The following is a 142,943-nucleotide window of genomic DNA, read 5'->3' as shown; positions in this document are numbered from 1 at the left end:
AGCAGTTTTCACTCAAGTATGAGGAGGAGTGGCAGAGTGCAGAGGGCTCTCTAACAGACACACACTCCCTCTGGGCAATAGACAGAGAGGTATCTTTTCCCCTACCCAGGCATGTCCAGATTGCTGTTTTTGTTTTTTATTTTAGTCGAACCTTCGATTCCTTTAGTTCAGTTCTGTTTTCCTTTGTTTTTAGGAGGTGGTGCTGAGAGCAACGGCCCATCACGTAGCTGGCTCTGCACTTTCCCATATTTTGTTATTTTTTTGCCGGGGTCTCCAGCCCCTTTTGTTTTGTTAGTTTTATTATTTATCTTTGATTATGTCTTGGGGGGTTATTAACAGCCAAATAAAGCTTGGGTTTAAAACCTAATATCTGTTCTGGTCTCCTTTGTTTTCAGCCTTGATTTAATTATTTTGGATAAGAAGGATGTAACAGGCCCCGTATGGAGGACTGTTGCCAGATTAGATTTGTCCTGTTAATAACAGGGAAATAATGAGACAAAGCAATGTAGTGTGTCTGCCGCGCACATTAAACTGTCTCACCTGGAGGTTACACCTCCTTGTGGCACAAATTGGAACCACACCGTAAATTACATTTTACACAAAATAACAGAACTAATGCTCCCAATTACACATTTACATATTGAAATATACACAATACACAAAAATAAATCACATAATGTGAACACACATTTCTGTGTGTCACAAGGACATGACAAAACTTCTTGGAGCGTATTGTAGAAAATGAACATCTCAGCCAGACACATATTTATTGTGACATTTGTTTCAACAGTTCTCCAGTTGACAACAAAAAAACAAACCACCTGAAATGTTCGAATCAGCAAATAAACTAGCACTGATCTGCTGAGGTGACTCTGAAGCCGGGTACACACTAAAAGATAATCATGACGATTTTGGACCTCAAAGGCCTGATTATCTGATGGTTTCAAAGATCATCTTGCCAGATTCTCCTGTGGTGTAAGGTGTGTTATGAGTGATTTTAACCTCCCCGATCTTCACGGAAGACGATCGGGGCCGCCCCAATTTAAAATCCTGTTATATATGATCAGTAGTCTTGTTGTGAGGAGAAAACACAGAGGACAGCCGAGCACAGACTCTGTGGATTGTCAAGTGTAACAGAACAACGGGCAATCAGGAAGCAAGCTGACTGAATCAGGAAGCACAACAAACATAACCATGGCAACGACACATCTAGTCACATCTAAAACAGGATTTAAGGTTGTGAATGAAGGAGAAAAAGAAGAAGTTGTCACTAAAACAACAGCAGAGAAGGCAGGGGACACTTACAAAGGAGTGGACAGGAATCATGGGTCATGGAAACATAAAGCAAACATCTAAGGGCTATAGAAGAAAGAGCTACACAAGCAGCTGAACGCAGAAAAATAACTACTATACCAGGTGGAGGAGTCACAGAGGAGGTAAAAGTAGAGGGTAGAGAAGGAGGGATTGCCATGTCAAATCTGATGAAGGAGCTGAAAATAAAACTTGAAAGAAGAAATTAAACATACAAACATGATTCAAAAGAGGAGGGGAAGGCGATGCTGCATCATTCAGCCATTAATGAAGAGATCAGAGAGAGAGAGGAGCTGAGTGTCAAGAGGAACTGCAGGAAGAGGAGGAGTTATAGAATAATGAACCTCAACATGTCACATGGAGGATCAAACCACAACAAACACAAGAGAGCAATGAGGACCAGGAGAGAGGTAGAGATTATGAGAGCTATGAGTAAAGAAGAGAAGGGAGATGAGCTGAAACAGAAAACAGTCGACATTAGGCGACTCAGCAGAGAAGAGGAACTGAATGATGGAGCGCTGAGCAGCTTATTTATCTTTTTCAACAAATCATTAGAAAAAGATTTTTTTTCAAATTTTCAAATCAATCACAAAGAAAACAGTGAGATGTGGAATTATTATTAGAGGTTTTTCATCTAAGTTTTATCAAAATGCCAACCTGTGCATCCACCAACATGGCAGACATTTTTAAAATTCAGTGACTGAGTGAGCTGAGGTCACACGTAACAGCGAGCATGAAATGTGTACCTCAAACTCACTTTACAACTTCTTTCATTCATCATTTATTGTCTGATGATGTCATTTCTGTGCATTTTGGTTACCATTAGTGTGTTGTATTACATGGACGCTCATAATTCACATTTTCAGATTCAGTTTTTTGCAAAGTAATTCTGCACTGTTTACCTCTTATCAACTGTCACTGTGTCAAACTATTTGTTTATTGTTTATTAAATCTAGCTCACTGCGATGTGGTTGGTCTGAAGACTTTGTGGGGCTTTTTGGGGAAGAATTTTTTGATACCTCTATTTTGATATCATTGTATTCAGAGTGGTCTCCTTATTTACATCCAAATCAATGCAGAAACAAACGCAGAAGGACTCACAAAGTAGTACACTCCATCTTGTGGCGAAAATAGGTAATAACATCTACAGTACTTGAGACCACATTGTTAAACAACAAAAATATTTAGGGTATACTTTAGGCGTTTTTAAACACTTAAGAACTTCCTGTTCTCAAACTATTATTCAAATGTTATGATTAGATTATTATAAAAAAAGTAAAATGCATCTATTTTACCATTAGTTTGTTGTTATATAACAAAATGTTTTCCAACAATCTCACACATTTCAGTTTAATCAGTCGTGTCTATAAGGTTTCTATCTCATCCTCTGCTGATCCCTCTCTCTCTCTCTCTCTCTCTCTCTTCTCCTGTTCATCATCTGCAGCTTTCTGTCTGGATAGAGAGAATAAAAGCATGTCAACATGATCTCTCAATAATTGGGCACTATTTAAGCAAAAGTCATTTTTTCTGTCTGGATATGAACCCTCAAACATCTCTCATTCTGCAGCTGTAACACTGACAGAGTGCCTAAACATAGTCATACTCTCAGCTGCAGCAGGAAAGAGGAGGAGAGGGCATCGAGGCCTGCATCACATGACCCCCGACCTAATGACCTTTTTCACTCTACAGCTTATAAATGGGATTTATTGAAAATTATTTCTATGAAAAATTACTCAAAATTAGTTTTGATAAAGCATATTTTTTGAATTAAGAAGTGTAGTATAAACAACATGAGATCATATATGTATACAGTGATTTTATTTACAGTTAATTCACCAGGACCCAACACCAACTCCTCCCTGAATAACCATGAACCAAATTCTATTTGTCAACCAATCAGATTTATTTAATGAAAATTTGAGACGTTTTTTAAGTTTGCAGCTTCAATCAAATGTTATAGCTCAGACGATGCAAAACACCTGATGGAAGATATAAACAAACATTTCTGAAAAAAAACGAAAGCTGAATCTGTGAATATCTTTCTAACTTTACTGAAGTTCTGAAGCCTTTAATCCTTCATTGAACGGTATGAACGGTTACGTCCACTGAAGCTCATAAAGCCGATGAAACGTGAACACACCTTTTTATTACAGGTGATCTGAGGATCTGCTTATCTCTTTTATCAGACTTTGATTCATCAGAGTCCTCGGTAGACTTCCACAACGATCCAACAGGTTTGAATATGTTTGAATTAATTTTGTTCATTTTGGGTTTATAACACGCTGAAAAACAATTTCTCTTTGTTTAAAGATTAAACACGCAGACTAGACTTTCTGTTTTCTTCGTGCAACAGATGCTCCCATGATGTGTTTACGGGATTAAGTTAAAATGCATGTCGTCTATAGTCATATTGTTTATATTTAATGAGTCAATATATTTAAACCAAATACGTCCGAGTCCGATTATAACCAGCAGCTGGTTTTGATTTTAGTCTTTTACTCCGTCGGTAACCGGGACAAACTTTAACAGTGTGACGACAGAGAGGTGGTGTTGGTGTTGCGATTTGCAGACGGTCCCTGAGAGGGGTCTAGACCAGTGGTCCTCAACTTGTCTAGCCTCAGGACCCAACACCAACTCCTCCCTGAATAACCATGAACCAAATTTTATTTTTCAACCAATCAGATTTACTTAAAGCAAAATTTAGCATTTTTTTTTCAAGTTTGCAGCTTCAATCAAATGTTATAGCTCAGACGATGCAAAACATCTGATGGAAGATATAAACAAACATTTCTGAAAAAAAACGAAAGCTGAATCTGTCATTTTAACATGTGTGCCCGGACCGGACAATGAGAAGGCAGCGGCAAGAATAACAGAGAGCTACAACACCGCACTTACCCGCTCCTCAGACCAGCCCGTGTTTGTCCTCGGCGATGTCAACACTTGTGACCTTTCCAGTCACCTACCTAACCTGCAACAGTATGTGGATTGTCCTACTAGATCTACCCGTGTGTTGGATAAGTGCTACGGAAACTTGTCTGATGCTTACAAGGCTGTAAGCCGACCACCGCTGGGTAAGTCAGACCACAATGTGGTGCACCTGCTTCCCAAATATCGAGCTATGGTGAAGCAAGAGAAACCCATGAGTAAAGACATTAAACTGTGGACTGAGCAGAGCAAAGAGGAGCTGAGAGACTGTTTTGATGACACAGATTGGCAACTGTTTTTTGACTGTAGTGGAAATGTACATGAATTGACTGAAACCATAACTTCATATATAACATTTTGCGAAACAATTGTGTCCAGAAAAAAACGGTTAGAATATTCCCAAACAATAGACCATGGTTATCTAAAGATATTAAAATTTGTCTTAATGAGAAAAAACATGCTTTTATTAACGGTGATACTGATGCAGTCAAAGAAAAAAGGAGGGAACTCAGATCCAAGATAAAGAAAGCAAAATTGGAATATAAAGACAGGGTAGAGAGCCAGTTTTGTCTGGGTAATGCTAAACAGGCATGGGAAGGCCTTAACTCTATGATGGGCAGAGAGTGTAAGAAACCGAAGAACACTCAAACAAACAATCCTTCCTTTGTGAATGATTTAAATGTTTTTATAGCAAGATATGATGTAGGAGATTTTAATACAGAATGTGAGATGGTTTGCAGCAAAATTCCAACATATGCCCCAATAGTTCTAACAGAGCATGAAATAGCAGTTAGCCTTGCAAACACAAAGCCAAATAAGGCCCCTGGACCTGATGGCCTGACTGGACGAGTACTTAAAGATTGTACACCTCAGCTGACAGGTGTCATCACCAAATTGTTTCAGCTTCTGCTGGACAAGTGCACAGCTCCTGGAAGATGTCCAACATAGTGCCTGTACCTAAGAAACCAAGGGCAAACCTTTTAAATGATTTTAGACCAATAGCACTTACTTCTGTTTTATGCAAAAGTATGGAAAGGGTTGTATCCAAGCACCTAACATCAGCTGTGACCTGCCATCTTGATCCCCTCCAATTTGCATATAAAAGGTCAAGAGGAACTGATGATGCAACAGTAACCTTAATTGACAAAGCGACCAAACACTTGCAACAGACAACAAACTATGCTAGAGTGTTATTTATCGACTTCAGTTCTGCTTTTAACACATATCCTTTTAAAAAGGCTCTTGGATTTAGATGTGAATGGGGGTCTAATTTTGTGGATCAAAGATTTTCTGTCTGAGCGTCCACAAAGAGTGTGCTTAAATGGTAATGTGTCAGAACTGACCGTTTTAAATGCAGGAGCACCTCAAGGCACCATCTTGTCGCCTCTATTGTTCTCTGTGTATACAAATGAGTTTAGATTCCAAGACTCAGATTTTAGCTTATTCAAATATGCTGATGATATGGCACTTGTTGGCCTCCTACGTGCAGGGGACACTAAAGGAGAGAATATGTATTTTAATCATGTAGCTTCGCTCCAGAACTGGTGTCTATCGAGTGCTTTACAGATAAACATTAGTAAAACTAAAGAAATGGTTATATCCAGTAAAAACAATATTTCTGACTCCTGCCTCACAATCATGGGAGAAATTGTTGAAAAGGTAAACTGCTTTAAATATTTAGGAACTTACATCGATAGTCACCTCAAATTCATAGATAACACAGACTATGTCTTTACAACAGCTCTGCAGAGGCTACACCTACTTAGGAAGCTGAATGAGTTTGGGTTGAGTAAAAAGGTTCTTGAAATGGTGTACAAGAATCTGGTAGAAAGTATTTTGTCTTTTAACATGGTCGCATGGTACGGGCATTTAGATGTTAAATGTAAAAACAAACTGACAAGAGTGGTCAATACCGCTAGTAAAATCATAGGGAAACCACAGATGCCACTTTGTGACAGGCATGTACTGAACACTAAAAGGAAAGCCCAAGACATAACAAGTGACCCTTCTCATCCACTGCACTCCCAGTTCGAAGTGCTTCCATCAGGTCGGCGATTCAGACTGCCAAGAGCCACAAAAAATGTTTATAAAAAATCATTTGTACCAAATGCAATAAAATTATTAAATTCATAAAGGAGAAAATGACCCCCCCCAACTCTAACTGCACATTGTTTTATGAAATTACTGTTTTTAAACCTATAACTTTATGAAATGTATAAAAACTCTGGCTTATTATTATACTAAATTATTATTTTAAATTCACGAACCATGCTGACTGTGATGTTGTCGAGGACGACAGGCGCTCTCCTGGTTTCCTGCTGTGCTTGAATGTTGTGTTGTTTGTCATCTGTCTTATTCTTGTGAAGCCGAAGACAATTTTCCACTTTGTGGACAAATAAAGTTCTATTCTATTCTATTCTAATTCACATTTTCAGATTCAGTTTTTTGCGATGTAATTCTGCATTGTTTACCTCTTATCAACTGTCACTGTATCAAACTATTTGTTTATTTTTTATTAAATCTAGCTTAGTACGATGTGGTTGGTCTGAAGACTTTGTGGGGATTTTTTTTGATACCTCTATTTTGATATCATTGTATTCAGAGTGGTCTCCTTATTTACATCCAAATCAATGCAGAAATAAACACAGAAGGACTCACAAAGTAGTACACTCCATCTTGTGGCGAAAATAGGTAATAACACCTACAGTACTTGAGACCACATTGTTAAACAACAAAGATATTTAGGGGATGTCTGTTTTAAACACTTAAGAACTTCCTGTTCTCACACTATTAAAAATGTTTTCATGATAAATGAGATGAGATTATGATAAAAAAGTATAATGCATCTATTTTACCATTGGTTTGTTGTTATATAACAAAATGTTTTCCAACAATCTCACACATTTCAGTTTAATCAGTAGTGTCTGTACGGTTTCTATCTCGTCCTCTGCTGATCCCTTTCTCTCTCTCTCTCTCTCTCTCTCTCTCTCTCTCTCTCTCTCTTCTCCTGTTCATCATCTGCAGCTTTCTGTCTGGATAGAGAGAAAAAAAGCATTCAACTCATTTATGATGTGCTAATTAAACAAAAACACCTACTCAGACAAACATACATACTCTACTTCTTTTGGAGAAGAGGCTTCAGGGTCTAACTTCTTACCCTTCTTACTTATTTTGCAAAAATTCAGAAGGGACTGAGTTATTTTTTCTGTCTGGACATGAACCCTCAAACAGATCTCGTTCTGCAGCTGTAACACTGACAGAGTGCCTAAACATAGTCATACTCTCAGCTGCAGCAGGAAAGAGGAGGAGAGGGCATCGAGGCCTGCATCACATAACCCCCGACCTAATGACCTTTTTCACTCTACAGCGTATAAATGGGATTTATTGAAAATTAATTCTATTAAAAATTACTCAAAATGAGTTTTGATAATGCATATTTTTTGAATTAAGAAGTGTAGTATAAACAACATGAGATCATATATGTATACAGTGATTTTATTTACAGTTAATTCACCTTTCCAGGATGAAACATTTAATATTTTTTTAACATCTTTTTTTCCAGTGTTGCAATTTGCAGACGGTCCCTGAGAGGGGTCAAGACCAGTGGTACTCAACTTGTCTAGCTTCAGGACACAACACCAACTCCTCTCTGAATAACCATGAACCAAATTTTATTTGTCAACCAATCAGATTGATTTAATGAAAATTTGAGACGTTTTTTAAGTTTGCAGCTTCAATCAAATGTTATAGATCAGACGATGCAAAACACCTGATGGAAGATATAAACAAACATTTCTGAAAAAAAACGAAAGCTGAATCTGTGAATATCTTTCTAACTTTACTGAAGTTCTGAAGCCTTTAATCCTTCATTAAACGGTATGAACGGTCACGTCCACTGAAGCTCATAAAGCCGATGAAACGTGAACACACCTTTTTATTACAGGTGATCTGAGGATCCGCTTATCTCTTTTATCAGACTTTGACCCATCAGAGTCCTCGGTAGACTTCCACAACGATCCAACAGGTATGAATATGTTTGAATTAATTTTGTTCATTTTGGGTTTATAACACGCTGAAAAACAATTTCTCTTTCTTTAAAGATTAAACACGCAGACTAGACTTTCTGTTTTCTTTGTGCAACAGATGCTCCCATGATGTGTTTACGGGATTAAGTTAAAATGCATGTCGTCTATAGTCATATTGTTTATATTTAATGAGTCAATATATTTAAACCAAATACCTCCGAGTCCGATTATAACCAGCAGCTGGTTTTGATTTGAGTCTTTTACTCCGTCGGTAACCGGGACAAACTTTAACAGTGTGACGACAGAGAGGTGGTGAACTTCCTGCTGAGCCTTCTTTATTTAAAACGGTCTTTATATAAAACATTTAAGTCTATCTAATGACAAACTGTCCGTTTATGTTTAAATATTGTTAAATTCACTTTATCGCTGATTTTTCTTTGCAAATGAAAGTGAAACTAAACTGTTTGTTTAAAACGTGCAGAGTGAAGGACACAGGAGGACTTGTTAATAATTATACAGAGAGGGTCATACAGACATTCATGCTCACACCTCCTGAGGATTTATCTCAAAGCTTAGCCAGGGACAGGGGTTTCAAATTAGCCACAGCTAGAAACCTGGAAGCATGGCATCTAGTTTGTGTTTAAAGAGGACATTTTTAAAACGGAGCCAGGAGAAACTTCAGTTTTGATGCATGTACGGACAGTGGAACTTATCGCTCCCCCTCCCTCTCTCTCTCTCTCTCTCTCTCTCTCTCTCTCTCTCTCCCTCTCTCTCTCTCTCTCTCTCTCTCTCTTACTCTGAAGCTGATGTGATTCTGCTCCCTTGTGCTGTCTTAACACATTTTTTTTGGGCAATTTAGCCATGTTGAACACGGAGCCTTATAATACAGCGGCTCTGCTTGCATGGGTGGAGATACCAGGGGAGGGGAGGGGATTTCTTTTTTACCAGAATCCCACTGTGACATCACAAGGAGAGCATATTTGAAACAGCATTTTTCTCTGTGTTGTAAGACTTATGCAGACCACAAACAAAGGACTGGATGGGTTTATTTCACATTTTGTGGACACTCAGCAGTGGTTCCCCTAGGTTTACAGCGTTGGGGGGGTGGGGACACGACGACACGACGACACGACGACACGACGACACAAACACTTGAAGGAATCTTGGTGTTCATGCGTTACTTTCAATGACAGCTGTCTTTTTCTATCGAAAAGGTTTCCTTAAATGACTTCTTTCTCTGATTTCCGACTCTATCCACTATCCTATCACTACAATAAAGACACAAAAAGCCCAAAAATGAATCTTTGAAAAAAAAAACCTTTATACCTACTCAATATAATGGTAGGGGAAACACTGCTCAGGTTACTCAAATAAATGTCCACAAATACTGTCAAAGTTGATTTTTCACAATAAGTCCCCTTTAATATATGAATCAATGGTCACTGCATGTGTTCTTGTTAATAACTAAAAAGAAGAAATAGCACAAAGACCTTCAGTGAGTGCAGTGGATGTTTACCGCGGCTTTTTTGCTTCTCTGAGCTGTTCTGCAGCTAAACTTTGACAAAATATGATTATTAAAGCAGAAATGTGTCCGTTGATGATATTTAACTGAATGTATGCTCAGTGTCCAGTTTATTTGGTCCACTAATATGAATTATAAACAACTTCTTACAAGCTGAGCAGTTAAAAATACTCACTAGTAGCTAATTAAGGGTAATTGATTCAGGTTAGTGCAAGTGGAATTTATTTCTAAAGCTGGTTTGAACAAACTTTTTACAAGTGCAACAAGACTAATTCAAATGTTCTTGTTTATGATTTGAAAAGAAAATTTAGAAATTCACAGAGGTAAGTTTTGCACACGAGGTCGTATCACATCACAGACTTTGAGAACGATGATTAAAACACATGTGGAGTCTCAGAGACCCAGAAACAGATTTCTGTTCTGACAACCCAAACAAGTCAACCCTTCAAAATCATGTTTATAAACCATTCTAATAAATTAACTTGAGGGCTTTGAGGTCACCATCACCCCATACTGACGTTCATTTATTTACCTACAGTTTGATTAACTGTGGTCTCCGACCTGCAAGAGGCTTTTTAAGTGCTCCTCAGTATCGTCTTTTTTAATGTTTTATCATGCTGTATTTTACTTTTTAGAGCTCCAGGATGATTCACATGACCAACAGACGGTCCCTTCACTATCAGCATGGTGCCTTCACTGACCTGGTGTTCTACACTGTTGTCTTCCTCGCCCTGATGAACTCATGTAGAGGTAAGTTGCAAACATTACAAACAGTGTGGTTCATGTTGACATGAAGAGTTATTTAAATTACTGAAGTTTAAGTATGTCCTTCTAATGACACCATATGGCTCACATTTGCTGAGCTGTAGGAATAAAAAATGAATCCCTGTTTGTTTGCAGCTCAGTCTGAGGTGATCGTTCCATCTCAGCCAGTAGTTTCATTGGTGGGTGAAGACATTATTCTGCCATGTCACCTGGACCCCGTCATGAATGCTTTTGACATCACTGTGGAGTGGGCGAGACCTGACCTGAACCCCAGATTTATCCTTGTGTGGCGTCACGGCGAAGAACTGAAGACTAAAAAACATCCGTCCTTCAGTGGAAGAACATCAGTGTTCATCGATGAGCTGGAGAAGGGAAACATCTCACTGAAACTCTCCAAAGTTAAAGTCTCTGATGAGGGAGGATACAAATGCTTCCTGCCTACATTGTCAAAAACCTCCACTGTTCAGCTTGTTGTAGGTAAGAGGACAAGTTTTTATGATTATTTAATAAATGTTCATGCAGCGGTCGTGGATTTGTTGCTGATGAGAGAGGAATATGTTAGAAAGGATATGTGCATCCAAATCTTTCATTGGTGCTTTCAAAGTGTTTATCTGTCCAGACGATAACGACACATGACGTGATAGTTTGCACACAGAAACAACATGACAACATGTTCACAATACTATCAGTGTGATTGACTAAATTACTCAAAAAGCTTGTAGTGACCAATTTTAACAAACCAATTTTAACAAACCCAATATTGTTTGGAAAAGTTACTTGAGGGATGAATGTGGAAGCTTTCGAACGCGTGCTTAGCTCGAAGAAATTAACACAGTCCATTGATGTTGTGATTTGGATTTTTCAATCCATTTATTTTTAAACACTTTTTATCAATAAAGGAAAATATGATAAACCACTGTCTATAAATAAAACAAACAAATCTGCGTTGGATGCGTTTAACTCCGATAGGCTGACAAGGTAAAAAAAACTGTTTGCCTCCATTCAGTCACCTGTCCCACCTCACCTGGAGCGTTGCTTTAACCACAGCATCCACCCAGGCTACACATAGTGCCCAGTAGAGGGCCAACACACACAACCATAAGGAAAATAGCATCACACAAAACAAACACATCATTTGGCTCCAACAAAGCTTAAACATCTTAAATGTTACTGTTGATGCACATAGCAGCCATGTTGGATTTAACTCGAGCTACTGAAGGTTCTCCGAGTTTCCAGGTCAGAATTCTGACTTCAGAGGGGCGTTCCTGATGACGTATCAGACTGGAAACTCCACATTTCCGATGTAAGAATTCTCTCCTCTATAGGTTCTGTCTCCTCACCTGTTGTTCAGATGACCAAAAACAACAATGGAGTGTTGTTAGAGTGTGAGTCTGCAGACTGGTAACCAGAGCCAGAGATGTTTTGGCTGGACGGCGAGGGAAACCTCCTCTCTGCTGAACCCACTGAGACAGTCAGAGGTCCTGATGGTCTCTACACTGTCAGCAGCAGAGTGACTGTGGAGAAGAGACATGGGAGGAAGTTCACCTGTAGAGTCACACAGAGGAAGATCAACCAGACCAGAGAGAAGCACCTCACTATTCCAGGTAAATATAAGTCATTCATTATTTAATGATGTAATTATCAAGATAAACAGTAAATACAAACAAATGTTTCTTCTATTTCAGATCATTTCTTTGTGGTCCCTACTCCCAGTCCTCCCAGTCCTCCTGGCACTCAGCATGTTGTTATCGGCGCTGTGATTGGCTGTGCTGCTTTGCTGTTCATTCCTGCGATCATCTTTGTTGTGTGGAGACGGAGACAAAAGAAATCCAGTAAGTGACAAACTGTCAGTCTTCTGATTGTAAGACTCCAAAAGGTTTTATGAAGTCATGCAGACGTTTGATGATGTATTGATGAGACTAGAGTTCAAGAAGTGATTAGCATTTAGTTTTAGTTTCATTTGCATATATCCATTTATGATGAGGTCAGCTTTTATTCACAAACTTCACCAGTTTCTCCATCTTTTGTGTCTTCACAGAAAACAAGAAGAGGAGACGTGAGGATGGAAGTGAACACTCTGAGGAAGAAAAGCTAGTCATTTCTAAAAGTGATAAAACAAGATTTCAGGTTGTGAATGAAAAAGAAGAAAACCTTCCACTCATTTCAGTTAAAGAAGAAGAGAACAATCCTGACAAAACAGGAGAAAAGAGTGAGACTGAAGATGAGGGACAAAGACGAGAAACAAATGACGGAGATAAGAGTGAACAGGAGACAGTGAAACCAGTTAGAGACGATTCAGGACATTCAATGGTACAAATAAAACACATCAACACTGATCAGAAGATGGAGAGGAAAGAGACACAGCAAGAGGCAGTGAGTGAAGAAGACAAGAAAGAGACAAAAACTGAGAAAGAGAGACCAAAGACAGAGAATAAGGATGAACAAACGAATAAAGGAGTCTCTGGATCAACAGGACTGAAGAAGCAAAAAGAGAACCGGAGAGAAGAAATCAAACTGAAGGCAGATAGAGAGAGCAAAGAGAAGCTTCAGTTAGAGATGAAAAAAAGAAAACCTGAGGATTACATGATGCTCAACCAACGAAGGGGAATTCAGGACCAGCCTCTTTTAGAAGACAGGAAACAGGAGAGGAGTCAGACAGAACCTGAGGATAGAGGAGAAAGAAAACAAGAAGAAAACCAAAGTACCCTCACTAAAACAACAGAAGAGAAGGCAGGGGACACTTACAAAGGAGCGGACAGTCATGAAAATCAAGAAGAGGTCATGGAAACACAAAGCAAACATCAAATAAGAGAAGAAAGAATCAGACAAGCAGCTGAACGCAGACCAATATCTACTAAACCAGGTGGAAGAGTCACAGAGGAGGTAAAAGTAGAAGGTAGAGAAGGAAGGGATGAGGGGTCAGAAACTGATGAAGGAGCTGAAATTGATGAAACTGGAAGGAAGAAAGAAAATATACAAACAGGATTCAGAGAGAGAGGAGCTGAGGGTCAAGAGGAGCTGCAGGAAGAGGAGGAGTTATAGAATAATGAACCTCAACATGTCACATGGAGGATCAAACCACAACAAACACAAGAGAGCAATGAGGACCAGGAGAGAGGTAGAGATTATAAGGCTTTGGAAGAAAACAGTGAAGAAACATGATTTTCTCCAAAAGATAAAACAGTACCAGGAAGAGGAAGAGGGAGATGCTAGTATGGAGTCTGAAGAAGAAACTTAAGAAGAGAAATATTAAACCACAACATTTGATTGGACTCCACATGAAGAAGAAGCTTTGAGTAAAGAAGAGAAGGGAGATGAGCTGAAACAGAAAACAGTCGACATTAGGCGACTCAGCAGAGAAGAGGAACTGAATGATGGAGCGCTGAGCAGCTTATTTACCTTTTTCAACAAATCATTAGAAGAAGATTTTTGAAGACTTTTGGATTTTGAAATTTTCAAATCAATCACAAAGAAAACAGTGAGATGTGGAATTATTATTAGATGTTTTTCATCTAAGTTTTATCAAAATGCCAACCAGTGCATCCACCAACATGGCAGACATTTTTAAAATTCAGTGACTGATCTGAGGTCACACTTAACAATGAGCATGAAATGTGTACCTCAAATCCACTTTACAACTTCTTTCATTCATCATTTATTGTCTGATGATGTCATTTCTGTGCATTTTGGTTACCATTAGTGTGTTGTATTACATGGACGCTCATAATTCACATTTTCAGATTCAGTTTTTTGCAAAGTAATTCTGCACTGTTTACCTCTTATCAACTGTCACTGTGTCAAACTATTTGTTTATTGTTTATTAAATCTAGCTTAGTTCGATGTGGTTGGTCTGAAGACTTTGTGGGGCTTTTTGGGGAGGATTTTTTTGATACCTCTATTTTGATATCATTGTATTCAGAGTGGTCTCCTTATTTACATCCAAATAAATGCAGAAATAAACACAGAAAGACTCACAAAGTAGTACACTCCATCTTGTGGCGACAATAGGTAATAACACCTACAGTACTTGAGACCACATTGTTAAACAAAAAAAATATTTAGGGGATACTTGTTTTTAAACACTTAAGAACTTCCTGTTCTCACACTATTAAAAATGTTATGATTAGATTATTATAAAAAAAGTATAATGCATCTATTTTACCATTAGTTTGTTGTTATATAACAAAATGTTTTCCAACAATCTCACACATTTCAGTTTGATCAGTCGTGTCTGCATGGTTTCTATCTCGTCCTCTGCTGATCCCTTTCTCTCTCTGTCTCTCTCTCTCTCTCTCTCTCTCTCTCTCTCTCTCTCTCTCTCTCTCTCTCTCTCTCTCTCTTCTCCTGTTCATCATCTGCAGCTTTCTGTCTGGATAGAGAGAATAAAAGCATGTCAACGTGATCCCTTAATAATTGTGCACTAAATGAACAAAAACACCTACGATCACAAAGACAAACACACATACTCTTATGTACTTATTTTGCAAAATTCAGAAGGGACTGAGTTATTTTTTCTGTCTGGACATGAACCCTCAAACATCTCTCATTCTGCAGCTGTAACACTGACAGAGTGCCTAAACATAGTCATACTCTCAGCTGCAGCAGGAAAGAGGAGGAGAGGGCATCGAGGCCTGCATCACATAACCCCCGACCTAATGACCTTTTTCACTCTACAGCATATACATTTATGGGATTTATTGAAAATAATTTCTGTTTGCGAGGGGTGCATTTCTCGACATAACACCAGCAGTCTACATTACTGTGAGTGAAATCTGAATCTGTGAATATCTTTCTAACTTTACTGAAGTTCTGAAGCCTTTAATCCTTTATTGAACGGTATGAACGGTCACGTCCACTGAAGCTCATAAAGCCGATGAAACGTGAACACACCTTTTTATTACAGGTGATCTGAGGATCTGCTTATCTCTTTTTATCAGACTTTGACCCATCAGAGTCCTCGGTAGACTTCCACAACGATCCAACAGGTATGAATATGTTTGAATTAATTTTGTGAATTAAGTTAAAATGCATGTTACCTATAGTCATATTATTTATATTTAATGACTCAATATATTCAAACCAAATACCTTCGAGTCCGATTATAACCAGCAGCTGGTTTTGATTTTAGTCTTTTACTCCGTCGGTAACCGGGACAAACTTTAACAGTGTGACGACAGAGAGGTGGTGAACTTCCTGCTGAGCCTTCATTATTTAAAACGATCTTTATATAAAACAATGAAGTTTACCTAATGACAAACTGTCCGTTTATGTTTAAATATTGTTAAATTTACTTTATCGCTGATTTTTCTTTGCAAATGAAAGTGAAACGTTCAAAAACTTGTTAACTCAGGTCAACTTGTTAATAATTATACAGAGAGGGTCATACAGACATTCATGCTCACACCTCCTGAGGATTTATCTCAAAACTTAGCCAGGGACAGGGGTTTCAAATTAGCCACAGCTAGAAACCTGGATGCATGGCATCTAGTTTGTGTTTCAAGAGGACATATCATCCCCCTTCTCCATCTTTTCAAACAGTCCCCTGTGGTCTAAATGAAACATCTGTGCTGTTCTTTGGTCAAAATATAACATGAATCAAGCACCAGAGGAGGTTTGTGACCCTGTATAAACCAGCTCTCTCAGAACGCTCCGTTTTGGTGTGTGTGTCTCTTTAAATGCAATGACCCCCCCTGTAATGTTTGTAAAACCCCGAGATGAAACAGGCGGACAACGACGTAGCAATGCATATGCTTTTAATCCAGAGACTGCCGGTTACATTCACAAACAGTGCCTAACTAACCATGACTGCTCTATATATGTGACGCCCAATAGATGGCGTTGTTGCTTCACTTAAAGCTGTCATCAACATTACATTGCTCTTTTTTTTTTTTTTCTTTTTAACAAAGAAACAAAATAATGCAAATGTTGCTATACTGAACTTGCTCTTCAAACATACTTCAAAACTTTCCTGATAACAGAACACTTTGAATCTGAAATTAAAACAGAATAGATCAAATCTGTCTGAAAACAGAAAAATCAAGTTTTCTTTTCCTTTTCTCTTTTAACTGTTAAACTATAGAATAATTGAAATTAAGAAATAAACAAAAGCTGTCCATTTTGGTATTCCAATGTCATTGTCTCTCTACTCCACACATTTCAAGTAGCAATTGTTTATTTGTAGTCCTTCAAGTATGTGGGAGGACATCTGAGTCGTGTGGGGTATCTTGGTGTAGTTGTGGTTGTAGAGGCTTCACTGTATTCACGACCTTCGTCATCAGGATCAGCTGAGATGTCCAGTAGCTGTGGTGGTATCTTCTTGAAGAATGAAGAATTCCTGACGATGCAGTGCCCATCTCTAGCCGCTGTAACCATGGAGCCTTTGGTATTGGTCACAGTGTATGGCTTGTTGTTGTATGGTGTGGTGAGCTTGTTTTTCTTGGGCTGACGATGAAGTACAGTGTCCCCTGGAGTAAGTGTGTGTGGTTTGGCATGACGATGAAAGTCAGCATGAGATTTCATTTTGTCCTTAGCCTTGTTGTCCTTTGCTCTCACTTCAGAATCTGTACTGTTACTCGGTGTTTGAGTGAATGAAGGAATCTTCGTGAACATCTTGCGTTGGAATAACAGTTCAGCGGGTGAGCTCTCTGTTGTGCTGTGAGGTGTGGATCGGTACTCACGTAGGAAGATGTTCAGTTGTTGTTTCCAGTGCATTCTCTGTGTGTCCGCAACACGGATAGCTTTCCCCAGGGTCCGCATGAATCTTTCAGCCGTAGCATTGGCTTGGGGCCAAAGCGGTGTGATCTTGCGATGTTCGAATCCTAGATAGTCTGCGAACTGGGAGAACTGATCACTGTTGAATGGCGGTCCATTATCGGTTTTTACAACTCTGGGGATCCCAAACATTGAGAAGACCTTGTCTATGACCGGAATGACGGTGTTTGCCGAAGTTGAGCTTACACTCTCGACAACTGGATAACGTGTGTAGTCATCTATGACAACAATCAAATACTCTCCCGTTGGGAGCGGTCCATAGAAGTCTGCACTCACACTGTGCCATGGAGATTCTGGTAGAACTGACATTTTTAGTGGCTCATTCTGTGTAACTGGTGTATTGACTTGACATGCGAGACAACTGCGTACTGCTGTTTCTGCTTTTCGATCTATGTCTGGAAACCATACCTTGGTTCTGAGTAGTGTTTTAGTTTTAACAATTCCCTGATGTCCTTCATGGGCTAACCGTAGCACTCTCTCTTGTAGGGAAGTGGGAATAACTATTCTAGTCCCCCGCGCGCGGGCAAGTTGCGAATAGCTGTAACAGAAAATCAGCCAATAGGATTAAAGTATCTTTTTTTTTTTTCCAAGGTGTTCGAATGCTTGCTTCAAATCCCCACTGAGACAAATCTGAGATGTGATTTAGGCTATTGTGTTGTGATGAAACACATTGTTTAATATTGACTTTAATAGATTCCCTTTGTTGTTACCTTGTTTATTGAGAGTGAAGTACCTGAAGTACATGTATAAATCATTTTAGTTTAAAAATCTAATTTACTACTATTTACTAAGATCTGAATATGTCATTGATTTCCTTGTTTTGTGTACAGATTAAATCATGCACACCTTCTAAAAAGTAATATAAAAGTTTGAAACCGCATTAAAATGTCCATGTTGGTGAACTGGCAGCAGTACATCTTAGCATTTTTATTCAGACCCCATAAAGCATATGAGACAGAAGGTTTTGTATATAAATGGCACATTTAAGTTGAAAAGAAGCTATATTATTTTAATTCCAAACAGTAAAAAAGACAATAAATTTCAATTTTTTCATGAAAATAGTTTAATTTACAAGCAAGTTATAATGGATGGTGGGTGGAAGTAGGGTGGTATAAGATAAAAAGCAGCATCAGAACATTCAGTGAAAGTTATAAATACAAGGTTAATTTAACATCCTCTTAAACCAGTGATTCCCAAAGTGGGGCCCATGGTTATGACAGTTGAAGGCATCGAGCTTAAATAAAAGCAATCCACATCGTTTTGCATTGCCAGCAAAGCATGGCAAATTGTGTTGTAGGACTTCCAGGTAAATGCCAGGGTGACAATTAATCTACAGCAGAAGTCACAACTTTGAAAACAAAGACAAGAAAATATGGTAAGTCATATCTTGCCCTCAGCTCTAGCTGTACAACGGCAGTTAGAAAAGATAGCTACACTCCTTACTTTGCCACATGCTACATGTGTGAGAGTTTTTTCTGCAGTTGCCTCAAACAAGACAAAGTACAGATCAAAGGTGAACATTTAAAATGAACTTAGAGAGGCAGCTGAAGCAGACAGAGGCACCCCAGACTAAAGCAGATCTGTAACACAAAACAAAGCCCACACCAATCATTAAAAACTTGTAGGACTGAAAGGATAAATCTTAAAAGCAAAAATTATATTATCAGCTATATAGCCATCAGCTCTGCTGTCCCAAATCTCCTTCCAGGTGCTCTTAGCACGAGTGCCAAAGCCAACCAGCTGGTCATCTTCAATGAGGCTGCCATAACAACCCCTCCACTTGCCTCATAGGTTCGGAGAGACTGGATCTCAGCAAAACTGAGGGAATAATTGACAAAGGACTGTAGGCTGTCCTTGCTATGCCCTGCAGTCACACTGTCACCTGATGCTTCCTCCTTTTGCAAGTTCTTAATAAGATACATTGTGTACCCTATATCATTCTCCAAAAGCCACCTGAAAGACTTCCCTTTATACTTCCCAAACTGCAGGATGTAGTCTCCCAGCACCTCCGTACAGTCTGAGGCATCCCCTCCTCTCCGACGGACCACAGCCAGAGCATTCTGCTGAACAAGGTCAGCCCGTATGGGGGCAGACTTGTCCTGCAGAGTGGAGTCCTCCTTAATTCTTCTGGCTTCCTTTGACGGCTCCTAGAGGAGAAATCCGAGTGGTCCCTTGCGGAACACAACACAGACTTTCCCCGGGAAGAACAACACTTTCTTGTGCATCTTTACCTAAAAGAAAATAATAGAATTTTAGATTCATTTTAATCAGATACAGTGAGAAGATATTTGTGAAAAAAATACCAGAATATTTCAGATCACATATTAATCCCACTCAAATAGAAATGGCCAATTAAATATTTTACAGCGGCAAAACTTCTATGATCTTCACTAAAAAGTTCAGAAGGCTAAAAAGACAATAGTTTTTCACACCTTTCTGATCTTCACCTACTCTGGGATCTAAGGGGGAGGAAGTGTGTGTGTGTGTGTGTGTGTGTGTGTGTGTGTGTGTGTGTGTGTGTCTGTACATCTGAGAGTCTACCTGAGAACTAAAGGGTAAGACGGTGGGGTGGGAGCAGCAGGAGGAGGAAAGCACAGCATGTGTGAGCAAGAATAGAGGGCGGGAGTGAGAGGGGCAGTAGATGTGGGAAAAAAAACTGTGTGTGCCTAAGCACCTGAGTTTAAGTGTATGAGTTTGGAGAGGGGCAAATGGGGCAGGAGAGGAGTTCCTATCAAATAATTGAGGAACAAAATGACATTTGATATTGTAGTTAAGACTTAATTTGACTCTGAAAGATAGTGTAACACCCATGGTCCTGATAAAAGTTTACTTTACTTGACCATTAAATAGATAACGTTTGTTTGTTAGTGTAATTTATCACGTTATTGCACCAATATTGTCTGACAGAGAAAATAAATAATAATAAATTGACCCTATAGTTTTAAATTTATGCCAAACAAAGTCTCTTACCTTTGATTAGTGAATAATGCGTGATGAGAATTCGAAGAAAGTAGATAGTGTCTTGTCTCCACCGCAGTTCGCTCTGAAGAAAAACTCGGGACAGCGCCACTAAGTCGTAGTGGCCAAAAGTATATTACATCCGTAGTGGTTTAGCACTACCATAGAGAATGAATGGGAAACGGTTTAGGGCTTTTAGCTAAACAATCCTCGACTGCGGCGCGCGCCCCGCAGTACGATGTCTGAGTCATGTGATATTGATAGTTCACTGCTAACTTGTTTGAACTGCTTTAGTATGTCTGTATTACGTGACTTGTCCATTTTGTTCCATGTGTTGTGTCTGATGCACTCACTGACCTCTTGAAGGATTGTGTCTTTAAGAGTCTCAGCTTTGATCTCAGCGAGTGTCATAGCTTTTGGTATCGCATTACTCACGATGAAGTTAACATACTCCTCTGCCACTTTCGTTGCACGTGCGTTGTCAGCTGTGTCAAAACGGATGGGGTGACGGGACATGTAGTCAGCAGGGTTGTCAGCTCCTTTTCTGTACTCCATCTTGAAGTCGTAGGGCTGAAGTCTTAGTCCCCATCTCTCAATTCTGGCAGGAGGTTTTGATCTTGGGTTGTTCCATATAATCTCCAGAGCTTTGTGGTCAGTTACTAGAGTTACAGGATGACCATAAATGTACAGATGGAAGTGTTCACAACTCCACACAATGGCCAGAGCTTCTTTCTCTGTCTGTGAATATCTCCTCTCCACATCACTGAGAGATCGACTAGCATACGCTATTATATGCTTTTCTCCTTTTTCATCCTTTTGACTGAGAATAGCACCCAGTCCGACAGGGCTAGCATCCACAACTAACTCAGTCTCTTTGCTTGGGTCAAAGTATGACATAACTGTGTCACTTGTTAGACCGTTCTTTAATGCTTGAAATGCAGCTTGCTGTTCTGGACCCCATTCCCAGGGCAGGTCCTTTCTGGTTATCTTGCGAAGGGGCTCAGAGATAGAGGCAAAGTCTTTTATAAACCTGGAGCAATAATTGGCCATGCCCAGCAGGCTCTTGACTTCACTGACAGTCTGTGGTTCTGCAGCGTGTTGAACTGCAGCGACCTTCTTGGGGTCAGCTGAAACACCTTGTGCTGAGAAAACAAAACCGAAGAATTGAAGCCTGGATTTGTTGAACTCACATTTTTCACGGTTAAGTGTGAGACCGCTTTCTTTGAGTCTTTGGAACAGCGCTCTTAGGTTGTCGTCATGTTCCTTCTGAGAAGCGCCGTAGACTATGATGTCATCACTGAGGTTCTTGACGCCAGAGAGACCTTGTAGTGTTTGACATATGGTGTTTTGAAACACCTCAGCAGCGGAAGATATGCCAAAACTAAGCCTTTTGTAGCGCCTCAATCCAAGGTGAGTCGTGAATGTAGTTATGTACCTACTGTCTGGATGCAGCTCTAGTTGGTGATATCCAGCTCTCAGGTCCAGTTTAGAGAACACCGTAGCTCCATTTAACTCATGTATCACGTCATCCATGGTGGGAGTGATGTGACGTTCTCTTTCTATGGCCGTATTAGCTTGCCGCATGTCAACACAGATCCTTACTTAGGAGCTGCAACAATGGGCGAGACCCATGGCGTCGGGCCAGTGACCTCTTCAATGATACCATCTGCCTCCAGCTTCCGAAGCTCATCCTCAACCTTCTGGCGGATATGGAATGGCACTCGTCGATGAGGTTGACATGTGGGTTTGATGTCAGGATTTATATGTAGTTTCACCTGAAAATCTTGTAACTTTCCAATACCATGGAACAGTTCTGGATTGTTTGCCACCAGCTCATCAGCAGCTGTGCTATGCTGTGGTGTGGATGATACTGCAGTGACTATTTTAATCAGACCAAGTGTTTTCGATGTTTTATAGCTAAGTACATTAAAACAGTCACCTTTAATGACATAGAATGTGCACCTTGTTTTTTTCTGTCCCTTTTCCACGCTGCACTTGAATGCACCACTGACAGGCAAAGGAACATTGGAGCGGAAGGGGTAAATCTTGGTCGCACTGTGATTGAGCTGTGGGCGTGGCATTAGTGTCTCAAAACTCACTTCACTAATACAATTAGCTGAGGCTCCTGAATCGATTAGCACTTGCACATCACGGTCATTCAGCTTGATTTGCGTCTGTGGCAAGTCCGATGTATTGTCATCACTAACTGTGAACACATATTTATCATCACTGCTTGAGGAGTCATGTTGTGTTTCATTATCTGCAGCTTTTGTTATGTGGTGGACTTTTCTGGAGTGTTGTTTAACAGTGTATCTTTTAATACTGTCTTTGGATGTTGAGCGACATTGTTTAGCGAAATGGTTTAATTTTCCACAGGCTCTACATTCTTTGTTTTTAGCAGGACACTCACCATCATGAGGATATTTGCCTCCACAGTTCCTGCAGCGGTTGTTGTGAGTGAGATGCTGTTTTTCAGGCCACTTTCTATTGTTTGGATAGTGCTTATCCACGGGTTTCCTGTTAACTGCATTCACTGAAGGCGTAGCTGCTGTGTGTTTTTCCATGCCACTCGCTTGCATTTCCGACAGTTCAAGTGTCCTTGCGTGATCAAGGAGCTGATCCAAAGTCATATTTGGTTCCCTCAGTGCCTTCCTCCGCAGCCTAGATGACGTACAGCACTGTATTATTTGAGTTTTTATCTCCACCGTAGTATCTGCAAACTCACAATTCTTAGCCAGCATCTTCAGTCTAGTGTGATAATTGTCCAGACATTCTCCTGGTTCTTGCATGGCTTTTCTAAACATATAGACTTGGTACTGTGCGTTCTTCTTGGGAGAGAAATAGCCAGTTAGCTTCTCCTGCATGTCTGCATATTTATCATCCTGTGCTGCTAACGTGTCATATATGTCGTGCACACGTTCTCCTGCGATATGCAACAGCAATGCTTTAATTCTTGCATCTCCAGTAATGTTCATAGCAGTCACATAATTCTCAAACCTTTGCACCCATTTGTTCCACCGTGGTCCAATAGATCCAGGATCCGTTTCTGTGTCGAAAAGTGGTAGAGTTGCGTGTGCTGCGGCAGCCATGCTTGCTAGTTTTTATCCAAGTTGTACAGTCACGTTGTTCTGCTTTAGCTTCGTGGTCGCTATCAACTTGGTCTCCGTCTGTCCAGTTTACTTTTCTTTCACAGAAAAATGCCTCTTTGCGTCTTTTCCTTTACTCCTCGTCGCCAATGTAATGTTTGTAAAACCCCGAGATGAAACAGGCGGACAACGACGTAGCAATGCATATGCTTTTAATCCAGAGACTGCCGGTTACATTCACAAACAGTGCCTAACTAACCATGACTGCTCTATATATGTGACGCCCAATAGATGGCGTTGTTGCTTCACTTAAAGCTGTCATCAACATTACACCCCCCCCCCCCCCGAGTTTTCCCCGTAGACATCACTCCTCTGTAGCGAGAATAATAATGGCGGACCTGCCTAAAAGTTTTGCTCTCGGCTGGGGGTGGAGTCCATGGGCGGAGATACCAGGGGAGGAGAGGGGATTTTTTTTTTTTTTACCAGAATCCCACTGTGACATCACAAAGAGAGCATAATTGAAACACAGCATTTTTCTCTGTGTTGTAAAACTTATGCAGACCACAAACAAAGGACTGGATGGATTTATCTCAAATTTTGTGGGTCTGTAGACACTCAGGTTACCCAAATAAATGTCCACAAATACTGTCAAACTGGATTTTTCTTTTCCTTTAATATATGAAGCAATGGTCACTGCATGTGTTCTTGTTAGTAAATAAAAAGAAGAAATAGCACAAAGACCTTCAGTGAGTGCAGTGGATGTTTATCACGGCTTTTTTGCTTCTCTGAGCTGTTCTGCAGATAAACTTTGATAAAATATGATTATTAAAGCAGAAATGTGTCCGTTAATGATATTTAACTGAATGTACGCTCAGTGTCCAGTTTATTTGTTCCACTAATATGAATTATAAACAACTTCTTACAAGCTGAGCAGTTAAAAATACTCACTAGTAGCTAATTAAGGGTTATTGATTCGGAATAGTGCAAGTGGAATTTATTTCTAAAGCTGGTTTGAACAAACTTTTTACAAGTGCAACAAGACTAATTCAAATGTTCTTGTTTATGATTTGATAAGAAAATGTAGAAATTCACAGAGGTAAGTTTTGCACACGAGGTCGTATCACATCACAGATTTTGAGAACGATGATTAAAACACATGTGGAGTCTCAGAGACCCAGAAACAGATTTCTGTTCTGACAACCCAAACAAGTCAACCCTTCAAAATCATGTTTATAAACCATTCTAATAAATCAACTTGAGGGCTTTGAGGTCACCATCACCCCATACTGACGTTCATTTATTTACCTACAGTTTGATTAACTGTGGTCTCCGACCTGCAAGAGGCTTTTTAAGTGCTCCTCAGTATCGTCTTTTTTAATGTTTTATCATGCTGTATTTTACTTTTCACAGCTCCAGGATGATTTACGTTTCCAACACACGGTCCCTTCACTATCAGCATGGTGCCTTCACTGACCTGCTGTTCTACACTGTTGTCTTCCTCGCCCTGATGAACTCATGTAGAGGTAAGTTACAAACATTACAAACAGTGTGGTTCATGTTGACATGAAGAGTTATTTAAATTACTGAAGTTTAAAGTGATACTTCACCTGTTGAAACATGAATCTGTATTGACATTGGGTCATATATTTAGTAGAATTGTGAAATAAATTTTGAAGTTGGTGCCTTCTTGGCTGTGAAAAAGCAGAAAGTGTCTTTTTGGCTCACCGCAGGCCACTCCCACTAAGGTCCTCTAGTTCAGAATCAGAAATACTTTGTTAATCCCAGAGGGAAATTCGATCGATAGTTTCTCCAAAATATACAATATAGCAGTAGAAATATAGAAATAAAAACATTTACAGACATATTTACTTCAACACATAAAGCTGTTTCCTCAACTGATTCAGAGATTTCTTCCAGAATTCTTGGAAATTCCTGGCGGAAAACAGACTCTATGTCTGTGTCCATAGGCAAACAGTGAGAGCACCGACACTACCAGTCCGCCCCAGCTTCTCGTCCTCACCGCCGCCGACAGGCAGGCATCATGTCTCTGTTGCTGAGCTGGCAGCGGCGGCAATATAGCAATATAGCTGCGAGACGGTTGCTGCCCACATGCTGGTCTTGTGTTGTGGAGCCCAGCCGCCGGGCTCCCCGCGGTCAGGCTCGCGGTGGCCGGGCTCTGAAAATATCAGGAACTAGCGTTGTAGTTTCACCCCGCTAACCGCAACAGTTTCCAGTGACGCAAAAATCGTCATTTTGCGTCACTGGAAGCTCCTTTTCAGACTTAGAAATACAAAGATTTCCCATCTGAGGGGAAAATGAGGGAGAGATACACGACCATTCAGAAATACTACCAGGTATCTAATGATACAAAGCTTAAAGTGAAGTATCCCTTTAAGTTTGTGCTTCTAATGACACCATATGGCTCACATTTGCTGAGCTGTAGGAATAAAAAATGAATCCCTGTTTGTTTGCAGCTCAGTCTGAGGTGATCGTTCCATCTCAGCCAGTAGTTTCATTGGTGGGTGAAGACGTTATTCTGCCATGTCACCTGGACCCCGTCATGAATGCTTTTGACATGACTGTGGAGTGGGTGAGACCTGACCCGAACCCCAGATTTGTCCTGGTGTGGCGTCACGGCCAAGAACTGGAGACTATAAAACATCCGTCCTTCAGTGGAAGAACATCAGTGTTCATCGATGAGCTGGAGAAGGGAAACATCTCACTGAAACTCTCCAAAGTTAAAGTCTCTGATGAGGGAGGATACAAATGCTTCCTGCGTGCATTGTCAAAAATGTCCACTGTTCAGCTTGTAGTAGGTAAGAGGACATGTTTTTATGATTATTTAATAAATGTTCATGCAGCGGTCGTGGATTTGTTGCTGATGAGAGAGGAATATGTTAGAAAGGATATGTGCATTCAAATCTTTCATTGGTGCTTTCAAAGTGTTTATCTGTCCAGATGATAACGACACATGACGTGATAGTTTGCACACAGAAACAACATGACAACATGTTCACAATACTATCAGTGTGATTGACTAAACTACTCAAAAAGCTTAAAGGGGCTATATGTAACTTTTTACACGTATCAATCGTTTTTTATCGTCCATTAATAAGCGAACGGTTAACTCGTGAAAAAGTAGATGTTCATCTGTGTTGCCTGAATAAAAAAAAATTTCTGCGAAAGCTCCAGGAAGTGACATTTTATGTATGTTCTCAATGTCCTCCTCACTCCGCTCCGCTTACAGAGATCAACAGTACAAACTCATCACACACTCCTGCTCTCAGCCAGTGCCTGCAGAGACTGTCGTTTGGAGAATGAATACAGACACACAGACTCCTTCACAGACTTTCACATGTATGACCACTTACCTCCTCTGTAAACATTATGCTGGTAAATATCCAGTGTTTCGCGGCCGATGATGATGCTCGTTTGTGTACGTAGGAGAGCATATGACGAGCACGCGAAGGAGAGCGAGCAACAGGTTACTGGTACAGTTCGCCTAACAGCCATGCGGTGTCACTACAAGCCAAGGGGCAACCTCCGGTCTCGAAAAATGAAGCCTATGCGGAAGTACAAAAAACTGCAGTTCCTCGAGGTTCCACTTGAGGCTGGCTGCAGAAGCGCCGGAAGTGCCATAAGCCCACAGCCAAAAAAGCCCGTTTTTAGCACAGGAATCAACATGTTTACAGCCTGGTTCAAAAAACGAGATATATCTGAGAAGTTGACGGCCCCTTCTCCTCACACTGTGGGGGGGTGAATTTTTTTATAACTCATCGGATTTTATTCTATTAAGGAAAACGACTATGCCCATATTTGGTTGTGTCAGATTTGATTGACAGCTCTGCGTGCTGCATCTGTCTGTCAGGTCAGGAGGTCAGGAGGTCAGGAGGCTAACAGCTTGATCCGTCTGATTTCTCCTCTTTCTTACTTCGTTTGGAGAGTTTGTTTAACACATATCTGACAACATACATGGCTTGCTGTGCGGTTAACAGACCATCCAACAAGTTGATGCTTCAGTTTTCTTCGGTAAGTGATATAGTAGTGTTATATTTACTGTATACTTGTGTGTCGGTATTTATATTTACGGACCTAGCTTGTTTAGCGTTAGCTTGTAAACCAGTCGGCTAACTGTGTAGCTCATTATTTACATTATTTACATTATTTACAATGGTTTAGAAATGTTTGTTGTTAAGATGTTGTTGTTGAAAATAGTGAGTTTGTGTGATGTTAGAAGCTAAAGGTTCATCTCGGTGGTTAACCACAGACTGTAAATATGGTTATCTGACGTTATGATGAATGTTATACTCCACGTAAATGTGGACATTAAAAAACAAACTTTGTGTAGTAATTATCCGTCAGTAACATAAACTGAACTGAACCTCATATGCTGTGTAGGTTATAGAGGATGACATTAAAGTTACATGGTTGATGTAGTGTCTTAAGATTTGTGCAAACTGTTAACAAATAAAAAAACTTCACTTTGTAAGAGCATCTGTAACCATTAAGAACTATATTAATAACCATATTAATTTTCACTGAACTCATACACAGAATATAGCTGTAGAAACATAAAATATAAATAACATGGAATGAAAATAAGATATAAAGCACATAGATATAAAGTATAAGAAATAGTTTGAAGAATACAGCCATGTACTGAGCTCATGTTAATAATAAATGAGTTACTGTATGTTCTGTACTAAAGCACAGAGAGTTGGGACCTGTTAATGATTTAAATAATTCAGATTATATTTGTTTCATGTTAAGATGAAGTACTATCCACAATAAACTGCTTAATTATTCCTCACACAAAATCTGAGACAATTTGATGTGGAATATCATTGTGTGAGTGAGAGAGCTGAAAACAGCATGATTACGACAATGTTTATCTTCTTAACTTTAAATAGATGTTGATTACCTGAATACCGTACCTTTGTTGTCTGGGTAGTACACTGCTGAATTTATAAATGTGCTCTTACACACAGATGAATACAGAAAAATAGATGAGAACAAACAAAATGATTTAATGAATAACTGATATTTTCTCTCTTTCTTTGCCATCCGGAAGACCCCTCACTAAAAGTCCATGTTCTCCTGGATCCATGTCACATGCTCGAGCTTCTTCTGAATGACTTTTCAACAGTCGACGTTCTGCTGAGAGAAGATGGCCAGCAGATAAGACAGCAGTACATGAAGGAGCTCCACAAACTTCAGAAGAAGGAGGAGGAGGGTTTGCACTTTGGAAGACTGTATTCATGCTGTTCAAATAAAACTAGATCTCCTCCAAACAACTTGCAATCAAACCATTTTCTTCCCATTTTAAAACCCTTTGTCCAGTTTAGATGGGAGAAGTTGATATTATGTGATATTGATCAGGGAAGACTACATTTCTAAATCATTTTTAACTGTGTTTTTATTCACAAGTTATTGATCTTATTTACTCTCGATGTATCTTGATTTAAGAATGGGGCTGTGTTTAAGGGCAAATGTGGCAATGACTCTGTTCCATCCCACTTTCAGAAATGAACTGCATTAGTATTTATCAAAAGAATAAAAAGTTGTGTAAAAGTAGACTTCCTTCCCTAAGCTATTGAGTTGAGCATTAATGCACATTTTAGTCTTGTCATTTCAAATCTGAAATGTATACTCATAAGTAGACATAAAGGAGTGCATTTATATAGAAATATTTAATTAATCTGAAAAACAACATTAAAAAAAATCTGTTTTTACAGCAGAGATTAACATGTTTACAGCCTGGTACAAAACAAACAAATAGGTGTGATTAGCTCATGTCTCGATGGACACACACTGTATGGGGGGTGAATGTTTTGATGACTCATCAGTTTTGATTTGATGAAGAATAAGAGTTATTTACAATAAGGCGTGTAGCTGACCAGCTTGACAGGCGGGTGCGGTGTAACGGTTTGTCAAGAGGTTTAAAACACGCCTCAGCTCCAGCTCTCAGCCTGTGGGTGACATCACTCAGGCCATCCGGGGGAGACCTCCCTCGCAGCGAGTTGTTGAAGAGAAGCAACTGAAGTCCACCTCAGAAGAACCAACAAATACAGATGTTGTTGAGGCTCAGGTTTCTTCCTCTGTCTCTGCAGCTCTCTGGGCACCTCGACGGACCAGTCACCAGTAATCCACACTGTGTCTATAGGAGAAATACAAAGGTGTTCAATTAATACCTCAGACAAGACAAAATGTACAGTTAACTACATGTGACAGCTCAGGGTGTTTTTTTGTTATGAGCCACATCTGCAGGAATAATATTGAACAAGGTAGCTGCAACTCATCATAATAGATGCCAGTCTTAAACACTATTTTTTCTAATACTTAAAGTTTTTGGTGTGAAGCTGACACTGTCCACAGACTCCATGACTTCACGGGGTTCTATAGAAAACAAATGTCTTATAATAAATACTAAATAATTATTTTTCAATTGTCATGTTCACCTCATCGCTGTTGACATCAGTAAATATAAGACACAGACATTCCTCTTTTTGTCAGAACAGTAACATGAACTGTATGCTTTGTAATATTGATTTCTTCTGGATGTCTCATATTTATTTACAGTCTATGGATAAAACTTTGTTAATGTATTTCTCTGCTAACACTGACAAAGACTAACTGTTCTGACAAATAACTAATAACCATAGTTGTATATTTAAAAAAGTGTAGTTTTAAGACTTTAATTAAATATTTGGGTTGAATATAATTAGTTTTAACTGTGTTGTAGAAAAGTTAAATGTTAACTTACTGTTTGTAGAGTTTTCTCAGGACGAGCAGGAGTAGTTGATGATAGCAGCCTAGCTGTTAGCTATGCTGTGAAGTGGACTGCTAACGTCGAGCTGAATGGGCGGAGTTAAGTCCCGCCGGTCCCGCCTTACTGCTGTTGCTAGGTTGATCCGAAGTTAGGTTGAGACTGCAAATCCAATATGGATGTGGCCGTCGATTGGACTCATTTTCTGCCTATGTAACAGACGGGTCAGGGTTCGTCCAGTAATATTTACAGTCTATGCTACAAGCGCAGTATTTTGTTACATATAGCCCCTTTAAACAGCTTAAACGTTACTGTTGATGCACGTAGCAGCCATGTTGGATTTAACTCGGCCTACTGAAGGTTCTCTGAGTTTCCTGGTTGGAATTCTGACTTCAGAGGGGCGTTCCTGATGACATATCAGACTGGCAAATCCACATTTCCGACTTCCCAGATCAAATGCAACGTACCATGTGTCTGTACCTTTAAATGTAAATGAGCTGTGTCTGACCACGCCCCCTCTCTGGAAGGGCTCGGGTGTACTCGGTCTTTCTCGCTCCATGTCCTATTGTTTACGGTGATAAGGCAGACTCAGAGGGCAGAACAAACACCTAGCTGTGGGAGTGTCACCCACCTGGGGGAGGGGTTACTGCCCTTTGTGATGTCATGAAGGGAAAATCTCCAAACGGCCTGTTTGAGCACACATTTTCTAAAAAGTGGAACAGGCAAAAGATGGAGAGGATGGACTTTTCTCATTATTGGGGGTTTGTAGACAGGCTAGAGACACATGTTAGAGTTAGAGGAACATGGTGAAGTGTGTTTGGCATAATGTGTGACCTTTAATAGAGACCTTATGATGATGTAAGAAATCTCTCCTCTGTAGGTTCTGTCTCCTCACCTGTTGTTCAGATGACCAAAAACAACAATGGAGTGTTGTTAGAGTGTGAGTCTGCAGACTGGTATCCAGAGCCAGAGATGTTTTGGCTGGACGGCGAGGGAAACCTCCTCTCTGCTGAACCCACTGAGACAGTCAGAGGTCCTGATGGTCTCTACACTGTCAGCAGCAGAGTGACTGTGGAGAAGAGACATGGGAGAAAGTTCACCTGTAGAGTCACACAGAGCAAGATCAACCAGACCAGAGAGAAGCACCTCACTATTCCAGGTAAATATAAGTCATTCATTATTTATGTGATCAATGAGCTGAACAGTAAATACAAACAATATTTTCTTCTATTTCAGATCATTTCTTTGTGGTCCCTACTCCCAGTCCCTCCAGTACTCCTCGTACTCATGTTGTTATCGGCGCTGTGATTGGCTGTGCTGCTTTGCTGTTCATTCCTGTGATCATCTTTGTTGTGTGGAAATGGAGACAAAAGAAATTCAGTAAGTGACAAACTGTCAGTCTTCTGATTGTAAGACTCCTAAAGGTTTTATGAAGTCATGCAGACGTTTGATGATGTATTGATGAGATTAGAGTTCAAGAAGTGATTAGCATTTAGTTTTAGTTTCATTTGCATACATCCATTTATGATGAGGTCAGCTTTTATTCACAAACTTCACCAGTTGTTCCATCTTTTGTGTCTTCACAGAAAACAAGAAGAGGAGACGTGAGGATGGAAGTGAACACTCTGAGGAAGAAAAACCAGTCACATCTAAAAGTGATGAAACAGGATTTCAGGTTGTGAATGAAAAAGAAGAAAACCTTCCACTCATTTCAGTTAAAGAAGAAGAGAATAATGCTGACACTACAGGAGAAAAGAGTGAGACTGAAGATGAGCTTGTGACAGAGCCAGTAAAAGACATCGTCTCTGCAGCAGGAAAACGTGAAATGAAGGAAACAGATCTACCTGTGATTCTAAAAGAAGAAGAAACAAACCAAGAACAGGGACAAAGACAAAGACGAGAAACAAATGATGGAGACGAGAGTGAACAGGAGACAGTGAAACCAGTTACAGACGATTCAGGACTTTCAATACAAATAAAACACATCAACACTGATCAGAAGATGGAGAGGGAAGAGACACAGCAAGAGGCAGTGAGTGATGAAGACGAGAAAGAGACAAAAACTGAGAAAGAGAGACCAAAGATGGATTATAGGGAGGAGCAAACAAATAAAGGAGGATCTGGATCAACAGGATGGAAGAAGCAACAGGAGAACCGGAGAGAAGAAATCAAACTGAAGGCAGATAGAGAGAGCAAAGAGAAGCTTCAGTCAGAGATGAAAAAAAGAAAACCTGAGGATGACAAACCAAACCAAGAGCAGGAACAGGGACGAGAAACAAATGATGGAGACGAGAGTAAAGAGGAGACAGTGGGGCTTTTTGAGAAGGAATTTCTTGATACCTATAGTTTGACGTTATTGTATCCAGAGTGGTCTCCTTATTTACATCCAAATCAATGTTTTAATCCCTGAGAATATCTGTGATGTGAACCTCACACATGATGCACACCAGCTATTGTTGCACACTTGAAGAAATGACTCTCAGTGTCTTTTATATGTTTAATGTAGAGCTCAGAAACTGTAAATGTACACAAACAGAAGAGCACATTGTTGGCAACAAGCTTCCGCACATCTTCATTTCTCAGCACATCTAGCTTCAATGTGACTTTACTGTTTGACTCACAAAGTAGTACACTCCATCTTGTGGCGAAAACAGGTAATAACACCTACAGTACTTGAGACCACATTGTTAAACAACAAAGATATTTAGGGGATACTTGTTTTTAAACACTTAAGAACTTCCTGTTCTCACACTATTAAAACTGTTATGATTGGGGCCCTGGTGGAGCAGTGGCCTCAAAGCGGGCGGCCCGGGTTCGAATCCAGCCTGTAGCTCCTTTCCCGCATGTCATTCCCTACTCACTCTCCCTGATTTCTGACTCTATCCACTGTCCTATCTCTACATTAAAGCCCCCCCAAAGAATGTTATGATTGGATTATGATAAAAATTAAATGCATCTATTTTACCATTAGTTTGTTGTTATATGACAAAATGTTTTCCAACAATCTCACACATTTCAGTTTAATCAGTAGTGTCTGCAAGGTTTCTATCTCGTCCTCTGCTGATCTCTCTCTCTCTCTCTCTCTCTCTCTCTCTCTCTCTCTCTCTCTCTCTCTCTCTCTCTCTCTCTCTCTTCTCCTGTTCATCATCTGCAGCTTTCTGTCTGGATAGAGAGAATAAAAGCATGTCAAAGTGATCCCTCAATAATTGTTCACTAATTGAACAAAAACACTTACGATCACAAAGACAAACACACATACTCTTATGTACATATTTTGCAAAATTCAGAAGGGACTGAGTTATTTTTTCTGTCTGGATATGAACCCTCAAACATCTCTCATTCTGCAGCTGTAACACTGACAGAGTGCCTAAACACAGTCATACTCTCAGCTGCAGCAGGAAAAAAGGTTTCTATCTCGTCCTCTGTCTCTCTCTCTCTCTCGCTCTGTCTCTCTCTCCCTCTCTCTCTCTCTCTCTCTCTCTCTCTCTCTCTCTCTCGACAGGTAGATCGCTGACTGATTCTCAGTCGATCGCGAGATGTTTAGTCAATATAAAATAAAATTGTAAAATAGAAACGTGATTTCAATTTCATCTCATTGCAGTGTTTCCCACACAGAGACGATACCTGAGTGGGGAGCCCAAGTATACTTCCTACCTGTGTATTTTTCATTTATTCATGAAATTGCTGCGTGCATGAGAGAGAGAGAGAGAGAGAGAGAGAGAGAGAGAGAGAGAGAGAGCGCCTAAGAGAGAGTGCAGGCACGCGCAAGGACGTGCAGGTAAAACCGGGTAAATGTTTTATCAAAAAGTCATAAATAGAAACTATGCTCTGAGTATTAAGCGCATTTGATGAAGCTGCAGCTACTTTTCTCTGCTCCACTCTGCTGTCATGACTGTGAGCACGCTGAGACACACCAACATACAGCGTTAACGCACACACACACACACACACACACACACACACACACACACACACACACACACACACACAGACACACACACACACGCACACGCACACGCACACGCACACGCACGCACGCACGCACGCACGCACGCACACACACACACACACACACACACACACACACTTGCACTGGAGCGCCAACCACACAGTTGATCCGTGATCCGTACGGACCGAGGCGGGAACACACGTGATCCGGTCAAACGGTGTCTGCAGCTAATTTAACAAAAGCAACATCATCTCACAGCAGCCTGCTGTCGTCTGTGAACATCTCCACACAGATTAAAGTTGTTTGTTGCAAACTAAATTATATGTGATATAAATACAAACGTAATATTAAAATGTACCCTAAAATAAGAGTTTAAAAAAAAAGTATGTCGATATTGTATTATTTTTTACTACTCACAGAACTGTCATTTATTACATCTGAGATTATTCTCTGTTTGTTGTGTGCGTATTAAATGCGTTTGTAGGCTGTCGGTAAAGGCTACGGCTCACTATGTGGACTGGTAGATCTCGGCAGACTGGCAACTTCAAAAGTAGATCTTGGTTCAAAAAAGGTTGGGCACCCAACAGGTGTTATGGAGAGAATTGCATGCGCACCTTTCAGGACACAATTTCTACACTGATGGATTTTACATCCATCTTTAAATTTCCTCTACAAACACATTAGAGTCAAACACTGTTTGCAGGTCAGAACAATAAGGACACTTTACGTTTATCAAGTGTAAACTGCACATAGTCTACTTTGTCGTCACAGATCTGCCCGCAGAAATATGAGACCGTTTTCTGACACTTCCGCGAGGGGTGCATTTCTCGACATAACACCAGCAGTCTACATTACTGTGAGTGAAAGCTGAAGCTGTGAATATCTTTCTAACTTTACTGAAGTTCTGAAGCCTTTAATCCTTGTTGGAGGTATTTAATTGGGGTTAGAATTAGTTTTTGTATTTAGTAAAACTAATATTTGGGTGGTGTTGTTTATTTAATTATTCTACACGTTTTCTTTTTTGCTAGTTATTTGTTTAGTAAATTTAGTTTTGTATTAGTATTTTGTTAGGTATTTGGGTAATACTGTGGGCACCGGAGATTATTTAAGTAAGCGGCAGGTAGAGGGCCAGCATGCACCTGGGTGGGCCTATATTGTTTTTTATCAGGTCAAGAGAGGCAGCGGGAGCCACGATTTTCTTTGTTCTTTTGTTTGTTTTCATCAAATAAACCAGCAAAATACCGCAGCTCCTGCATGGACGTTGGATTTCTTTTGCCTGTGTACATTACATTCCCCATGGTGTATCAGTGGTCATTTCATTATTTTTGATATTAGTTTATTTAGTTGTTTTTTTTGTTGTTTTGGACAAATAGCCACCACAATCCTTCATTGAACGGTATGAACGGTCACGTCCACTGAAGCTCATAAAGCCGATGAAACTTGAACACACCTTTTTATTACAGGTGATCTGAGGATCTGCTTATCTCTTTTTATCGGACTTTGACCCATCAGAGTCCTCGGTAGACTTCCACAACGATCCAACAGGTATGAATATGTTTGAATTAATGTGTTCATTTTAGGTTTATAACACGCTGAAAAACAATTTCTCTTTGTTTAAAGATTAAACACGCAGACTAGACTTTCTGTTTTCTTAGGGACAGATGCTCCCACGATGTATTTATGGAATTAAGTTAAAATGCATATAACCAGCAGCTGGTTTTGACTTTAGTCTTTTACTCCGTCGGTAACCGGGACAAACTTTAACAGTGGTGAACTTCCTGCTGAGCCTTCTTAATTTAAAACGGTCTTTATATAAAACATTTAAGTCTACCTAATGACAAACTGTCCGTTTATGTATGAAAGTTGTTAAATTCACTTTATCAAGCACCAGAGGAGGTTTGTGACCCTGTATAAACCAGCTCTCTCAGAACGCTCCATTTGGTGTGTGTGTCTCTTTAAATCAGTGGTTCTCAAACTATGGTAGTACACAGGACTCCCTGTGGTGGTACACAAAGAAAATCCACATTATAAAAAAAACACCCGTTCAGCATAAAACAACATTTTATTTTGATCATACTCTTATTTTATCTGTCTTGTATCTATTGAGTTGTATTTATATCAAATGTGTTTTCCCCTCTAAATTAATTAGTTTATGCTCGAACGTACACAGACATAAACAACAACAGGAGTACGCCTCACGTTTTGAAAAGTTCCACTCGATATTCCGTTATAGTTACTAGTACTGAAACATCAGCAAGCAGCTGTAGGCCTACATTAACAGATATTCTGTTATTTATTGGAGTTCAGCACAGAATCGGCAGCAAGCAGCTGTACATTAACATTTTTAAAACGGAGCCAGGAGAAACTTCAGTTTTGATGCATGTAGGGACAGTGGAACTTATCGCTCCCCCTCCCTCTCTCTCTCTCTCTCTCTTACTCTGAAGCTGATGTGATTCTGCTCTATTTTGCTGTCTTAACACCAGAGGTGTAAAGAGTACTAGTATATTCTACTTAAGTAAAAGTACTGTTACTTTGATAACATTTTACTTAAGTACAAGTAAAAATACCAGTTTAAAAATGTACTTTAAGTAAAAGTTACTTAGTTACTTTTTTAACAACACATCTCTCTTGTGTCGTGAAAAAAGGACGAGAGGATTTTAATCTCAACGTTTTTTTAATTAAAGGCCAATCTTTACAAAGATTTATCTTTTCAGATAAACATTTTCTTTTCTACCCCATTGACAAAAACAAAACATACATAATGATGAATAAATAATCAAGGATTATATGTTCAAGTAATCAGCTGTTTTATGAATGGAAATGTTTAAAGACTTTATATATGATTTTTTGATCCAGCAGATGTCACCCTTGAGCACCAGCATGAAACCAAAAAACAACTTGCGCTGCATTGTTGTGTTAGCATGCTACTGCTAGCGATCTTTATTATGCTCGTATCTTCACACTGCATGTAAATTTACCTGAAATGAGCGTGATCTAGAAACACAGTTAAGCAGTGAGTACAGTATGCTATTCTTCTTTTCTCTAGTCCCTCAATCAAACAACTTTTATACTCGAGGGGATGAGCCGGCCAGCTGGCCTGGCGATGTAAACAAACTGAAGATAGGACTCTGAAAGTATCACAGACAGTGGGACTCGGGTGTTACACCCATTGTAGACAGTCATGACTCACAGAGTTATTTTCAGAGGATATACTTGATTTCTATTTAAGTGTGAAAAATCGCATGTAAAGCCTTTAAAGCAGAAATGTGTGCGTTGATGATATTTAACTGAATGTACGCTCAGTGTCCAGTTTATTTGTTCCTCTAATATGAATTATAAACAACTTTTTACAAACTGAGCAGTTAAAAATACTCACTAGTAACTAATTAAGGGTTATTGATTCGGATTAGTGCGAGTGGAATTTTTTCCTCATGTAGAAATTCACTGTGAAATGCAATGATTGTATCCCTTTGTAATGTCCTGTATTTATATTTCTTGTGATTTTTTATAATGATATGGATGTATGGGTCTGAAATAAAGTATAAAGAATCACATCACAGATTTTCAGAACGATGATTAAAACACATGTGGAGTCTCAGAGACCCAGAAACAGATTTCTGTTCTGACAACCCAAACAAGTCAACCCTTCAAAATCATGTTTATAAACCATTCTAATAAATTAACTTGAGGGCTTTGAGGTCACCATCACCCCATACTGACGTTCATTTATTTACCTACAGTTTGATTAACTGTGGTCTCTGACCTGCAAGAGGCTTTTTAAGTGCTCCTCAGTATCGTCTTTTTTAATGTTTTATCATGCTGTATTTTACTTTTCAGAACTCCAGGATGATTCACGTTTCCAACAGACGGTCCCTTCACTATCAGCATGGTGCCTTCACTGACCTGGTGTTCTACACTGTTGTCTTCCTCGCCCTGATGAACTCATGTAGAGGTAAGTTGCAAACATTACAAACAGTGTGGTTCATGTTGACATGAAGAGTTAGTTAAATTACTGAAGTTTAAGTTTGTGATTCTAATGACACCATATGGCTCACATTTGCTGAGCTGTAGGAATAAAAAATGAATCCCTGTTTGTTTGCAGCTCAGTCTGAGGTGATCGTTCCATCTCAGCCAGTAGTTTCATTGGTGGGTGAAGACGTTATTCTGCCATGTCACCTGGACCCCGTCATGAATGCTTTTGACATCACTGTGGAGTGGGCGAGACCTGACCTGAACCCCAGATTTGTCCTGGTGTGGCATCACGGCCAAGAACTGAAGACTAAAAAACATCCGTCCTTCAGTGGAAGAACATCAATGTTCATCGATGAGCTGGAGAAGGGAAACATCTCACTGAAACTCTCCAAAGTTAAAGTCTCTGATGAGGGAGGATACAAATGCTTCATGCCTACATTGTCAAAAACCTCCACTGTTCAGCTTGTAGTAGGTAAGAGGACATGTTTTTATGATTATTTAATAAATGTTCATGCAGCGGTCGTGGATTTGCTGCTGATGAGAGAGGAATATGTTAGAAAGGATATGTGCATCCAAATCTTTCATTGGTGCTTTCAAAGTGTTTATCTGTCCAGACGATAACAACACACGATGTGATAGTTTGCACACAGAAACAACATGACAACGTGTTCACAATACTATCAGTGTGATTGACTAAATTACTCAAAAAGCTTAAACAGCTTAAATGTTACTGTTGATGCACGTAGCAGCCATGTTGGATTTAACTTGGCCTACTGAAGGTTGTTCTGAGTTTCCAGATTGGAATTCTGACTTCAGAGGGGCGTTCCTGATGACATATCAGACTGGAAACTCCAAATTTCAGACTTCCCAGATCAAAAGCAACGCACTATGTGTCTGTACCTTTAAATGTAAATGAGCTGTGTCTGACCACGCCCCCTCTCTGGAAGGGCTTGGGTGTACTCGGTCTTTCTCGCTCCATGTCCTATTGTTTACGGTGAGAAGGCAGACTCAGAGGGCAGAACAAACACCTAGCTTTGGGAGTGTCACCCACCTGGGGGAGGGGTTACTGCCCTTTGTGATGTCATGAAGGGAAAATCTCCAAACGGCCTGTTTGAGCACACATTTTCTGAAAAGTGGAGCAGGCAGAAGACAGAGAGGATGGACTTTTCTCTTCTTTGAGGGGTTTATAGACAGACTAGGGACACATATTAGAGTTAGAGGAACATGGTGAAGTGTGTTTGGCATAATGTGTGACCTTTAATAGAGATCTTATGATGATGTAAGAAACCTCTCCTCTACAGGTTCTGTCTCCTCACCTGTTGTTCAGATGACCAAAAACAACAATGGAGTGTTGTTAGAGTGTGAGTCTGCAGACTGGTATCCAGAGCCAGAGATGGTTTGGCTGGACGGCGAGGGAAACCTCCTCTCTGCTGAACCCACTGAGACAGTCAGAGGTCCTGATGGTCTCTACACTGTCAGCAGCAGAGTGACTGTGGAGAAGAGACATGGGAGGAAGTTCACCTGTAGAGTCACACAGAGCAAGATCAACCAGACCAGAGAGAAGCACCTCACTATTCCAGGTAAATATAAGTCATTAATTATTTATGTGATCACTGAGCTAAACAGTAAATTTAAACAGAATTCTTTTTTGCAATTTCAGATCATCTATTCATGTTCCCCAGCACTGTTGTTATCGGCGCTGTGATTGGCTGTGCTGCTTTGCTGTTCATTCCTGCGATCATCTTTGTTGTGTGGAGACTGAGACAAAAGAAATTCAGTAAGTGACAAACTGTCAGTCTTCTGATTGTAAGACTCCAAAAGGTTTTATGAAGTCATGCAGACGTTTGATGATGTATTGATGAGACTAGAGTTCAAGAAGTGATTAGCATTTAGTTTTAGTTTCATTTGCATACATCCATTTATGATGAGGTCAGCTTTTACTCACAAACTTCACCAGTTTCTCCATCTTTTGTGTCTTCAAAGAAAACAAGAAGAGGAGACGTGAGGATGGAAGTGAACACTCTGAGGAAGAAAAGCTAGTCACATCTAAAAGTGATAAAACAGGATTTCAGGTTGTGAATGAAGAAAAAGAAGAAAGACTTCCACTCATTTCAGTTAAAAAAAAAGAGAACAATGCTGACAAAACAGGAGGAAAGAGTGAGACTGAAGATGAGCTTGTGACAGAACCAGAGCCAGTAAAAGACATCGTCTCTGCAGCAGCAGAACGTGAAATGAAGGAAACAGATCTACCTGTGATTCTAAAAGAAGAAGAAACAAACCAAGAGCAGGAACAGAGACAAAGACGAGAAACAAATGATGGAGACGAGAGTAAAGAGGAGACAGTGAAACCAGTTAGAGATGATTCAGGACTTTCAATACAAATAAAAAACATCAACACTGATCAGAAGATGGAGAGGGAAGAGACACAGAAAGAGGCAGTGAGTGAAGAAGACGAGAAAGAGACAAAAACTGAGAAAGAGAAACCAAAGAAAAGAGGAGGCTCTGGATCAACAGGACAGAAGACGCAAAAGGAGAACTGGAGAGAAGAAATCAAACAAGACACTTACAAAGGAGCAGTCAGTAATAAAAATACAAAAAAGGTCATGGAAACACAAAGCAAATATAAAATGAGAAGAGAAGAAACGAAGAGACGAGCAGCTGAACGCAGAAAAACAACAAATAATAAAGCTGGAGGAGTCACAGAGGAGGTAAAAGTAGAGGGTAGAGAAGGAAGAGATGAGGGGTCAGAAACTGATGAAGGAGCTGAAATTGAAACTCGAAGGAAGAAAGAAAATATACAAACAGAATTCAAACGAGGAGGGGAGGATCATCATTCAGTCATTAATGAAGAGATCGGAGAGAGAGAGGAGCTGAGGGTCAAGATGAACTGCAGGAAGAGGAGGATGGAGAAATTGTTAAACCTCAACATGTCACATGGAGGATCAAACCACATAGAACGCAAGAGAGCAATGAGGACCAGGAAGATTTGGAAGAAAACAGTGAAGAAACATGATTTTCTCCAAAATATAAAACAGTACCAGGATGAGGAAGAGGGAGATGTTAGTATGGAGTCTGAAGAAGAAACTTAAGAAGAGAAATATTAAACCATGAGGAAGAAGCTTTGAGTAAAGAAGAGAAGGGAGATGAGCTGAAACAGAAAACAGTCGACATTAGGCGACTCAGCAGAGAAGAGGAACTGAATGATGGAGCGCTGAGCAGCTTATTTATCTTTTTAACAAATCATTAGAAGAGGATTTTTGAAGACTTTTGGATTTTGAAATTGTCAAATCAATCACAAAGAAAACAACGAGATGTGGAATTATTATTAGATGTTTTTCATCTAAGTTTTATCAAAATGCCAACCAGTGCATCCACCAACATGGCAGACATTTTTAAAATTCAGTGACTGATATAAAGTTACACTAACAGACAGCGAGCATGAAATGTGGACCTCAAATTCACTTGACAACTTCTTTCATTCATCATTTACCTGTTTGCACTGTTTACCTCTTATCAACTGTCACTGTGTCAAACTATTTGTTTATTGTTTATTAAATCTACCTCACTGCGATGTGGTTGGTCTGAAGACTTTGTGGGGATTTTTGTGGAGGATTTTTTTGATACCTCTATTTTGATATCATTGTATTCAGAGTGGTCTCCTTATTTACATCCAAATAAATGTTTTAATCCCTGAAAATATCTGTGATGTGAACCTCCAGAGGTGTAAAGAGTACTAATATATTCTACTCAAGTAAAAGTACTGTTACTTTGATAAAATTTTACTTAAGTACAAGTAAAAGTACCAGTTTAAAAATTTACTTTAAGTAAAAGTTACTTAGTTACTTTTTTAAGAACACATCTCATTGACAAAAAACAAAATATAAATAATGATGAATGAATAATCAAGGATTATATGTTCAAGTAATCAGCTGTTTTATGAATGGAAATGTTTAAAGACTTTATATGTGATTTTTTGATCCAGCAGATGTCGCCCTTGAGCACCAGCATGAAACCAAAACAACTCGCATTGTTGTGTTAGCATGCTAATGCTAGTGATCTTTATTATGCTCGTATCTTCACACTGCATGTAAATTTACCTGAAATGAGCGTGATCTAGAAACACAGTTAAGCAGTGAGTACAGTATGTTATTCTTCTTTTCTCTAGTCCCTCAATTAAACAACTTTTATACACGAGGGGAGGAGTCAGCCGGCCGTCCCGGCGATGTAAACAAACTGAAGATAGGACTCTGAAAACTCTGAAAGCATCACAGACAGTGGGACTCGGGTGTTACACCCATTGTAGACAGTCATGACTCACAGAGTTATTTTCAGAGGATATACTTGATTTCTATTTTAAGTGTGAAAAATCACATATAAAGCCTTTAAAGTATTTACGAAAATACTAAAAGGATCTTTGTCTCAATCATAAACAGTGTAAAGAGTATTTTAGTGTTTTTAGTTTTATTATTCTGAGGCTGGTTAGTCTCAAATTCTGATTTAGCTGCAACTAAACCTGAGATGAAAGATAATCCATTTATTGTTTTAAAATGAGCCTTTATGAGTTTAAATATTAGATGTTTTAGTCACTGTTTGTTTACCTCTTAGCTACTGAAGCTTCTAACTGAATCTGTTTGAAGTATTTATTTTCACACATCTGAGATGTTTTAAGTTGCAGCAGCTTATAACACCCAACTTCCTCATACGTCTGCTTCAAAATAAAAGCACATCACAGAGATGGCAATTAGGAACTTTTATTGTGAAAAACTTTCCGGAACTAAATGTGTTTATCTCTCGGAGCTGCAGCGGTGATTGTAGTGAAGAACTCTGCAGTGAGAAAAAGCTCTCAGCCACTTCTTTGCCCGAGAGTAAGAACCACAGCCAACTTATTTAAATCATCTTGGACTGAAGACAACAAGACTTCAGTTTATAAACACCTTCAGCAGGTAGACCCGCTCGAGAGGAGGAGCTTATCCACTCTGCACTAACTGAAGTGACACCGAGATAAGACAAAGGTCTCTCTCTCTCTCTCTCTCTCTCTCTCTGTCTCTCTCTCTCTCTCTCTCTGTCTCTCTCTCTGTCTCTCTCTCTGTCTCTCTCTCTCTCTCTCTCTCTCTGTCTCTCTCTCTCTCTCTCTCTCTCTGTCTCTCTCTCTGTCTCTCTCTCTCTCTCTCTCTCTCTCTGTCTCTCTCTCTCTCTCTCTGTCTTTCTCTCTCTCTCTCTCTCTGTCTCTCTCTCTCTCTCTCTGTCTCTCTCTCGCTCTCTCTCTCTCTCTCTGTCTCTCTCTCTCTCTCTCACTCTCTCGCTCTCTCTCTCTCTCTCTCTCTATGTCTCTCTCTCTCTCTCTCTCTGTCTCTCTCTCTCTCTGTCTCTCTCTCTCTCTCTCTCTCTGTCTCTCTCTCGCTCTCTCTCTCTCTCTCTGTCTCTCTCTCTCTCTCACTCTCTCGCTCTCTCTCTCTCTCTCTCTCTCTTTCTCTCTCTCTCTCTCTCTCTCTCTCTCTGTCTCTCTCTCTCTCTCTCTGTCTCTCTCTCTCTCTCACTCTCTCGCTCTCTCTCTCTCTCTCTCTCTATGTCTCTCTCTCTGTCTCTCTCTCTCTCTCTCTCTGTCTCTCTCACTCTCTCGCTCTATGTCTCTCTCTCTGTCTCTCTCTCTCTCTCTCTCTCTCTCTCTCTCTGAGTGGATGGTGAGTGAGTGGATGGTGAGTGGCAGCGTGAGCTTCGTCGTGAGTTTCAAACTTTTGAATGTTTGTGTGTTATTTTTCTTTCTTTGGTTAACATAGTTTGTGTTTAGTAGTTTGTTGTTGTTTAGTTGTTTGTTTACCAGCTCGGCTGGGCAGCATGCCCGTCGTAGACGTGGAGCAGGACTTTGAGAAGCTGACACGCCGACATGCAGTGAAGTTGGTGCCGGCTGTCAGCTGCTCGGTGGAGGAGGCTGGTTTAGCGGTTGGAGAGGTGGTGGGTTACGGCAGCGTGAGGTCTGCCTCCCGCATGAACGGGGCCATTGTTATTTTTTTAGATAGCACGGCTAAAGTGAGCGATGTGGTCGAACAAGGTGTAGTCATTAAGGACACTTTCACCTCTGTTCTCCCCCTGATCAACCCGGCTAAAAGAGTCACCATCTCTAACGCCCCCCCGTTCATTAAAAATGAAATGTTGGTTAAAGAGCTGTGCCGGTATGGGCAGGTAGTGTCCCAGGTTAAGATGGTGTCTCTGGGATGCAGGTCCCCCCTGCTCAAACACGTTGTTTGTCACAGAAGACAAGTTTTCATGGTCATGAAAAACAACTCGGATGATCTTAATTTGTCTTTTAATTTCAAAGTCGATGGTTTTAATTACATGGTGTTCGCAACATCAGCGACCATGAAGTGCTTTGGGTGTGGTGCAGAGGGACATTTAATCCGCTCATGCCCGGAAAAAAATGTTCATGTGCGGGGATATACTCAGGCAGCACCGGCTGCTGAGGTCACGGCGGCTGCTGTGACCCCCGGGCCGTCTGCTGTGACTCCCGGGCCGGCTGCGGCTGCAGACGCGGTGCCGGTCGATGCTGCCGCCGCGGAGCTCGGCGGAGCTGTCGCGGTGCTCGGCGGAGCTGAGGCCGCTGTAGCGGGTCCTAGCGGAGCTCTTTCAGACAGAGCTGCTGCTGGGCCTCAGAAAAGTAAAGTGTCTGATGTAGAAGAGCTGTCAGTGGTCAGTGATGAGGGCCAGGTAAAGAACAGGAAACAGGGAGACAAAGAAAAGGAGATAACTGAATGTGATTCAAGTGAGAAAGAAAAAAGTTTGATCAGTGAAAGTCAGGAGGTAAGGCAGGAAAGTAATAATAGTGTGTGTGTTGATTATGTTGAAGATGAGGATATGTCTGATGAAGAGTCATTAAAGATTTCTCAGAAAAGGAAGAGTGAAAGCTTTCAGGGCAGTACTAAAGCAGTGAAGAAGGACAGAAAGACAGGAGCAGGAAGAGCAGAGAGTGACAGTGAGCTCATGTCCACACAAGAAGAAGGACCAGTCGCTTACACCTCAGCTCACATTAAAAAGTTTCTACAGGACACCAAGGGCCTCAGGCTGCTCAATTTAGAGGATTTCTTTCCAGACCTGAAGTGTTTTGTACGTTCAGCTCGGCCTTTAACTTGGCGCTCCAGTGCTTTTGGGGACGACGGCCTCACAGGTCAAGAGATCTGTCGTCTCAAAAAACTGATCGGGAAAGCGAAAACACAAATCGATGATGATGATGTTTAGACTGTGTCTCATCTCTTTCCTCTTGTTGTGTTTTTATCTTGTTTCTTTTTTAAACTCCTATCTCTCAATGTGTGAATTTAAAATTGGCACCTTAAATTTAAATGGAGCGAGAGATGATGCAAAAAGAGCTGCACTATTTCAACTGATGGAGTTCAAAAAATTAGATATTTTAATGTTTCAGGAGTCACACAGTGACTCTAGGAACGAGAGTCAGTGGAGGAAGGAGTGGCCTGGGGAGGTGATCCTCAGCCATAAGTCCACCTGTAGTGGAGGAGTTGTTTTTATGTTTTCTAGAGGCTTTCTGCCTGCTTCGTGTGAAGTAGAGGAGGTCATTGAAGGCTGTTTATTGAAAATTAGAGTGCAGTATGAAAATGTAAAGATGACTCTGATTAATGTGTACGTCCCATGTCACGCTGTGGACAGGTTGGGTGTGTTGAGTGTTTTGTGTGACACTGTTAAAAAGTGCAACACAGGGGAGTATTTATTCTTGGGGGGGGATTTTAACTGTACAGCAAACCCAGGTTTAGATAGAAACCACCAAGAGCCTCACAGCGCCTCCTCACACAGACTCAGACAGTTTTTAGAAACACACGAGCTGCTGGATGTGTGGAGGAGTTTACACCACACACACAGACAGTACACATGGAGTCATTCTAAAGACAATATTTTATCTCTGGCCAGGTTGGATCGCTTTTATTGTTTTAAACACAACATGAATGTTTTTAAAGAGTGTCTTATTGTCCCTGTAGGCTTCACTGATCACTGTCTCGTTTATTGTTCTGTTTTTATTAAGAATGTCAGACTTCAGAGTGCGTATTGGCATTTTAACACCACACTGCTGCACGATAAAGCTTTTAAGTCTGCACTGGAGTACTTTTGGGTCACTCACAGACAGCTTAAGTCTGATTTTAAAACCATTCAGCAGTGGTGGGACTTTGGAAAAAGTCAGATTAAACAGTTGTGTCAGCAGTACACTCGCAATGTCACCAGGGACATTAGCAGATCTTTGAGAGATCTAGAGATTGAAGTGGTAGAACTACAGGGTTTAGTTGATGCCACAGGAAATCAGGGACATTTAGCTTCCCTAAAATCTAAAAAGTCGGCTTTAGCCAACCTGCTGGGCGTTAAAGCACAGGGGGCTCTGGTCAGGTCTCGGTTCCTGGATGTCACCCAGATGGATGCTCCGTCTCAGTTCTTTTTTGGTCTGGAGAAGAAAAGTGGACAGAAGAAGATCTTTCACTCTGTACGATCCAGCAGTGGACAATCGATCTCAGATTCTGCTGGGATCAGAAAACATGCAGCTGGTTTTTATAAGGATCTGTACACGAGTGAGTTGGTTGATCGTCCAGAGGTGTGTGAGTCTTTCTACACTGGTCTTCCTCAAGTCAGCGCTGAAAACAACACAGAGCTTGAGGCCCAGCTGTCTCTGTCTGAACTCTACTCTGCTGTCATGAGTCTGCAGAATGGAAAAGCTCCAGGTATTGATGGCCTTCCTGTTGACTTTTATAAAGTATTTTGGAGTGTGCTGGGAGAGGATCTCCTGGAGGTTTTAAGAGACAGTTTGGAGAGGGGTCGTCTGCCTCTGAGCTGCAGGAGAGCAGTCATCACTCTGCTGCCAAAGAAAGGCGACCTTCAGGATCTAAAGAACTGGAGACCAGTGTCATTACTTTGCACAGACTACAAAATCCTGTCTAAGGTCCTGGCATCCAGACTAAGGCAGGTGATGGGGTCGATCATCCACACAGACCAGACCTACTGTGTGCCCGGCAGGCTCATCAGTGATAACATCACTCTTATTCGGCATGTTTTGGAAGTCTCTGGTTCATTGGCTGTAGACACTGGTCTGATTTCACTAGACCAGGAAAAGGCTTTTGATCGGGTTGAACACCAGTATCTATGGCGGACTCTAACCGCCTTTGGGTTCAACCCATGTTTCTTAGCTAAGATACAGGTTTTGTACCGTGACATTGCGAGTGTGCTAAAGATCAACGGAGGCCTGAGTGCTCCTTTTAGTGTACAGAGGGGGGTGAGGCAGGGCTGCTCATTATCTGGGATGTTATATTCCTTAGCCATCGAACCCCTGCTTCACAGACTGAGGTCAGGTCTCTCTGGTGTTCGTTTTCCTGCCTCAGAAGTCAGTTTTAAATTGTCAGCATATGCTGATGACGTCATTATTTTTGTTAATCAGCAGAGAGATATCGATGTTTTAAAAGAAACTGTGATTTTGTTTGGGTCGATATCTTCTGCCAAAGTGAACTGGCTGAAAAGTGAAGCAGTGATGGTGGGAGAGAAGCTGAGGGGTCGGCTCAGTCTGCCTGGAGGCCTCTTTTGGAAGTCAGGAGGTTTTAAATATTTGGGAGTGTTTTTGGGGAATGAAACTTTTGTCAGTAAAAACTGGGAGGGTGTTTTAGAAAAAGTAAAAGGACGTCTTGATAAATGGAGGTGGCTGTTGCCAAAGATGTCTTTTAAAGGTCGTGTACTTGTGGCCAATAATCTTGTTTCCTCTGCCCTGTGGCACAGACTGACCTGTATCGACCCTCCGTCCTCTCTCCTGTGTAACATTCAGAGAGTGTTAGTTGATTTCTTGTGGGACAGGTTACACTGGATTCCTCAGAGTGTGCTCTTCCTCCCTAAAGAGGAAGGAGGACATGGACTAGTTCACCTGGCCAGCAGGGGGGCTACTCTCCGCCTGCAGTTCCTCCAGAGACTACTCACTGGGCCTGCAGACCTGGTCTGGAGACCGCTGGCCTGCTGTCTTCTACAGCGGTTTGGAGAACTGGGGCTGAGCTCGTCTCTGTTTTTAATGGATTTACAGCAAGTGAACATTTCCTCTGTCACTGGATTTTATCAAAGTGTTTTTAACGTGTGGAGTCTGGTGAACAGGCAGAGACAGGGACACTCCCACTCTTTGTACTGGCTGCTTAAAGAGCCGGTACTGTTTGGAGGTCGTTTTCATCTTCCTGACTGGGCTGGACCGAGCCTGTCCGGAAAGTTCTGCAGTGCCAGGATTTCCACTCTGGAGCAGGTGGTGGAGCTGACGGGACCTCAGCTGGACTGTCCTGCTGGTCTGGCTGCTCGTCTGGGGGTGAGGTCGACCAGAGTCGTTGATCGGTTGCTGAAGCACTGGAGACATCAGCTGACAGGACAAGAGATGTCTCTGATGTCGGACTTTGGGGACGGTTCTCTGCTGCCTGACCAAACTGACCCGTTTCCTGAGTTCACTCTGTCTGCAGACCTGAAGGACTGTTCTGGTCCTCTACTGGCCAACGCTGCAGGCTGCTCTTTTAGTGACGCTGCAGGAAAGACTCTTTACAAACTGATTGTTAAGACTTTGAATAAAAAGACACTGAACGCACGCAGTGACACCCCCTGGAGGACTTATTTGGGGCTAGCTCCTGAGTTTAGACCCTCCTGGGAGTCTTTGTACAAACCCCCCTTGTGTAAGAGACATGCAGACCTCCAGTGGAGAATCCTGCATGGAATCATTGCTGTGAACTCTTTTATCTCTGTTCTTAATGTGAATGTTGTTGATCAGTGTCCTTTCTGTGTGCACAGGGAGACGGTGTTTCACTGTTTTTTACAGTGCAGTCGGCTGAAACCTCTGTTTGACCTTCTGGAGAAGGTTTTTAGTGGTTTTAAAGAGTTTTTTACTAAGCAGGTTTTTATTTGTGGTTTTAAATACACTCGACAACACAAACACAAATGCCAGCTGATAAACTTTGTTCTTGGTCAGGCTAAGATGGCCGTGTACGTGAGTAGGAGGAGGAAGGTGGAGGAGCCAGACGATGTTGTTGATGTGAAGCTGTTGTTTGTACAAATGTTAAAATCCAGGGTGTCTTTGGACTTCAGCTTCTACAGAGCAAATCAGGATCTGGAGACTTTCCAGTCAGTGTGGACTCATGACAGTGTGCTGTGCTCTGTAGAGCACGATCAGTTAGTTCATGGACATGTGCTGATGTAACATCTGTTTATTTTGTGAATGTCATCTGTGAATTTTAGGAATGTATATTATTGTTGAACAGTAAGAAGACTGAAAAATAAAGGTCTGTTTAAAAATCAAAAATCTCTTTCTCTCTCTCTCTCTCTCTCTCTCTCTCTCTTTTCCTGTTCATCATCTGCAGCTTTCTGTCTGTATAGAGAGAATAAAAGCATGTCAACGTGATCCCTCAATAATTGTGCACTAATTGAACAAAATCATTTACGATGACAAAGACAAACACACATACTCTTATGTACATATTTTGCAAAATTCAGAAGGGACTGAGTTATTTTTTCTGTCTGGATATGAACCCTCAAACATCTCTCATTCTGCAGCTGTAACACTGACAGAGTGCCTAAACATAGTCATACTCTCAGCTGCAGCAGGAAAGAGGAGGAGAGGGCATCGAGGCCTGCATCACATAACCCCCGACCTAATGACCTTTTTCACTCTACAGCTTATAAATGGGATTTATTGAAAATTATTTCTATTAAAAATTACTCAAAATTAGTTTTGATAAAGCATATTTTTCTGAATTAAGAAGTGTAGTATAAACAACATGAGATCATATATGTATACAGTGATTTTATTTACAGTTAATTCACCTTTCCAGGATGAATAATTGAATATTTTTTTAACATCTTTTTGTTTTGGTGTTGCAATTTGCAGACGGTCCCTGAGAGGGGTCAAGACCAGTGGTTCTCAACTGGTCTAGCTTCAGGACCCAACACCAACTCCTCCCTGAAAAACCATGAACCAAATTTTATTTTTCAACCAATCACATTGATTTAATGAAAATTTGTGCAGTTTTTTAGGTTTGCAGGTTCTGTCAAATGTTATAGCTCAGACGATGCAAAACACCTGATGGAAGATATAAACAAACATGTTTAAAAAAGCACTTGACAGACTGTTTGAGAACAGGTTTTTTCCAGGAACATGACCCACTGAAAACAGCTCCCGACCCACCTTTGGGTCCCGACCCTCCAGTTGAGAATCACTGGTCTAGACTGTCTTGGCGGGTTAGGGTCACAACAGGTGTTATGGAGAGAATTGCATGCGCACCTTTCAGGACACTTTTCTACACTGATGGATTTTACATCCATCTTTAAATTTCCTCTACAAACACATTAGAGTCAAACAGTGTTTGCAGGTCAGAACAATAAGGACACTTTACGTTTATCAAGTGTAAACTGTACATAGTCTACTTTGTCGTCACAGATCTGCCCGCAGAAATATGAGACCGTTTTCAGACACTTCCGCGAGGGGTGCATTTCTCGACATAACACCAGCAGTCTACATTACTGTGAGTGAAAGCTGAATCTGTGAATATCTTTCTAACTTTACTGAAGTTCTGAAGCCTTTAATCCTTCACTGAACGGTATGAACGGTCATGTCCACTGAAGCTCATAAAGCCGATGAAACGTGAACACACCTTTTTAGTACTGCGGTGAAGCCAGCCGCTCCTCGAGTTTACATGGTGAAGTGAGCCGCCACTAAATTTGAAGTGCTCACGTATTCTGATCTTTATGGTAAATGCTCCGGACTGCAGAGCGAGCAGGAGTAACAGACAGAGAGAGCGAGTCTGTTATTAATCTCCTTTTCCAGGCAAAAGTGATAAATGCCGAAGTCTTACCATAAAACTGGCGATGAGATACACGTGTATGAAACGGGAGCAAACAAAATACTGTTCAGGGAATAGTTTAGGAGGTCGGTGAAATTAGTTTGAGAATAATACTGCAAGTCTGAGATAACTTCCGTTTTTCAAAATAAGGTGTTTTCCTGGGAAAAAAATATAAAAATATATTTTCTTCCATAAGTTGAAAATTATTCTGATATGGTTAGACTTATTACTTCCTAGACTACATGCACAGGTACTATGAAGTACTTTTACTGTGTACTTTTTGAGAAATCCACTGTCAAAGTCCATAATAAATCACTATAATGAGTTTTTTTTCTGACTTTGATGTCTTGTAAGAAAGAAGAAAGAAAAGTACACCATGATTCTGATATGGTTAGACTTAGTACTTGTTAGACTACATGCACAGATACTATGAAATACTATTCCTGCACTTTTTGTGAAATCCACTTTCTCACTTCCCCAGGTAAACTCGAGGAGCGGCTGACTTAACCGCAGTCTCCTTTCCCGCATGTCATTCCCTACTCTCTCTCCCTGATTTCCGACTCTATCCACTGTCCTATCTCTACATTAAAGCCCCCCCCAAAAAATGTTGTGATTAGATGATGATAAAAAAGTAAAATGCATCTATTTTACCATTAGTTTGTTGTTATATAACAAAATGTTTTCCAACAATCTCACACATTTCAGTTTAATCTCAGTAGTGTCTGCACGGTTTCTATCTCGTCCTCTGCTTCTCTCTCTCTCTCTCTCTCTCTCTCTCTCTCTCTATCTATCTCTCTCTCTCTGTCTCTCTCTCTCTCTCTGTCTCTCTCTCTCTCTCTCTCTCTCTCTCTCTTTCTCTCTCTCTCTCTCTCTCTGTCTCTCTCTCTCTCTCTCTCTCTCTCTCTCTCTCTCTGTCTCTCTCTCTCTCTCTCTCTGTGTGTATGTGTGTGTGTGTTTGTGTATATATAGATAGTTAAAGATTTTCTCCTGTCTCTGTCCTCAGATCTGCTTCACAGGCGGAAATCTCAACCCCCCCACAATGTCCAACTTAAAGTTACGCCCTTGGATCTGAGGATCCGCTTATTTCTTTTTATCAGACTTTAACCCATCAGAGTCCTCGGTAGACTTCCACAACCATCCAACAGGTTTGAATATGTTTCAATTAATTTTGTTCATTTTGGGTTTATAACACGCTGAAAAACAATTTCTCTTTGTTTAAAGATTAAACACGCAGACTAGACTTTCTGTTTTCTTTGTGCAACAGATGCTCCCATGATGTGTTTACGGGACAACATTACGTTTAAAATACATGTAGCCTATATTCATATTATTTGTATGAGTCAATATATTCAGATAAAATACCTCCGAGTCCGATTATAACCAGCAGCTGGTTTTGATTTTAGTCTTTTACTCCGGTCTTTATATAAAACATTTAAGTCTACCTAATGACAAACTGTCCGTTTATGTTTAAATATTGTTAAATTCATTTTATCGCTAATTTTACTATGCAAATGAAAGTGAAACTAAACACTGCACAACTAAACCAGCCGCTCCTCGAGTTTAAATGGGGAAGTGAGTCGCCACTAAATTTGAAGTGCTCACGTATTCTGATCTTTATGGTAAATGCTATGGTTGGACTTAATCCTCTTTGACTACATGCACAGGTACTATGACACAGCTCTCTGCAGTGTTTTCAATGTGACAGTACCAATTTGATTCGCTCTGTCACAGCTACATGTTGCACTTTTAATACTTTGCAATAAACACACAAACAAGCATTTTTCAAATATGAATAATCAGTCAAAAATACAAAATTACTTTTGACATTGTTTTTACATTTCTTATAAACATTAACATTTTCAAATAACATACATATGAAATTACAAAGACTCTGAACACCAACTACTATCTACAATCCCAATTGTTCACTCTTGCATGTTGGAGTTTTTCTTCATCCATGGCTAGGCACTGCTCATGGTACCATCTTTCACATGTGTCACACTGTATCTGTAAAATAAAATGTGCAAACCTTTATCAACTTGTCAGGAATAGAGAATCTTGTGCAATAGAGAAACATTTCTAGTTATAGGCACTCATTGTAGACAGTCATGACTCACAGTGATATTTACAGAGGATATACTGGATTTCTGCTTGATTTACAGTGTGTGTAAAATGTCGCACATTCAGCCTTTAAGACCACATTTTGATTTAGGAACATCTCTGTATAGAAGTGCTCCCGGTTTGTGTCAAAAGTACAGTTGAGCTCAATACATGACAGTAATGTGAAGGCTGAAACTGATTTGATGCGTTACATTAACGCTCACTGGACTTCTATATTTTCTGTTTACATTGCACTCTGTTTTAGACTGCAAATCATGCACATATCTGCACAACTCCTCCATTGCACATTTTGTGTTTTATATTCTATTATATATTTTTTATTGCTTTTTATATTTTTATCTTATTCTTTTTAAGCCGTCAGCAGGAGATCTTGTGCTTTTATTCTGATTCTGAAGAGTCAATAACCCTGTTTCAAGGTGGAAAACCATAACCAGTTTGGAAATCCTTTGTCCTCTTACTGACTAAACTTAAATCTAGAATCCTCTCATAACCCTCTTATTGTCACTGTATAAACTTATTAAACACTATAAAAATTAACTCTTAAAAGAAGTCAACATACATTTGAGTATTCATTTCATCTGTTGACATTCGACATGGTCAGAATTGTCAAAATCAGATGTAATTGCACATTATTTTGTGTCTTCTCTCTGTTCACTTTTAGTACATATTGGAAATAAATAAATATCACAGAGCGGTTGTGCATCTAAAACTACACATTTTAATTTACAGTTTTATCATAGGATAAACCATAAATTATAAAGAACACACAGCAACAACCACTCACCCTGTCAGTAGTTGGAGGCCCTGATCCTGGGGGCTTTGAGGTCGAGCACATAGCACAGTGGTTGTTCATGTCAAACACTGGCAGAAAATAAAATCATATTCAGTCACATGATGTGTACATTTTTAAGTTTATTGGCAGCTTTGTTTCTGTAAAATGATATGTAGCTTGTTAACTGGATCAGGATTAAGATCATTTGCTACTTGGACAATAATACTAATGTTAATACTGGTGAAGCTGGTTTATACACCAGATTGACACTTTTTTGAACATGTAAACACATACAAGAACTTTAAATGGCTCCTTAAAATTTGTCTGGCTGCCATTACATTTTTAACCCTTTTTAAAACTGAAATTTTCACGATAGTAGCTCAAATAAAAGTCAATATGAAGCAAACAATGAGCTCAACTGCAGATTGAGTGTACTTAAGCTAAATCAGGCAAAGTTTTTATTGAAACAATCAACACTAAATCCATGGATTCAAAGGAGAGAGGACATTGAAACAGTGTTAAGGCTTCGGTCTTGAGAGCATGTTTGTTATTTTACATGTTTTATTTACATTTAGAGATAAATGAAGGAACATCTTGAATGTTGGTTTTCTTTTTATTTATGAATTGCAGAGTAATTCAGTTGTCAATATCCATTGGACCGACTAAATCAACTCCAAAGTACTGAATGTGCATTGTGCAGCGGTATCTATCTGAAGACTTAGTATTGGCATATACTCATCACAAATAACTGCAAGAAACAGTCTACAACAAGCCTGATTTCTATTCTCCCAATTATTGCAAATCTTTTTTTCTACAATAGCAGAAATGCATATTCTTTTCATATTTCTGATATTATTTATTTGTATTGTCATCTAACAAACACAATTGAAATTTTTTTATTTGTAAAACAATTGAATTCAAAAACTTCTGATGATGCCACAATTTAACACAGATCATCCACTCAGCAGATAGCCTCAGACTCCCCCTGCTCCTAGTTATCTGTCTGTCACTCAGCTTCCCATCAGCTTCCATGCATACAGAAATCAATGATTCATTAAGATTAAGAAATCAATGATTCTGGGGACTATGAAAAGCTGCATTTTGTGAACTCATTTTCAGAGGCTGTAGTTTGTTTAGATGTGTTAGAGAGAAAACAAGTTTATCAGTTATACAACAAAACTCAAACCTTTAATATCATTTAAAGGGGAGATTACTTTCTTACCTGAACCACTGAGTAAAGATAGTGCAAGCTTTGTCCTCTCAAATGCCATCTCCTTCTTGGATGTCCCAAAGGACATAACTGGCAATGCCGGAAAGTCCTCCATCACGGCCTTTGCCATCTACACCAACACATAAAATGAAGCGTTTCATCTTTATTGTGTTTCACAAGAATAACTTGGACTTTTCTAATTGAAAATAATCAAAATCAAAGTATTGTTATACTAATCTATATGTAAATGACAAAGTGCATGAGCTGTATCTACAATTATCCCTCTCTTCAATCACTTTTACAAAAAGTTACATGTGAATTTATTATTCACATGTTTTATAACTAAATCCATTTAGACAACCTCTAAAGACTCTAAAGTACTGCTGCACTTAGTTAAAAGAACCCCCGGTGTAAAAAAAAACAAAATTAATGCATGTCCACAAGTCCTGTTTGTGCATATTTGTATTTGTATTTCGGTCATGTGTGTGTGAGAAGCATGTTTGTTTAAAACGTGCAGAGTGAAGGACACAGGAGGACTTGTTAATAATTATACAGAGAGGGTCATACAGACATTCATGCTCACACCTCCTGAGGATTTATCTCAAAGCTTAGCCAGGGACAGGGGTTTCAAATTAGACACAGCTAGAAACCTGGATGCATGGCATCTGGTTTGTGTTTCAAGAGGACATATCATCCCCCTTCTCCACCTTTTCAAACATTCCCCTGGGCTCTAAATGAAACATCTTTGCTGTTCTTTGGTCAAAATATAACATGAATCAAGCACCAGAGGAGATTTGTGACCCTGTATAAATCAGCTCTCTCAGAACGCTCCGTTTTGGTGTGTGTGTCTCTTTAAATCAGTGGTTCTCAAACTATGGTAGTACACAGGACTCCCTGTGGTGGTACACAAAGAAATCTCCACAATATAAAAAAACACCCGTTCAGCATAAAACAACATTTTATTTTGATCATACTCTTATTTTATCTGTCTTGTATCTATTGAGTTGTATTTATAGCAAATGTGTTTTTCCCTCTAAATGAATCTAGTTTTTGCAACAAACAACTTTAATCTGCTCAATTTATGCTCGAACGTACACAAACATAAACAACAACAGGAGTACGCCTCACGTTTAGAAAAGTTCAGTACTGTTTAATACTGAAACATCAGCAAGCAGCTGTAGGCCTACATTAACAGATATTCTGTTATTTATTGGAGTTCAGCACAGAATCGGCAGCAAGCTGCTGTACATTAACATTTTTAAAACGGAGCCAGGAGAAACTTCAGTTTTGATGCATGTACGGACAGTGGAACTTATCGCTCCCCCTCCCTCTCTCTCTCTCTCTCTCTCTTGCTCTGAAGCTGATGTGATTCTGCTCTCTTGTGCTGTCTTAACCCTCCGCAGGATTCAAGAGGGATTTTTTTTGGCAATTTAGCGATGTTGAACACAGAGCCTTATAATACAGCGGTTCTGGTTGCACGGAAAGGTATCCTTAAATGACTTCTTTTCCTGATTTCCGACTCTATCCACTATCCTATCTCTACAATAAAGGCACAAAAAGCCCCAAAAACCTTCAGAGGGGGGCGGGCCGCCCCCCTAATATAATGGTAGGGGAAACACTGCTCAGGTTACCCAAATAAATGTCCACAAATACTGTCAAAGTTGATTTTTCACAATATGTCCCCTTACATATATAAAGCAATGGTCACTGCATGTGTTCTTGTTAGTAACTAAAAAGAAGAAATAGCACAAAGACCTTCAGTGAGTGCAGTGGATGTTTACCGCGGCTTTTTTGCTTCTCTGAGCTGTTCTGCAGCTAAACTTTGATAAAATATGATTATTAAAGCAGAAATGTGTCCGTTGATGATATTTAACTGAATGTACGCTCAGTGTCCAGTTTATTTGTTCCACTAATATGAATTATAAACAACTTCTTACAAGCTGGGCAGTTAAAAATACTCACTAGTAGCTAATTAAGGGTTATTGATTCAGGTTAGTGCAAGTGGAATTTTTTCCTCAAGCTGGTTTGAACAAACTTTTTACAAGTGCAACAAGACTAATTAAAATGTTCTTGTTTATGATTTGATAAGAAAATGTGGAAATTCACAGAGGTAAGTTTTGCACACGAGGTCGTATCACATCACAGACTTTGAGAACGATGATTAAAACACATGTGGAGTCTCAGAGACCCAGAAACAGATTTCTGTTCTGACAACCCAAACAAGTCAACCCTTCAAAATCATGTTTATAAACCATTCTAATAAATTAACTTGAGGGCTTTGAGGTCACCATCACCCCATACTGACGTTCATTTATTTACCTACAGTTTGATTAACTGTGGTCTCCGACCTGCAAGAGGCTTTTTAAGTGCTCCTCAGTATCGTCTTTTTTAATGTTTTATCATGCTGTATTTTACTTTTCACAGCTCCAGGATGATTCACGTTTCCAACAGACGGTCCCTTCACTATCAGCATGGTGCCTTCACTGACCTGGTGTTCTACACTGTTGTCTTCCTCGCCCTGATGAACTCATGTAGAGGTAAGTTGCAAACATTACAAACAGTGTGGTTCATGTTGACATGAAGAGTTAGTTAAATTATTGAAGTTTAAGTATGTGATTCTAATGACACCATATGGCTCACATTTGCTGAGCTGTAGGAATAAAAAATGAATCCCTGTTTGTTTGCAGCTCAGTCTGAGGTGATCGTTCCATCTCAGCCAGTAGTTTCATTGGTGGGTGAAGACGTTATTCTGCCATGTCACCTGGACCCCGTCATGAATGCTTTTGACATGATTGTGGAGTGGGTGAGACCTGACCCGAACCCCAGATTTGTCCTGGTGTGGCGTCACGGCCAAGAACTGGAGACTATAAAACATCCGTCCTTCAGTGGAAGAACATCAGTGTTCATCGATGAGCTGGAGAAGGGAAACATCTCACTGAAACTCTCCAAAGTTAAAGTCTCTGATGAGGGAGGATACAAATGCTTCCTGCCTACATTGTCAAAAACCTCCACTGTTCAGCTTGTTGTAGGTAAGAGGACATGTTTTTATGATTATTTAATAAATGTTCATGCAGCGGTCGTGGATTTGCTGCTGATGAGAGAGGAATATGTTAGAAAGGATATGTGCATTCAAATCTTTCATTGGTGCTTTCAAAGTGTTTATCTGTCCAGACGATAACGACACACGACGTGATAGTTTGCACACAGAAACAACATGACAACATGTTCACAATACTATCAGTGTGATTGACTAAATTACTCAAAAAGCTTGTAGTGACCAATTTTAACAAACCCAATATTGTTTGGAAAAGTTACTTGAGGGATGAATGTGGAAGCTTTTGGACGCGTGCTTAGCTCGAAGAAATTAACACAGTCCATTAATGATTTGATTTGGATATTTCAGTCCATTTATTTTTAAATACTTCTTATCAATAAAGGAAAATATGACGAACCACTGTCTATAAATAAAACAAACAAATCTGCTGACACGGTAGAAAAACTGTTTGCCTCCATTCAGTCACCTGTCCCACCTCACCTGGAGCGTTGCTTTAACCACAGCATCCGCCCAGGCTACACATAGTGCCCAGTAGAGGGCCAACACACACAACCATAAGGAAAATAGCATCACACAAAACAAACACATCATTTGGCTCCAACAAAGCTTAAACAGCTTAAATGTTACTGTTGATGCACGTAGCAGCCATGTTGGATTTAACTCGAGCTACTGAAGGTTCTCCGAGTTTCCAGGTCGGAATTCTGACTTCAGAGGGGCGTTCCTGATGACGTATCAGACTGGAAACTCCACATTTCCGATGTAAGAATTCTCTCCTCTATAGGTGCTGTCTCCTCACCTGTTGTTCAGATGATCAAAAACAACAATGGAGTGTTGTTAGAGTGTGAGTCTGCAGACTGGTATCCAGAGCCAGAGATGGTTTGGCTGGACGGCGAGGGAAACCTCCTCTCTGCTGAACCCACTGAGACAGTCAGAGGTCCTGATGGTCTCTACACTGTCAGCAGCAGAGTGACTGTGGAGAAGAGACATGGGAGGAAGTTCACCTGTAGAGTCACACAGAGGAAGATCAACCAGACCAGAGAGAAGCACCTCACTATTCCAGGTAAATATAAGTCATTCATTATTTAATGATGTAATTATCAAGATAAACAGTAAATACAAACAAATGTTTCTTCTATTTCAGATCATTTCTTTGTGGTCCCTACTCCTCGTACTCCTGTTGTTATCGGTGCTGTGATTGGCTGTGCTGCTTTGCTGTTCATTCCTGCGATCATCTTTGTTGTGTGGAAATGGAGACAAAAGAAATCCAGTAAGTGACAAACTGTCAGTCTTCTGATTGTAAGACTCCTAAAGGTTTTATAAAGTCATGCAGACGTTTGATGATGTATTGATGAGACTAGAGTTCAAGAAGTGATTAGCATTTAGTTTTAGTTTCATTTGCATACATCCATTTATGATGAGGTCAGCTTTTATTCACAAACTTCACCAGTTTCTCCATCTTTTGTGTCTTCACAGAAAACAAGAAGAGGAGACGTGAGGATGGAGAAAAGAGTGAGACTGAAGATGAGGGACAAAGACGAGAAACAAATGACGGAGATAAGAGTGAAAAGGAGAAACCAGTTAGAGACGATTCAGGACATTCAATGGTACAAATAAAACACATCAACACTGATCAGACGATAGAGAGGAAAGAGACAAAAACTGAGAAAGAGAGACCAAAGACAGAGAATAAGGATGAACAAACGAATAAAGGAATCTCTGGATCAACAGGACAGAAGAAGCAAGAAGGGAAAGGAATCCAAATGGAGGCAGAAAGAGAGAGTGTGGAGAGCAAAGAGATGCTTCAGTCAGAGATAAAGAAAGGAGAAAACAAAGATGAAACTGAGTTCAAACAACAAGAAGTAAATGGTGACCAATGTCTCTTCAAAGATGATAAACAAGAGAGGAGGAAGGCAGAACCTGAAGATAAAACAGAAATAAACAAAGAGGGGAACCAGTTGAACATTAATACAATAACAGAAGAGGAAGCAGAGAAGCAAAAGAAGCAAAGCAGTGAGGATGTGAAAAAGACAGAAGAAAAGAAGGATGAGTGGGGGAACAAGGTGTCAGCTAATATGGAAGGTACAGAGAGGTCAGACCCTGAAAAACATCAAGATGAAACAGGAAGAAAGAACCAAGAGGTTTTAGCAGACAAAGACGTTCAGACAGAGAAACACCAGGGAGAAAAATCTGAACCAGATCAGAACGAAACCAAATACCAGCCAGCAGAATCAAAAGAGGGTGTAGGGGTTGAGATTAAACAAAGACAAGAAGAGAGGCAGGAAGCTGGTCTACAAGAGGACAATGATACAACTCAAAGGAAGTCTGTGGAGATACTAAACCAAGTTAGAGGAGTAGAAGAAGAAAAGCAGGCAGAGCAACAACTGGATGTAAAGGTAAAAATCAGAGAGCAAAGAGAGGAATCTAAAGAGGGGGTAATGGTGGAGGATAATGGAAGAGGGGAGGAGAGTTTAGAGACTGACAGAAAAGCTTCTGTTGATGAAACCCAAAGGAAGGCTGAGGGGAAAGAAAACCAAAGAAGAAGAAGAAGAAGAAAAAGAAGAGAAGAAGCAGCCAGACAAGCAGCTGCACGCAGACGAAAAGCTCAGCGTAAAGCTAAAGGAATCACAAAGGAGATCAAAGTAGAGGGGACAGACGGAGAAGCTGACACATATGAAACCCAAAAGAAGCGCAAGAGGATAACATCAGAATCTAAAGGAGGAGAACAACAGCTGCAACATTCAGACATGAATAAAGAAATGAGAGAGAGGGGAGTGGAGGGTCAGGAGGACCTGCAGCAGGAGGAGGACATGGAGACTGATCAACCTCAACCAAATGTCATACAAAGTATTGAACCACTAAATACACAAGAGGAAGGTCTCCATATGGATCAGCAACAAAGAGACAAAATAAGGAGGAATTCAGAAGAAGGCAGTATGCAGATAGAGGCTAGTTCTGAAATGCTAACAGAGTCATGAAGAGCAAAATATGAAACTAACAAAAGAACATTGGCAGCAGGAGGAGGACATGGAGACTTATCAAACTCAACCAAATAGCATACGTGTTGAACCATTCAATACAACATTTCATTATGAATCAGCTGCAGAGGGACAGAGTAAGGAGGCTTTTGGTAGAGGACAGAAAGAGGTGCAGACCCAAAACATAAACACTGATCAGAAGATGGAGGAGACAACAACTGAGATAAACCAAAGAAAGAGAAAATACTTAAGAGAAAAGGAGGCTCTGGAGCAAGAGGACAGTAAAAGGAGAAAGGTATGAAACTGAAGTCAGATCGAGAGACGTTGGAGATATGCTTCAGTCAGAGACAAAGAAAGGAGACTCAGCAGTCATTCATTAATCAATGAACGACAAACACTGACAGAGCCAGGTATGATGAGCCCAATAACAAATACCTGAGTGAGTGGTAAATATTAGCACTAGACAACACTAGAGCAGAACTTGTTAGGTGTGGACTGGTCTCTCTCTCTCTGGTCTCCCTCCTCCCTCTGCCTGCTGCACATCTGATACCAGTTTTCAGTCAAGTATGAGGAGGAGTGGCAGAGTGCAGAGGGCTCTCTAACAGACACACACTCCCTCTGGGCAATAGACAGAGAGGTATCTTTTCCCCTCCATGTCCAGATTGCTGTTTTATTTTTTATTTTAGTCGAACCTTCGATTCCTTTAGTTTGTTCTGTTTTCCTTTGTTTTTAGGAGGTGGTGCTGAGAGCGACGGCCCATCACGTAGCTGGCTCTGCACTTTCCCATATTTTGTTATTTTATTGCCGGGGTCTCCAGCCCCTTTTGTTTTGTTAGTTTTATTATTTATCTTTGATTATGTCTTGGGGGTTATTAACAGCCAAATAAAGCTTGGGTTTAAAACCTAATATCTGTGTGGCACCCTATCTGTTCTGGTCTCCTTTGTTTTCAGCCTTGATTTAATTATTTTGGATAAGAAGGACATGACAAAACTTCTTGGAGCGTATTGTAGAAAATGAACATCTCAGCCAGACACATATTTATTGTGACATTTGTTTCAACAGTTCTCCAGTTGACAACAACAAAACAAACCACCTGAAATGTACGTCTTCACGGAAGACGATCGGGGCCGCCCCAATTTAAAATCATATTATATATGATCAGTAGTCTTGTTGTGAGGAGAAAACACAGAGGACAGCCGAGCACAGACTCTGTGGATTGTCAAGTGTAACAGAACAACAGGCAATCAGGAAGCAAGCTGACTGAATCAGGAAGCACAACAAACATAACCATGGCGACGACAGCAAACGTGAAGTCTACAGTTAGATGGACATCATAAATGTAGGACCAACTTGTTGATTTGTGGCAACAACATGAGTGTTTATACAACGTGTCTGTAAAACAAAACCACAATCAGACAAAATGTTAACCGTAATGGATGTACCAGCTTACAGCTAGCCACATTTAACTTGACCATCATGTTAGTCTGTAATGATTGTCGACATGTGTGGGTTCTCTCACATTTTCAAAATAGTTTAAGATTTTAAAAATCTTTTAGTGTGTGCCAGGCCTTAGAAGGCAGCCATTGGCATCCAATATTGAGGTGCGTCTCAAGAGGGGGGGTTTGCCAGGGTTGGCATGGGCCTGACCTTGAAATCTTATTGCACACCCCAAAATCCTTAAATATGATTGGCAATTTGCCTGATCAAAGCTGGGACTTATTTAACAATTATTCAGACTGCATGCAGCTCATAGTTTTCAGTATGCAGAATTGTTTTTGCTAATTTTAAAATACTTTAAATTGTCACTGGACGTACATGTTTGTTTGAGTCCTTGAAGAATTAAGTGCAGACAGAATGGGTAAATAAAAGCACTTCATATCTTAAATGTGCACATGAACTTCAGGCCATCCCTGCATAAGTCAGTCCCCCTGTTGGGCCACCCCAGGTAGAAAGTCTGGACACGCCCCTGCAACTATTCTTTGAAGAACCCCCCTCCTACCCTTGCGGGGGGTCCTGACCCCCACTTTTGGAACCACTCTAGTTACAGAAGAGACCTCCCTTTCTACTGTAAGTGAATTTTGATTTAAAAGACACTGCATTTGAATCTCAGATGTTACACAAAAAGGCTAAGCAGCCTCATCTCACATTTAACAGTCACTGAAGCTTATCAGGCTGATAAAACTTTAACACACCTTTTTCATTACAGGTGACCATGGAGATCTGTTTATCAGGTTTTATCGGACTTTGAACGTGCAGAGCCCTCTTGGATTTCCACAGACGTCGAACAGGTATACATATTTGTTGCTGTAAGTTTGAATTTATTGTTTTTGTCTTGACTTAATACTGGAAAACAAAACTGACTTTTGTCTTGTGAAAACAATGTAGGATTTGGTTTTCTCTGTGCAACAAATGCCATCCCTGCATGTAATCACAGAAGGTATGTGGTTATATTTAAAGTAATCATACTATTTGTATTTCTTAAATCTATGTTTAATCCAGAAACCTCCGACTATTACCAGCAGCTTGTTTTCAGTTTTTAAAGCGAATGTCTGTTGGGAATTGAGACATTTCTGCAAATCAAATCCCTGCTGTTTCAATAAGGTTTGAGTGATGGTTAAATGATAGTGAGTTGTTTTTATTTAAATTAGCATTTTAGGAAGCGTTTAACTATTTTAAAACAGTTAGTTGTCGTTTTAAAAAAGCTGTTAAATCCACATTATCCCTCTTTTTTTGTGCTGCAAATGAAAATGAAACTTAAGTGTTTGTTCACTAAAGGACACAGAGGGATGTGTTAATCATTATACTAAGAGTAAAACATGTTTGAAATTTCACAAAAATGCCAACATATGTTCACGACAAGTGAGTATGTTTAAAATCTTGAACACAAACGTGAAATGTGGCTTAACAACATTGTGCAAAGGACCTGTATCCCATTAGTCACTCACTACAAATCCAAATGTTCTTTTTGGGATTTTGGATTCCATTCACAGATTTTCAGATTGATGTAATGGTCATTTAACAATATTTTAGAGTTGGAGTACTTGAGACTTGAGACGGTTATTTTCTATATTAAACATGTCATCCTTTCAAAATCATGTTTACAGGAAAATATCTTCATCATCCCAAACTGAACATTGACATATTGTACGTATTTTTCAGTATTATCATCCTCATTTATGTTCATTCAAACTGATTTCTGCTTGCAGAACTCCATGATGCTTCATGTGACAAATAGACAACCCCTCAGCAGTCAGTTTGGTGCCTCCACTGACCCCGCTGTCCATGCTGTTGTCTTCCTCGCCCTGTTACACTCATGTAGAGGTACATACAAACATTCAGACTAAAGTAAACATGTAAAATAGGTCTATACATGTTTAAATGAATATACAGTATGGCCCTAAATACCACTACATGGCTGTCTTAAAAGTATTACTGAGGCATTTTAGTTAGGAATGAAAATCAAGTCCCTGCTTTTTTGTTTATTTTCAGCTCAGTCTGAGGTGATCGTTCCATCTCAGCCAGTAGTTTCATTGGTGGGTGAAGACGTTATTCTGCCATGTCACCTGGACCCCGTCATGAATGCTTTCTACATGTTTCTTGAGTGGGCGAGACCTGACCTGAACCCCAGATTTATCCTTTTGTGGCGTCAAGGTGAAGAACTGGAGACTGAAAAACATCCGTCCTTCAGGGGAAGAACATCAGTGTTCATCGATGAGCTGGAGAAGGGAAACATCTCACTGAAACTCTCCAAAGTTAAAGTCTCTGATGAGGGAGGATACAAATGTGTCATGCCTGCATTGTCAAAAGCCTCTTCTGTTCAGCTTGTTGTAGGTAAGTGGACAAGTTTGGTAACTTCTAAACATTAGTCAAGTATTTAGTAGAGGTGATAATTGATTGTAAATATCATACTCGACCAGTCAAGACTTCTGTCCGTTCAAGCTGAGGACCTCGTCTTAATGATCATATCAAAGCTAATGCAGGACATATGAGTTATTTATGAGTTATGGGACATAAAAACGTGAAACTGATGACACATTTTTTCCTCTACTAAACCACATCCAATCATGGGGACACACTTTGTCTGACAGGTTGCTCTAATTCAGTGGATCTCACAGTGATACGTGGGCTCCCTCTGGTGGTACGCAAATGAATCTCCATAATATAATACAAATACTTGTTGAGCATAAAACAACTTTTTTGGGGGGTAATGGTGGGCGGGGGATCGACACCCCTTTCTTTTTTACTATCTTAGGGTATATTTGAGCCAAACTCAACCACCTCAAGAAGAAATAAACAAGATGCGATGATGTGGTAGTTCTGTACTTGCGTGCCAATATGCCGCTAGTTAATGATGAATATTGTGACCTCAATGTAAAGTGCACTTTCATGTCTTTTGTTTATTTTTTATTAAAATAAAGAACAAAACTTTTACAAACTTCTGAAACTTCTCTCCTCTACAGGTTCTGTCTCCTCACCTGTTGTTCAGATGACCAAAAACAACAATGGAGTGTTGTTAGAGTGTGAGTCTGCAGATTGGTATCCAGAGCCAGAGATAGTTTGATGGACGGCGAGGGAAACCTCCTCTCTGCTGAACCCACTGAGACAGTCAGAGGTCCTGATGGTCTCTACACTGTCAGCAGCAGAGTGACTGTGGAGAAGAGACATGGGAGGAAGTTCACCTGTAGAGTCACACAGAGGAAGATCAACCAGACCAGAGAGAAGCACCTCACTATTCCAGGTAAATATAAGGCATTAATTATTTATGTGATCACTGAGCTGAATAGTAAATATGAAAATAATTCTGTTTTGCAATTTCAGATCATCTCTTCATGTTCCCCACCACTGTTGTTATCAGCGCTGTGATTGGCTGTGCTGCTTTGCTGTTCATTCCTGCGATCATCTTTGTTGTGTGGAGACGGAGACTAAAGAAATTCAGTAAGTGACAAACTGTCAGTCTTCTGATTGTAAGACTCCAGGTTGCGGATGTTTGATGATATATTGATGAGGTTATTTTTTAGGACTGAGTAGTCGTTCAGTTTTGACTTACTTTGCATTCTTTTACATTCAAGTATTTGTGGATTCAAAAACAGTTTTTGTGTTCGTATGTCTCTGTGGTGGAGTGTTGTGGCTGGAGCTTTTATATTATCAGGTTGTCTTTTCGTCTATGCATGACGTACAACATCCAAGAGAATGACACCACCTTTGTCAATAAGTATATTATCTCCCCTTAAACTTGGTGTACACTTTACGATTTCAGGTCAATTTAGACCACATTTTGTAGTCGTACGACTGATTTTGATTTCTGGCTTTTCAGCCCGAATGTGCGTCTTACATACACTGAAGCACAACGTCCAAACTCTGTCCAAACAGCTGCTGACTGGTCTGATGATCTTCTGGCATGTTTGATATTTTGGTCGTTCGACTGCACACACTCGCAGAGCAGGGGCGTGTCCAGACTTTTTTGACTGGGGTGGCCCACCTGGGGCACTAACCTATGCAGGGGTGGCATAAAGAGTGATATGCAGACAAGCACACACAAATATAAATTTGTATCTTCTCAAACCTCACCAATAATATAGACGTTATAACATTATTGACAAAAAAATAAGATTTATGTTCAAAACCACAATTTAAAATTGTATGCTCCTGCAAAGTCTAACTTGCAAAAATGCAATTATTACAATGTTAAAATTCACTTAGCAGATGTTTTTATCCAAAGCGACATATATGGTCTATATCTAGACCAGTTGTTCTAAACTTGTTTAAACTCAGGACCCAACACCAACTCCTCCCTGAAAAACCATGAACCAAATTTTATTTTTCAACCAATGAGATTGATTTAAAGCAAATTTGAGCAGTTTTTTAAATTTGCAGGTTCCATCAAATGTTTTGTTGCTCAGACAATGCAAAACACCTGACGGAAGCTATAAGTACAACACTAATCCAGTCATACACCAACACTGAAGCAGAGGGTATTAAGTGTCTTGCCCAAAGACACACTGGACATGTTGCCCAGTTGGGGATTGAACCCTTGACCTTTTAGATTAAAGGCAAAGACTCTACTAACTGAGCCACAGCCACCCATTATTTGGTAATGTTTTGGTCCCAACACATTGACAGTACCTGTTTTAAGAAATAGATGTGCAAAGTTTTTATTTACAGTTTAAAGTGTAAACAAAAGAAGATATGATATATTGATATTTAAAGATTAAAAAAAGCCCTAATAGTCAGTTTTAATATAAGTCCCGCCTCTGACAGGGCTAATATCCAATCACAGTTAAGGATTTTTGAAATGGCTCCTGGGGTGGCCAATCAGATTTCTAGGGGGGCCCATGCCGCCCCTCTTGACACGCCCCTGTCGCACAGTGAGAGCAGAGCTACGAGCCGATTCCCCGACTTCAGGACTTTTTTTCCTGATTGTGCCTGCACAAACTGACAGACAACATCCGATATCACCATGACAACAGCAGGCATTCCTGTTTGATCTGCCCCCCCCTTCTATTATTGGAGAAAAGTTGGCTGGAAATATTTTTAGACCTCCTTTTAGAAGACAGGAAACAGGAGAGGAGTCAGACAGAACCTGAGGATAGAGGAAAAAGAAAACAAGAAGAAAACCAAAGTACCCTCACTAAAACAACAGAAGAGAAGGCAGGGGACACTTACAAAGGAGCGGACAGTAATGAAAATCAAGAAGAGGTCATTGAAACACAAAGCAAACATCATAGGGGACGAGAAGAAAGAATCAGACAAGCAGCTGAACGCAGAAAAATATCTACTAAACCAGGTGGAAGAGTCACAGAGGAGGTAAAAGTAGAGGATAGAGAAGGAGGGGATGAGGGGTCAGAAACTGATGAAGGAGCTGAAAATGAAACTCTAAAGAATAAATTAAACATACAAACAGGATTCAAAAGAGGAGGGGAAGGCGATGCTGCATCATTCAGCCATTAATGAAGAGATCAGAGAGAGAGGAGCTGAGTGTCAAGAGGAACTGCAGGAAGAGGAGGAGTTATAGAATGATAAACCTCAACATGTCACATGGAGGATCAAACCACAACAAACACAAGAGAGCAATGAGGACCAGGAGAGAGGTAGAGATTATAAGGCTTTGGAAGAAAACAGTGAAGAAACATGATTTTCTCCAAAAGATAAAACAGTACCAGGATGAGGAAGAGGGAGATGTTAGTATGGAGTCTGAAGAAGAAACTTAAGAAGAGAAATATTAAACCAAAACATGTGATTGAACTCCACGTGAAGAAGAAGCTTTGAGTAAAGAAGAGAAGGGAGATGAGCTGAAACAGAAAACAGTCGACATTAGACGACTCAGCAGAGAAGAGGAACTGAATGATGGAGCGCTGAGCAGATTATTTATCTTTTCAACAAATCATTAGAAGAAGATTTTTGAAGACTTTTGGATTTTGAAATTTTCAAATCAATCACAAAGAAAACAGTGAGATGTGGAATTATTATTAGACGTTTTTCATCTAAGTTTTATCAAAATGCCAACCTGTGCATCCACCAACATGGCAGACATTTTTAAAATTCAGTGACTGATCTGAGGTTACACTTAACAATGAGCATGAAATATGTACCTCAAATTCACTTTACAACTTCTTTCATTCATCATTTATTGTCTGATGATGTCATAATTCACATTTTCAGATTCAGTTTTTTGCAAAGTAATTCTGCACTGTTTACCTCTTATCAACTGTCACTGTGTCAAACTATTTATTTATTTTTTATTAAATCTAGCTTAGTACGATGTGGTTGGTCTGAAGACTTTGTGGGGCTTTTTGGGGAAGAATTTTTCTGATACCTCTATTTTGACGTCATTGTATTCAGAGTGGTCTACCTTTTACAATGGGAGAGCTAACAAAATCATTGGCTAAGTCTGGAATGAGTGCTCCAGGGAAAGATGAGATATTTTATATCATGTTTAAGCTTTTAAGTACAGAGGCACTTAGCAGATTGTTAATGTTGTATAATAAGGTATGGGAGGAAGCGAGGTTGCCAATCAGATGGAAGGAGGCAGTGATTGTTCCTATAAGGAAACCAGGAAAAGATCCAAGCAATGCAGCAAACTACAGGCCAATCGCCTTAACATCACATGTTTGTAAACTGATGGAGCGCATGGTAAATGAAAGAATGGTGTACTATCTAGAGAAAAGAGGGATGATGGCAGAATATCAGAGTGGGTTTAGAAAAGGGCGAGGAACTATGGATCCGGTGGTAAGCTTAGAAGACGTAAGAAAAGCTCAGGTTACAAAAGAAACAGTAGTTGCAGTATTTTTTGATGTTGAGAAAGCATATGATATGCTTTGGATAGAGGGACTTTTGATTAAGTTACATCTCATGGGAGTCAAGGGAAGGATTTTTAATTGGATAATGGATTTTCTGAACAAGAGATCGATTCAAGTAAAAATAGGTGATGAAATATCTAAAAAGTATGTAGAGAATGGAACACCACAGGGAAGTGTGATAAGTGAGATTTTATTTTCAATTATGATCAATGATATATTTGATAATATCCCAACAGATATAGGAAGATCATTGTTTGCGGACGATGGAGCATTGTGGAAAAAAGGAAAGAATATACACTTTATTGTAAATAAAATTCAGAAAGGGATCAGTTTAGTTGAGAAGTGGGGATTAAAGTGGGGATTTAAATTTTCTGTGGAAAAAACAAAGATCATGTTCTTTTCTCGAAAGAAAATTGGGAAGATTATTGGGTTGACATTGTATGGAAATAAGCTAGAACGAGTTCACTCATTTAGTTTTTTAGGGGTATTTTTTGATGTCCGGTTGACATGGAAGGAACACATAAGGAATATTGTTGATAAATGCAATAAAGTAATAAATGTAATGAGATGTCTTGTAGGAATGGATTGGGGAGCTGATGTTGCTGCCTTAAAATATATATATGTGGCGTTAATTAGAACTAGGATTGAGTATGGGAGTGTGGTATATGGATCTGCAGCAAAGACAACACTTGCAAAGTTAGAAATGATTCAGGCACAGGCTCAGGATATGTATTGGGGCAGTGAAATCATCTCCAATATGTGCACTTCAGGTAGAAGTAGGAGAGATGCCACTATGTTTAAGGAGGAAACAGCTATTAGCAAATTATTGGCTGAACTTGAGAGGACATGGAGATAGTCACCCAACAAAATCAGTGTTAAAGGATTGCTGGGAAAAAGAGAGAACAATTAAGTCCAGTTTTGGATGGATAGGGGATAGAGTGGCGAGAGATATGGGAGTATATGACAAGGATATCAGTCCAACTGTTTTATGGCCACCAGTTCCAATGTGGATGCTTGAGACAGCTCAAGTAGACTTGGAGTTACTAAAGATAAAGGAAAGAAAAATAAATGTTGATTTAGTTAGTGAATTCTATGAACACATAGAACAGAGATATGGAGATACGCCATTTTAGTTGCATTAGAATGTGTTGAGCAAATTAAAGGAAGGAAAGTGCTGATATGCAGTGATTCAGTCAGCGCTTTATACAGTATTCAATCAGGATCATCTCACAGTCGTCAAGATTTATTGTATGAAATCATATTTACACATTCCCAGGTGGTTAAACAGGGGACAGATGTGATGTTCATGATGGTTCCAGCACATTCAGGCATAGCAGGAAATGAAAAGGTGGACAGGTTGGCAAAGGAAGCCGTAAAGAAAGAGAGGATTGATATTAACATCAGATTATTTAAGTCAGAGGGGAAACGAGTCACATGGAGTAAAATTAAACAGGAATGGCAACAATATTGGAACAATCAGACAAAGGGAAGACATTTATATTCAATTCAGAGGGAAATAGATAACGTAAAATACAGAGGGAGCAACAGAAGAGAGGAGGTCGTAATGTCCAGGTTAAGAATTGGTCACAGTAATTTAAACAGCACTCTACATATCAGTGGAAAACATTCATCCGGTTTTTGTGAGATATGCAATCTAGCAGAAACAGTTGAACATGTAGTTATTAAATGTAGAAAGTATGTAGCACATAGACAGAACATGATGTCAGAAATGGAGAGAGAGGGACCTTCAAAAGTATTTTGGAGTGAGGGGAGAGAGGGAAAGGAAGATGCTTGTTTAAATATCTCTTGAGAACAGGTTTATTGAGCAGGATTTAGGAATGTGAGTAATAGTTAAATCCAGCAGATGGCAGTAATGCAACTTTTTGGATGCCAGCTGCCAATAAAATCCAAAGAAGAAGAAGAAGAACACACCTTTGTATTACAGGTGATCTGGGGATCTGCTTTTCTCTTTTTATCAGACTGACCCATCAGAGTCCTCGGTAGACTTCCACAACGATCCAACAGGTTTGAATATGTTTGAATTAATTTTGTTCATTTTGGGTTTATAACACGCTGAAAAACAATTTCTCTTTGTTTAAAGATGAGATTGATGTTGAGCTTCTACTGACTCAAAAGTGAATTTTATGTTCATTTTTATTTTCTGTTTTCTTAAACACGCAGATTAGACTTTCTGTTTTCTTTGTGCAACAGATGCTCCCATGATGTGTTTACGGGACAACATTACGTTTAAAATACATGTAGCCTATATTCATATTATTTGTATGAGTCAATATATTCAAACCAAATACCTCCGAGTCCAATTATAACCAGCAGCTGGTTTTGATTTGAGTCTTTTACTCCGTCGGTAACCGGGACAAACTTTAACAGTGTGACGACACAGAGGTGGTGAACTTCCTGCTGAGCCTTCATTATTTAAAACTGTCTTTATATAAAACATTGAAGTCTACCTAATGACAAACTGTCTGTTTATGTTTAAATATTGTTAAATTTACTTTATCGCTGATTTTTCTTTGCAAATGAAAGTGAAACTAAACTGTTTGTTTAAAAACATGCAGAGTGAAGGACACAGGAGGACTTGTTAATAATCATGCTCACACCCAGGGCCGTCCCTGGCCAAATTGGGGCCCTAAGCAGAATTTTATTTTGAGGCCTCCCCATTACAAAATGACTGTATCACGAAATGCCATTTAAGTTTCCTTCATTAGTAGGAACAAATCAAATGAACAGCCTCTGTTAACAATGGAACAAGCCTTTTACAGATGCACACGTCTGCATTTTCTGGATGCAAAGTCATCAATGAGGTCGTCACATGACAGCTGCTGTGCCACTTCTGACTTGATGCTTATGATAGCCAGGCCACTCAAGCGTTCTGGCGCCATGGATGAGCGGAGGTATGTTTTGATGTGTGACGGGTGACGTGCTGGGTGAGGCTGCTTCAGTAGACATGGTGCTTGATGGCCCATGTGACGTACTGGGCGCTGGCTCCGTGTCACACTTAGTAACAAACTTCAGCATTGACCCTGTTATGACAAGAAATCCATCATACAAGTAGATTATTAAGATTTGTTTTGGTCTTAATGGTAAATTACACAATGAAATTAATCATAATATCTCTAAGGAGAATATAATCAGGGCCGCTGGAAAATTTAATCTCCAGTCCACATCTAGATGGAATTATCCTCTCTTCTGTCTCATGATTAGCAGGCTGGCATCTGGGCAAGGGCGTAACTTTGAGTTAGACATTGGGGGGGTTGAGATTTCCGCCTGTGAAGCAGGTCTGAGGACATGCCCCGCATGAGAAAATCTTTAACTATCTATATATATATACACACACACACATATATATACTGTATATACAGTACTTCAGAAATACCCACTGAGAAATCATGTGATATTAGTGTCTTGAATTTTTTCATTCATAATTGTGTGCAGAGAGTGTGCAGGTCATCAGAGCATGACCATTTTTATCTGCTCATCTGAAACCACTCCACAGACTGGAATGCTGCTCTGAGCCTGTTTCTCTCTGTGAGGGAAATCACACGATCACACCTATGGATAACTAAAACTGTATGTTTTTAGCTACTTAACAACATTTTAACTCTTTGACCTTATTACCTGGTCACCTGTGCCTTCTCTCTCTCTCTCTGATCCTTCTGTCTTCCCTGCTTTTGCAGCTACTTTCACATTCCATCTGATACACACACATACACATTGTACAGGAAAAAATGTTTAGTAATTGCGTGTTCAGTAATAATATGTGTGTGTGTGTGTATAATATAATTATATATATATAACTATTACTCAAGTTGGCTTGTCCTGTCCCAGCTTTATACAAGGTGTCTCAGATTTGTTGATCATTTTAATTCTTCATGAGAAATTCATTGGATTCTATTTATTGTCAGAAACCACAGGGGAGTGTTTTGTGAACGTGACAGGAAATAATGAGAAGGATATCATGTCGATGTTGCTTTTTTGAATTTTGTTTTTAAATTGTGCCTTGTCAGAGCATACCGTTCCTACCTGCTCATCTGAAACCTCTCTCTCGCTGTCTCAGCCTTTCTCTCTTCACCTTCTTTAAATCTGATACACATTAAAACAATACACCAAATAATTACTCATTATAATTTAAAATCATACATAGTAGTGATCACACACGGTCACGGAACAATCATCTTCATGTATATAGACGATCTTTGGCTGATCAAAAGCTCTCCTATTGGCTTTTAGCCCATCATGTGACGGCGCACGGGTCTCCTATTAGACAAACCGATGGGCTCAATGATGACAAAGTCGCCTGTTCGCTGAATAGTGAATCTGACTAAGTGGTTAAGACACAGCACAGCAGAAAGTAGGACTAACTTTTGTTCAGTTAACATTATTTGACTCGTGAGTGGTACCTCCTGTTGGGAAGATATGTTTATTCTTTTGCCCAACCAACAACTTCGTTCGCTTTTTCTCTCGTGCTGGCTTCATACATACACAGGGACAGACTGGAGGGGAGGGACCATGGACATATAAAGAGAGAGGAGGGACCATGGACATATAAAGAGAGAGGAGGGACCATGGACATATAAAGAGAGGAGGAGGGACCATGGACATATAAAGAGAGAGGAGGGACCATGGACATATAAAGAGAGGAGGAGGGACCATGGACATATAAAGAGAGAGGAGGAGGGACCATGGACATATAAAGAGAGAGGAGGAGGGACCATGGACATATAAAGAGAGAGGAGGGGGGACCATGGACATATAAAGAGAGAGGAGGGACCATGGACATATAAAGAGAGAGGAGGGACCATGGACATATAAAGAGAGAGGAGGGAGGGACCATGGACATATAAAGAGAGAGGAGGGAGGGACCATGGACATATAAAGAGAGAGGAGGGAGGGACCATGGACATTTAAAGAGAGAGGAGGAGGGACCATGGACATATAAAGAGAGAGGAGGGACCATGGACATATAAAGAGAGGAGGAGGGACCATGGACATATAAAGAGAGAGGAGGGACCATGGACATATAAAGAGAGAGGAGGGAGGGACCATGGACATATAAAGAGAGAGGAGGGACCATGGACATATAAAGAGAGAGGAGGAGGGACCATGGACATATAAAGAGAGAGGAGGGACCATGGACATATAAAGAGAGGAGGAGGGACCATGGACATATAAAGAGAGAGGAGGGACCATGGACATATAAAGAGAGAGGAGGGAGGGACCATGGACATATAAAGAGAGAGGAGGGACCATGGACATATAAAGAGAGAGGAGGGACCATGGACATATAAAGAGAGAGGAGGGAGGGACCATGGACATTTAAAGAGAGAGGAGGGACCATGGACATATAAAGAGAGAGGAGGAGGGACCATGGACATTTAAAGAGAGAGGAGGGACCATGGACATATAAAGAGAGAGGAGGGACCATGGACATATACAGAGAGAAGGAGGGAGGGACCATGGACATATAAAGAGAGAGGAGGGAGGGACCATGGACATATAAAGAGAGAGGAGGGACCATGGACATATACAGAGAGAAGGAGGGAGGGACCATGGACATATAAAGAGAGAGGAGGAGGGACCATGGACATATAAAGAGAGAGGAGGAGGGACCATGGACATATAAAGAGAGAGGAGGGAGGGACCATGGACATATAAAGAGAGAAGAGGAGGGACCATGGACATATAAAGAGAGGAGGAGGGACCATGGACATATAAAGAGAGAGGAGGGACCATGGACATATAAAGAGAGGAGGAGGGACCATGGACATATAAAGAGAGGAGGAGGGACCATGGACATATAAAGAGAGAGGAGGAGGAGGGACCATGGACATATAAAGAGAGAGGAGGAGGAGGGACCATGGACATATAAAGAGAGAGGAGGGACCATGGACATATAAAGAGAGGAGGAGGGACCATGGACATATAAAGAGAGGAGGAGGGACCATGGACATATAAAGAGAGAGGAGGAGGAGGGACCATGGACATATAAAGAGAGAGGAGGGACCATGGACATATAAAGAGAGAGGAGGAGGAGGGACCATGGACATATAAAGAGAGAGGAGGGACCATGGACATATAAAGAGAGAGGAGGAGGAGGGACCATGGACATATAAAGAGAGAGGAGGAGGAGGGACCATGGACATATAAAGAGAGAGGAGGAGGGAGGGACCATGGACATATAAAGAGAGAGGAGGAGGGAGGGACCATGGACATATAAAGAGAGAGGAGGAGGAGGGACCATGGACATATAAAGAGAGAGGAGGAGGGACCATGGACATATAAAGAGAGAGGAGGAGGGACCATGGACATTTAAAGAGAGAGGAGGGACCATGGACATTTAAAGAGAGAGGAGGGACCATGGACTTATAAAGAGAGAGGAGGAGGAGGGACCATGGACATATAAAGAGAGAGGAGGAGGAGGGACCATGGACATATAAAGAGTGAGGAGGAGGAGGGACCATGGACATATAAAGAGAGAGGAGGAGGGAGGGACCATGGACATATAAAGAGAGAGGAGGAGGAGGGACCATGGACATATAAAGAGAGAGGAGGAGGAGGGACCATGGACATATAAAGAGAGAGAGGAGGGACCATGGACATATAAAGAGAGAGGAGGGAGGGACCATGGACATATAAAGAGAGAGGAGGGACCATGGACATATAAAGAGAGAGGAGGGAGGGACGCAGGTCCGAGGTGGGCAAAACCAAATGTCAGAGTGGGGAGGGGGCGAAGACAAACGTCACTATTTTTTACTGCTAAATTGAGAAAATCTACCAAATTGTCGTGTTTATAATACTTAACATTCATTTTCAATAATTATGATATCATATTGGATGGGTTGTGGTGGCTGGTTTGGATGGTAATTTATCTCCCCATAAATTACACCTATGAGCTGGGGTGTTTATGCCACAAAGTTTTTCTTTTTTATTTCAACTACATACCTTCAAGTGAAGCACGAGTTTCCTGTTGTTTTGACTTTTTCTTTCTTTGGCTTGCTCCCGATTCATATTGCCGTTTGGAGGCCATCTCTCTCCACCTGCATCCAACTGCCTGTCAGCGTATCTGACCGCTGATTGGTCAGATGCTGCGTGATGTCAATCATTGTTGCAACACGTACAGTGTCAGATTACTCGTCTTTTTTTTTCTCTCCTACCTCAGGCTTGACTTGGTGCTCTACGCGCGCCTCACAGCAGCGATGCGCATCCTTTGCACATTTGCAGAGAATGCGTCCCCTTAAGCAAAATGGGGCCCCCCCATGGATCGTGAGGCCCTATGCACAGCGCGTGTTCTGCGTGTAGGGAGGGGCGGCGCTGCTCACACCTCCTGAGGATTTATCTCAAAGCTTAGCCAGGGACAGGGGTTTCAAATGAGCCACAGCTAGAAACTTGGATGCATGGCATCTAGTTTGTGTTTAAAGAGGACATATCATCCCCCTTCTCCATCTTTTCAAACAGTCCCCTGTGGTCTAAATGAAACATCTTTGCTGTTCTTTGGTCAAAATATAACATGAATCAAGCACCAGAGGAGGTTTGTGACCCTGTATAAACCAGCTCTCTCAGAACGCTCCGTTTTGGTGTGTGTGTCTCTTTAAATCAGTGGTTCTCAAACTATGGTAGTACACAGAACTCCCTGTGGTGGTATGCAAAGAAATCTCCACAATATAAAAAAACACCCGTTCAGCATAAAACAACATTTTATTTTGATCATACTCTTATTTTATCTGTCTTGTATCTATTGGGTTGTATTTATATCAAATGTGTTTTCCCCTCTAAATTAATCTAGTTTATGCTCGAACGTACACAGACATAAACAACAACAGGAGTACGCCTCACGTTTAGAAAAGTTCCACTCGATATTCCGTTATAGTTTAGTACTGAAACATCAGCAAGCTGCTGTAGGCCTACATTAACAGATATTCTGTTATTTATTGGAGTTCAGTCCTGAAACAACAGAAAGCAGCTGTACATTAACATTTTTAAAACGGAGCCAGGAGAAACTTCAGTTTTGATGCATGTACGGACAGTGGAACTTATCGCTCCCCCTCCCTCTCCCTCTCTCTCTCTCTCTCTCTCTCTCTCCCTCTCTCTTGCTCTGAAGCTGATGTGATTCTGCTCCCTTGTGCTTTCTTAACCCTCCGCAGGATTCAAAAGGGATTTTATTTGGCAATTTTCCTATGTTGAACACAGAGCCTTATAATACAGTATATAGTATAATCTGGTTGTGGACACTCAGCAGTGTTTCCTCTAGGTTTACAGCGTTGGGGGGGTGGAGACATGCCGACATGGCGACACGACGACACAAACACTTGAAGGAATCTTGGTGTTCATGCGTTACTTTTAATGACAGCTGTCCTTTTCTATCGGAAAAGGTATCCTTAAATAACTTCTTTCTCTGATTTCTGACTCTATCCACTATCCTATCTCTACAATAAAGACACAAAAAGCCCAAAAATGAATCCCCCTAATATAATGGTAGGGGAAACACTGCTCAGGTTACTCACATAAATGTCCACAAATACTGTCAAAGTTGATTTTTCACAATAAGTCCCCTTTAATATATGAAGCAATGGTCACTGCATGTGTTCTTGTTAGTAACTAAAAAGAAGAAATAGCACAAAGACCTTCAGTGAGTGCAGTGGATCTTTACCGCGGCTTTTTTGCTTCTCTGAGCTGTTCTGCAGCTAAACTTTGATAAAATATGATTATTAAAGCAGAAATGTGTCCGTTGATGATATTTAACTGAATGTACGCTCAGTGTCCAGTTTATTTGTTCATCTAATATGAATTATAAACAACTTCTTACAAACTGAGCAGTTAAAAATACTCACTAGTAGCTAATTAAGGGTTATTGATTCGGGTTAGTGCAAGTGGAATTCTTTCCTCAAGCTGGTTTGAACAAAGTTTTTACAAGTGGAACAAGACTAATTCAAATGTTCTTGTTTATGATTTGATAAGAAAATGTAGAAATTCACAGAGGTAAGTTTTGCACACGAGGTCGTATCACATCACAGACTCTGAGAACGATGATTAAAACACATGTGGAGTCTCAGAGACCCAGAAACAGATTTCTGTTCTGACAACCCAAACAAGTCAACCCTTCAAAATCATGTTTATAAACCATTCTAATAAATTAACTTGAGGGCTTTGAGGTCACCATCACCCCATACTGACGTTCATTTATTTACCTACAGTTTGATTAACTGTGGTCTCCGACCTGCAAGAGGCTTTTTAAGTGCTCCTCAGTATCGTCTTTTTTAATGTTTTATCATGCTGTATTTTACTTTTCAGAGCTCCAGGATGATTCACGTTTCCAACAGACGGTCCCTTCACTATCAGCATGGTGCCTTCACTGACCTGGTGTTCTACACTGTTGTCTTCCTCGCCCTGATGAACTCATGTAGAGGTAAGTTGCAAACATTACAAACAGTGTGGTTCATGTTGACATGAAGAGTTAGTTAAATTACAGAAGTTTAAAGGGATACTTCACCTGTTGAAACATGAATCTGTATTGACATTGGGTCATATATTTAGTAGAAATGTGAAATACATTTTGAAGTTGGTGCCTTCTTGGCTGTGAAAAGGCAGAAAGTGTCTTTTTGGCTCATGTGGATGAAAGACACCAAATCCCAGAATGCACAGCACCGCAGGCCACTCCCACTAAGGTCCTCTAGTTCAGAATCAGAAATACTTTATTAATCCCAGAGAGAAATTCGATCGATACAGTTTCTCCAAAATATACAATATAGCTGTAGAAATATAGAAATAAAAACATTTACAGACATATTTACTTCAACACATGAAGCTGTTTCCTCAACTGATTCAGAGATTTCTTCCAGAATTCTTGGAAATTCCTGGCAGAAAACAGACTCTATGTCTGTGTCCATAGGCAAACAGTGAGAGCACCGACACTACCAGTCCGCCCCAGCTTCTCGTCCTCACCGCCGCCGACAGGCAGGCATCATGTCTCTGTTGCTGAGCTGGCAGCGGCGGCAATATAGCTGCGAGACGGTTGCTGCTGACATGCTGGTTTTGTGTTGTGGCCCGCGGTCAGGCTTACGGCGGCCTGGCTCCGAAAATATCAGGAAGTTGCGTTGTAGTTTCACCCCCGCTAACCACAACAGTTTCCAGTGACGCAAAAATCTTAATTTTGCATCACTGGAAGCTCCTTTTCAGACTTAGAAATACAAAGATTTCCCATCTCAGGGGAAAATGAGGGCGGGATGCACGACCATTCAAAAATACTACCAGGTTTCTAATGATACAAAGCTTAATGCAAATGGGGGAAGTATCCCTTTAAGTTTGTGCTTCTAATGACACCATATGGCTCACATTTGCAGAGCTGTAGGAATAAAAAATGAATCCCTGTTTGTTTGCAGCTCAGTCTGAGGTGATCGTTCCGTCTCAGCCAGTAGTTTCATTGGTGGGTGAAGACATTATTCTGCCATGTCACCTGGACCCCGTCATGAATGCTTTTGACATGACTGTGGAGTGGGCGAGACCTGACCTGAACCCCAGATTTGTCCTCTTGTGGCGTCAAGGTGAAGAACTGAAGACTAAAAAACATCCGTCCTTCAGTGGAAGAACATCAGTGTTCATCGATGAGCTGGAGAAGGGAAACGTCTCACTGAAACTCTCCAAAGTTAAAGTCTCTGATGAGGGAGGATACAAATGCTTCCTGCCTGCATTGTCAAAAACCTCCACTGTTCAGCTTGTTGTAGGTAAGAGGACATGTTTTTATGATTATTTAATAAATGTTCATGCAGCGGTCGTGGATTTGCTGCTGATGAGAGAGGAATATGTTAGAAAGGATATGTGCATTCAAATCTTTCATTGGTGCTTTCAAAGTGTTTATCTGTCCAGACGATAACGCCACACGATGTGATAGTTTGCACACAGAAACAACATGACAACATGTTCACAATACTATCAGTGTGATTGACTAAACTACTCAAAAAACTTAAAGGTTCTATATGTAACTTTTTACATGTATCAATCGTTTTTTATCGTCCATTAATAAGCGAACGGTTAACTCACGTGAAAAAGTAGATGTTCACTGGTTATCTGTGTTGCCTGAATAAAAAGTTTTTTCCGCGAACGCTCCAGGAAGTGACATTTTATGCATGTTCTCAACGTCCTCCTCACTCCGCTCCGCTTACAGAGATCAACAGTACAAACTCATCACACACTCCTGCTCTCAGCCAGTGCCTGCAGAGACTGTCGTTTGTAGGATGGAGAATGAATACAGACACACAGACTCCTTTACAGACTTTCACATGTATGACCACTTACCTTCTCTGTAAACATTATGCTGGTAAATATCCAGTGTTTTGCAGCTGATGATGATGCTCCTTTGTGTACGTACGAGAGCATATGACGAGCACGCGAGGGAGAGCGAGCAACAGGTTACTGGTACAGTTCGCCTAATGGCGCCTAACACCGTTTGTTACAAACACAGTATTATAGTTACATATAGCCCCTTTAAACAGCTTAAATGTTACTGTTGAGGCACATAGCAGCCATGTTGGATTTAACTCGGCCTACTGAAGGTTGTTCTGAGTTTCCAGATCGGAATTCTGACTTCAGAGGGGCGTTCCTACTGATGTATCAGACTGGAAACTCCACATTTCAGACTTCCCAGATCAAATGCAACGTACCATGTGTCTGTACCTTTAAATGTAAATGAGCTGTGTCTGACCACGCCCCCTCTCTGGAAGGGCTTGGGTGTACTCGGGCTTTCTCGCTCCATGTCCTATTGTTTATGGTGAGAAGGCAGACTCAGAGGGCAGAACAAACACCTAGCTGTGGGAGTGTCACCCACCTGGGGGAGGGGTTACTGCCCTTTGTGATGTCATGAAGGGAAAATCTCCAAACGGCCTGTTTGAGCACACATTTTCTGAAAAGTGGAGCAGGCAGAAGACGGAGAGGATGAACTTTTCTCATCATTGGGGGGTTTGTAGACAGACTAGAGACACATAATAGAGTTGGAGAAACATGGTGAAGTGTGTTTGGCATAATGTGTGACCTTTAATAGAGATCTTATTATGATGTAAGAAACCTCTCCTCTACAGGTTCTGTCTCCTCACCTGTTGTTCAGATGACCAAAAACAACAGTGGAGTGTTGTTAGAGTGTGAGTCTGCAGACTGGTATCCAGAGCCAGAGATGTTTTGGCTGGACGGCGAGGGAAACCTCCTCTCTGCTGAACCCACTGAGACAGTCAGAGGTCCTGATGGTCTCTACACTGTCAGCAGCAGAGTGACTGTGGAGAAGAGACATGGGAGGAAGTTCACCTGTAGAGTCACACAGAGGAAGATCAACCAGACCAGAGAGAAGCACCTCACTATTCCAGGTAAATATAAGTCATTAATTATTTATGTGATCAATGAGCTGAACAGTAAATATGAAAATAATTCTGTTTTGCAATTTCAGATCATCTCTTCATGTTCCCCAGTACTGTTGTTATCGGTGCTGTGATTGGCTGTGCTGCTTTGCTTATCATTCCTGCGATCATCTTTGTTGTGTGGAGACGGAGACAAAAGAAATCCAGTAAGTGACAAACTGTCAGTCTTCTGATTGTAAGACTCCTAAAGGTTTTATGAAGTCATGCAGACATTTGATGATGTATTGAGGAGACTAGAGTTCAAGAAGTGATTAGCATTTAGTTTTAGTTTCATTTGCATACATCCATTTATGATGAGGTCAGCTTTTATTCACAAACTTCACCAGTGTCTCCATCTTTTGTGTCTTCACAGAAAACAAGAAGAGGAGACACAAGGGGAGAAGCAGAGAAGGGGAGGTGGACACAAGGGGAGAAGGGGAGAAGAGGGGGTGGATACAAGGGGAGCACGGGAAGTGGACACGAGCAGTGGACACGAGCAGGGGAGGTGGACACAAGGGGAGCAGATGAGGTGGAAACAGCAGGAGAAGTGGGAACAGGAGTGAGTAGAAGAGTGAATACAGTGTCAGACTGTTGGTTGATCTGAGGTGTGGGCAGTTCTAAAACAACTGACACAGCTGATGATTCCACGAAGACACCATGGTCTAATAATGGAGCCTTTGTCTGTGTGGCTGAGAGATCCTCACTTGGTACATGTGACTCTAAAAGAAGAAGAAACAAACCAAGAGCAGGAACAGGGACAAAGACGAGAAACAAATGATGGAGACGAGAGTGAACAGGAGACAGTGAAACCAGTTAGAGACGATTCAGGACTTTCAATACAAATAAAATGCATCAACACTGATCAGAAGATGAAGAAGGAAGAGACACAGCAAGAGGCAGTGAGTGAAGAAGACGAGAAAGAGACAAAAACTGAGAAGGAGAGAACAAAGAATAAGAAAAGAGGAGGCTCTGGATCAACAGGACGGAAGAAGCAAAAGGAGAACCGGAGAGAAGAAATCAAACTGAAGGCAGATAGAGAGAGCAAAGAGAAGCTTCAGTCAGAGATGAAAAAGAGAAAACATAAAGATGACATGATGCTCAACCAACGAAGGGGAATTCAGGACCAGCCTCTTTTAGAAGACAGGAAACAGGAGAGGAGTCAGACAGAACCTGAGGATAGAGGAGAAAGAAACCAAGAAGAAAACCAAAGTACCCTCACTAAAACAACAGAAGAGAAGGCAGGGGACACTTACAAAGGAGCAGACAGTAATGAAAATCAAGAAGAGGTCATGGAAACACAAAGCAAACATCAAAGGCTATGAGAAGAAAAGAGGAGACGAGCAGCTGAACGCAGAAAAACAAAAGATAAAAAAGCTGGAGGAGTCACAGAGGAGGTAAAAGTAGAGGGTAGAGAAGGAAGAGATGAGGGGTCAGAAACTGATGAAGGAGCTGAAATTGAAACTTGAAGGAAGAAATAAAATATACAAACAGGATTCAAACAAGGAGGGGAAGATCAGCAGCTGATGCTGCATCATTCAGCCATTAATGAAGAGATCAGAGAGAGAGAGGAGCTGAGGGTCAAGATGAACTGCAGGAAGAGGAGGATTTATAGAATGATGAACCTCAACATGACACATGGAGGATCAAACCACAACAAACACAAGAGAGCAATGAGGACCAGGAGAGAGGTAGAGATTATAAGAGCTATGAGTAAAGAAGAGAAGGGAGATGAGCTGAAACAGAAAACAGTCGACATTAGGCGACTCAGCAGAGAAGAGGAACTGAATGATGGAGCGCTGAGCAGCTTATTTATCTTTTTAACTAATCATTAGAAGAGGATTTTTGAAGACTTTTGGATTTTGAAATTTTCAAATCAATCACAAAGAAAACAACGAGATGTGGAATTATTTTTAGACGTTTTCCATCTAAGTTTTATCAAAATGCCAACCAGCGCATCCACCAACATGGCAGACATTTTTAAAATTCAGTGACTGATCTGAGGTCACACTTGTACCTGAAATTCACTTTAAAACTTCTTTCATTCATCATTTATTGTCTGATGATGTCATTTCTGTGCATTTTGGTTACCATTAGTGTGTTGTATTACATGGACGCTCATAATACAGCACACTATCATTCAAATCCCATATCAATAACATTACCCGGTCTGCATACTTCCACTTACGAAACATCAACCGGCTCTTATTGTAATTCTCTCCTCTTCGGCCTTCCTCATAAGTCCCTCCATAAGCTCCAACTGGTTCAAAACTCTGCTGCCCGTATTGTCACCAAAACCCCCTCATACCATCACATCACCCCCATCCTACAGCAACTACACTGGCTTCCGGTGAAGCAAAGAATCGTCTTCAAACTCCTCCTGTACACCTTCAAGGCCATCTACAACCTCGCCCCTCCACATCTGTCTGACCTCCTTTACATCACCACTTCAGCCCGCTCCCTCAGATCCTCCTCCTCCTCCATCCACCTCACCGTGCCCTTTGCCCGCCTCAGCACCATGGGGGGCAGAGCTTTCAGCTGCTCTGGAACTCTCTGCCACCTGACATTCGCAACATTGACTCTCTCCCCATCTTCAAATCCAGACTCAAAACCCATCTGTTCAAGATCGCCTACTCACTAACATTTTAACTGTAATTACACTGTCCTGTATGTATGCTGTTTTTATCCATCGCTGTTTTTAAATGTTGATTGTTGTACAGTGTCCTTGTGTGTCTTGAAAGGCGCTTATAAATACAATTTATTATTCTTATTATCATTAATTCACATTTTCAGATTCAGTTTTTTGCAATGTAATTCTGCACTGTTTACCTCTTATCAACTGTCACTGTATCAAACTATTTGTTTATTTCTTATTAAATCTAACTTAGTACGATGTGGTTGGTCTGAAGACTTTGTGGGGCTTTTTTTGATACCTCTATTTTGATATCATTGTATTCAGAGTGGTCTCCTTATTTACATCCAAATCAATGCAGAAATAAACACAGAAGGACTCACAAAGTAGTACACTCCATCTTGTGGCGAAAATAGGTAATAACACCTACAGTACTTGAGACCACATTGTTAAACAACAAAAATATTTAGGGGATGTCTGTTTTAAACACCTAAGAACTTTCTGTTCTCACTCTATTGTGAAAAATGTTATGATTAGATTATTATAAAAAAAAGTATAATGCATCTATTTTACCATTAGTTTGATGTTATATAACAAAATGTTTTCCAACAATCTCACACATTTCAGTTTAATCAGTCGTGTCTATAAGGTTTCTATCTATACCTCTGCTGATCCCTCTCTCTCTCTCTCTCTCTCTCTCTCTCTCTCTCTCTCTCTCTCTCTCTTTTCCTGTTCATCATCTGCAGCTTTCTGTCTGTATAGAGAGAATAAAAGCATGTCAACGTGATCCCTCAATAATTGTGCACTAATTGAACAAAAACACATACGATCACAAAGACAAACACACATACTCTTATGTTCATATTTTGCAAAATTAGAAGGGACTGAGTCATTTTTTCTGTCTGGACATGAACCCTCAAACATCTCTCATTCTGCAGCTGTAACACTGACAGAGTGCCTAAACATAGTCATACTCTCAGCTGCAGCAGGAAAGAGGAGGAGAGGGCATCGAGGCCTGCATCACATAACCCCCGACCTAATGACCTTTTTCACTCTACAGCTTATAAATGGGATTTATTGAAAATTATTTCTATTAGAAATTACTCAAAATGAGTTTTGATAAAGCATATTGTATACATATATTTCGAATTAAGAAGTGTAGTATAAACAACATGAGATCATACAGTGATTTTATTTATAGTTAATTCACCTTTCCAGGATGAAAAATTTAATATGTTTTTAACATCTTTTTTTTCCGGTGTTGCAATTTGCAGACGGTCCCTGAGAGGGGTCAAGACCAGTGGTTCTCAACTTGTCTAGCCTCAGGACCCAACACCAACTCCTCCCTGAAAAACCATGAACCAAATTTTATTTTTCAACCAATCAGATTTATTTAAAGCAAAATTTAGCATTTTTTTTTCAAGTTTGCAGCTTCAATCAAATGTTATAGATCAGACGATGCAAAACACCTGATGGAAGATATAAACAAACATGTTTAAAAAAGCACTTGACAGACTGTTTGAGAAAAGGTTTTTTCCAGGAACATGACCCACTGAAAACAGCTCCCGACCCACCTTTGGGTCCCGACCCTCCAGTTGAGAATCACTGGTCTAGACTGTCTTGGCAGGTTAGGGTCACAACAGGTGTTATGGAGAGAATTGCATGCGCACCTTTCAGGACACAATTTCTACACTGATGGATTTTACATCCATCTTTAAATTTCCTCTACAAACACATTAGAGTCAAACAGTGTTTGCAGGTCAGAACAATAAGGACACTTTACGTGTATCAAGTGTAAACTGTACATATTCTACTTTGTCGTCACAGATCTGCCCGCAGAAATATGAGACCGTTTTCAGACACTTCCGCGAGGGGTGCATTTCTCACTGCGGTGAAGTCAGCCGCTCCTCAAGTTTACATGGTGAAGTGAGCCGCCCCTAAATTTGAAGTGCTCACGTATTCTGATCTTTATGGTAAATGCTCCGGACTCCAGAGCGAGCAGGAGTAACAGACAGAGAGAGCGATGACGTCAAGTGCTAAATGTCTAGGTCTTACCATAAAACTGACCAAAAAAATACAGTTTTCTTGTATATATCTTCTTACATAAGTACACCATGATTCTGATATGGTTGGACTAAGTACTTCTTAGACTACATGCACAGGTACTATGAAGTACTTTCACTGTGTACTTTTTGAGAAATCCTCTGTCAAAGTCCATAATAAATCACTATAATGACTCTTTTTTATGACTTTGATGTCTTGTAAAAAAATAATTCTTCCACAATGATTCTGATATGGTTGGACTTAGTACTTCTTAGACTTCATGCACAGGTACTATGACACAGCTCTCTGCAGTGTTTTCAATGTGACAGTACCAATTTGATTCGCTCTGTCACAGCTACATGTTGCACTTTTAATACTTTGCAATAAACACACAAACAAGCATTTTTCAAATATTAATAATCAGTCACGAATACAAAATTACTTTTGACATTGTTTTTACATTTCTTATAAACATTAACATTTTCAAATAACATACATATGAAATTACAAAGACTCTGAACACCAACTACTATCTACAATCCCAATCGTTCACTCTTGCATGTTGGAGTTTTTCTTCATCTATGGCAAGGCACTGCTCATGGTACCATCTTTCACATGTGTCACACTGTATCTGTAAAATAAAATGTGCAAACCTTTATCAACTTGTCAGGAATAGAGAATCTTGTGCAATAGAGAAACATTTCTAGTTATAGGCACTCATTGTAGACAGTCATGACTCACAGTGATATTTACAGAGGATATACTGGATTTCTGCTTTATTTACAGTATGTGTAAAATGTCGCACATTCAGCCTTTAAGACCACATTTTGATTTAGGAACATCTCTGTATAGAAGTGCTCCCGGTTTGTGTCAAAAGTACAGTTGAGCTCAGTACATGACAGTAATGTGAAGGCTGAAACTGATTTGATGCGTTACATTAACGCTCACTGAACTTCTATATTTTCTGTTTACATTGCACTCTGTTTTAGACTGCAAATCATGCACATATCTGCACAACTACTCCATTGCACATTTTGTGTTTTATATTCTATTATATATTTTTTATTGCTTTTTATGTTTTTATTGTATTCTTTTTAAGCCGTCAGCAGGAGATCTTGTGCTTTTATTCTGATTCTGAAGAGTCAATAACCCTGTTTCAAGGTGGAAAACCATAACCAGTTTGGAAATCCTTTGTCCTCTTACTGACTAAACTTAAATCTAGAATCCTCTCATAACCCTCTTATTGTCACTGTATAAACTTATTAAACACTATAAAAATTAACTCTTAAAAGAAGTCAACATACATTTGAGTATTCATTTCATCTGTTGACATTCGACATGGTCAGAATTGTCAAAATCAGATGTAATTGCACATTATTTTGTGTCTTCTCTCTGTTCACTTTTAGTACATATTGGAAATAAATAAATATCACAGAGCGGTTGTGCATCTAAAACTACACATTTTAATTTAGAGTTTTATCATAGGATAAACCATAAATTATAAAGAACACACAGCGACAACCACTCACCCTGTCAGTAGTTGGAGGCCCTGATCCTGGGGGCTTTGAGGTCGAGCACATAGCACAGTGGTTGTTCATGTCAAACACTGGCAGAAAATAAAATCATATTCAGTCACATAATGTGTACATTTTTAAGTTTATTGGCAGCTTTGTTTCTGTAAAATGATATGTAGCTTGTTAACTGGATCAGGATTAAGATCATTTGCTACTTGGACAATAATACTAATGTTAATACTGGTGAAGCTGGTTTATACACCAGATTGACACTTTTTTTAACATGTAAACACATACAAGAACTTTAAATGGCTCCTTAAAATTTGTCTGGCTGCCATTACATTTTTAACCCTTTTTAAAACTGAAATTTTCACGATAGTAGCTCAAATAAAAGTCAATATGACGCAAACAATGAGCTCAACTGCAGATTGAGTGTACTTAAGGTAAATCAGGCAAAGTTTTTATTGAAACAATCAACACTAAATCCATGGATTCAAAGGAGAGAGGACATTGAAACAGCGTTAAGGCTTCGGTCTTGAGCGCATGTTTGTTATTTTACATGTTTTATTTACATTTAGAGATAAATGAAGGAACATCTTGAATGTTGGTTTTCTTTTTATTTATGAATTGCAGAGTAATTCAGTTGTCAATATCCATTGGACCGACTAAATCAACTCCAAAGTACTCAATGTGCATTGTGCAGCGGAATCTCTCTGAAGACTTAGTATTGGCATATACTCATCACAAATAACTACAAGAAACAGTCTACAACAAGCCTGATTTCTATTCTCCCAATTATTGCAAATCTTTTTTTCTACAATAGCAGAAATGCATATTCTTTTCATATTTCTGATATTATTTATTTGTATTGTCATCTAACAAACACAATTGAAAACATTTTATTTGTAAAACAATAGCAACAGATAGCCTCAGACTCCCCCTGCTCCTAGCTATCTGTCTGTCACTCAGCTTCCCATCAGCTTCCATGCATACAGAAATCAATGATTCATTAAGATTAAGAAATCAATGATTCTGGGGACTATGAAAAGCTGCATTTTGTGAACTCATGTGAGAAGAGAAAATAAGTTTATCAGTTATACAACAAAACTCAAACCTTTAATATCATTTAAAGAGGAAATTACTTTCTTACCTGAACCACTGAGTAAAGATAGTGCAAGCTTTGTCCTCTCAAATGCCATCTCCTTCTTGGATGTCCCAAAGGACATAACTGGCAATGCTGGAAAGGCCTCCATCATGGCCTTTGCCATCTACACCAACACATAAAATGAAGTGTTTCATCTTTATTGTGTTTCACAAGAATAACTTGGACTTTTCTAATTGAAAAAAATCAAAATCAAAGTATCATATTGATTATTGATCATATTTGTATTTCAGTCATGTGTGTGTGAGAAGCATGTCTGTCAATAACATATTGTAAACTAGAATTTCCCAAAAGGGAATATATATCTCTTTCCATATATATACATATATACAGAATGAAATATATACGGAATTTTAAAAATAATGATTATATATATATAGTTTGTTGCCTTGGGTCAACCTTGACAGCACTCAGGATGTAACCTGGCAGCTCTCCAGCAACCAGACCAACTTCCAACTCCCAACCCAAGTCCCTACAGACTGAGCTTCTGCTGCCTATTAGTAGTTAATATGATATATACAACTTACACTTTTTCAGACAAGCACCTGAAGTATCAATCATGACAGTTTTCCTACTGACCTCCACATTAAAATATTAATAGCAATTTACATCACGTATACATTGTCATTACCGGTGACAATGACCCCACAACTGCTGCTATCGTATTGAAATGGATGGTGCATGGTTGCTCCTTTCCATCTGACAGCCCCCCAGTCATCCCTGCCATGGCTCTCATCTTTAAGTAATCCCTTTGGAAAACATCAGGATGTAATAAAAAAAACATGAAATACCAATCACAAAGTACGATACCAGAGGCTACAGTCATATTTGAAAATGTTCAAATGTCTGTTCTTATTGCATGTATTCTGTTCTATTCAGGAAATTTAACTAAAGAAACTGATACATCTTTTTAAAGAATTTCTTGACCTACCGTAGTCTTTTTGCAGCATGTGCAGACTCTGCTTCCTCTAATTTATTTGCCATAGGATCCACCAAAAACACAGAGCTGATTTCTGGAAATATGAACTAAAGCAAAACAGTTGAGTTATAAAACATCATATACACATAAGTAACACAAAAGTATTTCAGATTGGCAACAACCACTAACCAGTAACTTCCAGTGCACTCCACCAACATTTACAAAACAACAAAAGACATCAAATACTTTCCCAATTACGTTTGACTTTTCTCTTTTATCCAACTCCATCTTCTTCAAAAAGATAAATCACTTTGAAATATTTTGGAATTAAATGGCAGATTAGAAAACCCAAGATACTGTAATACAAAGTGTTCAAAGTGAAAGCACAAAATCAGCTTTCTAATAATAAGAAAATGGCTTTATAATGTCTGAACAAGTGAAAGGTATGAAAAAAAGCAGTACCCTTGGCAAGCTGTGCCGACTGCGCTGGTCTCGCTTTCCAAAAAGTATGAGTCCTGCTGTGAAATCATTTAAAACGTAGATGGTGTTCCCGAGGTGGAGCTCGTTGGCATAAAGCTGGAAGAGGCCCTCCATAACCTAAATCCAGAAATTGATAGAGACAGAAACAAATACAGCTGATAAAACAATCATGACATTTAAATCACAACAATACTGAATAACAGGTTAAGTCATGAACAATTATTTACCTATTTTACCTAGATTTTAAATAATATTGTTTTTTTTTATTCTGGGTTACCAGGTTATGCTACTTGATTATCTTTCTTTATAGTGCCAGTGATGTTTCAATAATCAAATACTTTGCCTGTTAGCCATTGGTGAGGTATCAATGAGCACAGATCCCTGTGGTGTATCAGTAAACAACCTGACTGTGTTGTGGATGGAATAGCTGCCACTACAACCTGTGTTGTCTTCTGTTTCCACAATGATTTTAGCTGGAAAAACAAATAAAAAATAAAATGTCATTCATTAGATATAGTCACATTAATATTACTGAATTAATCATACATTTCACAAAACGTAATACATTTTATGACAGAATTGCCAAAAGACAAGTCAAAAAAAGTAATTCAAAACACATGACAAAATACATGTAAAACTAAATCATCAGGTATTCTATCATGTATCTGAATATTCAAAGTTATTGTATCTCCTAGGCAAGACTTATATTCTTCATGTTGCATATCCATGTGTAAAATAAAATTCTGTCCTGAGTGATGAGGATGCCTCATACCTGGTCTTCTTCATTTTTAGTGATTTGCTCTGAGACTGGCAGGCTGGCTTCTGAAGTTGTTGCTCCTAGAATATCCTTACAGGCTCTTTCCATGTGCTTTACGGACGGCTCATCATTGTTCACGAGGTGAACCACTAGTTGATGAGGGTGAACCTTCTTCTGCTCGGTCCAACCATATCAGAATCATTTTCTGCTTATGGAAGAATTCTTTTTTACAAGACATCAAAGTCAGAAAAATACTCATTATAGTGATTTATAAGGGACTTTGTCAGTGGATTTCACAAAAGTATGCAGTAAAAGTACTTCATAGTACCTGTGCATGTAGTCTAAGAAGTACTTAGTCCAACCATATCAGAATCATTTTCTAATTATGTAAGAAAATATATATAATTATTGTTTTCTCCAAGAAAACAGTTTTGTTTTTTAAATTGTGAACACCTTATTTTGAAAAACGGAAGTTCCCCGACCTCCGAAACTATTCCCTGAACAGTATTCTGTTTGCTCCCGTTTCATGCATCTGTTCCTGCTGCTCGCTCTGCAGTCCGGAGCATTTACCATAAAGATCAGAATACGTGAGCACTTCAGATTTAGAGGCGGCTCACTTCACCATGTAAACTCGAGGAGCGGCTGACTTCACCGCAGCCATTTCTCGACATAACACCAGCAGTCTACATTACTGTGAGTGAAAGCTGAATCTGTGAATATCTTTCTAACTTTACTGAAGTTCTGAAGCCTTTAATCCTTCATTGAACGGTATGAACGGTCACGTCCACTGAAGCTCACAAAGCCGATGAAACGTGAACACACCTTTTTATTACAGGTGATCTGAGGATCCGCTTATCTCTTTTTATCAGACTTTGACCCATCAGAGTCCTCGGTAGACTTCCACAACGATCCAACAGGTATGAATATGTTTGAATTAATTTTGTTCATTTTGGGTTTATAACACGCTGAAAAACAATTTCTCTTTGTTTAAAGATTAAACACGCAGACTAGACTTTCTGTTTTCTTTGTGCAACAGATCCTCCCATTATGTGTTTACGGGACAACATTACGTTTAAAATACATGTAGCCTATATTCATATTATTTGTATGAGTCAATATATTCAAACCAAATACCTCCGAGTCCGATTATAACCAGCAGCTAGTTTTGATTTGAGTCTTTTACTCCGTCGGTAACCGGGACAAACTTTAACAGTGTGACGACAGAGAGGTGGTGAACTTCCTGCTGAGCCTTCATTATTTAAAACGATCTTTATATAAAACATTGAAGTCTATCTAATGACAAACTGTCCGTTTATGTTTAAATATTGTTAAATTCACTTTATCGCTGATTTTTCTTTGCAAATGAAAGTGAAACTAAACTGTTTAAAACGTGCAGAGTGAAGGGGGGGCTGCCCCCCTAATATAATGGTAGGGGAAACACTGCTCAGGTTACTCAAATAAATGTCCTCAAATACTGTCAAAGTTGATTTTTAACAATATGTCCCCTTTAATATATGAAGCAATGGTCACTGCATGTGTTCTTGTTAGTAACTAAAAAGAAGAAATAGCACAAACACCTTCAGTGAGTGCAGTGGATGTTTATCGCGGCTTTTTTGCTTCTCTGAGCTGTTCTGCAGATAAACTTTGATAAAATATGATTATTAAAGCAGAAATGTGTCCGTTGATGATATTTAACTGAATGTACGCTCAGTGTCCAGTTTATTTGCTCCACTAATATGAATTATAAACAACTTCTTACAAGCTGGGCAGTTAAAAATACTCACTAGTAGCTAATTTAGGGTTATTGATTCAGGTTAGTGCAAGTGGAATTTTTTTCCTCAAGCTGGTTTGAACAAATTTTTTCCAAGTGCAACAAGACTAATTCAAATGTTCTTGTTTATGATTTGATAATAAAATGTAGAAATTCACAGAGGTAAGTTTTGCACACGAGGTCGTATCACATCACAGACTCTGAGAACGATGATTAAAACACATGTGGAGTCTCAGAGACCCAGAAACAGATTTCTGTTCTGACAACCCAAACAAGTCAACCCTTCAAAATCATGTTTATAAACCATTCTAATAAATTAACTTGAGGGCTTTGAGGTCACCATCACCCCATACTGACGTTCATTTATTTACCTACAGTTTGATTAACTGTGGTCTCCGACCTGCAAGAGGCTTTTTAAGTGCTCCTCAGTATCGTCTTTTTTAATGTTTTATCATGCTGTATTTTACTTTTCACAGCTCCAGGATGATTCACGTTTCCAACAGACGGTCCCTTCACTATCAGCATGGTGCCTTCACTGACCTGGTGTTCTACACTGTTGTCTTCCTCGCCCTGATGAACTCATGTAGAGGTAAGTTGCAAACATTACAAACAGTGTGGTTCATGTTGACATGAAGAGTTAGTTAAATTACTGAAGTTTAAAGGGATACTTCACCTGTTGAAAAATGAATCTGTATTGACATTGGGTCATATATTTAGTAGAATTGTGAAATAAATTTTGAAGTTGTTGCCTTCTTGGCTGTGAAAAAGCAGAAAGTGTCTTTTTGGCTCATGTGGATGAAAGACACCAAATCCCAGAATGCACAGTACCACAGGCCACTCCCACTAAGGTCCTCTAGTTCAGAATCAGAAATACTTTATTAATCCCAGAGAGAAATTCGATCGATACAGTTTCTTCAAAATATACAGTATAGCAGTAGAAATATAGAAATAAAAACATTTACAGACATATTTACTTCAACACATGAAGCTGTTTCCTCAACTGATTCAGAGATTTCTTCCAGAATTGATCTTGGAAATTCCTGGCAGAAAACAGACTCTATGTCTGTGTCCATAGGCAAACAGTGAGAGCACCGACACTACCAGTCTGCCCCAGCTTCTCGTCCTCACCGCCGCCGACAGGCAGGCATCATGTCTCTGTTGCTGAGCTGGCAGCGGCGGCAATATAGCTGCGAGACGGTTGCTGCCCACATGCTGGTTTTGTGTTGTGGCCCGCGGTCAGGCTTGCGGCAGCCGGGCTCCAAAAATATCAGGAACTAGCGTTGTAGTTTCACCCCCGCTAACCACAACAGCTTCCAGTGACGCAAAAATCGTAATTTTGCATCACTGGAAACTCCTTTTCAGACTTAGAAATACAAAGATTTCCCATCTCAGGGGAAAATGAGTGCGGGATGCACGACCATTCAAAAATACTACCAGGTATCTAATGATACAAAGCTTAATGCAAATGGGTGAAGTATCCCTTTAAGTTTGTCCTTCTAATGACACCATATGGCTCACATTTGCTGAGCTGTAGGAATAAAAAATGAATCCCTGTTTGTTTGCAGCTCAGTCTGAGGTGATCGTTCCATCTCAGCCAGTAGTTTCATTGGTGGGTGAAGACGTTATTCTGCCATGTCACCTGGACCCCGTCATGAATGCTTTTGACATGACTGTGGAGTGGGCGAGACCTGATCTGAACCCCAGATTTATCCTGGTGTGGCGTCAAGGCGAAGAACTGGAGACTAAAAAACATCCGTCCTTCAGTGGAAGAACATCAATGTTCATCGATGAGCTGGAGAAGGGAAACATCTCACTGAAACTCTCCAAAGTTAAAGTCTCTGATGAGGGAGGATACAAATGCTTCATGCCTGCATTGTCAAAAACCTCCACTGTTCAGCTTGTTGTAGGTAAGAGGACAAGTTTTTATGATTATTTAATAAATGTTCATGCAGCGGTCGTGGATTTGTTGCTGATGAGAGAGGAATATGTTAGAAAGGATATGTGCATCCAAATCTTTCATTGGTGCTTTCAAAGTGTTTATCTGTCCAGATGATAACGACACACGATGTGATAGTTTGCACACAGAAACAACATGACAACATGTTCACAATACTATCAGTGTGATTGACTAAACTACTCAAAAAGCTTGTAGTGACCAATTTTAACAAACCCAATATTGTTTGGAAAAGTTACTTGAGGGATGAATGTGGAAGCTTTCGGACGCGTGCTTAGCTCGAAGAAATTAACACAGTCCATTAATGACTTGATTTGGATATTTCAGTCCATTTATTTTTAAAAACTTCTTATCAATAAAGGAAAATATGACAAACCACTGTCTATAAATAAAACAAACAAATCTGCTGACACGGTAGAAAAACTGTTTGCCTCCATTCAGTCACCTGTCCCACCTCACCTGGAGCGTTGCTTTAACCACAGCATCCGCCCAGGCTACACATAGTGCCCAGTAGAGGGCCAACACACACCACCATAAGGAAAATAGCATCACACAAAACAAACACATCATTTGGCTCCAACAAAGCTTAAACATCTTAAATGTTACTGTTGATGCACGTAGCAGCCATTTTGGATTTAACTCGAGCTACTGAAGGTTCTCCGAGTTTCCAGGTCGGAATTCTGACTTCAGAGGGGCGTTCCTGATGACGTATCAGACTTCAACTCCACATTTCCGATGTAAGAATTCTCTCCTCTACAGGTTCTGTCTCCTCACCTGTTGTTCATATGATCAAAAACAACAATGGAGTGTTGTTAGAGTGTGAGTCTGCAGACTGGTATCCAGAGCCAGAGATGTTTTGGCTGGACGGCGAGGGAAACCTCCTCTCTGCTGAACCCACTGAGACAGTCAGAGGTCCTGATGGTCTCTACACTGTCAGCAGCAGAGTGACTGTGGAGAAGAGACATGGGAGGAAGTTCACCTGTAGAGTCACACAGAGCAAGATCAACCAGACCAGAGAGAAGCACCTCACTATTCCAGGTAAATATAAGTTATTAATTATTTAATGATGTAATTATCAAATTATCAGTAAATACAAACAATATTTTCTTCTATTTCAGATAATTTCTTTGTGGTCCCTACTCCCAGTACTCCCGTTCCTCCCGTTCCTCCCAGTCCTCCCAGTCCTCCTGGTACTCCAAGTACTCAGCATGTTGTTATCGGCGCTGTGATTGGCTGTGCTGCTTTGCTGTTCATTCCTGCGATCATCTTTGTTGTGTGGAGACGGAGACAAAAGAAATCCAGTAAGTGACAAACTGTCAGTCTTCTGATTGTAAGACTCCTAAAGGTTTTATGAAGTCATGCAGACGTTTGATGATGTATTGATGAGACTAGAGTTCAAGAAGTGATTAGCATTTAGTTTTAGTTTCATTTGCATACATCCATTTATGATGAGGTCAGCTTTTATTCACAAACTTCACCAGTTTCTCTATCTTTTGTGTCTTCACAGAAAACAAGAAGAGGAGATGTGAGGATGGAAGTGAACACTCTGAGGAAGAAAAGCTAGTCACATCTAAAAGTGATAAAACAGGATTTCAGGTTGTGAATGAAAAAGAAGAAAACCTTCCACTCATTTCAGTTAAAGACGAGAACAATCCTGACAAAACAGGAGAAAAGAGTGAGACTGAAGATGAGGGACAAAGACGAGAAACAAATGACGGAGATAAGAGTGAACAGGAGACAGTGAAACCAGTTAGAGACGATTCAGGACTTTCAATACAAATAAAACACATCAACACTGATCAGAAGATGGAGAGGGAAGAGACAAAGCAAGAGGCAGTGAGTGAAGAAGACAAGAAAGAGACAAAAACTGAGAAAGAGAGACCAAAGACAGAGAATAAGGATGAACAAACAAATAAAGGAGTCTCTGGATCAACAGGACGGAAGAAGCAAAAGGAGAACCGGAGAGAAGGAATCAAACTGAAGGCAGATAGAGAGAGCAAAGAGAAGCTTCAGTTAGAGATGAAAAAAAGAAAACATAAGGATGACATGCTCAACCAACGAAGGGGAATTCAGGACCAGCCTCTTTTAGAAGACAGGAAACAGGAGAGGAGTCAGACAGAACCTGAAGATAGAGGAGAAATAAACAAAGAGGGGAACCAGTTGAACATTAATACAATAACAGAAGAGGAAGCAGAGAAGCAAAAGAAGCAAAGCAGTGAGGATGTGAAAAAGACAGAAGAAAAGAAGGATGAGTGGGGGAACAAGGTGTCAGCTAATATGGAAGGTACAGAGAGGTCAGACCCTGAAAAACATCAAGATGAAACAGGAAGAAAGAACCAAGAGGTTTTAGGAGACAAAGACGTTCAGACAGAGAAACACCAGGGAGAAAAATCTGAACCAGATCAGAACGAAACCAAATACCAGCCAGCAGAATCAAAAGAGGGTGTAGGGGTTGAGATTAACCAAAGACAAGAAGAGAGGCAGGAAGCTGGTCTACAAGAGGACAATGATACAACTCAAAGGAAGTCTGTGGAGATACTAAACCAAGTTAGAGGAGTAGAAGAAGAAAAGCAGGCAGAGCAACAACTGGATGTAAAGGTAAAAGTCAGAGAGCAAAGAGAGGAATCTAAAGAGGGGGTAATGGTGGAGGATAATGGAAGAGGGGAGGAGAGTTTAGAGACTGACAGAAAAGCTTCTGTTGATGAAACCCAAAGGAAGGCTGAGGGGAAAGAAAACCGAAGAAGAAGAAGAGAAGAAGCAGCCAGACAAGCAGCTGCACGCAGACGAGAAGCTCAGCATAAAGCTAAAGGAAACACAGAGGAGATCAAAGTAGAGGGGACAGACGGAGAGGAAGAGGAGTCTGTAACTGATAAAGAAGTTGACACAAATGAAACCCAAAAGAAGCACAAGAAGATAACATCAGAATCCAAAGGAGGAGAACAACAGCTGATGCTGCAACATTCAGACATGAATAAAGAAATGAGAGAGAGAGGAGTGGAGGGTCAGGAGGACCTGCAGCAGGAGGAGGACATGGAGACTGATCAACCTCAACCAAATGTCATACATGGAATAAAACCACGAAATACACAAGAGGAAGGTCTCCATATGGATCAGCAACAAAGAGACGATATAAGGAGGAATTCAGAAGAAGGCAGAATGCAGATAGAGGCTAGATCTGAAATGCTAACACAGAGTCATGAAGAGCTAAATATGAATTTAATAAAGGAACAACAGCAGCAGGAGGAGGACATGGAGACTGATCAATCTCAACCAAATGTCATGCAAAGTATTGAACCACTAAATACACCATTTACACAGAGTAAGGAGGCTTTTGGTAGAGGACAGAAAGAGGAACATCAACACTGATCAGAAGATGGAGAAGGAAGAGAGACAGCAAGAAACAGAGAGAGATGAAGACGACAAAGAGACAAAAACCGAGAAAGAGGCCCAGCTCCAAAACATAAACACTGATCAGAAGACGGAGGAGACAACAACTGAGATAGACCAAGGAAAGAGAAAATACGTAAGAGAAAAGGAGGCTCTGGAGCGAGAGGACAGTAAAAGGAGAAAGGTATGAAACTGAAGTCAGATCGAGAGACGTTGGAGATATGCTTCAGTCAGAGACAAAGAAAGGAGAAAACAAAGATGAGACTCAGCAGTCATTCATTAATCAATGAACGACAAACACTGACAGAGCCAGGTATGATGAGCCCAATAACAAATACCCGAGTGAGTGGTAAATATTAGCACTAGACAACACTAGAGCAGAACTTGTTAGGTGTGGACTGGTCTCTCTCTCTCTGGTCTCCCTCCTCCCTCTGCCTGCTGCACATCTGATAGCAGTTTTCACTCAAGTATGAGGAGGAGTGGCAGAGTGCAGAGGGCTCTCTAACAGACACACACTCCCTCTGGGCAATAGACAGAGAGGTATCTTTTCCCCTCCATGTCCAGATTGCTGTTTTTGTTTTTTATTTTAGTCGAACCTTCGATTCCTTTAGTTCAGTTCTGTTTTCCTTTGTTTTTAGGAGGTGGTGCTGAGAGCGACGGCCCATCACATAGCTGGCTCTGCACTTTCCCATATTTTGTTATTTTTTTGCCGGGGTCTCCAGCCCCTTTTGTTTTGTTAGTTTTATTATTTATCTTTGATTATGTCTTGGGGGTTATTAACAGCCAAATAAAGCTTGGGTTTAAAACCTAATATCTGTTCTGGTCTCCTTTGTTTTCAGCCTTGATTTAATTATTTTGGATAAGAAGGACATGACAAAACTTCTTGGTGCGTATTGTAGAAAATGAACATCTCAGCCAGACACATATTTATTCTGACATTTGTTTCAACAGTTCTCCAGTTGACAACAACAAAACAAACCACCTGAAATGTACGTCTTCACAGAAGACGATCGGGGCCGCCCCAATTTAAAATCGTATTATATATGATCAGTAGTCTTGTGAGGAGAAAACACAGAGGACAGCCGAGCACAGACTCTGTGGATTGTCAAGTGTAACAGAACAACAGGCAATCAGGAAGCAAGCTGACTGAATCAGGAAGCACAACAAACATAACCATGGCGACGACACATCTAGTCACATCTAAAACAGGATTTAAGGTTGTGAATGAAGGAGAAAAAGAAGAAGTTGTCACTAAAACAACAGCAGAGAAGGCAGGGGACACTTACAAAGGAGCGGACAGGAATGTAAATCATGGGTCATGGAAACATAAAGCAAGCATCTAAGGGCTATAGAAGAAAGAGCTACACAAGCAGCTGAACACAGAAAAATAACTACTATACCAGGTGGAGGAGTCACAGAGGAGGTAAAAGTAGAGGGTAGAGAAGGAGGGATTGCCACGTCAAATCTGATGAAGGAGCTGAAAATAAAACTTGAAAGAAGAAATTAAATATACAAACAGGATTCAAAAGAGGAGGGGAAGGCGATGCTGCATCATTCAGCCAATAATGAAGAGATCAGAGAGAGAGGAGCTGAGTGTCAAGAAGAGCTGCAGGAAGAGGAGGAGTTATAGAATAATGAACCTCAACATGACACATGGAGGATCAAACCACAACAAACACAAGAGAGCAATGAGGACCAGGAGAGAGGTAGAGATTATAAGGCTTTGGAAGAAAACAGTGAAGAAACATGATTTTCTCCAAAAGATAAAACAGTACCAGGATGAGGAAGAGGGAGATGTTAGTATGGAGTCTGAAGAAGAAACTTAAGAAGAGAAATATTAAACCAAAACATGTGATTGGACTCCACATGAGGAAGAAGCTTTGAGTAACGAAGAGAAGGGAGATGAGCTGAAACAGAAAACAGTCGACATTAGGCGACTCAGCAGAGAAGAGGAACTGAATGATGGAGCGCTGAGCAGCTTATTTATCTTTTTCAACTAATCATTAGAAGAAGATTTTTGAAGACTTTTGGATTTTCAAATTTTCAAATCAATCACAAAGAAAACAACGAGATGTGGAATTATTATTAGAGGTTTTTCATCTAAGTTTTATCAAAATGCCAACCAGTGCATCCACCAACATGGCAGACATTTTTAAAATTCAGTGACTGACTGATCTGAGGTCACACTTAACAATGAGCATGAAATGTGGACCTCAAACTCACTTTACAACTTCTTTCATTCATCATTTATTGTCTGATGATGTCATTTCTGTGCATTTTGGTTACCATTAGTGTGATGTATTACATGGACGCTCATAATTCACATTTTCAGATTCAGTTTTTTGCAAAGTAATTCTGCACTGTTTACCTCTTATCAACTGTCACTGTGTCAAACTATTTGTTTATTGTTTATTAAATCTAGCTCACTACGATGTGGTTGGTCTGAAGACTTTGTGGGGCTTTTTGGTTAAGACTTTTTTGATACCTCTATTTTGATATCATTGTATTCAGAGTGGTCTCCTTATTTACATCCAAATCAATGCAGAAACAAACGCAGAAGGACTCACAAAGTAGTACACTCCATCTTGTGGCGAAAATAGGTAATAACACCTACAGTACTTGAGACCACATTGTTAAACAACAAAAATATTTAGGGTATACTTTAGGCGTTTTTAAACACTTAAGAACTTCCTGTTCTCAAACTATTATTCAAATGTTATGATTAGATTATTATAAAAAGTATAATGCATCTATTTTACCACTAGTTTGTTGTTATATAACAAAATGTTTTCCAACAATCTCACACATTTCAGTTTAATCAGTCGTGTCTGCAAGGTTTCTATCTCGTCCTCTGCTGATCCCTCTCTCTCTCTCTCTCTCTCTCTCTCTCTCTCTCTCTCTCTCTCTTCTCCTGTTCATCATCTGCAGCTTTCTGTCTGGATAGAGAGAATAAAAGCATGTCAACATGATCTCTCAATAATTGGGCACTATTTAAGCAAAAGTTATTTTTTCTGTCTGGACATGAACCCTCAAACATCTCTCATTCTGCAGCTGTAACACTGACAGAGTGCCTAAACATAGTCATACTCTCAGCTGCAGCAGGATAGAGGAGGAGAGGGCATCGAGGCCTGCATCACATAACCCCCGACCTAATGACCTTTTTCACTCTACAGCTTATAAATGGGATTTATTGAAAATTATTTCTATTAAAAATTACTCAAAATTAGTTTTGATAAAGCATATTTTTCGAATTAAGAAGTGTAGTATAAACAACATGAGATCATATATGTATACAGTGATTTTATTTACAGTTAATTCACCAGGACCCAACACCAACTCCTCCCTGAATAACCATGAACCAAATTCTATTTGTCAACCAATCAGATTTATTTAATGAAAATTTGAGACGTTTTTTAAGTTTGCAGCTTCAATCAAATGTTATAGCTCAGACGATACAAAACACCTGATGGAAGATATAAACAAACATTTCTGAAAAAAAACGAAAGCTGAATCTGTCATTTTAACATATGTGCCCGGACCGGACAATGAGACGGCAGCGGCAAGAATAACAGAGAGCTACAACACCGCACTTACCCGCTCCTCAGACCAGCCCGTGTTTGTCCTCGGCGATGTCAACACTTGTGACCTTTCCAGTCACCTACCTAACCTGCAACAGTATGTGGATTGTCCTACTAGATCTACCCGTGTGTTGGATAAGTGCTACGGAAACGTGTCTGATGCTTACAAGGCTGTAAGCCGACCACCGCTGGGTAAGTCAGACCACAATGTGGTGCACCTGCTTCCCAAATATCGAGCTATGGTGAAGCAAGAGAAACCCATGAGTAAGGACATTAAACTGTGGACTGAGCAGAGCAAAGAGGAGCTGAGAGACTGTTTTGATGACACAGATTGGCAACTGTTTTTTGACTGTAGTGGAAATGTACATGAATTGACTGAAACCATAACTTCATATATAATATTTTGCGAAAACAATTGTGTCCAGAAAAAAACGGTTAGAATATTCCCAAACAATAGACCATGGTTATCTAAAGATATTAAAATTTGTCTTAATGAGAAAAAACATGCTTTTATTAACGGTGATACTGATGCAGTCAAAGAAAAAAGGAGGGAACTCAGATCCAAGATAAAGAAAGCAAAATTGGAATATAAAGACAGGGTAGAGAGCCAGTTTTGTCTGGGTAATGCTAAACAGGCATGGGAAGGCCTTAACTCTATGATGGGCAGAGAGTGTAAGAAACCGAAGAACACTCAAACAAACAATCCTTCCTTTGTGAATGATTTAAATGTTTTTATAGCAGATATGATGTAGGAGATTTTAATACAGAATGTGAGATGGTTTGCAGCAAAATTCCAACATATGCCCCAATAGTTCTAACAGAGCATGAAATAGCAGTTAGCCTTGCAAACACAAAGCCAAATAAGGCCCCTGGACCTGATGGCCTGACTGGACGAGTACTTAAAGATTGTACACCTCAGCTGACAGGTGTCATCACCAAATTGTTTCAGCTTCTGCTGGACAAGTGCACAGCTCCTGGAAGATGTCCAACATAGTGCCTGTACCTAAGAAACCAAGGGCAAACCTTTTAAATGATTTTAGACCAATAGCACTTACTTCTGTTTTATGCAAAAGTATGGAAAGGGTTGTATCCAAGCACCTAACATCAGCTGTGACCTGCCATCTTGATCCCCTCCAATTTGCATATAAAAGGTCAAGAGGAACTGATGATGCAACAGTAACCTTAATTGACAAAGTGACCAAACACTTGCAACAGACAACAAACTATGCTAGAGTGTTATTTATCGACTTCAGCTCTGCTTTTAACACATATCCTTTTAAAAAGGCTCTTGGATTTAGATGTGAATGGGGGTCTAATTTTGTGGATCAAAGATTTTCTGTCTGAGCGTCCACAAAGAGTGTGCTTAAATGGTAATGTGTCAGAACTGACCGTTTTAAATGCAGGAGCACCTCAAGGCACCATCTTGTCGCCTCTATTGTTCTCTGTGTATACAAATGAGTTTAGATTCCAAGACTCAGATTTTAGCTTATTCAAATATGCTGATGATATGGCACTTGTTGGCCTCCTACGTGCAGGGGACACTAAAGGAGAGAATATGTATTTTAATCATGTAGCTTCGCTCCAGAACTGGTGTCTATCGAGTGCTTTACAGATAAACATTAGTAAAACTAAAGAAATGGTTATATCCAGTAAAAACAATATTTCTGACTCCTGCCTCACAATCATGGGAGAAATTGTTGAAAAGGTAAACTGCTTTAAATATTTAGGAACTTACATCGATAGTCACCTCAAATTCATAGATAACACAGACTATGTCTTTACAACAGCTCTGCAGAGGCCACACCTACTTAGGAAGCTGAATGAGTTTGGGGTGAGTAAAAAGGTTCTTGAAATGGTGTACAAGAATCTGGTAGAAAGTATTTTGTCTTTTAACATGGTCGCATGGTACGGGCATTTAGATGTTAAATGTAAAAACAAACTGACAAGAGTGGTCAATACTGCTAGTAAAATCATAGGGAAACCACAGATGCCACTTTGTGACAGGCATGTACTGAACACTAAAAGGAAAGCCCAAGACATAACAAGTGACCCTTCTCATCCACTGCACTCCCAGTTCGAAGTGCTTCCATCAGGTCGGCGATTCAGACTGCCAAGAGCCACAAAAAATGTTTATAAAAAATCATTTGTACCAAATGCAATAAAATTATTAAATTCATAAAGGAGAAAATGACCCCCCCCCCAACTCTAACTGCACATTGTTTTATGAAATTACTGTTTTTAAACCTATAACTTTATGAAATGTATTAAAACTCTGGCTTATTATTATACTAAATTATTATTTTAAATTCACGAACCATGCTGACTGTGATGTTGTCGAGGACTACAGGCGCTCTCCTGGTTTCCTGCTGTGCTTGAATGTTGTGTTGTTTGTCATCTGTCTTATTCTTGTGAAGCCGAAGACAATTTTCCACTTTGTGGACAAATAAAGTTCTATTCTATTCTATTCTAATTCACATTTTCAGATTCAGTTTTTTGCGATGTAATTCTACACTGTTTACCTCTTATCAACTGTCACTGTATCAAACTATTTGTTTATTTTTTATTAAATCTAGCTTAGTACGATGTGGTTGGTCTGAAGACTTTGTGGGGATTTTTTTTGATACCTCTATTTTGATATCATTGTATTCAGAGTGGTCTCCTTATTTACATCCAAATCAATGCAGAAATAAACACAGAAGGACTCACAAAGTAGTACACTCCATCTTGTGGCGAAAATAGGTAATAACACCTACAGTACTTGAGACCACATTGTTAAACAACAAAAATATTTAGGGGATGTCTGTTTTAAACACTTAAGAACTTCCTGTTCTCACACTATTAAAAATGTTATGATGAGATTATGATAAAAAAGTATAATGCATCTATTTTAAAATTAGTTTGATGTTATATAACAAAATGTTTTCCAACAATCTCACACATTTCAGTTTAATCAGTAGTGTCTGCAAGGTTTCTATCTCGTCCTCTGCTGATCCCTTTCTCTCTCTCTCTCTCTCTCTCTCTCTCTCTCTCTCTCTCTCTCTCTCTCTCTCTCTCTCTCTCTCTCTTCTCCTGTTAATCATCTGCAGCTTCCTGTCTGGATAGAGAGAATAAAAGCATTCAACTCATTTATGATGTGCTAATTAAACAAAAACACCTACTAAGACAAACATACATACTCTACTTCTTTTGGAGAAGAGGCTTCAGGGTCTAACTTCTTACCCTTCTTACTTATTTTGCAAAAATTCAGAAGGGACTGAGTTATTTTTTCTGTCTGGACATGAACCCTCAAACATCTCTCATTCTGCAGCTGTAACACTGACAGAGTGCTTAAACATAGTCATACTCTCAGCTGCAGCAGGAAAGAGGAGGAGAGGGCATCGAGGCCTGCATCACATAACCCCCGACCTAATGACCTTTTTCACTCTACAGCTTATAAATGGGATTTATTGAAAATTATTTCTATTAAAAATTATTCAAAATGAGTTTTGATAAAGCATATTTTTCAAATTAAGAAGTGTAGTACAAACAACATGAGATCATATATGTATACAGTGATTTTATTTACAGTTAATTCACCTTTCCAGGATGAAACATTTAATATTTTTTTAACATCTTTTTTTCCAGTGTTGCAATTTGCAGACGGTCCCTGAGAGGGGTCAAGACCAGTGGTACTCAACTTGTCTAGCCTCAGGACCCAACACCAACTCCTCCCTGAAAAACGGTGACCCAAATTCCAACCAAATTCAACCAATCAGATTGATTTAATGAAAATTTGAGACGTTTTTTAAGTTTGCAGCTTCAATCAAATGTTATAGCTCAGACGATGCAAAACACCTGATGGAAGATATAAACAAACATTTCTGAAAAAAAACGAAAGCTGAATCTGTGAATAACTTTCTGACTTTGCTGAAGTTCTGAAGCCTTTAATCCTTCATTGAACGGTATGAACGGTCACGTCCACTGAAGCTCATAAAGCCGATGAAACGTGAACACACCTTTTTATTACAGGTGATCTGAGGATCTGCTTATCTCTTTTTATCAGACTTTGACCCATCAGAGTCCTCGGTAGACTTCCACAACGATCCAACAGGTTTGAATATGTTTGAATTAATTTTGTTCATTTTGGGTTTATAACACGCTGAAAAACAATTTCTCTTTGTTTAAAGATTAAACATGCAGACTAGACTTTCTGTTTTCTTTGTGCAACAGACGCTCCCATGATGTGTTTACGAGATTAAGTTAAAATGCATGTCGCCTATAGTCATATTGTTTATATTTAATGAGTCAATATATTCAAACCAAATACCTCCGAGTCCGATTATAACCAGCAGCTGGTTTTGATTTGAGTCTTTTACTCCGTCGGTAACCGGGACAAACTTTAACAGTGTGACGACAGAGAGGTGGTGAACTTCCTGCTGAGCCTTCATTATTTAAAACGGTCTTTATATAAAACATTTAAGTCTATCTAATGACAAACTGTCCGTTTATGTTTAAATATTGTTAAATTCACTTTGTCGCTGATTTTTTTTCCAAATCAATGTGAAACTAAACTGTTTGTTTAAAACGTGCAGAGTGAAGGACACAGGAGGACTTGTTAATAATTATACAGAGAGGGTCATACAGACATTCATGCTCACACCTCCTGAGGATTTATCTCAAAGCTTAGCCAGGGACAGGGGTTTCAAATTAGACACAGCTAGAAACCTGGATGTATGGCATCTAGTTTGTGTTTAAAGAGGACATATCATCCCCCTTCTCCATCTTTTCAAACAGTCCCCTGTGGTCTAAATGAAACATCTGTGCTGTTCTTTGGTCAAAATATAACATGAATCAAGCCCCAGAGGAGGTTTGTGACCCTGTATAAACCAGCTCTCTCAGAACGCTCCGTTTTGGTGTGTGTGTCTCTTTAAATCAGTGGTTCTCAAACTATGGTAGTACACAGGACTCCCTGTGATGGTACGCAAAGAAATCTCCACAATATAAAAAAAACACCCGTTCAGCATAAAACAACATTTTATTTTGATCATACTCTTATTTTATCTGTCTTGTATCTATTGGGTTGTATTTATATCAAATGTGTTTTCCCCTCTAAATTAATCTAGTTTATGCTCGAACGTACACAGACATAAACAACAACAGGAGTACGCCTCATGTTAGAAAAGTTCCACTCGACATTCTGTTATAGTTTAGTACTGAAACATCAGCAAGCAGCTGTAGGCCTACATTAACAGATATTCTGTTATTTATTGGAGTTCAGCACAGAATCAGCAGCAAGCAGCTGTACATTAACATTTTTAAAACGGAGCCAGGAGAAACTTCAGTTTTGATGCATGTACGGACAGTGGAACTTATCGCTCCCCCTCCCTCTCTCTCTCTCTCTCCCCCTCCCTCTCTCTCTCTCTCTCTCTCTCTCTCTCTCTCTCTCTCTCTTCTTTCTCTGATTTCCGACTCTATCCACTATCCTATCTCTACAATAAAGACACAAAAAGCCCAAAAATGAATCTTAAAAAAAAAAAAAAAAATCTTCAGAGGGGGGGCGGGCCGCCCCCCTAATATAATGGTAGGGGAAACACTGCTCAGGTTACTCAAATAAATGTCCACAAATACTGTCAAAGTTGATTTTTCACAATAAGTCCCCTTTAATATATGAAGCAATGGTCACTGCATGTGTTCTTATTAGTAACTAAAAAGAAGAAATAGCACAAAGACCTTCAGTGAGTGCAGTGGATGTTTACCCCGTTTTTTTTGCTTCTCTGAGCTGTTCTGCAGATAAACTTTGATAAAATATGATTATTAAAGCAGAAATGTGTCCGTTGATGATATTTAACTGAATGTACGCTCAGTGTCCAGTTTATTTGCTCCACTAATATGAATTATAAACAACTTCTTACAAACTCAGCAGTTAAAAATACTCACTAGTAGCTAATTAAGGGTTATTGATTCGGGTTAGTGCAAGTGGAATTTATTTCTAAAGCTGGTTTGAACAAACTTTTTACAAGTGCAACAAGACTAATTCAAATGTTCTTGTTTATGATTTGATAATAAAATGTAGAAATTCACAGAGGTAAGTTTTGCACACGAGGTCGTATCACATCACAGATTTTCAAAAAGATTATTAAAACACATGTGGAGTCTCAGAGACCCAGAAACAGATTTCTGTTCTAACAACCCAAACAAGTCAACCCTTCAAAATCATGTTTATAAACCATTCTAATAAATTAACTTGAGGGCTTTGAGGTCACCATCACCCCATACTGACGTTCATTTATTTACCTACAGTTTGATTAACTGTGGTCTCCGACCTGCAAGAGGCTTTTTAAGTGCTCCTCAGTATCGTCTTTTTTAATGTTTTATCATGCTGTATTTTACTTTTCAGAGCTCCAGGATGATTCACATTTCCAACAGACGGTCCCTTCACTATCAGCATGGTGCCTTCACTGACCTGGTGTTCTACACTGTTGTCTTCCTCGCCCTGATGAACTCATGTAGAGGTAAGTTGCAAACATTACAAACAGTGTGGTTCATGTTGACATGAAGAGTTATTTAAATTATTAAAGTTTAAGTATGTCCTTCTAATAACACCATATGGCTCACATTTGCTGAGCTGTAGGAATAAAAAATGAATCCCTGTTTGTTTGCAGCTCAGTCTGAGGTGATCGTTCCATCTCAGCCAGTAGTTTCATTGGTGGGTGAAGACGTTATTCTGCCATGTCACCTGGACCCCGTCATGAATGCTTTTGACATGACTGTGGAGTGGGCGAGACCTGACCTGAACCCCAGATTTATCCTGGTGTGGCGTCACGGCGAAGAACTGAAGACTAAAAAACATCCGTCCTTCAGTGGAAGAACATCAGTGTTCATTGATGAGCTGGAGAAGGGAAACATCTCACTGAAACTCTCCAAAGTTAAAGTCTCTGATGAGGGAGGATACAAATGCTTCCTGCCTACATTGTCAAAAACCTCCACTGTTCAGCTTGTTGTAGGTAAGAGGACATGTTTTTATGATTATTTAATAAATGTTCATGCAGCGGTCGTGGATTTGCTGCTGATGAGAGAGGAATATGTTAGAAAGGATATGTGCATCCAAATCTTGCATTGGTGCTTTCAAAGTGTTTATCTGTCCAGACGATAACGACACACGACGTGATAGTTTGCACACAGAAACAACATGACAACATGTTCACAATACTATCAGTGTGATTGACTAAATTACTCAAAAAGCTTGTAGTGACCAATTTTAACAAACCCAATATTGTTTGGAAAAGTTACTTGAGGGATGAATGTGGAAGCTTTCGGACGCGTGCTTAGCTCGAAGAAATTAACACAGTCCATTGATGTTGTGATTTGGATTTTTCAATCCATTTATTTTTAAACACTTTTTATCAATAAAGGAAAATATGACAAACCGATGTCTATAAATAAAACAAACAAATCTGCGTTGGATGCGTTTAACTCTGACAGACTGACACGGTAGAAAAACTGTTTGCCTCCATTCAGTCACCTGTCCCACCTCACCTGGAGCGTTGCTTTAACCACAGCATCGGCCCAGGCTACACATAGTGCCCAGTAGAGGGCCAACACACACAACCATAAGGAAAATAGCATCACACAAAACAAACACATCATTTGGCTCCAACAAAGCTGAAACATCTTAAATGTTACTGTTGATGCATGTAGCAGCCATGTTGGATTTAACTCGAGCTACTGAAGGTTCTCCGAGTTTCCAGGTCAGAATTCTGACTTCAGAGGGGCGTTCCTGATGACGTATCAGACTTCAACTCCACATTTCCGATGTAAGAATTCTCTCCTCTACAGGTTCTGTCTCCTCACCTGTTGTTCAGATGACCAAAAACAACAATGGAGTGTTGTTAGAGTGTGAGTCTGCAGACTGGTATCCAGAGCCAGAGATGTTTTGGCTGGACGGCGAGGGAAACCTCCTCTCTGCTGAACCCACTGAGACAGTCAGAGGTCCTGATGGTCTCTACACTGTCAGCAGCAGAGTGACTGTGGAGAAGAGACATGGGAGGAAGTTCACCTGTAGAGTCACACAGAGGAAGATCAACCAGACCAGAGAGAAGCACCTCACTATTCCAGGTAAATATAAGTCATTCATTATTTAATGATGTAATTATCAAGATAAACAGTAAATACAAACAAATGTTTCTTCTATTTCAGATCATTTCTTTGTGGTCCCTACTCCCAGTCCTCCCAGTCCTCCTGGTACTCATGTTGTTATCGGTGCTGTGATTGGCTGTGCTGCTTTGCTGTTCATTCCTGTGATCATCTTTGTTGTGTGGAGACAGAGACAAAAGAAATTCAGTAAGTGACAAACTGTCAGTCTTCTGATTGTAAGACTCCTAAAGGTTTTATGAAGTCATGCAGACGTTTGATGATGTATTGATGAGACTAGAGTTCAAGAAGTGATTAGCATTTAGTTTTAGTTTCATTTGCATACATCCATTTATGATGAGGTCAGCTTTTATTCAAAAACTTCACCAGTTTCTCCATCTTTTGTGTCTTCACAGAAAACAAGAAGACGAGACGTGAGGATGGAAGTGAACACTCTGAGGAAGAAAAGCTAGTCACATCTAAAAGTGATAAAACAAGATTTCAGGTTGTGAATGAAGGAGAAAAAGAAAAACTTCCACTCATTTCAGTTAAAGAAGAAGAGAACAATGCTGACAAAACAGAAGAAAAGAGTGAGACTGAAGATGAGATTGTGACAGAACCAGAGCCAGTAAAAGACATCGTCTCTGCAGCAGGAAAACGTGAAATGAAGGAAACAGATCTACCTGTGATTCTAAAAGAAGAAGAAACAAACCAAGAGCAGGAACAGGGACAAAGACGAGAAACAAATGATGGAGACGAGAGTGAACAGGAGACAGTGAAACCAGTTAGAGATGATTCAGGACTTTCAATACAAATAAAACACATCAACACTGATCAGAAGTTAGAGAGGGAAGAGACACAGAAAGAGGCAGTGAGTGAAGAAGACGAGAAAGAGACAAAAACTGAGAAAGAGAGACCAAAGATGGATTATAGGGAGGAGCAGACAAATAAAGGAGTCTCTGGCTCGACAGGACAGAAGAAGCAAAAGGAGAAAGGAATCAAACTGAAGGCAGATAGAGAGAGCAAAGAGAAGCTTCAGTCAGAAATGAAAAAAAGAAAACCTAAGGATGACATGATGATCAACCAACAAAGGGGAATTCAGGACCAGCCTCTTTTAGAAGACAGGAAACAGGAGAGGAGTCAGACAGAACCTGAGGATAGAGGAAAAAGAAAACAAGAAGAAAACCAAAGTACCCTCACTAAAACAACAGAAGAGAAGGCAGGGGACACTTACAAAGGAGCAGACAGTAATGAAAATCAAGAAGAGGTCATGGAAACACAAAGCAAATATCAAAGGCTACGAGAAGAAAGAATCAGACGAGCAGCTGAACGCAGAAAAACATCTACTAAACCAGGTGGAAGAGTCACAGAGGAGCTAAAAGTAAAGGGTAGAGAAGGAAGAGATGAGGGGTCAGAAACTGATGAAGGAGCTGAAATTGAAACTCGAAGGAAGAAAGAAAATATACAAACAGGATTCAGAGAGGGAGGAGCTGAGGGTCAAGAGGCACTGCAGGAAGATGAGGATGGAGAGACTGATAAACCTCAACATGACACATGGAGGATCAAACCACTACAAACACAGAGCCGTGAGGCTCATCTCCAAAGGTTAAAACGGTACCTGGATGAGGAAGAGGGAGATGTTAGTATGGAGTCTGAAGAAGAAACTTAAGAAGAGAAATATTAACCCAAAACATTTGATTGGACTCCACGTGAGGAAGAAGCTTTGAGTAAAGAAGAGAAGGGAGATGAGCTGAAACAGAAAACAGTCGACATTAAACGACTCAACAGAGAAGAGGAACTGAATGATGGAGCGCTGAGCAGCTTATTTACCTTTTTCAACTAATCATTAGAGGGCATCTTTTCTCCTGTGTCTGTCATGAATAGAGGAATTTTTACAAACATTTTTACCATGTAGTAAACATGTTTCAAACTGCTGTAAAGTTCTGCATTTTACATGGAAATTGATTAACTTTTGGCATCAACGTCAGACTACTCAAGGAGCTGCTGTTTTTGGTGTTTCAGCATTGTTTCACACTGGCCACTGGGATGGCGGCGTTGTTGATGTCAGGGTTTTCCATTTGGTCCAATGACAGAAACTCCTTAATACATTTTCCTTCATGTGCACATTTTGGACTGCAAATCCATGCACATGGTTTAAAACACTGTGGAACATGACTGATTATTTTTGTCCTCAGTGGCTCCGTAAAATTCTGTATCAGAATCAGAATAGTTTTTTTTATTGTCAAGTACATTTACACATACGAGGACTTTGACTTGGTGTTTTGGTGCAAAACAATGACTAAAGCAATGATAATAAGAAGCTCTAAAACAGCAGAGCTCCTGCTGACCGAGAACTTAAATAGAATAAGAATCGATATATATGAAAATGTAAAAACACAAAACAAGGGGCAAAAGAGGAGCTGTGCAGTTGTGCAGGCATCTGCAGGATTTACAGTCAGAAACAGTGTCAACAGAAAATATTCAAGTCCAGTGTGCCTTAATGTAACGCCTAGATTCAGTTTCAGCCTTCACATTACTGTGATGTCCTCAGACTGTGGGGCTGGATGAGAGTCTGTGCTTATGTTGGGGGGGGGCGTTATTGATGAGGCTGGCAGCATAGGGGAAGAAGAAACTGCTCTTGTGGCTGAGGTTTTGGTTCTGATAGACTGCGGCCTCTAACCAGAGGGGAGGGTCTCGTGCACATTGTTGAACACTCTTTAAATTTGTTTTTGTGCTGTGTGTTTTGTGTGAGGTCAAATGATAAATTGTGCAGAGCTGGAATCATTAAGTAAAGTTTGTATGTTGATTAAGATGCTTTTGTACCAACAGATTAAAACCACAGTGATCTTATATCATTTAAAAGCTTGTAGACTTTTTATGTCGAGTTATAGAAAACCCTCAGGAGACCTTGTATGACACTTCTCGCCTTTTTAAACCTCATGTCACACGCTGATGGCAGAGGCTGCTATGTGACGTGTCCATCGGTATAAACTAATCCATTTCTACACTTTCACACGTCTCTGATTCAGCAGCAGGAGCAATAAAGTAAAATCTAAAGACTCTTCCCTTGTAATCAATCTGCGAGGCTCTATCAGAAATAATAACTGGACCTTGTGAAAATAATTTCATGCATAAATAGATATCGGACCTTCAGTGTATATTTTAACTTTGGTTCTTGATCGCATTCTTTTCATATTTCAAAAAAGCTGATAAACAGCTACCTTATATATCTTTCTGATGGATGATAAAATACTAGATATTTTGTTTTAAAATATGTTAATTTTAGACAGAAAAAAAAATATATAAAAGATGTTCAAACTCAAGACAAAGCATCAACTTCACACAGTGTCCCATTTTAGTCATTTCACCTCTTTCTTAAGTTGCAATAGGAAGTTGACCTCCTGGTGCTCAGCTTTCACTGAGCCTCATGAAACCTCGTGCAGTACCACAGATTTCCACAAGATGACGCTGCTGAGCTCCTGATCTGATGTGCGTTTGACCACAGTGAACTGAAAAAGAGGTGACCAGGCTGTTATTATGGAAACACGTTTATAGGCCCAGCTTCTCCCAAACACAACAACAGTTATGTAACTGAATGTTTGATGGCGCAAGTCTGAATCTGGAGCAACACATCTGCAGATAATAAAACAACACAATATCAATTATTGAAACTTAGAATAAGGATAAAACGAACATTTTCTTTATTAAATAACAATTTAAGGGCAAGAGGAAGCTGATCAAAGTGTTCTTTAATGAGTATAACAATCACATGAGGTGGTTGATGTTAATACATTTCAATTCAAAATAATTGATTTAATTCAAATTTATAATCAAAGGTGGTTTACTTGGTTGCCTCTTTGGTAGATGAAAGTCCACTGCATGGTGCCCTCCAGTGGACAGAAAGTGTTAATGTGTCTTTCAATAAGGATTGAAGGATTCTCAGAATCCCATTATTATGCTGCTGACAAATCCCAGTCATAGTTCTGTGATATACCAGTCAGCCCAGTGGTGACACTGGTACAGCTGTCTTTTATAATATTGGTGATGTTTTGTCTGTCTGTTTTATTACCCTGTGTTTTTATTTTGTTTCCTTTTTATATGTTTTCTAATGGACTCCTGAGTCAGGCAGTAAAGATGATGAATAAGTGGTAACGTGCCCTCCAGGGTGCCCACTTCATTGACATGCCCCTGTGGACCGAAATCCCCAATCCAGTGAACAGAATGAGTGGTTAATATCCTCCAGGATGTCCTTCCAGTGGACAAAACGTGTTCACATGGCACTGTACCACTTTTTGTTCACTGGAAGGATCCTGGAACTATTTCATTATCAATGTATGACGACTTAAGCGCTGGTGCCCCTCAGCATGAAGAAGGTACCTTTAAAAAAAAAAAAAAATTCCCCTGCCCGTCAAGCATCCCAAGTCCACCAGTGACTGTAGGCTACTTCTCTTATCCAAATGTTTATATCTTCAGAATACAATTATGAGTTTAAAATAAAGATGTACATTATATTTCTTAAATGATTTAATAATGTTGATTCAATCCGTGTGTTTATTTCAGACTATGGGCAGCATGTTGTTTAATAAATCCTCATCGGAGCTTTACTTTTATTTTAGTTTTTATTCTAAGGATAACGGACCGAACGGCTCCGCTTCCTCCGACTGAGCGGCGGCCCTACTCAAAGATCGTTTATTAAGACGATGACCCACGAGAGGCAAAAACGAATAATTAACCTAGAGGTTGAAAAATTTAAAATACGAGGCACTTGAATAATTTATTTTGGTCAATTGAAGTAGAAAATGTAAAACAACATCAGACATTTCAGACATCTGTAGAATCAGATACAGAAAATAGATAATCAGAAAATACAATAGAGAAAAATAAAGACAAGGGGATAATGGGATTCTTCTAATAATTCTAAATAAGATTAAGTAATTTTTACCCCAATTTTCTAATCAATATACTTCAGGGCTTTATAATAAAGTGCTAGTTCTGTCAGTAAACTGTCAGTAAGGGTTGTGTCTTATTACAGTACGTTTACTTTTATGACTAAAAATGAATAAAACCTTTCTACTAAATGGAGACTGAAAAATAATGTGGTATTGTCAGTATACCTGCGTGTGTGCAGTGTATGAATACACAGCTGCCTATTTATTACACTGAGAGTGAAAAGGCGTAGTTCACGAATTTGGTACTCTGAAATGTGTTCAGAGTGAGCCCTCGTCTCATTGCTCCCTCTGTGTTCTGCCCATATGTCAAAGTCTTTGTGCTTTTCAAGACAGGCGCGAGGCGACAGAAGGGAAAAAAACAGCTGGATCTGAGGATCTGTGCAGCTGTGCGGCTAGCTGTGTCCTCTCCCGGAGACAGCGCTTTCTTCCTCGGCTGTCGGACTGTCAGAAAAAAAGGTAACGTACCATAAAAGCTGTCTATGAGCCAGAAGAGAAAGGGGGTGGGGGGGTCGTTAACAGGCGCGGGGGTCGCCTCCACCTGAAGCTTCGCTTTTTGACCTATTTTTCCAGCAGGCTAACCAGCTAGCTTCACGTTAGCATCTGTGGACGCTGATTAGCCAGCTAGCTTAATGTTAGCTAATTAGCTTTCTGCTAGCTGTAAGGAGACAGAAGAGGGACACACAATCTTCTCTCTTTACACATTCAGGGTTTTTATTTGTACCTGAGCTAGCTGTTTTAGCTGCTGGTTGACTGGGCTCTGTTTTATGAAGGTATGGGATATAAATAATGCTCTTTAAACACAGAAACATGAGTAAAAGAGTTAAAAATGTTTGTTTAAAATGTTTTTATTACTTCAGCTTTATGAACCTGCAGGTGTTTTTCTTTATTCTTATTATTTATTCTTTATTATTAAGTAGTGTTTATGTTGAATACCAGGGTTAGATCATAGTTTTTAAAGGCCTGATGATTAAAAAAATCTCACATGATAAAAGAAAAATACAATAAAAATAGTAATTGTTAGTTATAATCAATAATTTAATAATACAATAAATTATAAACACTAATGGATTTATAACAAGAGTAATAATCAGATAAACATCTAAAAATAACAAATGAACAAAATAAGATGTAATTCAATGTTCTTATTTAAGTAATGAATGTTTTATAGTGTGTGTGTGTGTGTGTGTGTGTGTGTGTGTGTGTGTGTGTGTGTGTGTGTGTGTGTGTGTTTGTGTTTGAGGGTGTGTGTGTGTAAAGATATTCAAGGCCTGTGTCGTGTGTTTTTTAGTTGTTATTGTGTCTGTGTCCTAGATTGTGTGTAGCTTTGTTTGACTGTGTGTTGTGTGTGTGTGTGTGTGTGTGTGTGTGTGTGTGTGTGTGTGTGTGTGTGTGTGTGTGTGTGTGTGTGTGTGTGTGTGTGTGTGTGTGTGTGTGTGTGTGTGTGTGTGTGTGTGTGTTAGGGCTGACCAAAACTCTTATCTTGATATTGTTTAGCTGAGTGGTGACAACAGGGGGGATGGCGTCCACACAGCGTCTCGGTCGCCGGCTTATAACTCTCTAAGTTTGTCAGCATGTAGTGCGTACGGCTGCACGGTACTAACCAGCCAACTCTGTACTGTTTGTTACAACAGCTGAAGCTAAGAGGAAGAGGACGCTGACGGGGGAAGCTAAGAAGAGAAAAGAGAGAGAGTGAGCGAGCGAGAAGCAGAGTTTACATCTCAGCAGATTTTATTCAGAACAGATTGAGACGTAACGTTTCGTTATCAGTGTCATCGTTGTCTCATGTTTAGCAGCTTTACTGGCTGCAGAAAGTCGACTAACCCGAGTTATATCTCAGGTTTGATACAAATAAATCAATAAACCTGACACCAAAAAGTCGTCTCTACAACGAGCTGTAGACGCTAGCAGAGTCATATTCGTGCAAATCATCAGTCAGTCGATATTTGACTTCTTTGGTTTCTAACAACACCGCTCCTCTGTTAACAAATGAACGTTATCTGCGATGGGGAGCCATGACAGCGCTGTGTGTATTTACGACGGTGCAGTCGCACTCAGAGTCCTTTAGTGGGCGCCAAATTGCACCAAATTAAATTCCTACATAAACAGTCATTGATCTACTCGGATCCTTTCCAATCCATGCTTTGAAAGTGATAACTAAATTTAAAATGCACATGTAGCCAGTGTAATAATTCGGCTACAGTTCTGGAGGGCCTTAAGCACAGTTTAGTAAAATGACACAACTCTACAATCATATCCAAGATCTTCCTCAGTGAGTGTCAACTCGCCTGACTCATTTCGATCACAGTAACCAACATCTAACTGCTCCAATATGTGACCCTCTGTGACACTCATATTTAATGTCATGAGGTGTTTTCAGCAGTTTCACTTGACCTCTGAGAGACATAAAGTAACACAGATCTCCACTCGCAGAAAGACTAATCGAATCTCTCTCAAATTCCCCCTGGAAAACTCCCGTCCTTGTTTGTTGACTTTTCTCCCCAAAAAAATTCCTCTTATCTCTCTGAATGTTTTTGCGTCTCGCTGTCTGGAAGGATTCCGACTCGTCAGCTGTTCATATAAACAGAGAGAGCAGACATCCCCCATCTTATACCGTGATCCAGTCTTATAGTTGATGTCTGCTGTCAGGCCTAAACAGTTGTTATCAAGGATGTTGGGCTCGCTTGTTTCTCAAAGCTGCAATCAGAGGTTTTATTTGGACCCGTTCAGTTCTGTGGTGACTCCCACACTGTCTGAAAACGGCTGCCCTCGTACATGAAACCTCCACAGTTTGCTGCTTTCTGAACATCCCGTAACCATGGCTGTGACGTGTTTTCATTTCTAGACATAAAGACGGCTTTTATTTTGTTAATTTAAAGCACAGAGAGCGGAGAAAAACAGAAAGATCTTTCTATGAGGCCAGAAGAATAACCATTTACACCTCTGACTAAAATCAAACTCCTGAAAAAGTTTGGGTGTTATTTGCTCACTTTAATCTTTAAAGAGGACATATTATACCACTTTTTCACCTTTTCAAACAGTCCCCTGTGGTCTAAATGAAACATCTGTGCTGTGTTTTGGTCAAAATATAACATGAATCAAGCACCAGAGGAGGTTTGTGACCCTGTATAAACCAGTTCTCTCAGAACGCTCCGTTTTGGTGTGTGTGTCTCTTTAAATGAAATGAGCCCCCCCCCCCCCCCCCGAGTTTTCCCCGTAGACATCACTCTTCTGTAGCAAAAATACAAATGGCGGACCTGCGCAAAAGTTTTGTTCTAGGCTGGGGGTGGAGATACCAGGGGAGGAGAGGTTTTTTTTTTTTTTTAACCAGAATCCCACTGTGACATCACAAGGAAAGCACATTTGAAACAGATCTTTTTTTCTCTGTGTTGTAAGACTTATGCAGACCACAAACAAAGGACTGGATGGGTTTATTTCAGATTTTGTGGGTCAGTAGACACTCAGGTTACCCAAATATATGTTCAAAAACACTGTACAAGTGGATTTTTCACAATATGTCCCCTTTAAGTTTCCTGCTATAAGATCCTCAAAGCATTGACCTGGGGGAACAAGTAGCCTAGTGGTTAGTGCGGAGGCTGTCCAAGCGGGCTGCCCAGGTTCAAATCCGTCCTTCCCCGCTCTCTCTCTCCTCCTGACTTCTGACTCTATCCACTGTCCTAAAAAAACGCCATGAACTGGTGCTTTATCACCACAGCAGTGTTGGAACCATCCCAACAGTGAGAAAAGAGAGTCGTGATAAGGAGTGATAGAGCATAAGAAGAAAATAGCTCATAGTACAGCAGTGGTTGCAGCTGTAGATTTAAGGGATGCCAGATATATTTCTGTAAAGCTCATTTTCATGACAAGTAAACTTAAACATCCACACTGATCTGAATCATGTCGTAGGGAGACGCTCTGACAATGTGAGAGGTCTGAGTGGACTGTCAGCAGCAAAGGTGGCTTTTATTTTGAGTGTGATGTGTGGTCATCTTATGCCAATTGGCTTCCAAATGATTTCACTGACAAAGACAGTTTCCCAGAGTCTGAATGAATTTAGATTTCTTCTACCTATCATTTGTGGCCTGCCACCTCAGCGCCACCTGGAAAACAGCACAAAATACTTTATTTGTAGAATATCTCTCTAGCGTTTTGCTGTCCTGAGCAATGTCTTGTCTTTGCTCTGCGCTGGTCACGTGTTCAAACCGACCCCGTCACACTGACTCCTTTATGGTTCGTCTCAGAAGCAGCGCCAGTATATGATTTTTGGCAGAGCCTCTCACCTGTTGAAGTTACAACTCTTCCCCTTTCACATATCATATTTTATTGGCATCTTTTGGAGATATTTCTCTGAACATTTACAATATCTATGGCCGATCTACATTGACTCAAACTAGAGAGAGGGAGTGGCGTCCTGCACAGTCTGTTTCTGCCTTTTATGGACGATCAAAGCACACGGGAACTTTCAATATAATTCTCCTTTTTCTGCATTTGTAAGAATTGGTCTGTCTCAAAAGGAAATGTTTTTACAGCTATGAAATCTGACGCGACTCTCTCAGCAGAAGCAGCGTCAGTGACTGTTGATGAGATTGATGGAGGAAAGATTGTACTGACTTTAATGTCTGACTTTAATCTGGGTTAAAGTTGACTCCCTGTCCCGAACTTGTTGCCCCCTCTGAGCTCTCTGTTCTGCTGCTGGACAAAGTTACACAACATGCTTACAAGCTTGTTAGTTTAAGAAAGCTGGGGTGAATCCAGACGTTTTAAACTGCGACGGCCAAACTGGGGACCCCTACTGCAGAGGGGCATGACGTTTGTTTTCATGCACGTAAAGGAACATTATTTATTTACTCCTATGATCCATCATATCTACAAATATGTTTACAAGAGGAATGTACAGACAGTGGACCTCCTCTCTCTCTCTCTCTTTCTCTGAAGCTGATGTGATTCTTCTCTTGTGGTTTTGCTGCGACTTAACTCTCCGCAGGAGTCGAGAGGGAATTTTCTTGCACGGAGCCGTGAGGTCCTTGTGCGCACCTTAGTTACAAATGTCGGAAATATACTTGGGCGGCCCGCCCAGTCTGTGTGGAAAACACTAGATGTGTAGGTGCAGGTTTAGTTTGTGTGTTGGTGCAGGTTTAGCTTGTGTGTAGGTGCTGGTTTAGTTTGTGTGTAGGTGCTGGTTTAGTTTTTGTGTAGGTGCAGGTTTAGTTTGTGTGTAGGTGCTGGTTTAGTTTGTGTGTAGGTGCTGGTTTAGTTTGTGTGTAGGTGCTGGTTTAGTTTTTGTGTAGGTGCAGGTTTAGTTTGTGTGTAGGTGCAGGTTTAGTTTGTGTGTTGGTGCAGGTTTAGTTTTTGTGTTGGTGCAGGTTTAGTTTGTGTGTTGGTGCAGGTTTAGTTTGTGTGTTGGTGCAGGTTTAGTTTGTGTGTAGGTGCAGGTTTAGTTTGTGTGTAGGTGCAGGTTTAGTTTGTGTGTAGGTGCAGGTTTAGTTTTTGTGTTGGTGCAGGTTTAGTTTGTGTGTAGGTGCAGGTTTAGTTTGTGTGTAGGTGCAGGTTTAGCTTGTGTGTAGGTGCAGGTTTAGCTTGTGTGTAGGTGCAGGTTTAGTTTGTGTGTAGGTGCAGGTTTAGTTTGTGTGTAGGTGCAGGTTTAGTTTGTGTGTAGGTGCAGGTTTAGTTTGTGTGTTGGTGCAGGTTTAGTTTGTGTGTAGGTGCAGGTTTAGCTTGTGTGTAGGTGCAGGTTTAGTTTGTGTGTAGGTGCAGGTTTAGTTTGTGTGTTGGTGCAGGTTTAGTTTGTGTGCTGTGTCTTTAAATCTCCTTCGCTCTCTCTCTCTCTCTCTCTCTCTCTCTCTCTCTCTCTCTCTGTGAGTCACGCTGCTCTCTGATTAGTCCTGATAATCCGGCTGTTTGTTGCCTTTGATCACAACAGCTCAGGCACTGAGTTGCAGTTGACACTTCTGGCTTTACACGGTTATAAACCTCCGGTATTACTGAGGATTTGATGATCTTCAAACAAATCTTTCTACAGTCACCCTTTGTGAGCTCTAGGAGTGACGTAGACTTCCTTAACAAAGACATCGTCAGGTTTGTTGATTCCACAGTTTCCTCTTTACTCACATAGCCGCAGTTTGTCACACAAAAAAAAAACACTTTTCACTCATTTCTTTTGAGTGAAAGTGTTCTCACTGTTCTCAGTTTCCTGCAGCTACATCCTGTGTATTATTTCTGCTGATCAAATCAAAGAAACCACAAGGGTTTGTCTTCAGAATATTTATGGATATGATGTAGCTAATCATAACTTTGGTGTTTTTTGGCTGGAACTGATTTGTTTTAAGGTCACAAAGTTCAAATCACCGTTGACAGAGATTAAAAGTGTTAGTTTGTTGTGTTTCTGCTCAACATCTTGCACAATCCTGCGACAAATGTGCAGCTCTTCATTACATGTAAACACATTTTATATTTGCTTATCTACTCCTGCAGTATTTTTGTTTTACTGGCTTTATCCTTTTATTTATGTGTTTGTATGAACTTTATTCTGAGGTTGTGTGTGTTTGTTTTTGTGCGTGCAGCTTGTTCTTGCAGCTGATGATGTGGTGTAAAGATGGAGGCTCCTGAATACCTGGACCTGGATGAGATCGACTTCTCTGATGATTCAGTGGTCAGTGAGATATGAACGAGCTAACACACCGACATAACGGATTAAAGACTGTTGTGGTTTTAACTTGAATGTAGAAAACTCTCACAACATCCCCTCTATCTTCAGTCACAGCTACCGAGCCTTCAGATATGTGCAGAAACAAAGCTCAGCTGCATATTTTTGTATCCTCCCTAGTCAAGGTCAAGGTTTCTTTAATCGTCTCCCTCTGGAGAAATTTGTCTCGGATACTGGGAAATTGCTGCTCAGACAATATGCCTGAAGAAAATAAAAAAACAGGTAGTACAAATGTGTAAAACATTAGCTTGTCCCTGCTGCTAATAGTACTTTAGTGCTACTCACAATGTATACACACCAAGGTGACAAAACCACAACTACTTTGACAGGCCGTAAATATACTCGCTTAAGGCTCTTACACACCAAGTAGAAAAACACTTGAATAAAAGCTTTTCTAATAAATACTGAGCATGACCATCTTTGTGAAGGATTCAAAGTGAAAGCATCAGTTAGTGAGTGATTTAGTTCCACTCGGTAGTTTCCCCAAATGCCTCATGTTACAATCTGTGTGTAATTAGAGCAACATGACTGCTACTGCAATTACCTTAAATCTAAAAATAACGGATTTGCACACACAGCTGCTGAGCTGCTGTGTAAACGTTTTCAACATATCCGACTTCTGTCTCATCCTGCAGTATTCTGTGACGTCTTTAAAGAGCATCCCCGAGTTATCCAGGCGGAGCGATGGCCAGGCCGAGGAGAGACCAGGTAGCTACGTTTGTTATTTAATAAAACTTTACTGCACTCTTGCGTTTATTAAGAATGCTGATGTTTCTTTAAAAGTACAAAAGAAAGGTCTTAACTCAGCTGATCTCCTGTCGTCTCTCCTGCTCCTGCAGCTCCTTCCATCAACTGGAGTCGCGGCGTTTCCTCCCACAGCGGCGGGGGAATCAAACCCACCGGGATCGCTGAGGTCCACAGTAAGTTCCGGCCGGTGAAGAGGGTCTCTCCCCTCAAACACCAGCCAGAAACCACGGACTCTGACTCTGATGGTAAAGTCCAGAGTCAGGGTCTGGGGGAGCCGGGGGAGAGCAGCAAAGATGACCCGAGCTCTGACAAGGCGCCCCACGCCTCCTCTGACGCCCCCGGAGGAAAGGCTAAGGGCCTGGGCGGTGGCTCCGGCGGTGTTGTCGGAGGAAACAACCCACAGGCTCTGTTTGGGGAGCTGGAGCACTACGACCTGGACATGGACGAGATCCTGGACGTGCCTTATATCAAGTCCAGCCAGCAGATGTCCACGCTGCCTCGCGTCACCCACGACAAGCGCTCGGTGACGGGGAGCAACCTGGGAGGAGGCACCCTGGAGAGGACCAGAGGAGGGGGGCTGAAGAGCTCCTCTTTAACCCACAATGAGCCTCTGAGTCTGGGCAGCGCGAGCTCACAGACGCAGGTACACACTGAACATCTTCATCTTCCCCTCCAGACTTACACAAGTGTTGGATAATGCACAGCTTTCCTTCAAGGCTTCTTGGTCAACAATTACCGTAAAACCTGGTGAATAGGAAGTTCTTTTGATACTTATCTGTTCATCTAAAATGTTGTCTGTGTCCTACATACCGGTGCGACTAATTTACCAGTGTAAAATGCTGATAACTGAGGGTGCAGTCACCATTATCACACGTTGACGCAACCTAACATTTTATTTGAAAATTCACCTCCATTCATTGTTGCTTGCAAGCTGTGGGGAAAAGTAGCTGCCAGCTTGGTCTGTGTCACTATTCCCTTTTCCATCATTAGCTCAAAATCCTACATTTAGATAGAAAGGTGGAATGTCGTTCATAAAATAACAGATGTGGAGTACCTGACTGACTGAAAGATTCCTCAATTAAAGTCAGTGAGTGACCAGCAAAGGTGGGCAGTGTGACTCGCAGGCTGTCGGCACAGAGAGCTAACGTACTGTAACCGAAAAACACAAATGTTACTCGAAGAGTGACACGGCTGAACAGAAGTTTCACTTTGTAGACTTCACTGAGCGCAGAAGAAATCATCACACTGGAACACAGAAACCTCTTCCCCCCCCCCCTCAAAAAACAAACTGCGTCTTATTTATATTCTGCATTTTATGGTAATCTTTTTAACATCAATTACATGTGATGTTGTGGTATTCAGGGTTGATAGTGCGACAACGTGGCCCGGCTTCTGCTTTGATAACTAGCCCTGTTTTGCAGGTAAATTACATTTTTTGCACATCAGCGCCCACGTCTTTTAAAACGAATCTTTACATTTTAGAAATACTTTTCTAAAAAATCTACTTAAGATTTTGAGTTGTAGTGTGTAAACAGTTTTATGAATTCTGGCAGACAGTAGGCGCCAAAGCGGATTTCTTGGCCCTGGAAGAAAGCCAGGCAAACACATTTAGAGAGAACAAAATAAGATAGCAGCAGCAGCAGCAGCAGTAATGGTAAACTGCATCGCTGCCAAAATAGCGACATCACCTCTCAACGATGGTGAAGGAAAGTAAAGGCTACTCATATATTTAGGGTCATACTCAAAGATCTCCTCTTGTGTAAGCTGCTGTGACGTGAAACTCTGGAGTTGACTTCATTAAATGTTGACTAAACTTGCTCAGCATGGCATCCTTAATGTTCGGGGTAGACTTTTTTAATGTCATCATCATGTAATCCCTCTGTATCCTGAAGTATTGTGTCCTGTCCCCGGTGAAGTGGTCCGACCTCAGGAAGTCCAAGTCCATGGATCCAGACCTCCACCACCTCCACCGCTCCCCAGGAGGCTACCAGTCAGACCTGCTCCCCTCTGGACTCCTCAGCTGCTCCTCCTCCCTCTCCTCTTTCTCTGATGCAGGTACGTCCTATAAAACCGTCCTTATGTCCCGTCTAGTTCACCTTCGTTGTTGGTCACAAAAACAGTAAATGTGCATGTTTGACTTCCAGACAAGCTGCTGTCCGCGCGGGTTTACCCGGACTCACAGAGCCAGAGGCCGAGCGTGGAGCCATCAGGAGGACCGGGGCACATGTTCCCGCTGCCTGGATGCAGCATGGGCAGGCAGGACGCCTCAAAGACCTGGACTCCAGGGTCAGGAGGAGGAGGAGGAGGAGGAGGAGGAGGGGGAGGCAGTGGGCCGAGGGGGTTTGGAGGAGCTGGAGGGGAGATGGACGAGGAGACAAAGAAGAATCAAAACATCATCAACATCGTCAGAGAGGGACAGATCTCGCTGCTGGTGAGTTGAAGGTCATCTATTACTTTTCAGGAGGAGGTGAAGAATGTACTATAGCAAACCACACATGATGTTTTATGCACCTCCTCCTTATCCCATTCTCTCCTCTCCTCCTCCTCTTCCTCCTCCTCCTCCCCGCCTGCAGCCTCACCTGGCTGCAGATAACCTGGAGCTGATCAGAGACGAAGACGGGAACAACCTGCTGCACATCTCAGCCTGTCAGGGTCACGCTGACTGTCTGCAGCATCTCACCTCCCTGATGGGGGAGGACAGTCTGAACGAACGCAACAACCAGCAGCTCACCCCCGCTGGGCTGGGAGTCAAGGTCAGTGTGTGTTACTCAGATACCATTACAAGCATCAACATAAAAACACAATAATGAAATACACTGTAGTCTAAAAACCCAAGAAGGAGGCAAGTGTGTGGAACGTGTATAGAGAACTTAAGAAACTTAAAACAGGGTGTGTAAATGTCAGACAAACAAACAGACTCAAAGGCCTTTATTCTCAAGCTAACTATAGATGTATATATTAGTGTGAATATATTTGCTCCTGTACATCTTAAAATGTGAAACAATATCAGATTAAAACGCTTTATCTTGTAACTAATCCGTTCATACAAAAACATACACCGCCAACAAAGCAGCGGGAGCAACTTGGGGTTAAGTGTCTTGCCCAAGGACACATCGGATATGTAGCTGCAGGAGCTGGGGATTGAACCCCCGACCTTCCAGTTGAGAGACCTGTAATAGCTGGAAAGCATTCCAAATAGTTGCAAGCTATTTTGTTTTAATGGTCAAGGGGAAAAAAAATACACATCTGTAATCTTGTAAATTCAACGAGGCACTCGGTTGGCAGCTGGTCGGTGAGGTCATGATGTGTTGAGATGAAGGATTTTGATAAAATGATTTTAAACTTCTACATCAGCTCTGTCGGCAGCAGCAGCAGCAGCAGCAGTTTGTTAAAAATGAGTCTCGCTGAGCGCTGTGAATACTGAGCAGGTCCTGTTTTGTCTGCTCTGCTGTGGAAACCAGCCTCTTGATTGGCTGCCAGACAGGAAGTGTGTTTATCAGCAGACAAGCTGGGCAGCCGAGTCCTGATTGGCTCTTATCAGCAAGCCTCTTGTTTATTCACTCAGATTAATGGCAGGACAGACTTCCAGCCACCTGGTGCTTAATCAACATGGTGCATGTGTGCGTGTGTGTGTGTGTTTCTCTCTGTGTGTATATGTGTTACTTGTGTTGTCTGGGTTATGCTCAGCTTTAAATTGAGGTAACAGTAAATGTTCGTCATCATAATCTTTGTGTTTGTTTTTGCAGAACGGTCATCTGGAGTGTGTGAGGTGGATGGTGAGTGAGACGGAGGCCATCGCAGAGCTGAGCTGCACCCGAGAACATCCCAGTCTGATCCACTACGCTGCCCGCCATGGACAGGTAACACACACACACACACACACACACACACACACACACACACACACACACACACACACACACACACTCCGATCCCCATCACACACCCCCCCCTTAATAAGAAGTGGATAAAAACATGTCTCTCTGTGTGTCTCTGCAGGAGAAGGTGTTGCTGTGGTTGCTTCAGTTCATGCAGGAACAGGCGATCTCTCTGGACGAAGTCGACCAGAACGGAAACACAGCGGTCCACGTGGCGGCTCAGTACGGACACCTCACCTGCATACAGGTGTGTGCTGCTTAAAAGTTACAATTACTACCAACCGTTCTGTGTGTTTCCCTGCTGGTAATCAGACCAGGAATGTCCTGCTTCAGTTCTCTTGCTCACACTTTAATTCTTGCTTAAATTTATTTGACAACCTGGAGCTCACTTTTCCTGCAGTGGAAGTTTTTAATGCTAAGTGGTGCAGCCATCTGAAGGAGGGGCGGATCTTATCAGTCCTGTCTGCTTCCTGTTGGCCAGCCAGGCCGACAATCAAAACACTGATTGTGATTTGCTTTAGATTAAAAAGCTGCATGTTCTCCACAGAGCTGAGTAAATCTTACTAAAAAGCTTCTGTCTCTGTGTCCAGACTCTGGTGGAGTACGGCTCTAACGTGACCGTCCAGAACCAGCAGGGGGAGCGGCCGTCCCAGAGTGCCGAGCGACAGGGACACACCACCTGCGCTCGATACCTTGTCGTTGTGGAAACCTGCATGTCGTTGGCTTCGCAGGTTGTTAAACTCACCAAACAGCTCAATGAGTAAGTGACGGTAGTTTTAATCTTTTTTTAAATTTTTTTATGATGTAACAGGTTTCAGACTGAGGTGATACCTGTAGGCGGAGGTGGGTCACCTGAGGTTAATCCTGTTGTGTGTGTTGTTTGTCGTGCAGACAGGCTGCAGACAGGATCGTTCTGCAGAAACATCTGCAGAGACTGATGGACCCCAACAAGGCAGAGGGGACACCGTCCAGATCTCCCAGGTAACACACACATGTAGGACCCCCTAACTCCTCTAGAGATATACTAGAAGCACAACTATGGCTCCCAGAAATAACCTTAGTGCTAGTGAGGTGGATTTTCTTGGAAGTCATTGTTGGTAAAACCAGAACATCCACATTTAAATTGTAAAATGAAAGTAAAAGGTCATTTCTGTTTCCTCCTCTGGACTCCAGCTCCCATCAGCCCTCAGTGGAGGCGTGGCCTGAGATGTTGCTGACAGCAGAGGGGACTCCTGGTGATGGTCAGTGGTTGGTTCGACAGGCAGGGGCAGGACCAGACTCAGTGCTGCGGCAGCTGCTGGGGAAGGACATGTCGGACTCGCTGTGTTCCAGGGAGAGGCTGCCTCCAGCGGTTGGCCCTGGCCCCTGCGGCCCCGCGGCCCCTGGAGCCCGCAGGACGGTGCTGGGAGAGAGGAGGGAGCTCAAACTAGCGAGACTCAAACAGATCATGCAGCGCTCCCTGAGTGAATCCGACACAGATGGTTATCCACCAGAGGAGGGTAAAAATCAAGGAGCCTCGGCCTCCAACACTCTGCGACCTGATAGGCCGTCTCACCTGCCAATCGCAGAGGAGGAGCCAGCATCAAGCCACCTTGACCCAATGATGAAGAACCACCTCCCCGCCTCCGCCCCGACTTCCACCACTGAGAGGAAGCTGGCATTTTCTCTCAGTGGGTCAAAGTCAGTGGACAGCATCGGTTTCAACCCGTCCCCCACCTCCAGCGACCCCGAGGCAGCAGACGCTAAAATATCGGACGTTTCAACCGACTCCCACGACGCCACCAACGGCCAGAAAGTTGCCACGAGCCCCAAGAGCGCCCTGAAGTCACCCTCTTCTCGCAGGAAGACGTCTCAGAACCTTAAACTGAGAGTTACCTTCGACGAGCAGGTGCACAAGAGCTCCAATCCAGAGGCAGAGCAGACCAAAGGGCATCATGGGAAGGAAAGGACTCCGACAGGAAGCTCTGAGAGTAAGCGGTCGTTCGGGGCGTTTCGCTCCATCATGGAGACGCTGAGCGGGAACACGAACCACAACAACAACAGTGGTGCTCAGTCGGGCTCTGCTGTGAAACCGGCCACCTGTCAGAACTCACCTGGCAGGAAGTCAGAGAGTAAAGGCAGCCCAGGGGGCGGAGCCAAGGGCAAGAGCAGAACCAGTAATGTGTAAGCAACAAACCAGCAACCAATCAGTGCCTACTGAGGCCAGAGCGCTTACAACCAACCACAGGGCAACGACACAGAGCAGATCTAAGAGGCAAAGAACAGGAGAAATGTAACCTGATTGATGTGTTTCAGGTTGTAGCACTTTTTAGCTTCACACATTTTTTAAAAACTAAACATGCAGTCACCATCTCCAATGGCTGAAGTGAAATGTTCTAAAAATCCACTTAAATATCCAATTAAATGCTGAAAATGTAATTTAATACAGGAAAATAACTGCAGATAATTCCCTGACTACACAACAATATTTAATGTCCTGTTTCCGTCACCTTACACAAAGTAAAAGATCAAACTGTCATGGGATCTAAAGTGACATCGAGCTGGGAAAACTAACCATCTGTTTTTACAGAGGAAACTAAGTGACACTGCGGCATGCAAATTCCAAATGCCTAACTTTTAACAACACACACACAGTATAGTCAAATTAACAGGATTTTCTGAAACTGAAACTTTTAACTTTTCATGCTGTCAGGAACTCGCACTTTGAGGCCCCCCGCACTCTGAGGTCGTTCTCTATTACCCATCGTTGAAGCCGTGGATCAGAATCATATTTTCTAACCGTTGCAACATTTCATTTCATTCTCAATCAACATTACGTTAATCTGGGAAGTCCTTTCACTATATCAGCCATGCTTTGCTCGCCGTGCGTTGCTTTTATTTAGTCTTGCAGTGCCAACTCTCTCAACATATCTCTGGGCCCCCCAAGGGTCACACCCCAGTTTAAGGGCCCACTCACACTAGGCCCGGTTGTCCCCTCCCCATTCCGCCGCTGGCCTGCACTGTCACTGCTCCAGGACTAACCGGGCCTGAGCGCGGTTACCTCCTCTTGCCAAGGAAGTGTACTGAGCTTGAGAACGGATCGGAGCACTCACATTATCGAGCTGGACTTTGAGGGTCAAACGTGCTTCGACATGGTCGGATTTCCTAGAGTGAGTGCGCCCTGAGAATTCGAGTTAGTAAATTAAACACCTCAGTACATTTTGTACACAAACTAGTCTTCACTCAACATTCACAAGACTTTTTGAAACATTAATACTTCAGAAATTCAGAATTGTTTTGACCACACCCCAAACAAAAGTTCCTCTCACTTCCGATCTTGTTTTTTTTTTTCAGAGGATTTTAAACTTTAAACGTTAACATTTCTCACGTTCTTTGCCTCAAATGTTAAATCTTTTTAAAGCTGTTCATACAGATTGAGGTCTGAGAGACATAAATAGAAGCCCTCCCAGCTTTTCTTTTATCTATCAAATGTTTCTTGGTGGATATTTAGAAACAAGAAATCACTACAAACAAAGGTAAATGAAAAGAACCTGTGTAAAATGAAGGATCAGTTTTCCTGCAGAAACTTCACATCTCAAAACTCTTTTTTCCTCACATTGATCAGATCCCTGTAAGAGGAGGTGGAAGTTGTCTGTCACTATGTTACTGTGTAAAGAATCAGTGTTAGTATTTATGTTTATGCACACTTTAATATGAGAATGTTTTAAATGTGGTTACAATCACGCACGTGTTCAACGTGCACCGGCACAACTAATACGTTTAAAACCACTTTGTGTGGAAGTATTCATTTTGTATTATTATATATTGTTTGATATGATTTTTCACTCTATGTTTTTTATCTATGCAGTATTTTTGGCATGAAGAAGTAGATGTTAGTTGTGTGATGTGTTTGAGGCGAGGAGGTTTGAGGACGCTCCGCTCACATACAAACAGGCTCCTGGTTTAAAGGTCACAATCCTCCTCCTCTTCAACCAGTTTAAATAAGTCTCAGAGCTCCCCAAAACATGTGTGTGAAGTTTCTTGTTCTAAATCCACTCTGATCCTGTATTTGATCATGTCTATAAACCCCTCTATTCAGCCCTGCTCAGAACAGGCTGTTTCTGTGTGTCTGTACCTTTAAATATGTAAATGAGCTGCGTCTGACCACGCCCCCTCTCTGGAAGGGGATGTGGCTTGGGCTTTCTTGCACAATGCCCTAATGTTTACGGTGAGAAGGCAGACTCAGAGCGCAGAACAAACACCTAGCTGTGGGAGTGTCACCCACCTGGGGGAGGGGCTACTGCCCTTTGTGATGTCATGAAGGGATGGACTTTTCTCATCATTGGGGGGTTTGTAGACCGACTAGAGACACATATTAGTGTTAGAGGAACATGGTGAAGTGGATTTTGGATAATATGTGACCTTTAAACTTTAACAGATAAAAAGTCTCTCGAGGCTTAAAAATAGAAGAATAAGTCTGAAATCTGAAGCTCTAATCTGTCCTCACTTAGGATGAGTGTGGTATTTAAAAACACCTATGAAACATTTAAACTGAAGGTTTTAATGGCTGTTTGCTCACCCCCATTACATCATTAATTTTAATGGGTTTGAACATTTAAGCACTATCGTTTATTATAGCCTCACTAGCACCACCAAGAGGCTACAGGTGTCATTACATCCCACGATTCAACAGGGTTGGACAGCTTAGGCTTGTCGTCAGGTTCAGGAACAAGAATGGTCAAGTTCTCGGTTCAAGTTCACAGCAGTATAAAACCACATCTGGGGATTACACCAACAACTGTATCTTAAAAAAAAAGTTGCTGTGGTTTAGTCTAGACATCCAACATCGTAACATAATGTATTTAAATATGCATCAGCGTCATAGATCTGCTGTAAGACTTACTCTTTGCCGGACATGTTGGATGGTCTGATGACTTTGAAGGAAGCTTTCGCAATCATGCTGCATTCATACCAAAAGCAACTCGGTGCTTTACACACAAAGACAACGCAGACGTCTTTGATGCAAACTTATGTTACAACTTCAATTGACTCAATTGTTTCAACTCAAGTGAGAAAAGTTGGTGATGCCGTGTTGAAGATCCTCCTGATCTCCCTCCTTTGGTTGCTTCTAAAATATGATCTGATGATCCAAACTACATTAAATAAAAAAACTTGCATTTTGAGCACAGATGGCCTAGCGGTTATGTTGTTAGCTCCATGTACAGAGGCTGTAGTCCTCGTCGCAGCAGCTGTGGGTTAGAATCTGACCTCAGCCTTGTTGCTGCATGTCATCCCCCGCTCTCTCCTGCCAACTTTTCCTGTTTCTCTTCAGCTGTCCTATCTAAAATAAAGGCAAAAAGGACCCAAAAAACCTTAAAAAAAATTGAAGCTCTTCATCCTGCAGACAGATGTTGACAAAGAACAGAGTTTTGACTTTGTACAAATCTGCATTATATTGGAGATGTTTTGGCATCCTTTTCACCTGCTTATTTAACCAGCTAATTCTGTTAATTTTCGGCTCATACTTCTCAAGCGCTCAGGTTTCATCCATGTAATTAAAATAAAACACTCCTCAGTGTGTGAGCAGAGGTCAGATTACAGCCTCAGCTCTGTATCTCTTAGCATTCAGAGCAACTCGATCCTGTCCTTTGTGTTTTTTCATGCATGTTTATGTTGATTAAAATACAGATGTAGCAGAAAGTTTCTGATCCCAGCCTGTAGCGGTTCTCATCGTTCATAAACCTGTTCCTGGTGTCAGCGAGGTTCTGCTGTGCAGTTCACTCATCCCGTCAACATTTCTCACTTAACCACTTTAAGGTTTACAGGCTCGTGTTTGCGGGTCTGTAGGTGATGATCGGGGATACTTCAGAGGCAGTGGAGTCTTGAAAGGTTTTCCTGCTGACTTTTTAAGGAGCAGTGTCTTCCCAGCATGAGGATTTCAAATCTTTGTGTCAGTACAAATAAACTACATTGGTTAGCACAATCTTGGGTGATCAATGTAAGACATATTTGTACGAGCCTGGTATGTTGAGCATACTCGGGTTGTTTTAAAACCACAGATTTGTGAAATGAAGTGTAACAAAACGTTCTTGGTTGGGAGTGTCCAGTGTCCAACTTTCAGTCTCTGATGCCTCTAAATATCCCTCGCTGCCAAATCAGTGTTCATTCTGTGGGTTCATAATCTGATGAGATTGTTTGTCAAAGCAGTATATTTGTGTTTTATTTGAAGTGTCTTCATGATAACCACTCCGTCCGGACCAGAGGAAGGAGCCCGTGTCGTCCTACAGAGGAAACAAAATGAACTCTCGTTGATGGACTTTGTTGCTGCATTGACTGATTTTTGTATTCTCAATGAAAAAAAAACTAAAAATGCAATATCCTTGAATGTTCGAGGAGGCAGTGAGATGTCTGAGTTCAGTGTTTTTTTTGTTTTTTTACTAACCAGCGTGTACAGAGACAGACGGCCACTCCGCTGTTTGAAGACAAACTGAAATAAACAGTTACTTTTGGCAAAAACATTTCCTGATTGTCTTTTTTCATCGAGATATCCAGATGTGTATTTAGAGACAGAAATAATATTCTAAACAAGATCTTCACGCAGTCAGTTTCATTTCCATCAGATAGATATTATCTGAATACAGTGACTTACCTGTGCTTCACGTTAAAGGACTCATTTTGTACGTTTTTCTGATCTTCACCTTTTTGGGTCCGATCGGTCTGTATCGGTACGTATCGGTTATTCTGGTACCATTCCCGTCTTCTGACTGTGAATGATGCAAACACTACCAAACCAAAGTGAACCGCTTGGTGGAAACGAGGCTCATGTTTCAGTAAAGACCTCTGTCCTTAACTTCCTGATTTGGCAAAAACAGAATTGAACCTTTTTACAGTCACTACTTTGGAACCAGTTTTTCATAGGAAACTTTTTGCTTGTGTGACTTTGTAATGAAACAACACAAAAATGGCTAACGTACAAACGTTTGTGTCGACGGTGGATGTCTCTACCAAGCAGCAGCCTCCAGTGATGAAAAATGAAGCACAAAAAACTGCAGTTCCTCAACTGTCCACTAGAGGCTGGCTGCAGAAGAACAGGAAGTCACATACACACCCATTTAAAAAAGCCTGTTTTTGCAGAATAAATTAACATGTTTACACCCTGGTACAAAAAAACAAACAGGTCTGATTAGCTATTGTCATTACTGGCTCACACTGTACGGGGGGTGAATATTTATAACCGGTCCGTCTGATTTTATGAAGGATAAGAGTTATGTATAGTTGGGAGCGTAGCTGACATGACTGACAGGTGGGCGTGGTGTAACAGTTTGTCAGGAATCTTTAAACCCGCCTCAGCTCCAGCTCTCAGCCTGTCGTTAGGTTGACTGAAAGTCAGGCTGAGACAGGATTTCCACCATGGAGACCGCCATCGATGGAACTGCAGCGCCCCCTGCAGGAACCGGCAGACGTCTCTCAGGCTTCGTCTGTTAATATTTACAGTCTGTGGTCTCCGGCTATCAAAGTGATGGTGCAGTTAATCTACACTTTGCTGGAGAAGAGTTGTGAAATTTAATAGTAAAAAATAATAAAATCACACATGTGGATGTGCGGAATATATCAGTTTCCAGAGGAACTGCATATTGTCAGTTTCCATGACAACAGAGACGGTACCGTTTTCAGAAGTTTGCACTCTGGAACCCATTTTCAAAACTTTTTTGACTTTTTCAGCTGAACCCGCGGTGTAAGAAAACCAGAGAGAAGGTTTTCGATGAAAGAAGTGAAGTGATAAAGATTTGAAAACTTAAACGGCTGAAGTCTCCGGTCCTTTAATGTCACCCAGACCTCCTCCAGCACTGTCCGAGGCCCTCTACAGGTCCCTGGACCCCACTTTTGACCACCTCTGATCGAGATGGATGTCCTGTGTGGATTGCGCCCTCTGGTAATTTAATGGACGATACATAACAGGGTGTATATTTATTTGCGAGCGCTTCAGCGGCATCAAAAACAGTCACTTAACGGGGCAGGATTTATGGTGTTTGTGTAGCAAATTGGCCTTTGATGGTTCCCACGCAGGGCCGGCCTCTTCCCCACGGAGACTAATGGGGTTTGCTCTAATGGCGTCCCTCAATCATCGCTACGAATATGAAACATGAGCTCGCCGGACCACAATTAGCAAAACAACTCAGAGATACGAGGATGTGAAATGTGAGGAACGCAGGATTTATCAGGCATCGCATCTCGCCGGTTCATGTAGCAAAAAATGAGAGCGATTTGTTTTCTTTTTTCCCCTCCCTCTCTCTTCTTTCTCTTTTTTTTGTTGGGGGGGGAGTTAAACTGATAAATTAGACCTCATTTATTGGACAACAGTTTGAGTCGATACCCAGGGGCCTCTGCTCTGCAGCGGTGGACGAGACTCCAGAGCCGCTAATTGGTTTGCTCTGTTTGGATGGAGGGGGTGTTTACTAAAGGAGGGGGGCGGGTGGTGTTTAAAGGGGGCGGGCGGGCGGGATGGCCTGGACTGGCGCTCACACACACACACACACACAGTTGCTGTTGTCTCACGGCAAACGTCCACGGCACACGCCGCGAAAACGGACGAGACAAGCGCTTGATTTGACAGCCCGGGCAGAGGGGTGGAGGCTGCTCTGTTCTGGGTTGGGGGGGGGGCGGGGGGGGGGGGGGGGGGGGGGGGTGGTGGCGGAGTCATGTATAGATTTTTGTGTCTGTTGTTTTGGCTTATTTGTGTGCTTCTTTTACTCAGTCAATCAAATTTAATTGACACCGCTGGGCTGGGGCTGGGGGCCCCGCGGCATGCTGGGATGACAGGCCTTTAATGCCAACGAGAGGAGAGGAGGTTCTTCTGCCGGTGAAGGATGGAGGGGGGGCGGAGGAGGTGAGAAAGGGGGAGGTGACACTTCCTGCGCCCGTCAACAGCATTAATTGATGTAACAACAGCGATGATGGATACTAATAAATACAACCTTTAAGAAAAAAGCTAATTGGACAGCGTCCTGGTCAAAGCGTTGCCACTGATAAACACCATTCGTCTTCCTCGGAGGCCTGCAGACGACACGAGGCGCCCTTCACATACTGATCAAAGTCTGCATTTGCATTTTCAGCCTAAACGGGAACGAGACGTCAAGAGCAACAAGTGTTTCAGTTTATTTTCATACAGAAGAGCCGAGCCCAGACTTCAGTGTTCTGAGAACTTCTAGAGCCGATCTCCTCTGCGTCCGTCATTCATCAGCTGGCGACTCTCCGTCAGATCTGAGAGCCTGTTTGCTAAACACAAAACACATGGTGGATTATTATTGACCTTTTGCACAACATCAGTCAGGAGTCAGAGTTAAGGGGGGCCATGAAGTCTAAACAGGATTTAACTGAATTAAAAGTTTCTCTTGGCCTCTTAGAAGTTGATGATCTGTTGAAGTGGCAGATCAGAAGACTCGAGGTCCGCTCACATTGTCTGTCCAATCTCTGCTCTTACATGTTTTATAGATAAGGATTCTTTAAGTGTTAAAGCAACATTATGCAGGAATTTGGTTTGGTGCGTTATAGCGCCCGATGAAGGTCTCTGAGTGCCACTGCACTGTTGTAGAACACAGCGGCCCTTTCTGAAAAGCCACAGCTCAGTATGCAGAGCGTACTTTTCAGTTTTCAGTAGACTGAACCCTCGTGGCCGTTCAGTGGTCATTTTTTAGGTCCACCTCAGTACACTGAACATTTCAGCATGGATACTAACTTCCGGGTTTTGAGCAGTATGGTTCGGATGCATCCTTTCAGGAAGTGGTTAGCGCTGTCGCCTCACAGCGAGGAAGTTCCTGGTTCTAATTCCCATCAACAGTTGACATGTTCTCCCCTGGTTCTCTCCGGGTACTCTGTCTTCCTCCCACAGTCCAAACACATACTCGTTAGCTTAACAGGTGACTCTAAATTGCCCGTAGGTGTGAATGTGAGTGAGGCTGGTTGTCTATCTCTATATGTCAGCTCTGTGATTGGCTGGTGAACAGTGGAGGATATTTACATTTAATGAAGCGAGCGGTTAAACTTAAAATCTGTGTGCCGTCCTTTCATGTTTTGAGCCTTGATTTATTTATTCTGGTTAACACCAGATCTGCGTCTCATAGCGCTTTGTTAATATTTTTAATTTGCTCTTATAATCGACTCGGTGTCCTTGAGACAGAGGGTCGACCTTCGATGATCTCCGGAGTCTAAATAAAGTTTGATTGAATTTAAGGAGTATCAGTGAGGGGAAAGTGAGCACGCGGTCGTTTATCACGCTAACAGGTCTCAGATCTGTTGTTGCGGATGTGTTTATATTAGGAACACAGTATTTACAATGCAGCTGTGATATCGGCAGGTTTAACAATAACATCAATACTCGGAGACATTCGAGGGCTGAAGCTGAAATCTTCCATCTGTTGTGCTCAGATATTTATCAGCTGAAGGGAGAGAAGTTAGTTTTCCTCCCCGGAGCTTCACGATCATCTTTTAACTTTTGTTCTGTTATTAACACCGGAGGCTTTTCTTAATCTGCTTTTTATTATTTAATGTTGCAGTCCGGTTAAACTCCAGCTCCCTGTAAATAAATCAAACTAGAACCACAAAGATCCACCGCTCAGGAAGTTAAATCTTTAAACATGATTAACAATATTTAACATAATAAAAGTCTAATAGCTCCAGTAGATTTCTTCAGCCTTATTCAGGCTGTCATTCCTGTTATCTTCTTTTTTTTAAGCTTTTGACATTGCATCAGCTTCCAATCTCTAACGATGTACCTCCCCTGATTTACGTTATGATGACTTCCTTTAGGACAGTGGAGAGAGTCAGAAACCGGGGAGAGAGAGAGAGAGAGAGAGAGAGAGAGAGAGTGGGGAACAATATACGGGGGAGGAGCCACAGGTCGAGGGCCCCAAGCACTTGCCTGCCCTGCCTGTTGACAAGCAGCACTTCTCGGGATAATAAAGTTTACCTTGAACCTTGATGATGATGAACATCTTCAAATCCAGGTGACAGAGGGCTTTAAAGTGTGAAGATGAAACAAAATAGAGAACCAGCAGGTGAGAAAAGATGTCAACTTGGCGGCTGTGGCTCACTTGGTAGAGTCGGTCGTCTCTTAACTGGAAGGTCGAGGGTTTATACCATTTTACCTTTTACCATTTACCATAAGTGGAGCAGAACCAGTTGGGTAGTGACACATCCCAGTGAGATGAAATGAATCAATGAGGATGTAAATAATTATACTGACTCATCTTCTTTGACATAATCAGGACACAATCACTGTTTTATGAGTTGAGTTTTCTTCATGCACAGACTACAAAGTGTTTGTCTGCTGCTCTGTAGTTCCCCTGCAGGGTCAGAGGGGGGCAGCATTGCAGTTTCTAACCTGCAGCCGCAGAAACAAGCAGACCTCCAGCAGCAGCAGCAGTTTTGCTCCTTAGCAGCCGTTTGGCATTTAGCTCGTCTGTCACGCAGTCGATTTGTTGATTCTGAGCATGAAAACAGCAGCGGCACCTTGTTAAAGTGTTTGTTTGGCCTTCAGACTGTTTGTCCCCCCCCCAAGGACTGACTCTCTGAGAGCACACATCATGAATAACCTGCTGGAAACTCTTATTTTAATTTGCTTCTGTAATAGACAGCAGGCTCTGTTTCCCTGTGAGTGTGACCCCGAGAGGAGGAGGAGGGTCGTTTATGATCGTCTGTAAAATGTCAGAAATACTCCACTCCTAAACTCAAACACATGATTGATTTTTTCCCCCCACTCCGCTCTTTTGTTAAAAGTTTTTTGAAAGGAGGCCTGGAGGTTTTAACAGAAACGTTCAGCTTCTTCTCTTTGTGAAGACTGAAATGAGGACAGAGAAAACCAGGTCACCATTTCAGTTTAAGTGACTTTTAGGGTGTTGTTTTCTTGTCACAAAAACATCTCAAAAAGACCTGATATGCTTTTATAACTTTATGGGACTTTACATGTAAACCGATACTGCTTTTTATTTCAAGGTTTAGTTAAAAACTCACTATATATGTAGTCGTGTCATGTTTTAATTTGGTGAGGATGATGCTGAGTGACAAACACAACTTGTCTGCTGGTTTGTTTTATTTTGAAAGAATCTTTTTCTTAAAGGCTCTCAGTTACTTTATATTCTTTAGCTACATAAAGCTAGAAAAGTGTTTTTTATAAACATTTATTTTAAATTTAAAAGTTTGCGGTGAAGCTTTCCCGACCTAATTTTGTTTTTTTTTGCATTTTATTCTAAACCTCTTAATTTATATTTTATACAAATGTATTAGTAAAATTTTTAAATCGTTTACTTTGTCTTCATTCTTCCCGGCTTTCATCGCTTTGAAAAAAACATTTTTCCAGACTCAGATCCATTTGATTTCTAACCCACCTAATTTCTAGAAGAGTATAGAATAATAGACAGTATTAATATGGAGTATTAGGAATAAGACAAAACAACTGAAATTATTAATTTTTGATTAATTATATTCCTTTAAATGTTGGACTCCTCCTTTAAATGTTGGACTGCTCCTTTAAATGTTGGACTGCTCCTTTAAATGTTGGACTGCTCCTTTAAATGTTGGACTCCTCCTTTAAATGGTGGACTTCTTTAAATGTTGGACTTCTTTAAATCGTGGACTTCTTTAAATGGTGGACTTCTTTAAATGAAGGACTTCTTTAAATGTTGCACTCCTCCTTTAAATGTTGGATTCCTTTAAATGTTGGGCTTCTCCTTTAAATGATGCACTTCTTTAAATGTTGCACTCCTCCTTTAAATGTTGGACTTCTCTTAATAATCTCTGCTGTGGATCACACATAGACTGTATCACATCATGTTATAAAAGTTTTGGAGTAAACACGGTGAAGTCTGTCAGTTATTTTTCGACAGCAGAGCCTCAAACCTCAGATTGCTCGTTCTCTTTCCGTCTGTTATCTCCTCCTCAATGAAATAATAGTCAAATAAAACTCTCTCATTTTGCTGAGGGGTCCCCCAGGAGCCTCTTAGGGGCCCCTGAGGGTCCCCAGACCCCACTTTGGGAGCGGTGGGTCGGGCCTGCGTTTACAGGCCGCGGTAATGATGCTTGTTTGTCCGGCGGTCTGTAAATCACACCGACATTAGAGCTGTCACGGGATCCACTGGAGACACGGCAGACCATCACTAATACCCCCCAACCCCCAAGACACCGCCCGCCTGGATCCATAACCAGCCCAGCAAATAAAATACAAACACCACAGAGAGGCTGCAGGGGAGAGAAAAGTAGTTTTAAACCCAAACAGACCATCTTTAAAAGGAACCAGGAGGTAAAACTGCAGCTACACAGCAGGTCATTTAGGATAAACTGAGAGACTGGGCTTCTGCTGAGTAATGGATTACACTCTGAAGAACAGCTAGCTAACACCTTCAGGTGACTCTGTTTGAACTGTCACTCTACATTGTACTGACTGAAAGGTGAAGACAAGTTGGGATGTTTCCTGAAAGTTCTTGTCCATGTGGAGGAGTTAAGCTTTCTCTACTAACAGAGAGTTCACTGACAAGGACACTGATGTGAAGTCATAGTATATTGAGACAGATGGATGTGTGTGTATGGGAGGGGTGTAGGTGAGAGAAGGCTGTCATGTTGAGGGCTGGTAGGCTGATCAGAAGGTCGGGCAGAGGGAGACTCAGAGTGGGGGTTCTGTCTCGGCCATTAAAGTGTACAAAACAGGAAGTTTTGAAACTTAGAGACCAAAAAAACACATTTTGGTGTCTCAATGTAAGGTATGATGCTGCATCATAGTCGTGTTGCAGTCTGACCCTCAACTCCTGTGTTTGCCATTTCAAAATATTTGTGAAAGCAGTCGAGGCTATGAGTCGTCAGAAGACTAGAAAAGCACTTTACAAGCTCAAGTCTGTTTCTGTAATGTTGTGTGAGCCTGTCAGTGAAAAAAACAAAAACAAAATGTTGCAGCCATTAGCGTCTATTTGCTGGTACAGTTACAGGAATATTTAAAAAAAATTTGCACTGGTTTGTCATTTTATATTCTCTACTATTTTAAAAAATGCCTCGGTTTAAAAATGTCTTATTGTCCCATAAAATATAAACTTTGTCATTCTTTGTAATACTAGAAATGTGCTCATCTCTGTGTCTCTTGTTTATTTTGGTTGAATTTGTGTCCCCCTGCAGAGTCTCCTCCGCCCTCTGCTGTGTTTCGTCTTTATCTTCTGCAGCTCCTTCATTCATTACAGCAGCTTTACTGCGAGAGCGCCGCCTTTTATTGGCACTGCTGCCTGTAAAATCGGTCAGAGAGACTAACCTTTAAACTGAGAGAGAGAGAGAGAGAGAGAGAGAGAGAGAGAGAGAGAGTTTGTTAGAGGAAAGATGGACGTTCAGGCTGTAAACAGGAAACACACACACACACACACACACACACACACACACACACACACACAGGGCTGCAGATAGACACATTTCCAGCACTCTGCACTGAGTGTGTGTGTGTGTTTTGATATTTATTGGGAAGCGACGGCTCCTTTAACCTCGCACATCGACCGCCCAGCGCTCCCATTAAAGCTGACTGGGATGTCTACAGGGAATGTGTGTGAGTGTGTGTGTGTGTGTGTTGGGGAATCTTTAAAAGGCAATAGGCTGCTTCTTGCAGTGTTTATGGGCTGATATCTCCGTCTGCAGTGTTTACTGTAAGTGCATCAGAGGGCATCTGCAGCTTTAATGTCGCTCATAAAAAAACAGCCTTTACTATAGAACGTCTATTTTTAGCACATTAAGGTAGGAGTCCTCGATTCAGCTCCATACTTCATTAAAGACTGTCATTTTTAAGTTTCAAAAGTGAAGATGAGGCAAACTTGAATTAAAGCTGCATTCTTAAAACCAGCCAGCAGGGGGGGGGGGGGGGGGGTCGCCACTGATCGCAAAAAGCTTACTGGTACTCCTCTGTTGATTTTATTTCTGTGTATTCTTCCTCGTTTATTTTATTGTTTCAGTCTCCAGTTTTTAAGGATTCTCAAATGCAGCAGGAAGCAGATCAAGCAGAGTATGCTACAGCACAGGGGTTCTCAACTGGTGGGTCGAGACCCAAAAGTGGGTCATAGAGCCGTGTTCAATGTGTGCCTGTCTATGAAGCACCTTTTTAACCCCTTTGTTTTTTTTTCCTCATGTCTTGTCATGTTTTGTACCATCTGAGGTCCAAACTGCAAAATGTTTCATATAGAAAAAGGTCAATTTGCAACGTGAAGCTACGAGCGCTAACATTAGCATGCTAACACAACAATGCAGGACACAGGTGAGTGCAGCTATATCTCATTTTGTCTGCCGCTGGCGCCAAAAGTCCTCGATGGGAACGCGAGTGGAGGGGGGGTTGGAGGTATGTCCAGGCTTCAGTGTGGAGGAAGTGTGGTTTTGGGTGTCATGCTGGAGCTCAAGGGCGACATCTACTGGATCAAAAAGTCTTTCAACTCTAGCGTATGATTTGTTCAGCATGATGACGTGCTGCTCGTCAGTGCGTGCTTGTCGAGCCTTGAATGAACCGACCACTGAACATCAGAAGTTAATAAGTATTTTTATTTGTTTAACATAACATTTTTTTTTTATCATCAAAATGAAAAACTTTAAAGCGATTTCAGACGCTTTCATTTGGCATATTTCAGGAAAATAAAACATTATATCAGACAAAATAAAGAATGATGCTTGGAGAGGATCGGCTCAGGTTCAAGTGTTAAATACATGGAGATATAAATCTTCTCAAATGTGGAACAACGCTGTTCATTGCTCTTGAACGAGGATGAGACATGCAGCAGTGAATACATCAAAGTAATATTATTGTAATGGCACTGATCAGAGTCCGAGTGGCGGAGGCGTCACGGTGTTCTGCGTCACTTGGCGGGGCAGAACGGGCAGGAGTTGTTCTTGCTGGACTGCAGCCACATCCGGATGCAGTCTTTGTGGATGATGTGGGAGCAGCTGAGCGGGTGGCGGCTGTCTGGATCCACGAGGTTCTGACACATCAGGCAGAGTTTACGGGGCCCGACGCTCTGACCGCCGCCTGCCGCTCCCCGCTGAGGAGAGGACGCCGGTCTCTGGATGGGGCCCGGTGGAGTGGGCCGGCTGATTGGACCGGGGGCTGGCCTCTCGCTCTGGGCCAGCTTCACACCGACCTGCTCCATGACCTCCTCCATGGACATGCCGGCCAACGTGCCCCGGGAGATCTTAACCTGCTGCAGCAGCGACGTCAGCTGAGCCCTGTTGCATTGTGGGAAACGAGTCCCGAGCTTCTCCAGGACTTTGTCTAGTTTGCCAGTGGGGGCGGAGGATGGAGCGGAGGATGGAGCGGCGGTCGCGGCGGTGGCAGCGGCGGGGGGAGGCGGGGAAGGAGCCACGGGCTGAATGGGAGGAGACGGGGAGAGGCTGAGAGGCGGCGTCACCCTCATCTGAGCTCTGATGTGGGGCTGGAACTGAGGGGGAGGGTAGTGCTGGGGTGGGAGGGGTGCCTGGAAATGGTGCGGGGGTGGCGGGTGGTTGTGGCGGTAGCGGTACTGCGGGTGGTAGGGGGGGGGCTGGTGGTACGGCTGCTGGAACAACTGTGGGTGTCTCTGAGGAGGGAGGGGTCGGATCATTGGGTGTGGAGGAGGCGGGGGCATGAACTGAGGGTGGTGCAGAGGCTGCATCACCTGATTGAACCTCAGGTCGGCCTGTCG

At 40.8% G+C, this 142,943-nt stretch overlaps 9 protein-coding genes and 2 pseudogenes across 17 annotated transcripts in view; 9 read left to right on the top strand and 2 right to left on the bottom strand.

Moving 5' to 3' along the window:
* LOC136177388 (glutamic acid-rich protein-like) overlaps positions 1–367 on the top strand; it is a 3,340-nt gene extending 2,973 nt beyond the window's left edge. Inside the window, exon 2 of the mRNA XM_065950520.1 lies at positions 1–367. This exon is cut by the window's left edge and continues 2,558 nt beyond it. The gene's annotated coding sequence lies outside the window, so the exon portion shown is untranslated.
* A 7,740-nt stretch (positions 368–8,107) lies between these two features.
* LOC110004124 (butyrophilin subfamily 1 member A1-like) lies at positions 8,108–14,388 on the top strand (annotated as a pseudogene).
* Positions 14,389–24,183: 9,795 nt separating this feature from the next.
* LOC110004200 (butyrophilin subfamily 3 member A2-like) lies at positions 24,184–33,324 on the top strand. The gene is made up of 5 exons (XM_065950531.1): positions 24,184–24,886; positions 25,838–26,179; positions 31,010–31,288; positions 31,366–31,509; positions 31,716–33,324. Exons 1-5 carry the CDS (start codon positions 24,751–24,753, stop codon positions 32,537–32,539), a joined length of 1,725 nt encoding a protein of 574 aa, XP_065806603.1. The 5' UTR covers positions 24,184–24,750; the 3' UTR covers positions 32,540–33,324.
* A 5,204-nt stretch (positions 33,325–38,528) lies between these two features.
* On the top strand, positions 38,529–61,919 carry LOC110004125 (DNA ligase 1-like). 2 transcript variants are annotated; one of them, XM_065950508.1, is made up of 7 exons: positions 38,529–39,630; positions 39,733–39,827; positions 57,408–57,520; positions 57,671–58,012; positions 58,820–59,098; positions 59,180–59,305; positions 59,512–61,919. In XM_065950508.1, exons 1-7 carry the CDS (start codon positions 39,556–39,558, stop codon positions 61,011–61,013), a joined length of 2,532 nt encoding a protein of 843 aa, XP_065806580.1. In that variant the 5' UTR covers positions 38,529–39,555; the 3' UTR covers positions 61,014–61,919. The 2 variants fall into 2 exon arrangements, with proteins under 2 accessions (XP_065806580.1, XP_065806585.1); XM_065950513.1 differs by lacking the exons at positions 38,529–39,630; positions 39,733–39,827 and adding an exon at positions 51,633–52,025.
* LOC114918112 (uncharacterized) lies at positions 52,695–91,681 on the bottom strand. Of its 6 annotated transcripts, XM_065950555.1 has the most exons (7): positions 91,225–91,681; positions 90,435–90,925; positions 89,985–90,079; positions 89,685–89,802; positions 54,996–55,113; positions 53,786–53,862; positions 52,695–52,887 (listed from the first exon to the last, which is right to left on the bottom strand). In XM_065950555.1, exons 2-7 carry the CDS (start codon positions 90,564–90,566, stop codon positions 52,786–52,788), a joined length of 642 nt encoding a protein of 213 aa, XP_065806627.1. In that variant the 5' UTR covers positions 90,567–90,925; positions 91,225–91,681; the 3' UTR covers positions 52,695–52,785. The 6 variants fall into 6 exon arrangements, 2 of the variants coding, with proteins under 2 accessions (XP_065806627.1, XP_065806635.1); XR_010665009.1 differs by having other exon boundaries at positions 89,663–89,802; positions 90,435–91,681; XR_010665017.1 differs by lacking the exons at positions 52,695–52,887; positions 53,786–53,862; positions 54,996–55,113 and adding exons at positions 86,816–87,008; positions 87,907–87,983; positions 89,042–89,159 and having other exon boundaries at positions 89,663–89,802; positions 90,435–91,681.
* Positions 63,247–68,772, top strand: LOC114918264 (butyrophilin subfamily 1 member A1-like; annotated as a pseudogene).
* Positions 76,009–82,720, top strand: LOC110004104 (butyrophilin subfamily 3 member A3). The gene is made up of 5 exons (XM_065950541.1): positions 76,009–78,731; positions 79,705–80,046; positions 81,397–81,675; positions 81,756–81,872; positions 82,079–82,720. Exons 1-5 carry the CDS (start codon positions 78,596–78,598, stop codon positions 82,231–82,233), a joined length of 1,029 nt encoding a protein of 342 aa, XP_065806613.1. The 5' UTR covers positions 76,009–78,595; the 3' UTR covers positions 82,234–82,720.
* Positions 91,682–91,685: 4 nt separating the features above from the next.
* Positions 91,686–98,300, top strand: LOC114921448 (glutamic acid-rich protein-like). Its single transcript, XM_065962111.1, has 7 exons — positions 91,686–91,902; positions 92,079–92,126; positions 93,457–93,569; positions 94,546–94,887; positions 95,694–95,972; positions 96,053–96,235; positions 96,442–98,300. The coding sequence occupies exons 3-7, from the start codon at positions 93,464–93,466 to the stop codon at positions 98,298–98,300; spliced, it is 2,769 nt and encodes a 922-aa protein (XP_065818183.1). The 5' UTR covers positions 91,686–91,902; positions 92,079–92,126; positions 93,457–93,463.
* A 7,549-nt stretch (positions 98,301–105,849) lies between these two features.
* On the top strand, positions 105,850–112,858 carry LOC109975413 (golgin subfamily A member 6-like protein 22). Its single transcript, XM_065950524.1, has 6 exons — positions 105,850–105,989; positions 108,276–108,390; positions 108,541–108,882; positions 109,715–109,993; positions 110,075–110,218; positions 110,425–112,858. The coding sequence occupies exons 2-6, from the start codon at positions 108,285–108,287 to the stop codon at positions 111,675–111,677; spliced, it is 2,124 nt and encodes a 707-aa protein (XP_065806596.1). The 5' UTR covers positions 105,850–105,989; positions 108,276–108,284; the 3' UTR covers positions 111,678–112,858.
* Positions 112,859–115,255: 2,397 nt separating this feature from the next.
* sncaip (synuclein, alpha interacting protein) lies at positions 115,256–132,777 on the top strand. 3 transcript variants are annotated; one of them, XM_065950498.1, is made up of 12 exons: positions 115,256–115,413; positions 121,515–121,603; positions 122,293–122,365; positions 122,497–123,047; positions 124,321–124,459; positions 124,549–124,835; positions 124,978–125,157; positions 126,151–126,264; positions 126,404–126,529; positions 126,873–127,042; positions 127,174–127,263; positions 127,456–132,777. In XM_065950498.1, exons 2-12 carry the CDS (start codon positions 121,547–121,549, stop codon positions 128,447–128,449), a joined length of 2,781 nt encoding a protein of 926 aa, XP_065806570.1. In that variant the 5' UTR covers positions 115,256–115,413; positions 121,515–121,546; the 3' UTR covers positions 128,450–132,777. The 3 variants fall into 3 exon arrangements, with proteins under 3 accessions (XP_065806570.1, XP_065806560.1, XP_065806565.1); XM_065950488.1 differs by having other exon boundaries at positions 124,297–124,459; XM_065950493.1 differs by lacking the exon at positions 115,256–115,413 and adding an exon at positions 119,427–121,029 and having other exon boundaries at positions 124,297–124,459.
* Positions 132,778–141,789: 9,012 nt separating this feature from the next.
* rnf214 (ring finger protein 214) overlaps positions 141,790–142,943 on the bottom strand; it is a 6,056-nt gene continuing 4,902 nt past the window's right edge. Inside the window, exon 6 of the mRNA XM_065950469.1 lies at positions 141,790–142,937. Coding sequence (XP_065806541.1) covers positions 142,122–142,937 — 816 coding nt within the window. The 3' untranslated portion in view covers positions 141,790–142,121. The remainder of the gene's footprint in view (positions 142,938–142,943) is intronic.

Source organism: Labrus bergylta, chromosome 2 (genome assembly GCF_963930695.1).
Source record: "Labrus bergylta chromosome 2, fLabBer1.1, whole genome shotgun sequence".
Lineage (NCBI taxonomy): Eukaryota > Metazoa > Chordata > Actinopteri > Labriformes > Labridae > Labrus > Labrus bergylta.
Note: the sequence above shows the minus strand (reverse complement) of the source record. Positions and strands in the feature narration are given on the sequence as shown.

Excerpts from the sequence above, each read along its gene's own strand:
- LOC114921448 (XM_065962111.1), top strand. The coding sequence starts at position 93,464 with ATGATTCACGTTTCCAACAGACGGTCCCTTCACTATCAGCATGGTGCC. Across the intron at positions 93,570-94,545 it reads CCTGATGAACTCATGTAGAG|CTCAGTCTGAGGTGATCGTT; the intron begins GTAAGTTGCAAA and ends GTTTGTTTGCAG. Across the intron at positions 96,236-96,441 it reads ACGGAGACAAAAGAAATCCA|AAAACAAGAAGAGGAGATGT; the intron begins GTAAGTGACAAA and ends GTGTCTTCACAG.
- sncaip (XM_065950488.1), top strand. The coding sequence starts at position 121,547 with ATGGAGGCTCCTGAATACCTGGACCTGGATGAGATCGACTTCTCTGAT. Across the intron at positions 122,366-122,496 it reads CCAGGCCGAGGAGAGACCAG|CTCCTTCCATCAACTGGAGT; the intron begins GTAGCTACGTTT and ends CTGCTCCTGCAG. Across the intron at positions 124,836-124,977 it reads AGGGACAGATCTCGCTGCTG|CCTCACCTGGCTGCAGATAA; the intron begins GTGAGTTGAAGG and ends CCCCGCCTGCAG.
- LOC110004200 (XM_065950531.1), top strand. The coding sequence starts at position 24,751 with ATGCTGTATTTTACTTTTCACAGCTCCAGGATGATTTACGTTTCCAAC. Across the intron at positions 24,887-25,837 it reads CCTGATGAACTCATGTAGAG|CTCAGTCTGAGGTGATCGTT; the intron begins GTAAGTTACAAA and ends GTTTGTTTGCAG. Across the intron at positions 31,510-31,715 it reads ATGGAGACAAAAGAAATTCA|AAAACAAGAAGAGGAGACGT; the intron begins GTAAGTGACAAA and ends GTGTCTTCACAG.
- LOC109975413 (XM_065950524.1), top strand. The coding sequence starts at position 108,285 with ATGATTCACATTTCCAACAGACGGTCCCTTCACTATCAGCATGGTGCC. Across the intron at positions 108,883-109,714 it reads CACTGTTCAGCTTGTTGTAG|GTTCTGTCTCCTCACCTGTT; the intron begins GTAAGAGGACAT and ends TCTCCTCTACAG. Across the intron at positions 110,219-110,424 it reads ACAGAGACAAAAGAAATTCA|AAAACAAGAAGACGAGACGT; the intron begins GTAAGTGACAAA and ends GTGTCTTCACAG.
- LOC114918112 (XM_065950555.1), bottom strand. The coding sequence starts at position 90,566 with ATGGAGGGCCTCTTCCAGCTTTATGCCAACGAGCTCCACCTCGGGAAC. Across the intron at positions 89,803-89,984 it reads CATGCTGCAAAAAGACTACG|GGATTACTTAAAGATGAGAG; the intron begins GTAGGTCAAGAA and ends TGTTTTCCAAAG. Across the intron at positions 52,888-53,785 it reads GGCCTCCAACTACTGACAGG|ATACAGTGTGACACATGTGA; the intron begins GTGAGTGGTTGT and ends TTTATTTTACAG.
- LOC110004125 (XM_065950508.1), top strand. The coding sequence starts at position 39,556 with ATGGGAGGAAGTTCACCTGTAGAGTCACACAGAGCAAGATCAACCAGA. Across the intron at positions 39,631-39,732 it reads GAAGCACCTCACTATTCCAG|CACTGTTGTTATCGGCGCTG; the intron begins GTAAATATAAGT and ends CATGTTCCCCAG. Across the intron at positions 57,521-57,670 it reads CCTGATGAACTCATGTAGAG|CTCAGTCTGAGGTGATCGTT; the intron begins GTAAGTTGCAAA and ends GTTTGTTTGCAG.
- LOC110004104 (XM_065950541.1), top strand. The coding sequence starts at position 78,596 with ATGCTGTATTTTACTTTTCAGAGCTCCAGGATGATTCACGTTTCCAAC. Across the intron at positions 80,047-81,396 it reads CACTGTTCAGCTTGTTGTAG|GTTCTGTCTCCTCACCTGTT; the intron begins GTAAGAGGACAT and ends TCTCCTCTACAG. Across the intron at positions 81,873-82,078 it reads ACGGAGACAAAAGAAATCCA|AAAACAAGAAGAGGAGACAC; the intron begins GTAAGTGACAAA and ends GTGTCTTCACAG.